The sequence below is a fragment of the Micromys minutus genome (genome assembly GCF_963924665.1).
Source record: "Micromys minutus genome assembly, chromosome: 3".
Taxonomy (NCBI): domain Eukaryota; kingdom Metazoa; phylum Chordata; class Mammalia; order Rodentia; family Muridae; genus Micromys; species Micromys minutus.
Window position 1 is genome coordinate 30435399 of NC_137972.1, and position 138038 is coordinate 30573436.

The 138038-nt window shown below is 46.5% G+C and overlaps 5 protein-coding genes across 5 annotated transcripts in view; 4 read left to right on the plus strand and 1 right to left on the minus strand.

Annotated features, from left to right (window-relative positions):
* MBD4 (methyl-CpG binding domain 4, DNA glycosylase) overlaps positions 1-13 on the plus strand; it is a gene marked incomplete at both ends in the record, with an annotated part of 6927 nt that extends 6914 nt beyond the window's left edge. The window contains one exon of the mRNA XM_080914421.1: positions 1-13. This exon is cut by the window's left edge and continues 65 nt beyond it. Coding sequence (XP_080770547.1) covers positions 1-13 — 13 coding nt within the window.
* A 3882-nt stretch (positions 14-3895) lies between these two features.
* On the plus strand, positions 3896-20682 carry EFCAB12 (EF-hand calcium binding domain 12; the record flags this gene model as incomplete). The annotated part of the gene is made up of 9 exons (XM_080914422.1): positions 3896-4247; positions 9611-10065; positions 11059-11244; positions 11907-12063; positions 15028-15224; positions 16090-16303; positions 17452-17647; positions 19426-19482; positions 20427-20682. 9 exons carry the CDS (start codon positions 3896-3898, stop codon positions 20680-20682), a joined length of 2070 nt encoding a protein of 689 aa, XP_080770548.1.
* Positions 20683-22831: 2149 nt separating this feature from the next.
* RPL32 (ribosomal protein L32) lies at positions 22832-26202 on the plus strand. The gene is made up of 4 exons (XM_080913877.1): positions 22832-22968; positions 23769-23869; positions 24551-24732; positions 26022-26202. Exons 2-4 carry the CDS (start codon positions 23774-23776, stop codon positions 26149-26151), a joined length of 408 nt encoding a protein of 135 aa, XP_080770003.1. The 5' UTR covers positions 22832-22968; positions 23769-23773; the 3' UTR covers positions 26152-26202.
* A 786-nt stretch (positions 26203-26988) lies between these two features.
* Positions 26989-54397, minus strand: CAND2 (cullin associated and neddylation dissociated 2 (putative)). Its single transcript, XM_080913688.1, has 15 exons — positions 54277-54397; positions 48456-48599; positions 47479-47633; positions 46545-46668; positions 44045-44310; positions 42330-42435; positions 42035-42174; positions 40066-40358; positions 38520-38661; positions 36687-38189; positions 34413-34508; positions 32195-32364; positions 30160-30324; positions 28326-28433; positions 26989-27625 (listed from the first exon to the last, which is right to left on the minus strand). The coding sequence occupies exons 1-15, from the start codon at positions 54342-54344 to the stop codon at positions 27398-27400; spliced, it is 3708 nt and encodes a 1235-aa protein (XP_080769814.1). The 5' UTR covers positions 54345-54397; the 3' UTR covers positions 26989-27397.
* A 10204-nt stretch (positions 54398-64601) lies between these two features.
* TMEM40 (transmembrane protein 40) lies at positions 64602-96822 on the plus strand (the record flags this gene model as incomplete). Its single annotated transcript, XM_080914423.1, has 12 exons — positions 64602-64731; positions 86433-86513; positions 87153-87284; positions 89274-89351; positions 91500-91547; positions 92806-92841; positions 93410-93442; positions 93756-93803; positions 95181-95252; positions 95360-95434; positions 95934-95996; positions 96803-96822. Exons 2-12 carry the CDS (start codon positions 86441-86443, stop codon positions 96820-96822), a joined length of 678 nt encoding a protein of 225 aa, XP_080770549.1. The 5' UTR covers positions 64602-64731; positions 86433-86440.
* Between the last annotated feature and the right edge of the window lie 41216 nt (positions 96823-138038).

Genomic DNA, 138038 nt, shown 5'->3' on the forward strand with positions numbered 1-138038 from the left:
AAGTCTATCTTAAAGCTGCCTGCTTGAAGTTTCCTATGCATTGCTTTGTGCTTCCATTTCTAAGGGCCCTGTGGTGTACAGTGAGCTCTCTTCCCAGCATGTAGATTTTTTTCCGTTTGTTAGAAGCCAGCGTATGTCTTAAGCCTCTGCCAAAGGTAGATCTTTGTCACTAAATTATTGTAGATATAGAAACTTGAAAAAAGAATTGTTGAATAATGATCCAAAAAGTGTATTCAGTTTAGTTTTTCCTGTGATGAAATTCAACATGTCGATGCTCAAAGACAGTTACCGACACTCCTGCTGAGGAAAGGCTAAACGTGTTCTCTTTCTATACAAAATGATATTGTCATATGCAGAAAGACTGCCATTCTTAGGGGTATTGCAGCATTATAGTTTAAATAATGAGGCATTTACTTTAAAAAGGAATCACTAAATAAAAATCAAATTAACCTACACATGGTGGCACACACCTGTAATCCCAGCACTCAGGATATTTGGGGAGAAGAATGGGAAGTTGAGGGCCTGTCTGTACTGTATGGAGAGAAACCACCTCAGAAACAAACAGTGCAGGGCTAATTAACCCACTAAATGAAGTCACTTGCTGCCAAGCCCTGATGACCTGAATTCCATCCCTGGAACCCATTTCTGAAGGTTGAGCTCTTACCTTCACTTAAACTCACACGTTACAAAATACATAAATTTTTCAAAAATGGTTTGGAAGGAGATGATTCAATAGTTTAGTATGCTTGCTGCTTTTTATCTCTTCACTCAAAATGCACAATATTCCATCCCATCTTCATTAACAAAATGTTCTGATATATTCACCCGTGCCAGTCACGGCGGGACACTTCTGTAACTTGGACACTTGGGAGTTTGGAAAGGGTCATGACCAAGGCCATCCTGGGTTACATGGTAAGACCCTATATCAAAAACAAAACAAAAACCGAAAGATCCACTAGTGGCACACAGACAATGAACAGATAGGCATTGTAATGTTTATGTAATAAATAGTCCCAGTACTTGGGATGCTGAGGCAAGAGGACCACTGTGACACAGTCAATGCAGCCTGGCTTATGTGAGTGTAAAGGTAGCTTTGGTTACACAGCAAAACCCTGTACAAAAATACAAATCAAGGGGCTGGAGAGATGACTCAGTGGTTAAGAGCACTGACTGCTCTTCCAGTGGCTCACAACCATCTGTAATGAGATCAGATGTCCTCTTCTAGTGTGTCTGAAGACAGCTACAGTGTACTCACATAAAATAAATAAGTCTTAAAAAAAAAACAATCTTGTTGGACTGAAGAAGCTATGTCTGGAGAAGCATCTGTCCTATATAATGGAATTCTTAAAATCCTAATATACTGTGAAACCTATCACTTATATTAGGTAGTTAATAAAATATTTTTGTTAAAAAGGAGTGTCCCTTATATCGTGTTCTTGACCACTTGCATTGGCTCTTAGGAATTTTAGATTTGGCCTCAATATCCCTGTGAGGGTGTGGCTTCTGGCTCCATTGCAACTCACTCTTTAACCCTGATCCTCTATGAAACCTCATCTCTCCCAGTCAAAGAATGGGACCTATTTATGTTTGGTGCCATTTCCATGACAGGTGGTGTGCTATCATGGTTCCAATCCCAAGGATCAGTTGTTCTAAGGTTTGGCTTGAAAATTAAATCGAATGACAGCAAAGTAAACCAGCTGTCAGGAGGCTGTTTGTCGTAGGACAGTGTGTGGGTATAGGCAGATGTGCTATGATGCAGGCTAATTGATTTTCCCTCTGGTGAACAAGTGGCAGCTGTTAGAGGGATGCTGGAGAGAGGACTGGTGGCAGAGTAGTCAGGTTCGGTTCCTAGCAGCTCTATGGAGGATCACAGCTCCAGGTGATCTGTTGCCCTCCTCTGGGCACACAGGTAGTGTGTACACATACATGTGAAATAATTAGTACACACAAGTATAAAGAGATGCAGAGAGAAGTGACAGGAAAGCTGGCCACACCTCCCACTTCACAGTAACCCATATTTTCACAGACATTACAGGAACACGTATGTGCAGAGTACTGTTGAGGAGACGCAAAAAGATGAAAAGGCTCCATAGAGACCTCAGAACAGTGCTAACAGTATGGCAGAGAAGAGAAAGTGAAGATGGACATTCAGACACAAGCAGCTGAGTCCAGAGAAATCTTTGGATCCCTGGGCCCCAGCCAAGGTTAAGTGGTAGAACAAATTTCCCAAATGTCCGCTATGAGGTAAGGCTGCAGGGCAGGGCCACTTACAAACCCCCTCTCCCTAGTCACTTTGAAGGGGAGCTCTCTGCCTGGCTGATTGCTGAGGTTCCAGGGCTCCTCTTCCCTTTCAGGAGATAAGGGTGCCTGAACTCCATGCCTTCCCTGGTATCTCAGCCTTGTCATGGTTTTATAAGTGTTCAAAGGCTGTAACTCAGAGGCCAGTCAAAGTGAGTGCCTCAGGTTATAGGGAGTTAGAAAGATGCTAAATCTGGTGACAGTGATTCCTAGCACAGAGAACTTGTTCAAATACTGATCTTTATTTTGTGACATAATTTTAGGATCAGGGGTGTAGTTCAACACTTGAGTTTGCCTGGCATGCACAAGGCTTAGGGCTCAGTGCCCAGCAGTACAAAAATAATTTTTTTTTGAGACAGGTTCTTTCTGTGTAGACCAGGCTGGCCTCCAATTCACAGAGATTCTCCTGTATACCACCATGCCCAGCCAGAATAAATTTTTTAAGTATTTCATTAAATCATTTTGTTTTGTATTTAACACATTTACAGCTACTAACGTTAGCTAACTCCAGGACATTTCCATCACCCAAAAAAGGAAGCACTAGTCTAGTTAGTCCTTTCTCTGGTCATCAGCAGCTGTGTTGTAGACTTACCTATCCTGGGCATTTTGTATAATAGAACCCTTCCGTATGAGGCCTGAGTCTGAGGCCTAGTCTTCATTTACTAGACCCACATGTAGTGTGGGTCATGTCTTTCCATGCACACCCTATATCTCACCTATTAGTGGACATTCCAAAGGTGTATTATTAGGACTGGTTCCAGCCTCTGTTTCCGGCTTTGATTTTTAAAGATAGGCTCTCGTGTAGCTCTGGCTGGCCTGGGACTTGTTATGTAACACAAGCTGGCCTCAAACTTAATTTCTATCCTGCTCATCTCAGCTCTGAGATACAAATGGTTGCCACCATAACTGTTAATTCCAGACTGTAACACCCTGTCATAGCACCAAATATCTGTCTTTAATTTAACCTTGACTGACTAGGATTCTCAGAGCCCAGCGCAGAGCATACTTTTTTTGAATGGAAAAAAAAAAAAAAAAGTGAAGCCTAAAGATGACATCTGTGAAAATCCTGAAACTTACAAGAAAATAGAAAAGTTTTTCTTCAGAATCATGGGCTGTGGGAAGATTGGGACACAGACATAACTTCTCAAAGGAGGAACCAGCCAGAGCTAAGCAAGTCGCTGAAGGAAAAAGGGTTCTCCCGCCTCCTTTCTGCAAGTGGAAGCGCTCAGCCAATCAGTGTAGGGCATCTGTAGTTATGGCAACAGAGGCTTACTCTCTTAGCAGGTTGGGTTGCCTGTTGCAAAACCTGAAGCTGATTTGCTCCAAATGGCTAAGCCCGAGTCATACTCCACAACGCCATCTACAGGAATCCTCCGGCTCCTGGCGGCAGAGCCATTAGAGAGCGCCAGGATAGGCTGGAAGCCTCATTGTGCCGTCTCCATTCTGGGGTAGGGGTTGCCAGGAGTTCCAGAAGGTCACAAACTTCCTGGATTCCCATGCTCCGACCTAGCTGTAGCGCCAGGCTAAGTCACGTGACTTAGAATCAAACCCGGGCTCTTCTGCCCGGGGAACCTGAGTATTTTTCAGTTAGGCAACAATGCGTTCTATATTGAAGAAGAAACCTGGAGAAGAGTCTGCCAGCTGTCTGTCCCCAACCAAGTTCTTGGCAAAGGGCTGCAATTTGAGAGGTGGAGGGCACAAACAGACAAGAAGAGCAGGAGTCCAGAAGACCCATGCTCTCGGAAAGCCTCCAACCCACCCATCTGATGCTCCACAAAGAAATGCTGGTCCCCCTGGCCACCTTTCCTCAACACACAGTCAGAATGTGGCAGAAACACTGGAGAAACCTAGTGGGCAGCCAAAGAAAGCATCCAGGTTATGGGAGTCTCAGAAAGCCGAAGAGAAAAGAAGGAGTCATGTGACATTCAGTTTGACAGTCACAACCCTTGGTAAGTGAGGGTGCTTTTCGTGGACCTGGAAGGTGTCTGGAGGACATAGATGACACTGGAACCAGGGGATACCTAAGACCCTGTGAGATGCTTTCAGAACAACTAAAATACATGACCACGCTGGGATGGGGGGACTCAGCATGGAGGGAAATGGGAGAGAAGCTGTCCAGTGTAAAGTGTTGACACTTAGGAGTGACCAGGACAACAGGAGCCCAGGACGATGACCAGAAAGGGAGGCAGCAGCTGAGATGTGAGTCAGAAAATAATAAGTGTGTTTTTTGAGACAAGTGAGGGCTCCTGGGAAACACATGTGGGTCAGTAAATGGGATCTTATCCAGCATTCAAGGCCCACGGTGAAGTTCTCTGTGTTCGTGAAAATGTACAACCAGAAGTAAAGTCAACCAGAGACAGCCACTGACATCAGGGAGTACACCTGACCTGCGCAGGAGTGGAAATCCAGCACTTTCCCTTCCAATTTCACCATCTCTTCTAATGACAAGATGGCAGCCTCAGCCTGTCACTGCAGGAGACCACCTACATGGCCATAGTCCTGAAGAGCACTTGAGAGACATGCCATAAAGAGTGGGTGGGTAGTGAGCAGGCCATCTGCATGCAAAAGGGTACCTGAGATGACATCTGTTAGGCTAGTCACTGTTCTGGGAAAAGAGACAACACTTCAAGACAACTTTTTTTTAAGATTTATTTTATGTATGAGTACACTGAGGCTGTCATCAGACACACCAGAAAAGGGCATCAGATTCCATTACAGATGGTTGTGAGCCACCATGTGGTTTCTGGGAATTGAACTCAAGACCTCTAGAAGTCAGTGCTCTTAACCGCTGAGCCATCTCTCCAGCACTCAAGGCAACTCTTATGAAAGAGAACATTTAATTGGGGTTCTTGCTTATAGTTTCAGAGGCTTAGTCCATTATGACAGGGAGTATGGTGGCAGGCAGGTATGGAAAAGTAGCTGAGATTTATACCCTGATACACAAGCTAAGAATGCACCTGACTGTGGGCTTTTAAAACCTCAAAGCCACTAAGCAGTGGTTGTGTTAGCCTTTAATCCCAGCACTCAAGAGACAGAAGAAAGCCATCTCTTTGAGTTCAAAGCCAGCCTAGTCTGCAGAGTTAGTCCTAGGACAACTAGGGGCTATACAAAGAAACCCTGTCTCAAGAAAAACAAAACTCAAAGCCCACCCCAATGACACATTTCCTTCAACAAGGCCACTCCTCCTCCTCTCCTCCTCCTCTTTTCAAACAGTTCTACTTCCTGGTGACTAAGTATTCAAACATATGAGCTCTTGGAAGCCATTCTTATTCTAATTACTACACCCTTACTGTGAACCACAGAGTAGAAAAGGCTGGAAGAGAAGCCTCAAGGAATGCCATGCCCTTCAGAGAACACAAGCAACTAGGTAAATAGAACCCAAGGGCCAAGTAAGGAGCAAGGAAACATGACTGAGCAAAAAGAAGCAGTGTAGAAAAGAGGACAAGGTGGGTGTGAGATCATAGGGGAGAAGAGGGGCAAAGAGATGTGTTACCTCCCTGAGTACTAAGAAGCTGACTTAGGGTTTTACTTCTGTGAACAGACACTATGACCAAGGCATCTCATATAAGGACATTTAGTTGGGGCTGGCTGACAAGTTCAGAGGTTCAGTACATTATCATCAAGGCAGGAGCATGGCAGCATGCAGGCAGGCATGGTGCAGGAGGAGCTGAGAGTTCAACATCTTCATCTGAAGGCCGATAAGAGAAGACTCCCATATGGTTAGGAGGAGGGTCTTACCAAGTCCACACCCACAGTGACACACTTCCTCCAACAAGGCAACACCTCTAAATAGTGTCACTCCCTGGACCAAGCCTATTCAAACCACCACACACCAGCCTTGGTGGTAAAAAGCCTGTCATCCCAAAATTTGGAAGGAAAGGCATCCTGGCCTACCTGGTGAGACCCTATCTCAAACCATGCTATGGTAGGGCTAAATGTAGGGGACCCAGAAGTGTAGAAAGGAAGAGCCGAGAAGATTTCAAGGGATGGTGATGCCTGAGCTGGGTATGAAAAGTAAGTTAAAGATGATTGGGTAAAGGTGTGAGAGGCAGTGTATGTGTGAGCTGAGCTGCCCATGCAGTGTACCAGGTGAGGGGCCAGTGACATTGGTACAGGGGACACTGACCTATTGATACAAATGCAGGTGAGGGGCCAGTGACATTGCTCTGTCCAGTCCCTAGCACGGAGATGGGGAAGTTGGTGGTGGCACAAACCATTTAGAAATGAAAGTCTTGAGACATGAGGATCAAGTGCAAGCTGAGTAACAGCAAACAGCTAAGAGCTTGGCTTGGGGCAGGAGAGATGGCTCAGTGGTTAAGGTTGCTGCTCTTGCAGAGGTCCCAGGTTCCTTTCCCAGCACCCACATGGAGGTTCACACCCAGTTATAACTCCAGTTCCATGTACTTTAACACCTGGCCTCTGTGGGGACTGTACACATGTGGTGCACATACATACGTTCAGGCAAAACACTGATATACATAAATTAAAAAGAAATCCTAAAGCAAAAGAATTGGTCTATGGGACTAATTAAGCTCTGCTGATAATCAACCCAGTGACTTTGGGCCTCTCTGGGCCTCAGTGTCTGGATCTGAAAAAAGGTGCCCAGCCATGACACCAACCCCATGTCTACATCTGTCATTCATGAACTGTTTACTGAGTTTCTGTTACATGTAAGCACCATGGTGGAGCCAAGACTCCAGAAGATATAAGACAGACATAGACAAGGGCATGGTCTTCATAGAGCTTTTACTAGAGGAACAATCAAGGCATTGCTCCAGGAGTCGCAAACTGGCAGTTATGAAATGAACTGAGTTTAGCTAGTAGAGAATGTGAGGAGGTACTGTAAGCTGGAGAAACCATGCCCCAGGCTACAGGACTGGAGACCTTTTAAGTAAAGTATCCAACAGTGTAAGAACTACCCGTGTGCAGCCCAGACTACACACAATGGCGTCTTAGTTACTTCTGTGAGAAAACACCATGACCAAAAGCAACTTGGGAAGGAAAGGGTTTATTTCATCTTACAGTTTGTAATCCATCATCCATGGCAGGAGCTCATGCAGAGACTATGGAAGAGGTGCTGCTCACTGGCTTGCTCCTGGTAGCTTGCTCAGTCTGCTTTATTATATCACCCAGGACCTCCAGCTCAGGAATGGCACCACTGCCCACAGCGAGCTGGGCTCTTCCACATTAATTATTAATCAAGACAACCCACTACAGACTTTCCCATAGGCCAGTCTGGTAGGGACATGTTCTCAGTTGAAGTTCTGTCTCCTAAAAGGGTTCTAGCTTGTGTCAGGTTGACATAAAACTGATGGTGATGGTGGCATGGAAGTGCATATGGGTCAAGGTATGCAGAGTTGCAATGGGGCTTCAACTATGAGCTGGGGCATGGTCTAAGGCTGGGAGGAGTAGGAGGAGGGGGAGGAAGTAGAGGAATATAGAAGATACAGAGCAGAGGGAGCAGCAGGAGGCAAAACCTTAGACAGGATGGGGCTTCCTTCCATCATAGGGGACAGAAAGGGCCTAAATGAGCCTGTGCCACTGGAAGGAGAAACTGGATTGCCAGAGAAGATAAGGGACCTCTTGTCCTGAGGACTGCAGCTGTCAGGGGAAAGGCTTCACGTTGAGTAAGTAGATTTTGTCACCAGGTCTTCAGGTCTGTAACCTGCTGCCTGAGCACCCCTGTATTCCAAAGAAAGTTAAAAAAACAACCCAGTAAGGAAAAAAAAGGGGGGTGGGGTGGGCTGGAGAGATGGCTCGGTGGTTAAGAGCCCTATGCTCCTCCACTGTCCTGAGTTCAAATGTCAGCAACCACATGGTGGCTCACAACCATCTGTATAGTGAGATCTGATGCCCTCTTCTGGTGTGTCTGAAATGGCTATAGTGTCCTTACTTATAACTGGAAAGAGGAAAATATCCAATTCATTCTGTGTGTATGCGCGTGTGTGTGTGTCTTACAAGTTCAAGAAAAGCATGCGACAAAAGGCAGGTTGGTTATGAGACAACCAGTCCTTCTTAAGAGGAGTAGCTTGACCCCACGGTGCCTGTCTTCATGAGCAGAATAGAGGGTCTTCCATGCCCCTTATGTAGAACACAGATTGTCTAGCTTGGCAGCAAGCACTTTTATCCACAGAGCCATCTCACCTGCCTACCTTATATGTCATTACAAGTTGAGGCCTGAGGAACATAGTTCAGTGTCTCAGTAATTCTTCAGCAAGCACAAGGCCCTGGTTCAAGTCTTAGCACCATTAAGAAGAGAACTCAGATGCAGTGAATGTAGATGTGGATATGTATGTATGTGTGTGGATACATATAAAACAGCACACTGACTACAAAGCAACTCTAATAAATATCTCCATCACCTGATAAATTATCCCCTTCTTATGGAAGACACTGAAACATAGGCTAAGCAGGAAGCAGTGTTGAGGTTTGGTCTTTTGCTATATATTGTAATGCCTTGTATAATGTAATGTAATGCAATGCAATGTAATACTGGCCCCCAAGGCCTGGTTGCTCCTAGGAATAAGAGACTCTAAATGTACAAAGTGACCTTGCTCCTTAATTTAAAACTATTGGTTAAGTAAAGATGCTGACAGTCAATAGCTGTGCAGAAAAGACACAGGCAGGATTTGGGGTTCCTGAGCATAGTGTCAGAGGAGAACCACAGGGAGAGGGGAGGTAGAGAGAGGAAGAAGCTGCCATGGGTAGGTAAATCATAAAAACATAGCCATGAGAGCTAGCCAACTGGACTTAAGAGCTGCCCAGATGGAACATGGCAAATTAGGACTTGGGGTTACTAAAGGGAAAGTGAATTCTAATAGCATTGGGGGGATATCTGCCCAGTTCTAGTGCTGATTGAGGCTGTAGAAATATAAAGGTTGTGTTTCTTTTATTTGGGAACAGAATAATCAAAGGCAGGGTAGAAGCCCCTGATTGAGATTAAATACTTCCTACTACAGCAGACCTACTTACTTAGACCCAAGCTCTCTGGATCAGAGCCTTCCTTTGCTCCCACCAGAGGGTGCTGCGATGCCTAGGATGGTCAGACAGAATAAGGTAGATTCTTAGGAGCACATGCAGAGTGTAATCGGAATCAGACTGTGGAAAGAAAGCCCTTTGCTTTGTGTCTTCTGTCGGTGTGTGCAGGTGATGTTAGCTAACACCGTTTTCCTTACGGTTGTGATGCAGTTGATACAGCCCAGCCAGGGACCAGGCACCCTGATACACAGCAAATTCCTACAACAGCCTCTTCCCTGATTCTTCTTAGTTCTCTTCCAAAAAGGAACTCACCTTGTAACCCTCTTCTCCCAAGGGGCCTTCCAGTCTTTCACATCCATAGATGATGACTTCAATGAAACCACCAGCAAGACTCCTGTCTTCAAACCTGAGCTAGTCACTGCCCATTGCTTCAGGCGATTGAAGCAGAAAGACTTTCACCTGCCAAAGAGCCGCCGGCGGATCATCATTGTGCCTGGCACAAAGGACCACGTGCCAGCCCAGCCCACAATTCCTCCCCAAGCTCCCCTTCCACTCATGCCTAGCTTCAAAGTTCTCGATACTGAAGACACCCAACAACTACCAGTGAACAAGAAGCTCTGGCTGAGTCAAAGGGAAAACCTTCGGAAGCAGCTGGAGACATTTGGTGATGTCAAGAAGTGGCTTAAAAATAAGCCCACCATTACATCATCAGAAGTCAAGGTTCTATCCATGATTTACCAGCAGCAAAAAGCCCCAAAACATACCTTGATTTCAATCAGGAAACCCAAGGTGAGAAGCTCTAATGGCCAGAAGGTGCTGAAGGCTTCAGGAGTGTGTTGTCATTTTGTTTCCTTGGATTAGATCTGACAAGGTGGTTTGCCCCATTTTACAGAGGAGCAAAACCAAGTCCCTAAAGGAATGTGTATGAGTGATCTGTTGCTGCATAACAAATACTCCAGAGTAACTTATAAAAAAACAGTATCTTTCTATACAGCTGTGTCTGTGATTCTGGAATCTAGCTGAGAGGCTTTTTTCTCCATATCATGACTGCGGTGCAGTACAGAGGACAGCCTCTGACTTGGCCAGGGCAGGAAAGCAGACCGCCTTCCAAACTTGTTCAAATGGCTGTTGATCAGAGGCTTCAATGCCTCCCTCAGGGATCCAGAGGCTGGATATAAGAATACTCACAATAAGGCTAGCTGCCCACAAAGTGAGCCTTCCAGAATGGAGAGGAAGGAAGTCGGGGCTGTTACACCCTTTAGTCTTGTTACTGCACCATATCAGAATGAGCCACTGAGTACTGTCTGCACCATGGGAATGGAAGGGGGAGTCCATTTTGGCAGGGGGAAAGTCAGAGCCCCTGTGGGTGTGCTTTGAAAGCACCCCAGCTGGAGCACACTAGCAGCTGTCTTGACGATGGACACCTGTCTGCTGGGGTGGGACAGGTACTAAACCAGTGCTTGTGGACTAATTTGAAGAGCAAGGTTAGGGAGAGGAGAAGGGCCACCTTGTGACAGCATTACCTAACTTGGAGCCATGGTTTGTACACTGAGAGTCAAATGTCAGCTACCAACCTTCAATAAGCCAATTAAAGCACCCTAATAAAAAAAGAACGGAGGGGGAAGGAGATTTATTCAGTATGGCCATATTGAGAACAGGGCAAAGATATACAGTGCATCCTGCCTTCCAGAGCATCTTTGGGTTTTGAAGTGAGATAGAACTTTAACAAGAGAGCTGGGGATAAGCAGTCCTTTTCATCTGCCCTACTCTTGCCTCTTCTAGGGTAAAGGTCTCAAACATGTTCGTCTAGCTGCACCCCAGCTGCGACTGCCTAAGCCCCCTGTCCTGTCTGACATGTATGCCTTCCTGCGTAGTCGAAAGATCAAGATCCTAGAGGTATTTAGCAAGATGGAGCGGGGTGAGAACCAGCGCATCTCCAGGGAGGAATTTCTCATGGCTGTAAAGGCAGTAAGTATGAGCTTGAGGTATGTCCTCCCTCTCTCCCCCCAGGCTCTGCGTCTGAGGGGTAGACACTGGGGTTCACACTACCAGCCTCATATATGTAGAACCACACTAGGAAACATGGCACAACCCACAGTCAGATCACAGCCTTAACATAACCTCTGCACCAGGCTGACCTGGGGAGATGGCTCAGGGGTTATGAGCTTGGCTGCTCTTTCAGAGGACCCGGGTTCAGTTCTGAGGCACCCACATGGCCGCTACCAATAACCTCTAACTCCATCTGCAGAGGACCTGATGTCCTGTTCTGGCTTCCAAGTGCACTGCATGCACATGCTATATAGATACACATGCAAGCAAAACATCCATATACGTACTCAGGATAAATTGCGCATACATTCTTAACTGCTGACCCATCTCTCTACCCACAGCTGTCTCTCCAGCTGGGGCTTGAACTCAGGACCTTGCATATACCAGCAAGCTCTCCACTACTGAGCTATATACCCAGACTTACACTTTCAACTAATCAATTTCCAAACATTTTTATTAAATACAATTATGAGAACACCCAAAACATATTTTAAAGTAAATATCTTCTACTACTAAAACCAAAAAAAAAAAAAGTTTAAATATTAAATACTGGACCTCAGTAACTTCTTGTGCCTTCTCAGATTGGAGTTCCTCTGAAGAGCCAGGAGCTGGAGGACATCATCATCTACCTTGGCTCTCTTGGGAAGCAGAATGCCATCACCACAGATGCCCTGGCCAGTACCTACAAACAGTGGTCACTGGCCCAGCAGAAAAGCACCATACCTACTGCCAAAGAGTGTGCGTGTCCCCTTCCCCCGCCCTGGGAGAGTCAACCTGGCTTTCTCCAGCACTACATCCTCAAGTGGCTCCTCCTTATCTGGCTTGCTATAGGTTTGCCAAGCTCTGGAGTTTCCAGACACAAAAACCAATGAGGAGGCTGATATTTTCTCAAAGGCCCAGATGCCCTTTTGTCTATTCAAAGATGAAGTCCAGCTCTGTCCTTAGAGACTCATAAACTTGATTTAAAGCAAAACTGAGGGCTGGGCATGTAGAGAAGTTGGCAGAGTGCTTATTTAACATATTGGAAGCCCAGGATTCTATTCCCAGCACTGCATAAACTAGGCTTAGTGTTGCACATCTACAATTCTAGCAGTTAGGATAGAGGTGGGACATCCTTGGCTTCATAGAAAGTTTGAGGTCAGTGTGAGATAAAGGAGAATTTATGAGAGAGAGAGAGAGAGAGAGAGAGAGAGAGAGAGAGAGAGAGAGAGAGAGAGAGAGAGACAGAGAGACAGAGAGACAGAGAGAGAGAGAGAGAGAGAGAGAGAGAGAGAGAGACAGAGACAGAGAGAGAGAGCGCTAACTAAATCTAAATCTCTTGCTCAGAAACTGAGCATGTTTGGAGTTAGCTGCTTTGGGCTTTCTGTCATCAGGATATTATAAGGGATGCTGTCAACAACTGTGTAGGTGATACACAGCCCACATTATGTTTGCCTTCATTTGCTTGTGGGTCTGTATCTGTCCAAAAGCAGCAAGAAGAGGCAAACTAGAAAGAACTGCCTAATATTTGGGTTATGAAATTACTGTACAAGCCCATATCTTTCTTTTTTAAAAAATATTTTATTTATTTTATGTATACGCATACACTGTCGCTGTCTCACACCAGAAGAGGGCATCAGATCCCATTACAGATGGTTGTGAGCCACCATGTGGTTGCTGGGATTTGAATTCAGGACCTCTGGAAGAGCAGTCAGTGCTCTTAACCACTGAGCTATCTCTCCAGGTCCTGTGCCTTTTGATTGTTTGAGACAGGACCTTTCTACATAGTTCTGGCTGTCCTGGAACTCACTGTGTAGATCAGGTCTGCCTCATGCTTCAAACTCACAGAGCTCCACTTGCCTCTGTCTCCTGGGTGCTGGGGTTATGCATAGTTTGGGGCAGTGCTGACATTGAACTCTGGGTTCTGTGCATTAAACAAGCATTCTACCAACTGAGCTACACCCCCTCACCTTTTCTGCCTTTTTTTTTTTTATTGCTTTGGGGAGAAAAAAAAAAAAAAAACAGTTGCAACACTCCCCATCCCAGCTCCCATTCAAATAGAGCAACATCGATATTTCTTTAAGTGGAATGAATGGGTCTTGCTCTACCCCATCCACCAGGCTGGCAGAAAATTAACTTCAGACATATTTTAGGGAGGGGTGGGGTTCTTTCTCCTTTGAGATGAAATTAAAAGTACCAGCAAGCAGTTGGAGGGGTTTTCTTGAAGGGATGCCAAGTTGAAGCAGGGTTCCTAGAATCAGGATAAACAGCCCCACCATGGGTGTGTAGCATCCTCTCTGGTGTGGTGTCTTAGGCAACTCCTGCATGCAGTGCATTCCCAGCTCTAGGTCTCTGAACTTCCCGTCTGTGGCTGTCCCACAGATACACCCACGAGGGTCCCTGACACATCAGAGCCCCGGAAACCCAAGCACCCTCACAGTTTCAATGGCCCAGCATCAGCACCTCCTAGACTGTTCTTTTCCCTTCTGCTCCTCCCATAATCTGATGAATGCCCAGAACTGCTGTGACCTCACAGCTGGCTGGAGTCACTAGGGCACGGTGCTCAGCAATAATGGCTATAGACAGTGGATTTTAATGCACCCACAGCCTGCTGTAAAAGTATTCCTCTTACCTTGATTTGAAGTCGGGCAGCAGGCATTTCAGCATCCTCAGATGCCACCCTCAGTTGGTAAGATAGGTGGACTTGGGGAGTCTCTCCATTTGTCTAAAGGAGCAAGCATCAGAGGAGAGGAGCCCTTGTGGACTGTCAGCCTTTGCACAAGTTTCCCTGCCTGTCCGGAGGTTAGGGTGCTATTCATGTTTTCTGTGGAGGAAGCAAATGTCCAGAGAGGCTGAGCTTCTTGTCTGGAGTCTCAGGAGCAGGTGAGGCCAAGGTTTCAGAATCTTTTCATGGGCCCCCAACTGGCGGTATCTTCCAGATGCTAGGCCCACTCACAGGAACTGGGAGACTGTAGCAAACTAGCCTGAGCCTGACCTCCATCAGCTTACGGGTCCACAGAGATGGCTGCCTTGGAGTCAGTTGGCTGGAGTGCCTGGATGGTAGTCAGGCAAAGCCCTTGAACTGGCCCTTCAGTGACTGGTGCACAGCCAGTGTCTGGAAACGGCATCCAAGGCAGGTGGGACTGCCAAGGACTTTGGGATACAGCAGGTGAGGACAGCAGGCATGAAGGGGCAGATTCCCATGGGTGCTTGTGGTCCAGGGAAAGGAGTCTGTTTTTAGTGTGTGTTCCCTAGGAAGCCAGGAATGGCGTTGAGTTGATCTTGTTTACATTGTTTGTTTATTTGTTTGTTTTTTCAAGACAGGGTTTCTCTGTGTAACAGTCCTGGCTGTCCTGAAACTCACTTTGTAGACCAGGCTGGCCCTGAACTCACAGAGTTCTGCCTGCCTCTGCCTCCAGAGTGCTAGGATTAAAGGTGTGTTCCACCATTCCCTGCTGCCATTTTGTAATAGTTCTGTTTGCTACTTGGTGGGGACATGGTAACAGAGGATGGGGAAGGTGCAGGGAAGCTGTGTGGAGTGTATAGATGTGGGGCTTCACAGCAATGGAGGAGACAAACTCACAATGCCCTTCAGACAGACACTAGCTGGACAACTGGGAAAGGAGCAGAAGAGCATGCTGGCATCTGCCCAGTGGCATCAGGTTGAGTTCCACAGCTTGGTTGCCCTCTTAGTCCCTCCTTCATCTTTCCCTCCCACTGTAGATTACAGTTTGTCTACAAAGAGAACTTCCCTGAAGCGCACCCCTAAAAAGAAGCAGGCTATCTTATCCTCACAGACTCCCAAGATGGACCTGCTGAAGGTGCCTGAGATTGATACAAAGATGGAGGGGCGGCCCATGTCAGAGGAAGACATGGAGGATGTGGGCAGACGGTACCGAGAGAGGCGGAGGCAGTACAAGGTACCTCTCTAGCACAGGCTTGGGGGCTGGGCAAGCCAGGGTTTAGGACTTGGCACTGACACCTGCTAGCTGGAGGAGCATAAGGAAGGCCTCACCTCCCTCAGCCCTTGTCTGTCACCTGTACAGTCAGCGAAACGCCTCTATAATCCCACCACTCAGGAAGTCCAGTTAAAAGGATTATGAGTTTGAGACCAGCCTGGGGTACATAGAAAGACCCACAAGTGAGGTGCCCACCTTTAATCCCAGTACTTGGGATGCAGAGACAGGTAGATCTTTGTGAGTTTGAAACCAGCCTCATCAACATAGTTAGTTCCAAACCATTAGAGCTGCACATCGAGGGAGTCTTTCTCAAAACAAAGCAAAACAGCCCAAACAACCCACATACACAAACGAACCAAACAAAACCGAAACCGAAAATCGTGATGACACTAGGTGACACTTCTCAGCCCCTCTGCACTGGCAATGTGGCTTCTACTCAGGATGTACACGAATGGCTACACCTGATTTAAAGTGTCCCTGCAGCCAAAGACTCAAATATTATTTTCCAGCAGGGTTCCTCTGGGGCGCTTACTGCTACTGTGCTTTTTTATAGATATTCCATATTACAGAGTACATGGGCACACCCAGTACGAGTACGTTCTGAAGATTCATAAGACACATGCTCAGAGCCCCTGAGGAGGTAACCTTGACCTCAATGCTTGCTCCTCCAAGCTGCTGGCTTTGGAACCTGAATTGCAAGCCCACTGTGCACACATTATTCTTCATGGGGGCCTCTCTGAGGAGGTAGAGAAGGTGCTATGCTGCCTTCTAGCCAAAACAAATGTCACAAAGGCATAAGATGGAGCGTCTTCTATTCTCTCTGCAGCTTTCTCTCCCTTCCATCCAATACCTGGAGAACTGCCGGCTGGTTCGATCTGGGACAAAACAGTTTGATGACCACTGCCTGCCATCCACTGTTTTTGGAGAGATGGGGGAGCTGCTCAATATGGCCCGCAGGGATGACTTCCTAGTCTACCTGCAGTGCTGGGAACTCTGTGAGGCCCACGGCCTCCCACTGACTGAAGATATCCTCATGAGAGGTAGGGGTTTGCTTCAAGGGAGAGCCTTGGCCTGATCATTGGCTAATATGGAGTTGACCCTGATACTGGCTACCCTGTACATGCACCTAGCCAAGCCACCATGGCTTTTGGTGGGAACTCTGGGAAGGAAGAAGAAGAAAGGCAGACAGCATGACTGCTAGGTGGGCTTCCTAGGACACAGGCTCTGAGACACATGGGTTCCTTCGGTGAGATTTGGGAGATCTGGGTTCTGGGGCTTGGCCTTCACACCCATGTATCCACCTACCCATATGTCCACCCCACACGTATATCCCCCTCCACATCTATGAGACAAATTCAAAACAATGAGCAAACCATCGTCAAAATAGTTAAAACAAGCTCCTACCTCTCATCACAGTAGGTCTAAGGGCTGGGAAGTGGTGTTCCGTGGTAAACTCTTGCTTATCAAGTATGATATTTTGACTTCATACTTGGCATGCACACACACACACACACACACACACATTAACCTAGTGAAGTCTAGTTGAATCTTCCCACCTCCAACCTAAGCTTACTAAGGGAGCTCCATCCTAATTTGTTGTTACAAATTGGTCTCCCTTCTCTGTCCCCTGGCCAGCAGGATCATCCAAGGTCCTTTTGTTACTGAACTGCAGCTGTATGCCATGTTGCTTAATGAGGAACTGTGGAAGAATTCAGGAGAACTTTATATTCCATTGTATCTTGCAATTTCCAAAGAACCTACTACCCTCCATAAAATAAGAAGTTGAGCTGGCAAGATGGTTCAGCAGACAAGGGTCATTGCTGCCAAGCTTAAAGACCCAAGTTCAATCTCTGGGACTCATGGAGTAGAAAGAGAGAACCAACCAACCAACAAATATGATTTACAGAGTTTGGAGTGAGATGGTTCAGTGGATAAAGGCACTTGCTGCCAAGCCTGATGACCACAGTTCAGTACCCAGAATCCGCATAAAAGTAGCGCTAACAGACTCCACAAAACTGTATTCTAGCCCCACATATGCACCTGCCACTCTACCCACCAAGGCATCTTGATAGCTCAGAAAAAAAATAATCTTTTAAACAGAAGTGTGAATTTTTAAAAAAACGTTTCTACGTGCCCCTAAAGGGGTGACTTTGGCTAATGGACTCCACTGTCTCCTTACTGCCCACAGCACTACTGTATCCGGGAGACAAGATCATTTGTCTGAAAGAAGAAGTCCGCCCAATCCGGCAGCCTGGAGGCTATTATATAGACAACAGGATTGTCCACAGCCTGGCTGGATTCAGGAACCTCCACAAGCTTGGGGAAAAGAAGACAGACAAGCTGAGTTTCAAGCTGCCCCTTCAGCTGCTGGGGCTGGGACATTGGCGTGCGTGTAGTGTCATGTTATGCCAGTATCTGTGTCCCTACCTAGTCACTTCTGGCTGGCCAGTCCAAAATGTCACCCTTAGTGTATATCTTAGGTTCACACAGCTCCCCTCCTGACCACAGGCTTACATAATCATAAGGCCAGTGAGAAAGAGCCAAAAGGGGTGTTATCTTACCCTGTATCAGAAGTCCCAAAGAACAGGGACTAATTCCTTCCCTGTGCTGCCACCCTATGGCAGGCACACACATTCTCCAACAAGAGGCAGACTAGTAGCCTCTGGGAAAACAAAATGTTACCCTAGCCATTATGCTAATCACCTTTAAAACTGACCCAAAGTCAATTCCCCCTCCATTCCCGCCAGATGCGGGCCACGCAGAAGGCAACTGCTGTGAGTAGCATCAGCAGTGACTGCTGAGGAAAAAATGAGATGGCATCCCGGTATCCCTGCAGAGGGTGGGGGGTAGGGTGGTGCGACAGAATCCCTGGGTCCTGGGGCAGGCTGCAGTAGAGCACAGTGGATGTCATCTGGTCAAGAGGCAAGTTACTGTGCTTGGAACCACAGCATTTTCATGTGTAAAGTGGACACAGCACTCCTAATACACACAGAGAGTTTGACAAGCACCACAGCTTGTCCTCAGCACCGCCTGTGCGGCTGCTGCTTTTCCTTGCACTTGTCCTGATGTTTTTGAGTACAGGAGCAGTCTAGGCCCACAGAGGTTGTGGTTTGCAAAGTGCTGAGTATGACCCAGCCAAGGAGTAGCATAGAGGGCCTCTATGTGGCTGGCTGGCACCATTTACTAAACCATGAACCCAGAAAATGGGTTTGAGGACCAAGTGACATAAGCCTTTGGGGTACATAAGAGAAGGAACACACTGGTGAATGAGCAGGCAGCTCACTTACTGCAACTCTGAGGTTCACTGATGAAAAACTGCCCAGAGAGAGTTGGACTGGACCCTGTGCATGCCAGGTGCCCAGGAAAGAGGTCTTTCCTTGTGTTTGACCAGTCACATCTATAAAAGAGAAGGAGAGGTCTCCTAGCTAAAGGAGGGGCATTGGCTATCTCTCACCTCTAGGGACTAAATTGTAAAAGATCCTGAGGCCAGGTGCTAGGGGTAGAGAGTGGACAAGGCCTGCAATTCAATCCTTTGTATCAGGAGAGAAAAGGCCCAGAGATTCTGAGGCCAGATATGGGCTTAGGAAGGAATCAGTGATCAGTTAGCGATGTCTGCTGGGTGGGCCAAGGTATGGAGGATGAGTCTTTATCATGCTTGTCCCACGGAGTTTGGCCTCTGGCAAGGGAAGTGGGAGTGGACTTTGAATCTACCAGTTGCTGAACATATCTAACTATTCTGGAGGCCTCCATCCCATGAACAAGGGAACCAAGGTTATGGGTTTTCCTCACCCCACCAGCCAGGGGTGTGTCTTGCTGTATGGAGACACAGCTGGGGCCTCCACAAAAGAAAAACATTTGGAGCTCTACACCGAGACTCAGAAATGCATCTCTTAATGGACTCTACCTCTCCCAAAGCCCACTTTTGCTGCTGTTTCTTTTTTGTTTGACTGTTTGGTTTGTTGTTGTTGTTTTGTTTTTGAGACAGGGTTTATCTCTGTATATCTGGCTGCCCTGGAAGTCACTCTGTAGACCAGGATGGCCTCCAACTCACAGGAGATCCACTTGCCTCTGCCTTCCAAGTGCTGGGATTAGAGGCACATGGCACTGGTGCCAGCTCCTGGAGTTTCCATCCCTAACAATGCCTCTCTCTATTCTCTGGTAGGAAAACATCAAAGAAAATGAAGAAAATGCACTTTGAGGATTTCGAGGAATTTACTGGGTTTGTAGTGGTCCTGCGTACTTGCTAGGAGGGCAGGGGATGAGGATGGGAGGGCTGGCCTCTTCACTACTCAGAGGCTGCTCTGGGACCTATGCATACTGAACAAAATCCTGGCATTGTTGTGGGGCTCCATGCCTGGGGCTTAAAGGGCAACAGACGAGTGTTCGGGAAGTGCCAGGCATGGCTGCTCAGAGCCTCCCATGAGTGAACTCATCTACATTGTCACCAACAAGCCTGAGTTACTCTAGATATATGGCTTATGGGACAGGACACTGACACACAGTCCCACAGAACCAAGTGAGGCTGGCCTCAAAAGCTGGATTCCAGACCCAATATCCAGATGCTTCCGGATGGGACTGGGCTGTAGCTTAGCAGCTGAATATTAGCCTAGAGCATGTGAAGCCCTGGATTCTATCCCCAGCACCAAAAAGACCAGTGAGGCAGGGGGAAGAGCAAGTCCTCTAGAGCAGTGGTTCTCAACCTGTGGAGTGTGACCCCTTTGGGAGTTGAACATACTTTTTACAGGGGTCACCTAATATCATCAGGAAACAGATATTTACATACAATTCATAACAGTAGCAAAATTAGTTATGAAGTAGGAACAAACATTTTATGATTGGGGAAGGGTTACCACAATGTGAACTGTATTAAAGAGTCAAAGGGTAGCAGCAGCATCAGAAAGGTTGAGAGCCACTGCTCTGGAGTTAGGATGGCACACCTTTAAGTTTGGGTTTAACAAGCAGTGCCTAGGGCCTGCATTTAGCCACTCATTCACTGTATGACCTCGATCTCTAGATCTCCAGGTCCTCACTGGTGAGGAGATTAGAAGTGTTTAATGCTTTTCACACTGGAAAGTGTGGTCAGAAGCTTATGTTCTCTGCTGAGGAGTCCTGGGCCTGGTCTCTTGCCCACAGCAACCTTCCTTATGTCTTTTCTTTTTCCAGGAAGCTTAAGTCTAAAAAACTAAGTGCTCCCTTATGCACCCACCCCAATCACTTCTGGCCCGGTCACCTTCTGGACAAACTACAGCTCTACCTGCCCACTGTGGCCAGAGACCAGAGCCTGGCAATCTTCAGCTGTGTAGAACAGAAGGCCCCTGCTTACTCTGCCTACCACTCTAAGGACTGGTGGCCCATGAAAGACTTTGCTTATACGACCCTAGCCTATTATGATGCAAACAAGGTATACTCCCTCAACTAGAGTGTCCTGAAGGATGCTGGGTCAGAAGACAGTGCAGCCAGGAGCCTACAGATGCAGACCTGAAATACCAAAGAGCTATACAAAAGAAACATTCCCACAGAAGGTCTGGAAATGTATCCACTGATGCCACAGTGTCCAGTGGAGTGTTGATGTGTCCACACGTGCTGTCTTTTCTTCTCTGTCATAATCTCTGTCCTTTTGAAATAAACCAGGTTAGAGCTGACCTGTAGCTTAGATCATGTGATTTACTGCTTAAGGGCTGGAAAACTTGAAGAGGTGAGTGTGTAAGAGACAGATTCATACCTCCTATCCTGGGACATTAATGTCTTCAGGGATGCAACAGACAGTAAGAGTATCCTCTGTTGAATGAGGTAGCATGTTCTCAGCTGGGGAGATCATTAGACTGAGGCCTCCAACCCCTGTAAGTCTTCAGAAATCAAAGCCATACTCTCTAGTTCATGGGCCTTCTGTATGATTCACCCACTTGCCTTTCTCTTTATGTAATATATTCTGTAAGGTGTCATTAGTCACACACGTCTATGTTCCAAATGCCATTGGCCTTCACATAACCTGTAGGACAAGCAGTGTTTGGGAGGGGTGGGCAGGCCACAGACACAGGAAAGTGACAGTCCTGCCCTGCTGCTTGCTAACCGGTCATCTCAGACAAAACGCTTCACTTATCTGGGTCTCTACTCCCCCTTTACAGCAAGCACAAGGGTTGGGGCAGCATGCCCAATTTAGCATCTGTCCCCCACTTCCTGAAGCCACTGTCAAGATCACCAGTGGCATCTGTTGTAGAAGCAAAGCTTAAAACATTTTAAATTTATTCTTCAGGGCAGTGGTGACACACACCTTTAATCCCATTGCTTGGGAGGCAGAGACAGGCAGATCTCCAAGTTTGAGGCCAGCCTGGTCTACAGAGTGAATTCCAGGACAGCCAGGGTTACACAGCGAAACACTGTCTTTAAAATAACAACAGAGCTGGAGAGAAGGCTGAGCAGTTAAGGGCACTGACTGCTCTTCCAGAGGTCCTGAGTTCAATTCCCAGCAACTATATGGTGGTTCACAACCATCTGTAATGAGATCTGATGACCTCTTCTGGTGTGTCTGGAGACAACTTTGATGTACTCATATAAAATAAGTTATTAAAAAACAAAACAACAAAGTGGTGGGGCGGGGAGGCTGGAGAGATGGCTCAGTGGATAAGAGCACTGACTGTTCTCCCAGAGAACTTCAGTTTAACTCCCAGAAACCACATGGTGGCTCACAACCATCTGAAATGAGATCTGATGTCCTCTTCTAGAGTGTCTGAAGACAGCTGTAATGTATTCATATACATTAAATAAATCTTTTTTAAAAATAAGACAGATTTAGTCTATGTGCTTTAGTGTTTTGCCTGCATGTATGAGAATGCAACACAAGCATGTAGTGCCTACATCTGATCCTTTAGGACTGGCATTACAAGGTTGTGAGGCAACAAGTAGTTGCTGGGAACTAAATGCCAGTCCTCTGCAAGCCCAACAGTGCTCCGCCAAGCCACCTCTCCAGCTCCGGTTTGGTTTTATTTTAATTAGAGTTTTTACAATGATCTGAAAAACAAAAGGTAAGCAAAATAGACTAAGCTCGGCCTGCCTCTGCTTTCCAAATGCTGTAATTAAAAGTCGTGTACTACCATGCCCAGCCAAGGCTATTTTTTTTTTTTTTAGCAATATTATCAACCTACCATTTATTAATACATTGCTCTAGGTACATACCATAAGTAGAGAAGATTTAAACATATAGAAGACGCGAGAAGGCTCGGTAGCACTTCATGATACAGGGGTTTGCGCATCCGTATGTTCTGGAGTTTTAGGACATTAGCTTAACCAACCCCCTAGGGCCCCTCAAAGAAGTCTATTTTGCTACCTCCCAGCGACAAGGGGGCGCACTCGGAAACGAATAGTTTAAAAACCGATTGGGTTTCCACTTAGGGCGGAAATACCTGCCCACCTAGCAGGTCCTAGCTCAAAAAGAAGTCCAAAATTCTTAAGTAGTCCCAAGAGGAAAATACGTTTTTAGTTCATTCGAAGATGTTAATATCAACTAAAGAACACTAACTAGTACACCAGGATTTTTTTTCTGAATTATTTCTCAGGCACGTCTTAGTTTTCTTTAGAGGACCCAGAACCGGAAGTGCTTGCCTTTTTTCTGCCAGGACCTAAGACTCCGTCCCATCATACCTTGCGCGCCGCTGCCCCTTCCTTCTTCCCCGGCGCTGCCTGCGAGGTGGCTGCCATCTATTTTGCGGTGAGTCTGCATCTGCGGCCATCGGCCGCCTGCGGGTTCAGCGCGACCTTGTCGCCGGGTGGGGAGGCCTCGGCGTCGGTCACCAAGCTGGCAGTGTAGCGGCGAGTGCGTACGGGCCTAGCCACTGGCGCTGCTACGGAGTCCGCCCGGGGCCAGGCATCGGCCAGGGCGGGTTTGCTGCCATGCGGCCCATGGGTTTCGGACGGCACCCACCGCTTTCTGATAAGCTTGTTAACAGCCCTTTTTGGTAGTGGGTACGACATTTTGAGTCGGGAAGCTGCCGCCGCTCTCCGGTGAACAGAAATGCTTGCTGAACATGAGTCCGTTCGGTAATCAGTGCATGCCCAGCAAAGCAGGTTGTCTGTGGAGGGAACACAGAAGGTGCTTTGGGTTGTTGCTCTGAGACGGTCGGGGAGGAACAGTCTGGTAGCATGTTAGACGTACAGGTGGTTTTACGTACTTAAGGGCGCAACACTTCAAACATAACGAAGCTTAGGGGAAAGGGGTTTGCCGCTCCTCTACTAGAAAGTGTTGGTTCGGGTTATATAGGTCAGTTGCCGTTCTTTGAGGTTCACAGTAGGTGAGGTGACCCACTGACCTCTTGGGATCGCGTCTGGAGAGTAGCCAGTATTCTGCCAGCTTCGGAAGCAGGAGGGAGAACAAACTTAGCAGAGGTACCCATTCCATTCCCAGTTTGATCAGTAGCTGGTGATTGGAAGACACTCTGCAACATCCCTCAAGGCCTGAGGCACGCAGCTCCACCTCCCAGGTTTCTTACTAACGTGGGTCTTTTCTAAAAGGCATCATGGCTGCCCTCCGGCCTCTGGTGAAGCCCAAGATCGTCAAAAAGAGGACCAAGAAGTTCATCAGGCACCAGTCAGACCGATATGTGAAAATCAAGGTATGTGGCCGGGGTGGGGCTTAATGCAGGGGTTAAGATCTGAGCCCACATTTCTGGAATCGCCCATCTTGGCAGTTGGTTTGCTAAAATTCTTTTTTAAATGACACTTTTTATTTTTATGTGTGAAGGGCAGAGGACTTTCAGGAGTTGATTCTCTCCTTCCTGTCATGTGGGTCCAGGTGATCAGACTTAGGTCGTTTAACAAAAAGCCATCTCTGCAACCTGACCTTGTATTTTAAGATCTTTGGGTTTCTTGGCTGTGAACGGCCAGCAGCTAACACATCCCTCCTCCCTACTCCTTTATTGAAATTTAATTGCAATGGAAGATGATGTGCTACGAACGGAGCCCAGGGCCTTGTGCATGCCAAACAATCGTTGCCAACTAGCTATACCCTCAACCTTTGGTGTGTTTTTTATGGGGCAGAAATCTTGGGTACTAAGAACAGTGCAGACACATTGTGCTGTGTATAGGTTCCTCTGATTCCATGTGATCAGAATCTGGTAGATTCTATCTACAGTGAGCAGCTTTTTCTTTTCTCCTGTAATGAAGTGTATAACAAAGTAGAAAGTTATATTACCCGAGTGCTTCCTATATGACATGGCCCTCTTGAATTCTGCCCCCTTCCTGCCAGGAAAGAGCTGGCAGTTTGCACGGAGATTAACTTGCCTATGTGTCTTTAGCGAAACTGGCGCAAACCCAGAGGCATCGACAACAGGGTGCGGAGAAGATTCAAGGGCCAGATCCTGATGCCCAACATTGGTTATGGGAGTAACAAGAAAACCAAGCACATGCTGCCTAGCGGCTTCCGGAAGTTTCTGGTCCACAATGTCAAGGAGCTGGAAGTGCTGCTGATGTGCAACAAGTGAGTTGGGGCCCGCTTTACCCTGGTTAGGAGTGTGCCTACCTCCTGTGAGACTCTTGGGTACTTAGTAGGCATGCTTGTGGATAACAGCTTATTAGAGAGTTGAAATGTTCCTTTGGTTAAGATGGGGCATTTCCACTCCGAAGATATGAAACCTGTGACTGGAGGAGAGGGAGCCCTTCATTTTATACAATGGTTATTCAGTGTCCTTTATGGTCCTGTCTGGAACACTGCTAGTGTCCTGAGACTGCAGAGGGGCTGTGTCTAACCTGGGACCTAAGCTGTGCTGGACTCTGCTCTGGCAGGTAGATTTGCAGAGCAGCTCAGGTCTATTGGGGTGTTCTGGGTACTTTAAGCAAGTTGCAACCCTGGGTGACCTTAGATGCATGGTCAGCTCCTTCAAAACCAAGGCGTCCCAGTAAATACTCTTGGTATTGGATATGAATGAGGATGTAGCAGGAAGTTTATTTCCCAAGTAAACTAGGACTGCAGAGTGTGTGTGTGTGTGTGTGTGTGTATGTGTGTTTGGATTTATCTGTTTCCTAAGATGGTGTAGTACAGATGGAGGGAGTCAGCATGGGAGATTGTTGTGCATTTAACCAAGCCTTGCCTGAGGTGCTGGAGGTTCTTTTGGAACGTGCAGGAGCAGCAGTCCATGTGGCAGTGTTGTTGGTACTGCATTTCTAATGGATACATCTACCTTAAGAGCGCTAGCGCTGATTGGCATTGTCAAACCCTGCAGGTGCACCTGCTCACCAAGTTGTCTCTGGGCATTTCCCCCTGTATAACTGAGGAGCAGGGGAAGTTGAAAGACAGTTACAGAAAAACCATTGGTAGTAGTTCCTGGGTGGGATATGGCTGCACATAACTTGTGAATGGTAGGTGTGCTAGTCACAGTTATAGATGCGTGTGATCAGGGACATGGGCTTCAAGTTAGAAAGTGTGATACGATCTGTCCCCAGATCTCTGTAAAGTGAGGGTCTGTGTATTCGCCATTGTATACTTTCCATAGCTCTGCTGTCCTGCTCCTAAGGGTTTTCCTCAACTCCCTCTGGCTTTACGGACATCTCCATGCTGGGAATGTTTATTGGGACAGTTTCTCAATGTGGGGGTGGGTGGGCAATGTTTGTTCATTCTACTTGTACCTTACAATGTTGCCCTGGAAGCCCTTGGCTCCCGTGGAAGAATCCTGGGTTCAGTCAGCATGAAGAGCCACTAGAGACGCTTTGGTGCCTGGATCCTCAGGACTTGAGTGTTTAGTGCTCATTAAACCATTGCTTCTCTTTCAGATCTTACTGTGCTGAGATTGCTCACAATGTGTCCTCTAAGAACCGAAAAGCCATCGTAGAAAGAGCAGCACAGCTGGCCATCAGAGTCACCAATCCCAACGCCAGGCTACGCAGTGAAGAAAATGAGTAGATGGCTTGTGTATGTGTTTTGTGTTCAAATAAAACTACACACAAAAACTGCCATCTTGGTATCTTTTTGGTAACTGGAGATCCCCAGCAGGACCCTCAGTTGGAAGGCTGCAGGGCTCAGATACTAGCTTGGTTGGCTGGGGGTGGTTTGAGGAAGAAGGAAAAAGGGGCTTGTCCCTCTACTGAGTCTGTATATAACTTAGGAATTTGTGGGGGGTGGTGGGGAGGCTAGCCTTTGCTCTCATCCTGCTGCTACAATAGGCTGTCCTAAGGCACTTTTCTGGGTAAGTTTTTCTTCATGGAACTGGACTCCTGATTGTCTTTGGAGGATTGAGAACTTCATGAAACCAATAGGTATTTCTGCCACATGAGATGCTAAGAGAGCAATGTGTGCTGTATCATAGGCCAGTCTGCTCTCCCATGAGGTTCAGAAGGGTTGTAGCAGGTGACAAATAATTATACATCCCAGCCTTAACTTTTGTTTTCATTGTAGAAGTAAGGTTTTGTCTTGATGAAATGGTATGATCATTATGACCTTGCCTATAACCCAGCCTCAGCCTTATATGCCATTAGCCTGGATATTTCTAGGACTGAGTCAACCTAGGAACTATTGTTTAGCTATTGGGGATAAGAGGAGGGCTTTGCATGTTTTATTAACTGGCCTCAGCTGTCTTTAATCCCAGGCAGGTAGATCTGAGTTTGGGCCAGCTGTGATTATAGAGACATGTCTTTTAAAAAAAAAAAAGCCAAAACTCTGGTCTGTCTTTTATACTTAAATTTTCAGAACTTAAAACTACAACATGAGAAGAACACACAAACCAAATGCCACACGCCTGGGTGAGATTAGGGCTGTTTCAAATGATGAACCTACATCGGTCCAGTGAGTCACACCATCTTCCCTGTAAACAGTTCTTTGCTAATTAGGAGGACATTAGGTATGACTTGGTTCTCTTGTACCAAGACCTGGAGCTTGTATGGGCTCTACATGGCCAGGCCCAGGGTACTAACTGACATTTGGAGTGCAGAACAAGTGAAGTAGGAAGTCAACCCCCTGCTTCTAAATGAGTGGAGGGGTGCAGTGTAAGGTGGTGGACATCACCCTCATGAATGACTGTCCTGAGTTAATGGGCCCAGTTTTGGTAACAGGCTGTGAGCAGGGGGTCCTAGCAAAAGGCACTGAGGTTGACTAGGAAGGACAGGAGAGGTCAAGGCCTATATGGATGAGAAAGGGGCTGAATTGGGGGCAGCTAGCTAAGTTCCATAGAGTCCACGCTGGGACCAGAGGCTGTGTCCTTTTGGATGCTCTCAAAGAGGGCGGTGAGTTCTGGGTTGGATCGAATCTGGGCAGAAAAGTCAGCCACACTGGGGCTCTTTCGCACCTCAGGATTGGTCAGCAGGGCAGCCACTGCCCGCATTGCTGAACGCTTCAACTCATCCTGCTTCTCCAGCTCCTGCTTCACAGAACCAGCCTTGACCTGCAGAGGGAGACAGTGTTCTTACTAAGCCTGTTTTACCCATTTTAAACAAGTTTTAGTTTAATAAAGGCCTAATTTCAATCTGACTCGTAACAGATTTCAATTTTTTTCTACTAATGTGCTGCTATTTAAAGATTATAACTTTGGTGCTGAGTATATGGCTCAGTTGGTACTGTTTCATCTGGCATACACAAAATCCTGAGTTAGATAAACCCACCTGAGGAGGGAAAAGGGGACCAGCACCACACCAAACCTGCTATAGTGTGGTACACTGCTAATCTCAACGTGTGGGCAAGGGCACCAGGGCCAGAAATTCAAGTCATCTTTGGCTGTATATTGAGTTTAAGGCCAGCCAACATTACAACTTTTCATGATGCCTTCACCCAGATCTCTCTCAAGATCTTGCACTCTGTGTAAGCAGTTGCTCTGTCCTGGAGCAGCCAGCCAGTCAGTCATAGAAGGCAGGCCAGCTCCTCAGCTGGGATCTGCATAGACTGAGTGGGGAAGCTAGCATGTAGAGCATTTTACCCTGGGTCCCTCCCCAAGGCCAGCACCCAGGAAGTATTTAATGAAGGAATTTCACAGCCTGAAAGGCTGTTTAGATCTGGGCAACAGCCAGCCACCACTGCAGTGCACACGTTACAGTGAGTAGTGACTAAGGCCAACTGGCACTCCAGGGTCCAGGCAGGGCAGGGCTTACCTTGGCAGTACAGGTGGCTCTGAGTGGCTCGATGAGCCGGTCCACCCTCTGCAGAACAGGTGCCGGACAAAGAGTGGTCAGCCGGGCCAGCATGATGAAGGTCAGCATCTGCCCAAGAAGTAGATGGAACTCATGGTGAAACAGCACCCAGACAGAGCAGCAGACCCAATGGAGGCTCCTGCTTGCACCCCACAAACCAACAACCAAGTCCCTCCAGGGCCCTACCCCAAGGCTCCTCCCTCCCTGGGTCTCAGTTTCCTATTATAGATGTACACCATGATGCTGAATCCTGCCAGCTACTCATAGCTGTGTGAGGATGGCTGGATAACAAAAGGCATAGGAGGGACTGAACTCAGGACCTCCGGAAGAACAGTCAGTGTTCTTAACAACTAACTTCTGCAGGTGCTGGCTATTGTGATGCTGCCAGAGCCAAAACAGATGCCAATACCAGGTTCTGGGCTTCCAGGAAAATCTAAAAGTACTTTTTCTTAAGAATGTCCAATGTGATGGTTTGCATATGCTTGGCCCAGGGAGTGGCACTATTAGAAGGTGTGGCCTTGTTGGAGGAAGTGTGTCACTCTGGGGGTGGGCTTGGAGACACTCCTCCTAACTGCTTGAGGATGTTTAGTCTGTTCCTGGCTTCCTTTGGATGAAGATGTAGAACTCTCAGCTCCTCCTGCACCATGCCTGCCTGGATTCTGTCATGCTTTTGCCTTGATGGTAATGGACTGAACCTCTGAACCTGTAAGCCAGCCCCAATTATATGTTGTCATTTATAAGACTTGCCTTGGTTACGGTATCTGTTCACAGCAATAAAACCCTATGACACCCAGCCACAGCTTTTTTATTTTGTTTTGTTTTGTTTTTTTGAAAATAACAATAGAAAACAGTTCAGGTGTGAGGACACATGCCTTTAATCCTAGAACTCAGGAGGCAGAAGCAGGAGGATCTCTGTGAGTTCAAGGCCAGCCTTATCTACATAGTTCTAGGACAACCAGCTACATAAGAGAAACCTTGTCTTAAAAAACAAACCAAGGGGGAAAGGAGGGTGCTGGAGAGATGGCTAGATTACTTTAAAAACAAACAAACAAAACAAAGCAAGGGCTCGAGAGATGGCTCAGTGGTTAAGAGCACTGACTACTCTTTCAGAGGTCCTGAGTTCAATTCCCAGCAACTACATGGTAGCTAACAACCATCTGTAATTGGATCTGATGCCTTCTTCTGGTGTGCAGTGACAGTGTACTCATATGTGGGAATCCAAGATGTGGACATGGTCATAAAATAAATAAAAAAACAAAGCAAAATGAAATTATAATAAGAACCAGAAAACAGACTAATATAATGGCAATGTGGAAATTTACCTAGCATTATAGATTGTTTTCAAAAGAAATATTATTTTTCATATAAATCTCTTTAATTTTTAAATGTTGATAATATTTAAAACAAATTAATGCAAATCAAAAATAGCATAAGCCATTTCAGCACTACAATAGAACTGGACCTAGTGTGCCCAGAGTGCACACTCTGAGAAACATCTAAGACTTGGTCCCTTGTTCTTTATTTAAGACAGGGTTTCTCTGTGTAGCCCTGGCTGTCCTAGAACCCACTCTGTAGACCAGGCTGGCTACAACTCAAGAGATCCTCCAGCCTGTGCCTCACAAGTTCTAGGATTAAAGGTGTGACACTACTGCCTGGCTGGTTCCTTATTCCTTACAGAAAGCACAGCTGCTTTCCTTTCATCAGGTATCAGGAGGAGAGGAAAACAGGCAGGGGCCTAATGCTGCCTGGTTCCTTTGCTCTGAGCAAGGTTTACATCTGGCATGGTGCTACCTACCCGGATGTCATAATGGTCCTTCAGCCCATCCTCCACGTGGTTCAGAAACTCGCAGATGTCTAGCTGGCCCAGGCAGCTCTCCAGCAGTGAGTACATGCACTCAAAGGCAGCCTTCCTCACGTCCAGCCCATCATCTACAGTATGCTTGAAGGGCCCCATCTCCACCTGCAGGAAGGACATAGAAGTTTTTGGAGTATAAAGCCCTTCCCCTAGTTTTTGCAACTCACCCCACCTGCTCAGCACTGCACCCTGGCCCCAAGTCATACACCATGTGCTCAAGCCTCAGGTCTCAACTCAGTCTGCAGCATCCTCTCTGGACTGTCATACCTGCTAAGCAGCCAGTGTCAGGTCGTGTGTGTCTGTGTCCTCATGCACACTGAGCACATGTTTTTTAACTGAGCTACAACTTTTGCCTGCCAGACATCTTACTTGAGTACTAAAGACATATCAGGAAGGTCTGGTCATATGGCTTAGAGGGTACAGTGCTTGCTTTAGCACACACAAAGACCCAGGTTTCATCTCTGGCACTGAGTAAACATCTTGATGGCATATGTCTATAACCCAGCATTCAGGAGGTTGAAGCAGGTCAGAGTCATTCTTAACCGGACTACACAAGAAAAAATAAAAACCTTAGGAATAAAGTGCTTATTATCAATCCTACTCAACATCCCACTAAGGCTCAGAGAGGTAAACTGACATGCTCGAAGACATACAGCTTGTAAGTCACAGAACCATACTCAAAGAACTAAGTCCTCTGAAGCTTTTAACCACGAGAACTGGCTTCTAACAGTAAAGTTTGAGCCTCAAAACCCATTTGAAGGAATTACACACATTAAAAAGAATTTTAATTTGTGGGTAGGCAGAGCTTGATGTAAGGGCACCACCTGCCAAGTAATGTTGGTGGCCACAGAAACTGCAAGACAGTATAGTGCCCTGTAGACACCCTGGTTTCAGTTCAGGGGTACAAATATTAGACTTTTGGCCTCCAGAACTATATCTGATACCAAGTACAGGAACTCACACCTTTGATTCCAGCACTCAAGAGGCAAAGACAAGAGGATAAATCCCTGTGAGAGGCCAGCATAGTCTACATAGTGAGTTCCAGGATAGCCAGGACTACACAGAGAAACCCTGTCTCAAAAAGAAAAATAAAAAATGGGCCCACTGGTTAAGAGCACTGACTGCTCTTCCAGAGGTCCTGAGTTCAATTCCCAGCAACCACATGGTGGCTCACAACTATCTGTAATGAGATGCAATGCCCTCTTGTGTGTCTGAAGAGCTACAGTGTACTCACATACATAAAATAAATAATTCTTTAGAAAAAAAAAGAAACAAAAGAAAAAACAAAAACCAAAAAAATTTCAAATGTCCTTCTTTTAGAAAACTTTTCCAACCCCTCTCAAGAGCATGGCTTCCTCCTCAGACCTCCATGAAGTGCTGTAGGGTGACTTGGTTGTCAATCTCCTCAACTCCCAGGACTTGAGACTATGGCTGAGTGACAATAGTTGCTGACATTATAGTCCAATTCCACATGCCTGAGACCTGAGGTTCAGGGGTTCATTTTGTATGGATTGTGGATTTTAGAATGTTTGCATATTCAAAGAGATATATTGAGGAAGGGACCCAGGTCTAAATACAGAGTCCATTTATGTCCAATAAGCATTCTTCTTCATATGCCTGAAGACAGTTTCAGATAGTATTTGTAGAGTGCCTGCATTTTAAACAGGACCTGTCACAGGGGTATCACATTTGGGGACTAGGATGATCATGCTGAACCAGAACTGCCCCAAGGCTTAGGGCACATCCCTATGGTACAGGCATGGCCGTTCTCCTCACTTAGCTCCAGGGGTAACTGAAGCCCAGGGTCACTGGGTCACCCAGTCTGGGCCACAGCTGGAGAGTGGAGAGACACGACATGACCATGTGGCCCTGGTGCCTGTTTGGGCTTCACTCCTAGTTTTCAATGAGCCTTACCAGTGAGTCACAGAGGCTCAACAAGGGGCTAGGTCATACTAGGTGTCCTTGCTGCCCATACCTCTCGGATGAGGTCCCGGCGGATCTTGGTCTCCTGATAGAGGAGGGGTAGGATGTCATCCAACAGGTCCCGGACCAGTGATGGTTTGTTGTGCACAGCTGAGTTGAAGAAAGTGAGTGTGGCCCGGCGCACATTCAGGTCTGGGTCCTGCAAGCTTTCCATGAACTCTGCTGCAGAGCGACAAGACAAAGGACATAGAAGCAGGACACAAAGTCACCTCCATGCTGTACCTGATGACCTGGGCACTGTAAGTTATGGAGAATGAAGGGCAGACATGTCCCAAACATCTATCTACCTTAAGCCAGAGACAATACCCTTGCAGTCCACACAAGAATGCCTAGCTTCCTACTGACTTTGGGTTCTGACAGCCTTGACCTCCTACAGGGCTTTTAGGACTAAGACAGGACAGTAGCTGTGAAGCATAGGACTGAGAGCCAGCACTGAAGACTTTGGTTCTGAGACAGGTCCTCATTGAATAGCACCAGTTCTGTGATCTTCCTGCCTTAGCCTCTTGAGTGCAGGATAACAAGTGAAGGCCACCTGACACGGCTGCTCTGAGTAGGCCTTCTTGAGAGGTTTCACTTGGGAATTCGGAATAGTGCTGAGGATGAAACCTCAGGCCTGGACGTGCTGAGCATACATGCCACCCATGAGCTACATTCCCATGTAGAAAAATAACACTACAGAGGCTTGAGTCTCCACTGCAACCATCAGCACCACAGGGTGTGTGTGCTGCTGTCATGTGACCTAATTCCCGAACTGGGTAGAACTGCAGTCTTCCAGCAGGTCAGACTCAACAACGCTGAGACCAGGGCCCTTCCCACAGTTCTGTGCTGGTTCTGACAAGTCCTGATTCTGTGAGAATGCAACCTAAGAATAGGACAAATCTGAACCCTCTCTTGGGACTCAAGTTTTCTCATTTGTAAAATGGGACCAGTGTTACCAGGCTGGGGCTATTAGAACTAACTGATGAGTTTTATCAAAGGGCATCTCATGGTACCCATCTTAGGAAGCTCAAAACTGAGATTAAACATGCTAAAGGTGGTGGTACATGCCTATAATCCCAGTACTTGGGACATAAAGGCAGGATCAGGAGTTCAAGGTCATTCTCAGCTATATAGAGTGAGTTTGAGTCCTGCCTGGGCCAGAGATTCCGTCTCTAAAAACAAACCAGCCTTGGGGGCTGGAGAAATGAGTTAGCAGATAAGAGCACTGACTGCTATTGCAGAGGACCTGAGTTTGGTTCCCAGCACCCATGTAGTAGCTCATAATCATCCATAATTCCAGTTCCAGGAGATCCAATATCCTTCTCTGATCTGTACAGGCACCAGGCATGCATGTAACGCAGGAACATCTTCAAGTTAAACACTAATACACATAAAACAAATCTTACACGCACACGCACGCACACACACACACACACACACACACACACGAACACCCCAACTAACAAAAAAAAAGCAAAGGACAAAAAACCAAATCATGAGTCAAAACCAAGACACCACTGCTGGGCCCCTTTGGATGTAGCCACAGCAACTCATCAAAGTTAGAAATCCGCCTGTGGTCATCCAGGTCAGTCCAGACTGTGACACCTCAAGAGCAATCATGTCACTGGCTCTTTGGTCTGACACAGTGCCTCTGAATGTGTCAGCACCCCATTCTATGTCGAGATTAAAATGGCCTGCCCAGGCTTCTAAGTCAGTATTCAAAGCCAAAGGCTGTGAAACTCCAGCCTCCCTCTACATTCTGTAGAAGCTTTCTTCGAGGAGAGCTTCTGGTGTGGCCCCGAGAAGATGCTGGCACTGGGCTTTGAAGGCAAGAAGTCTGGTCCTGCGGGAGGCTTCAAGGGAGGACCTAGCCTACCCCATGAAGGCTCCTCCAGCCAGGCCCTCTCAGACTTGGTCAAGTAGGTGCTTGCCAGCTCTAACTTGCTTTTCATCCTCAGAGCCTGTATCTTTAGAGAGTATTTCCCACCCTATTAGCTGTTTCCAAGAGAACGTTCTCCAGAAGTCTCATAACTATTTGACAGACAAGGAAGCAAATCTTATTAGTGGGGCACGTGAAGCTCACCAGAACCTTGGTGGTAATATCTCCTCACTCAAGAGTCTGACCCTGCTGCCCATCAGAGAGTTGCTTTTGAGTCTGACTCCCTTGATTAATTTGTAGGATGTCCTAGTCACGCTCTAGACCCAGAGTGAGAGGTACTAGTTGCACCCACCAATGTAGCTCTTCAGGAGAGGGTCGATGGAGTGTGGCTGGTCTGAGATGAGGAACTTGACTGCAGTGATAACTGTGCTCCGGGTGTATGGCTGCCCTGAGAGAGAGAGAGAGAGAGAGAGAGAGAGAGAGAGAGAGAGAGAGAGAGACGCGATAGTGAGGGGCAGGGCACAACCTGTAGACCCAGCAAAACACAGCACATCTCTCCTCTCAGGAAGTCCATGTGACCATTCCCCATGGCAGCCTTGAATCTGCCCAGTTCTTCCTCTTGCTGCTAGGAGAGTGAGTGGCTATGTCATGGCAGGTCCAAGAACACATGGACCCCAGAGAAAGTCTTGCCCTCAGACTGAGACTACACTGCATTTTCAGACATCCTCTCCATTCAAACTTACATAACAACATGATGTTAGTTAAAAGAATGAAGCTGCTATGGGAGTACAAACCTGTCATACCGAGGACCCAGGAGTATCTTCAGGAGTCTGAAGTCAGCCTGGGCTACAAAGCGAGTACTTGCCTTAAAAATAATGTGTTTTACACAGGAAAGAGATACCCAGAAGGGCCACGCTCATGTTTAAGGCCTCAGAGAAGAGGCCAATGGGATTCCTCAGAACTCAGGTCTCCAAGTATGATGTCATGAAGGACTCACTTCACTTCACCTTGTTACTGAACTGTTTCTCCAGTTTAGAGAAACTGGAGAAAGGGAGGGCTCACCCAGATCCCTAAGGATGGAGGGGTCATGCCAGGACATGTCACATGCATCTGGGTTGGTCCTCACCTAGAAACTGGTTGTGCATCTTTGGGACTGGGGCCCAGCAGACAGAAGTAGGCTGCAGAACGTGAGCTTTGCTGGTTACGTTTGCTTCTGATTCCAGCCTAAAGTGTGTCCTGATCCGCCAGGATGTGAATGAGCCACTCGGCAGGTTCCTGCTGCCATGACTGCTCGCACCAGGCCCTCCCCGTCTATGATTGTTCCCCCTAAGCAGGGTTCTCTCTAAAGTTGCTTCTATCAGGCACTTTGTCACAGCAGTGAGAAAAACAACTGCTACAGATCATGACTGTAGCAGATTATGAAAATGACATCATATGGTTTTATTTCTGATGATGTTTTTAAAAACAGGGTTTCTCTATGTTGCCTTGGAACTCAATCTGTAGCCCAGGCTGGTCTGTATTTCAGAGACGCTCTTGTCTCACTCTTATTTGTGAGATGATAGGAATGGAACTCAGGGCCTCATGTGTCAGAAGCAAACGTTCTACACCAAGCAGCAGCTACAGTCCCAGCCCCTCATTTACTTATTTAGTCAGAGTCTCACTAAACTGCACAGGAAGGCCTTCAATATCTGTAAGAGGTAGATCTTGAAGTAATCCTTCTGCCTTGGCCTCCCAAGTAGCTGAAATATATTTCTAGTTATAGTTATACATTTCTAATCCTGTACGCCTAATGCCATCATGAAACTTTATATTATTAGGCATGTAAACAGTAGTTAAATCTATACTGATTAGGGAAAAAAAGGCTTGCAAGATGGTTCTTGCTATAAAAGTACTTACTACCAAACTGGTGACCAGAGTTCAATCCTTGGGATCCACATGATAGAAGGAAAGAACTGACACCCATAAGCTGTCTTATAACCTTCAATTCCATGCCATGGCATGTGCATGTGTGTGTGTGTGTGTGTGCGCGCGCGCGCGCACACACACACACACACACACACACACAATTTTAAAAAAGAAAACAAAGACAAGAAAAGTTTTCACACGTTAAGTACAGACACAATATTTTCTTGGGTTATTTTTGATTCAAGTGCATTGAACCTATGATGTAGTCCCCTTCAGTGAGAGATCTGATTGAGATAGGAGCATATCAAAAACCCTGTCTCCTTAGACTGGAGAGATGGCTAAGTAATCGAAAGCACTGGTCTCTCTTGCTGAGGACCTGGGCTTATTTATGAGCACTGACATGGCAGCTCACAGCTGTCTGTAACCCCTCTTCTAGGGCATCTGATGCCCTTTTATGGCCTCCAAGGGCACTGCACATACATATATGCAGGCAATACACATAAAATAAAATTTGAAGAACCCCCTCCCCAAAACAAACCCAAAAGACCTTGTCCCTCTACCCCAGAGACCACGAGGAGGAAGCCAGTACATTTGGGAAGCACCATCTGTTTGACTGGCTTCTTTTCCTTGACTAACAGACATGTGACTCGCCAATGATTTTCGTGAGTTGTGTGGCTGTACCCACTTCGTGCTCGGCCAACTTGGGTCCCTGTACTCTTACCTGCAGCAAGCTGCTTCCGGAATCGAGGTAGGAGGAAGGGAGGGTTCACAAACACTAGCTTTCCGATGCACTCAGCCACCACACATCGAGTGCCTTCCTCTGGGCTCTCACAGCGCTGGAAGAGCAGTGCCCACACATCCTCAACATAGGGCTTCAGGTTGTCAGGTTGGGCAGCCCCCAGGGCCTCCCTGAGCGCATGTAGCAGGAGGTACTGTCGCCGGGGTTGAGCCTCAATTTGTGCCAGCAGGAAGGGCAGAAAGTCAGGCAGGTTGCCAGCACCCACACGGCCCAGGGCATAGGCGGCAGCAGCCCTCACATCCTCACTGGGAGACCCCAAGGCTTCCAGGAGCACGGTCTTCAGCTCCCTCTGGGGGCCTGGCCCAGCCACCTGGCCCACCTCAGCCAGGGATAGGAATGCCAAAACTTTGACCCCTGTGCTCGAGTGGGGTGACCTGGCATCACAGACCAGGCGGCTGGCAGTGCCTGCTGCCTCCTGGGGACAGGCAGCTGAGAGGGCAGCTACACACCGGGCCAGTGAGTGGAACACCTGCTTGTGCAGGCCGGGTCCTCCATCCCCAACCTGGTTATAAACAGGTGCAGTGAGCAGGCTAATGAGCTCCGAGTACTCCACACATGGAGGGCGAGTTCCCACCAGTGCCTGCAGGAAGCCCTCAGTGGCTGCCAGCACCCCAGCAGGCAGCAAGGGTGAGTGGAGCAACTGCAGCAGCTCCTCCAGAACAGGTCCACTGACTTCAACCAGAGAGGTGGGCTGGGTCTGGGTCACTGTGGTGAGGAAGTCAACAGCCAGCTGGGCCACATGCATATCATTCTCGCTGACCAGTGCAGGCAGCTCCGCTAGCACGGTTCGAACGGCAGGCGGAGGCAGGCCAAGGCCCTGACTCTGAGCCAGAGCATCCAGGGCAGCCAGTGTGGCCAGTCGCAGGGCCCGTTGATTCTTGCGCAGAAATGAAGCCAGAATGGGCAGTGCCTCAGCCAGGATGGGCTGCAGGTCAAGCTGCAATGGGGACACAGCCACCAGTGTCAGTGCCTTAACAGCAGGCAGTCGGGTGATCTCATTCCGTAGGCGATCCAGGAGAAGCAAAAGTGTGGGTTCTAGGTCATCCCCAAGCCGATCACCAAGGTGACCCACAAGGTGGCCCACACAAGAGATGGCCCGTTCCTTCACCTCCTGGTCCAGGTCAGTGGCTCGGAGTCGTGCCAGGGTAGCTGTGGACATCTCTCCAACGTATGGCTCAGGGTCCAGCAGCCGAGGCCTATCCAGAGGCCACAGGGTCCGAACCAGTTCCTGGAGCACCAGTAAGGCCTCAGCTGCCACCTTGTAGAAAGGGTCAGCCACACAGGCCATCACAGGTGTTAGGAGGGTGGGCAAGTGTGGGTGGAAGGCCTCTGCTGGCTCTGTACCCAGAAGGCCCTGCAGGAAGGCCAGGGCATCCATCCTTATGGTGGAGGAGCTGGAGTAGTCAGCCAGTGAAAAGACAATGCCTGCAGGTGGGAACCAAGGTTAGGGGCTCTTCAGCCTGGCTCTGTCTGGGGCTGTAGTGACCAATGTACATGTACTGACCCAAGCATCCAAAGCTCCCAGAAGCCACCAGAGCTGAGGGAAACAAGGCCAGAACTCAACTAAAGCTTAGAAGCAGCCTTGTTTTCCCTGTGGTGGGGGGTTCACAACATACAACCACCACGGGCCATAATCACATAGGGCGAGCCCAGGAATACTGCTAGGCTCTCAGGGACTGAGGGCTCAGTATAAGGTAAGGGTCTGCATTCTGGAAGAGGCCCAAAGAGAAGAGACCCAGCTGTAGTCCAGCGTACCTGACACCAACACAGCCATGTGCTCTGCCAGGCTGCCAGGGAGAACGCCTGCCAGCTCGGTGAAAAGGCTGAAGCAGCCCTGGCGGGTCCGAACACTCCGGTCCTTAAGTTGTCGCTGCAGGGCCTTCATCACTATGGGCACCTGTGAGCAGGTGGGGAGATCAAGAACCAGCCAGGAAGCCACCTCAGGGAGGATTCTAGTACAGACAGGACACCTTAGTGCCCATCAGCCCCTACTAGTCACCTGCTTCAGACTCTGCAGAGTGACAGATACCTCCATCTCATAAATGTGCACAAGGAACTAGCTCAAGGTGACCCAGCAGCCTGGTTGTCACCTCTTTCTCTATGAAGGGACAGCAGAAGCTTAGCTGTCTTCAGCACATGGCCCCTTCTTTCTTCTTTTTTAAATTTTATTTATTTTATGTGAGTCCACTGTAGCTGTCTTCAGACACATTAGAAGAGGGCATCAGATTTCATTACAGATGGTTGTGAGCCACCATGTGGTTGCTGGGAATTGAACTCAGGACCTCTGGAAGAACAGCCAGTGCTCTTAACCACTGAGCCATCTCTCCAGCCCGGACCCTTCTTTCTTTACCTATATACTCTCCCCAGATAGTCCTGAGTCCAACGGCACTAGTACTACTCTGATCCAGCTTGCACATTTCCTGCCTACCTAAGTGGCTCAACCTAGGCATCTGCTACAGTTTGCATCAAGTTTGTGTCCCTCAAGGACTTGGTCCCAGTGTGGTGGTGGTACTCAGAAGGAGGGACCTTTAAAAGATAGCATTATCAGGAAGTCACTAAAAAGGATGAAATGGTTCTATTGGACAAGTTTATTATAAAATGGAGGTGTAGTCCTCATCATTCTGGCTTTGTGTCTTACCATGGGTTGTCTCCTTTGTATATTCATGCTACCTGCAAAGATGTCACACAGCTAGGGCAAGCCACACCAGGCCAGAGACTATGATATTTGAACTCTGTATTTCAAATCTGAGCTAATTAAGCCTCTGTTTTTTTTTTTTTTTTTTTTTTTTTTTAATACTAACAGAAAATTCACTACTTAAAGCCAATGAGGACTTCAACCATAAATGTACAAAGATGTAGATGTCCCCTCCTCCTTAGTGTTCCCAATCGCAGGAAGCCAAGAAGTTAACTGATACCTGCCTATCCCAGACACAAGCAACCTATTACCAGCAAGATCTAGCAGATCAATCCAGCCCACTTCTAGGCCTGAATGACCATTCCCTTCAATTCCACCACTTTCTCTAAGGCACCATCTCTTGTCACCTGACACAGCAGCAATGTCACAGTCCATTCCATACCTAGCAGCCAGAAGAACTGATTTTAAAGTGAAGCAAACAAAGGTCTCCTCACTCCTGTGAGCCCTACTTGTACTGCTGACCGTGTCCCAACCTGCACCATGAAGAATGAGGCAGAGCTCCATCTGAACACCCGGGCTGGGCACAGATGCTCACACCACATCCCTCAGCAAGTGAAGAGATGGGGGAGGAAGAACAGAAAGGAGAAGGGTAAGGACACAGCCTACCTGTGCTCGTAGCATATTGAGGTTTCTGCCAGTCTGGGTGGGCTCCTCCACAGCCTCCAGCCATCCTTTAGGGGGCCGTGTATGTCGCAGCAATATGATGTAAGCCCCAAAGATGTCTGCCTTGACATTCTCCTCCCGCTCCTTGAAGCGGCGGATGAGCGCGGGTGCCAGAGTGCAGTGGAAGTCGGGTAAGAGGTCGGGCCGAGAGCTGATCAGGGCTGCCATGCACTTGGCCGCAGCTCGGCGCACCTTCCAGCTCATGTCGTCATCGTCACTGTACTCGTCCTCACTCTCTGGGGCAGGAGGAAGACACACAGGAAGAAGACAGTGGAAGCCCTGCCCTGGGCTCCACATTCTGAAGATCAGTTTTCAGCCTTCTGGGAATGCCACTACCCTTAGTGAACACTTTGGCATGCTTGGGGTGCTACCGATGGCATTGATCCACAATCCCTCTTGTGGGCAAAGATCATTTCCCATCGTAGAGAAGAAAACTGGGACCAACAGACAAGTGGCTTGGTCCACTGTACAATTGTCTATGCTTCAGACAGCCTTTCCTGCCTCCAGATCCTGTCTGACTACATCAAGGAAGAAGTAGGCTGGTATGCTGACACAGGCCTGTAAATCCCAGTACTGGAGAAGTGGGGTGGGAGGGTCATGAATTCAAAGCACACTGCCCTCTTCCAAAAGAGTGATGTGGCATCCAAGTTTGCAGTGGGGCTCAGGCTCATCCTCTGGCTCAGGTCTGGCCCTTTCACATCCTGGGATTTCCAAAGAGAAAGGCAGACTTCTATGCCCTCAGTGCTAACCCAATCCCAGTCAGATCTCAAAGGTTTTCAAACACCAAGGAAAGAATAGTCAGCAGATAAACAACTCCACTAGAACAAACGGACTATTGGCCCGTTGTACAAATGTCAAGACCAAGGTTCAGAGAGGGTGAGAGACCTCAGGGAACATAGGAAAGTTTAGGGCAGAGACTCAACCCATCTATTTCACTAGGGGAGAGTGTAAGAATCAGAAGTGACAAGGAGCAGCTCTGCATCCTGTACCTGAGACCAGGTCTTCCTGCTGTACCACTCTGTTGACAACTAAGACCTGCATGGCAAAGAAATCTGACAATGGGCCGTGGCCACTGGTCAGTTCAGCACACATCTCCTTTAATGGACCCTGTGCCACCCCTCAAAGAATATCCCTAGCCCTCTATTACCGGCAAGAAAATACCAATTCTTGGTTTAGCACTCAAGGCCCCAGGATGCCTGGCTGATTTTGTTTCAGGTCCCTAGTCTCCATGTACACCCCACTTGTAGGAAGTCTGAATGATGAAGAGGACTTCAGGCCATGAGGGGAGAAGCCACCGGCCCCATCTGGACTTGTCTCCTCTAAGTGCCCACCATTCTCCCTCTAGCTTTGGCGTGGGCTAAAAGCATTATCTTGAAAACCATTTATAAAAATGGTAACTTAAAGGTGGAAAGTCTGCCGGGCTCTCCAGTCCTAGCTAGGTTACTTCTGCGTGTCTCCTAGGTTCCTGTCTGAAATATGAGTATGATTCCCCCAGATTTTAGGGTCACTATGAGGAATATGAGGGAAGAGCTTAGAATACCAGTGGATACTCAGGAAGTGACGATTAGAGTTGTCCCTTGGGACCTGTGGAAGCCTAGATACCAGCATCTGAGGGTAGTCACATATACCCTACATACCCCACTCCCAGACTTAACTCAATCCTAAACATTTATAACACCTGATACATCGTAAACATCCTAACACTAGCTGTCATATCACTGTCTTATGTGCTCAGTACAGACGAACTTCTTTCCCAGGAATTTTTGATCCGGGCTGTTTAACAGGGCAGGCAGGAGGATGACTGCATTACCTTCCTTACAGTTAGAAGAGCAGCATCCAGCCAGGCAGGCCTGTTGTCACCCCTGCTCTGGCCACTGTGCCTCGCTCTCCCTTGGACAGGCTGTCCACCTACCTTGCTCACTGAATTCACTGTCCTCGGTCTCCATCTGCTCTTCATCATCACTGCCATGGTCGTAGTTGGGGTCATGCTTCATGTACTTCAGGCAGAGGCTGGTCACATTGGGTACATGAGGGTCCATCTCCTTGGGGCACCTGAGGGACAAGGAAGGGAGGCCTCCCAGGAACTCAGCATAGAAGAGCATGAATAAGGCCAAAAACAAGTCCCAAGAGCTGAGAGTTGTCTCCCCATCCCTACCAACTTCCCATGGAACTCCCTCCCTGTTGTCTAGTGCAACTGCCGCACTTACTTTCTTAGGAAGGCTTCAAAGGCTTGGAGGCAGGACTCTCTCAGTTCATCATCATCCAGGTTGCAGAACTCCTCCACCAAGGGCACTAGGCGGTCCAGGTGGCCCCCTGCAGAGCCAAAGAGTCGCTGAAGTGGCCAGACCTTCCATCAGTCACCAGCTTGAAGCCTCAGCCCAACCTTGCCTTTGTAGGGCAGATTCAATTTAGAAGCTTTGGAGACGAGCTGACTGAAGTCTAGACTGATTGTATGTGTTATGGGGCTGTGGGCCACTTGCAAAGATTTCCTGACTCGGTCTACTGATCATCATGGTGTGGAAACCAGTGAACAATGAACAATGCAGGTAGAGCTGAGCTCTGGTCCCTGCAGATTGGGCATATATGGCTGAGGCACAGTCAGGGTGAGCTGTAGAGGAGAGAGCAAGAGGGGTCTCTGGTCCCCAGGCTTTAGAGCAGTGTTTCTCAACCTTCCTAATGCTGCATCCCACCACCCTGTGGTGACTACCAGCCATAAAAGTATTTTCATTGCTACTTCATAACTGTAATTTTGTTAGGTATGAATCATAATGTAAGTATTTGTTTTCCAATGATCTTAGGTGACCCCTGTGAAAAAGTCATCTGACCCCCAAAGGGGTCTCAACCCATAGGCTTTAGAGGATCCACTAGCCTTCTTCCAGCCATACCCTTCCCACTGTGCGAGAAGGAACAAGCTAAGCTGGCGATCCTCAAACATCTCTTCTAAATGTATTTTATTATTTATGTGTGTGTTTGCATATATTGCCTGCAGAAACCAAAAAAGGGTGTAAGATCTGTTGGAACTGAAATTACAGGCACTTGTTGGCAGCCTGGTACTGGTGTTGAAATCTGAACTCTGGTCCTCATGAATGAACAGCAAACACACTTAACCACTGAGCCATCTCTCCAGCCCTAGACAGTTCTTTATAAACTTTTTTGGGTTCTTGGGACCTCAGTTTCCTGCCCAACCAAACATGAGCCCTGTAGGCTAAGCATATTCAGCCTATTTCCCAGATTCATGTTCTGAGGGTAGCCAAGGAGTAGCTGCTAAAGTCTACTGGCTCACCAGGACCCAGGAGGCTGATTTATGCTACCTCGATTCACACTGTCTTCTTATTTGCAACACCTGTCTAAGATGTCTGTGGCTAACAGCTACCTAAGGTGGTGACCTAAGGAGATGCAGAGAAGGAAATGGGAGGATGGTAGGAATGCTGAGTGGGTTTCTTTTTTCTCTTTTTAATTTTATGTGCATTGGTGTTTTGCCTGTTTATATGTCTGTGTGAGGGTGTCAGGTCCCCTGGAACTGAAATTACAGATAGCTGTAAGATGCCATGTGGTTGATGGAAATTGAACCTGGGTCCTCTGGAAGAAAAGCCAGTGCTCCAACCACTGAGCCATCTCTCCAGCCTAATGATGAATGTTTTGACTGAGATGTGAGCTCACAACTGTATGTTGGTGTCTGCTTTAAGTAGTGTGGCTTCTGTAAAGCTATTTTCTCGATAAAAGCTGAAAGATTCCAAACCTGTGGTTAAGGTGTGCCTGTCAAAGCAGAAGGCTGGAACACATTCTGTATAAGGGTTTGATATCTTTACTTATCCCTAAGGCTCCAGGCCACAGAAGTCAGTTCCAGAAGACCACACGAGAGGCATAAGACTCAGAATATCACCTATCCCCTCCCACCAGCACTTTAACCCTGCCCCCTCACCAAGGCGATGGCCTGCCTGCCGGCCCACGCTGCCCAAGCACTGGATCAGGGTTCGAATGGCTGCAGGACTGGCAGGTGCCCGTGGCCCAGGCAGCCGGTCCACCAGGTGGTCAGCAAGCTCCACGAAGAGGTCGGTGCTGCAGGCGGCTGCCAGATGACCAAGTGCGACAACAGTACGCTTACGCACGGCCAGGCGCGGGCTGCTCAGCTGGGGCAATAGGCAGTGCAGCAGGCTTGCGTGGAAGGTACCCAATGGGGCACCGAGTCTGGGGACAGGATGGAAGAGAATGTCAGGCCAGGCACCACAGTCAGGCAGTTAGGATCCGCATCCCCATCCTGTCTGTACCTCTTACTCATGATATTCAAAGACCCTTGGAAAGTGAGAAGGTACCTCTCCAACTATGGGGAGTGACTCAACTGCTCATTATAGAGTAGCCAGTGGGATGAGGCTGCCTTCTGAAGGCTTTGAAGTCAACAGTGAAAGTCCAGGACCTGAGCCCAGGAGTCCAATCTCTCAGCTCAGGGAGTACAGTGGATATGGGGGCTCTTTCAAGGATATTCTGAACTCTTGGGAGCTTGATGTTGGCCTCCTTATACATCCCTGCAAGTCTTACTGAGGCCTGTGGGGGAAAAAACCTAACAGACTTGATCACTCCTCCGCTTAATCCTGCCATGGCTCCCCAGTGGCCTCTGGATAAGCTGAACTCTGAACTCAAGACAAGCAGCAGCCCGAATATAGTCTCTCCACAGGTAGAACCTGGCTCTTAGTGGCCCTAGCTCCTTCCCCACAGTCAAACAGCTCTGGGTGACTTTGACCCCAGTGTCCCAAGGCCTCTCTTCCTGCTCTGCTGCCCTCCATGACTTTATTCTATGTCCAACCCAGGTCACTCTGGTGCAGCCTTTACCTACTTATTCATCTACGGTGTCACAGGTTTTATGCTAGATGTCAGGCCATAAGGACAGACTCTGGCCCTTGAAGCTCACGATCGCGCTTCCAAGCAACACAAACTCAACATGCCCAAATGAACACATTACTTCCTACTGTACCCTCTGCTCCTGGAGCACCTGCACCCCAATCCTATCTCCTGGTTCCTAAATCAGACTTGTAGGGTCATCCTCTAGTCTCACCACTCCAAATCCTGTGGGTCCACTTCATCTCCTCAGACAACCCATAGAAGCCAAGCCAGGCTTAGGGGCACAGGCCTATAATCTACCTGCTAGGAAGGCTGAGGTGGATTACAGGCTTAAGGCCAGTCTGGGTTACAGAGTGAGTTTAAGTCCTGCCTGAGCAACTCTGAGAGATGGAGTCTCAAAAAATAAAATATGACAAGGGTTAGAGACACAGCTCAGTGGTAGAGTTCTTCCCCAGCATGAGTGAAACACTGGGTCTAATCCTACCACAAATGTAAAAACAAAGACATTCCTATCCAGAGATGCTTGTCCAGACTACAGAAGGAAAGGGGTGTGTCCTGGGGACTCCTGCCCAGCCCTCCAGCCTCACTGCAGCACACCAGCTTCCACAGTCAGCTCACCGTGCACAAGCCCCAGGCTCAAGTCTGTTAGGACCCAGAGCAGAGACTGCTTAGGTCACGATCATAAGCTGCTGACACTGTATACAGGTCCCAGACTAACTCCTGTATGACTAATACATATTCATCAATGGGCCCCTCTTCCCCACACCCTGAAGGGCACTCCTTCCTCTAAATACAAGAATCCTTCCCCCACCCCTGCCATCCTGGATCAGAGATGGTCTGATTACAAGCACTAATTATCACAGTTATCACCCACAGGCCATGGGACCGCTCAATTCCTCTGAAACCTTTAAAGGACCCTACTCTGCCAGAGGCCTAAAATCTGCTTAGAGCTCACCATGTTGGGTCTCCCCTCTCCCAAGATAGGGTTTCTCTGTGTAACAGCCCAGTCTATCCTAGAAGTTGCTTTGTAGACTAGGCTAACCTTGAACTCAGATATCTGTTTGGCTCTGCCTCTGGGACTAAAGGTGTGTGCCACCACACCCAGGCCCTTCTAATCTTTTAAACAAAAGGACAATCTGCATCAGCGTCCCCTTGAGCCCCAAACCTGAATCTTTTCACAATCCTCTCCTGCCTCTGCCCTCTGTGATGCCCTTAGATCTGCCCAGGTAAAATGCCCTTGTCCAGCGACTAGGCTAGGGCCTTTGAGCTTGGGCTCTTTACTTGACTAATCACCCTGCTATTATATTTAGTTGGCTACCTGCCTGTGAATTCCTCCTCAGTTACAATGCAGACCAATATGCCAGCACCTAACCTTTCCTGCCCCCAGAACAAATGCACAAGTCATCGGAGATTTACTGACTGTGTGACCTTGGAGCTAATGACCTCCCAAAGCCTGTTCCACACTGCTGCTTTCTTTGCAAGGCTGTTGGGTGACTAAGGAGTCCTAAGCATAGGACCTGGCATGCAGGCCACTCATCTCAATCTTGCCTGTCCCCATCTTTCTTGCCTAAAGTGGCCTCACTCACCTGCTCAGCATGTCAGAGAGGATGTCCAGGGCTTCCAACTGCACAGCCACATCCTCCTGCTGGGCGATGGCACTGGTGAGCTGGCCGGTGATCTTGCGGCACACATTGATAGCCAGCCCTGAGCCTATGCAGGATACAAGTGGAAGGGTAAGGCCCTGGGTTGGGAAGGCAGCTCCCAACTCTGGCCTGCTTGTGCTTCTGAACCCATATTCCCCAGATGTCTGTGGTTTAGGAAAGCCTGGGCTTCAGTGGTCCAAGGCTGACCCAAGTCTTAAGGAACAACTACAGGAAACAGCTCTAAGTAAGGGGATAAACCAATGGCTAAGCTGCTCGCCGCTGGCTCACATACCAGGGAGACAACTTAAATACTTCTTTTCTTAGTCCCTTGCTACTAGCAATGGCCAGGTGGCCCAGCTCTGGCCAGTGCGATAGAATTCATTGGGAAATATCTTTTCTTACAAAGGGAAGAGACATGGATGTAGAATGTGAGCCTGTCAGACTGAGTTACAGAGCTGCTACAAGAATGGGAGTGGCTGGGCCTAGCACATTTAAGCCCCTGCATTGGTCTCCAGCACTAGAAGAAAGAAGAGAGGGGAAGAGGAGGAGGAAGGGAAAGAGGGGAGGAGGAGAAGATCGGTGGCAGCAGTCATCCCTCCAAAGGTCTTTAAGCTGCCATGACTTCACACTCTTTACTTGTGGCTAGAAGCATTCCTGACAAACAGCCATAAATTTAAACTGACCTGTGTCTGAATTCTTTACTACTGAGGGACCCAAATAGGTCTTATAAAGATACTTAACACAGGCATAATCACTGGGTAAGGACAAATGGAGACACACGAAGGCACACTGAGAAGACGCGTGGGCTTTCTAGGAGTCACATGGCCTCAGTATCTGAGACATAGCTGGACTGAGAAGCAGCATCAGGCCTGGGTACCTGTGGCAGCGGGAGGCAGCTCTGAAAGCACAGTCTTTAGGCCAATGCCAGCAATGTCCCGGAGCTGCTCCTTGTCTGACCGCATGTTGGCACAAAGGGTGTCCACAATGTTCTCCACTTGGTACTCCTTCACCTTGCCTACCAGGGGACCCAGGCTGAGACAGAGGAAGGAAGGGAAAGGATTCAACAACTGCAGGCATACCTTAGCCATGCTGTCTCCTGTGTCCCTTTCAATCTTGCAGGGACATACACACTGAGAAAAGACCTCAGCTCAACAGGAAACCCTTTCTTGCTAGGGTTCACCCCCAATTCTGTAATTTGCAACTTATTCTGAGGTCCCACAGTGCCCCAAAGCAAGGGTCCTCACACCTGAACTGGGGTCACATCTCCCAGGGGATTACGTAAACAGTTGCTGAGCCACCCCAGAGGGTCTAGGTGGGACCTTCCGATGCATGTCTAACTGGTTTCCACTTTCTTTTCTTTTCTTATCTTTTTTTAAATCAGCTTATTTATTTATTTTAGATTTATTTATTATGCATACAGTATTCCACCTGCATGTTTGGCTGCAGGTCAGAAGAGGGCACCGGATCTTATTACAAATGGTTGTGAGCCACCATGTGTTTGCTGGGAATTGAACTCAGGACCTCTAGTGCTCTTAACTTCTGAGCCATCTCTCCAGCCCCTGGTTCCCACTTTCTGATGCTGGTCATTAACCTGAGATCTGGAGCCTCACTCTCAAAGCCTGGTCCAGATCATTCCCTAGGGATCTCTCTAAACTACAGAACTCCCTCCCATCTCTTCTTCCCCATCTCCCTTCCTATTTTCTGTATCACCTTCCACAAAATTTAGATTTGAACTCTTGGCATAGGGTCAATCTCTGAGAAATGCTGGCTAAGCCACCATCTGACCCTACTATGAGCCCACAGCTACATCCTAGGGGCAGAGGGCCTCCTCCAAGTCACCCCCATCCCACTCACCACTTGACAGCCAGGTTCTGCACCTCACCACTCCTGTCCTCCAGGAGCCGCAGCAGCGTCCTCACCACCTTCCTCTCACTGTCTTCATCCAGCTGGATGGAGTCTTTCTGCAACTCTGACATCAGGTCACTGGTAGCCATGAACCTGGTGTAGGGGCAGGGGAAAAAGAGGGCTGTCCAGCAGCTTTAAGACCCTGATAATTTGGTGTACTATCTCAGAGTTCCCCCGAATTAAACTCTGTGCAAGGATTCTAAAGGCAGGTGGGTAATCAGGACTGTGGGCCGGGCTGAGCCACTTCAACTAGGCCAGCTTCCACACGGTGGGAGACTGAACCAGGAGGACTAGCTAAATCACTATTTAATCTTCCTAGTGCTGCAACTCTCTAATACAATAAGTTTCTCACGTTGTGGTGACCCCCAGTCATAAAACTATTTCATTGCTACTTCATAACCGTAGTGTTGCTACTGTTATGAATCATAATGTAAATATCTGATACGCGTGACCCCCCGGGGATCACACCCACTGGGCTGGAAGCTCATGGTCTGGGGACTGGAGACTCCGGCCACTGCCACTCAAAAACTAAAATTCACGAGAGTTACTTGCCCTTCCTAATCCTTGGTTTACCTGTTTAAAAGATGGGACTGAGGGGCTGGCAGAGGCTCAGTGTTTAAAAAGCACTTGCCGGCTAGGCAGTGGTGGTGCACACCTTTAATCCCAGCACTTGGAAGGCAGAAGCAGGCAGATCTCCAGGTTTGAGGCCAGCTCGAACTACACATGAGTTCCAGGACAGCCAGGGGTACACAGAAAAACCCTGTCATAAAAGCCAAAAGCAAAAATCAAACCATCCGACAAACAAACCCACAAACACATAATGCCCTTGCAGAGAACCTGAGTTTGGTGCCCAGCACCCGCACCAGGTGACTGACAACCACCTGTAACTCTAGTTCCAGGGTCCTGACCTACTCTCTGGCCTCCAGGAACACTGAATATATGGAATAAAACTACTACACAGAAAATAAAAATAAATAAATCTTTTAAAAATATCTTTTTAAACTGAGGGGGGAAATGTGAATATAGGGTTGTGGGATCCATTACACACACCCAGCAATTGCTACTTGTCATTCACATCTCACAGTAACAGGTGGCTCGTGAACACCGGCCTATGAGATAGACAACTTCACAGCAGAGTCAGGTGTGGAGCACCTCTAGATGCAGAGATGCACCTTGTTTTGACACCTGCCCTTAGCAAGTATCCGAATCTGTGCCCCTCATCCAAGGGGTTTGTTTATCACAGCTGGGCTGGGCCCAGCTTCTCAGACCACAGGTAGAGGCTTTGATCTAAGAACACACATTTCCAAATTCTTAGGTGGTATTCAGAAACACAAACCTGGTTATTTATTTGTTTGGGTTTTTGTTTCTTTTGTTTTGTAAGACAGGTTTCACTATGCAGTCCTGGCTGGCCTGGAACTCACTCTGTAAGGCAGGGTAGACTCAAACTCAGAGAAATTCCCCTGCCTCTGCCTCCAAAGGGCTAGAATTAAAGACACAGGCCACTATGCCTGGCTTTTCATGAACACTTTAAAAAGCATGGATATTTTGGAGACTACAGTTAATAGCCGATCAATACTCTCCTAGCTATAGGACCAGGCTTCACCCACCCCAGGCAGGTGAGCCCTTGAGGCCTTCTAAAAAAGACCGGCTGTTGTTCTGAGCACTGGGCTAACATTGGGAGTGCAAGTCAGAAGACAACAGAGAATGGGAATGAAGGGGCCTCCTGAGACATCATTCTTGATAAAATAAAGAGGGCATAGCAGAGGATCTAGCTGGCTGCCCTCAGCTGTGTGCAGCTTACAAATGTGTTTTCCCCCCGGGTAAATTACTCATCAATATCTGAATACCACTGAAGTGACTTCTAGCTCCTGGGAACAAAAGACCTAAATAGGACTGGGTCTCTAGCCAGTGCACTAACTGCAGAAGACTTCTCCAGTGCACCTATTCCCACAGGCCACAAGCCACCATGCTTGCTTAGCTCCTGCTAGCACATGAATGAGGACTTGAGTGGAAAATGAGCCAGAGCAGGAGAGATGCTATAAAGAGGAGTCTGGAGAAAGCCTGCTTCCTGTCCCAGCCTCCTGGGGTAAAGTCTGTTGCCACTAGATGGGGTCCCAGCACTCACACTGCAGACCCAGGTCTGCTGGTTGATATCACCGCAGTCTACAGAACCTGGAGGGACCCTGCCCATACCACCATTCCTTAACTTAACAGTCAGCCTGAAGCTTTGGAGACAAGGCAGGAAGCTGAGCTGAGGAGAGGAGGGCACTGTTGCATCCCATTTACACCCAGGCACTTTAAGGTAAGGGATGTTTGCTTCTGGACCTTCTGCTTCTTCCCGACGGGCCTGCCAACTCCTGTTCACTCTGTCTCAGTTAAGGTCTCTATTGCTATGATAAAGACCATAACCAACTTAAAGAGAGAAGGGCTTATTTCAGCTTACACTTCCACATCACAGTATGTCCCTGAAAGCCTGGAAGCAGGAACTGAGACAGAGGCCATGGAGGTTTAAAAGCATGTGCCACTATGCCTGGAGAGGCCACAGAGGAATGCTGCTTACTGACTTACAGCCAACTTGCTTCTTATATACCCCAGGACCATCTGCCCAGGGTTGGCATCGCTCACAACGGGCTGTGCCCTCCCCAGTCAATCACCAATTTAGAAAAACGCGCCACAGTCTATCTGTAGGCCAATCTTACAGAGGCATTTTCTCAATTATGGTTCCTTCCTCTCAGGTAACTTTAGCGTGTGCCAATCTGACGAAAAACCAACTAGCACACCCATCAAGAGTTTGACGCAAATGTTTGTGTGTCAGGGATGATCCTGATCACTGTGATCGACACACACCTGAACATTACAGTGTCCCTAGACAGGTCACTTCAGGACTTTGCACCCCTCCTTGACAGCACTTGTCTCCTGCATAGCAATGAATGTAAGAGAACACTTCATCAGACTTCGACTCACACACACACACACACACACACACACACACACACACACACACAGACATATAATACTCTACACATACACACACACAGAGACATATACTCCCCACATATACACACACATAAGACCCCCACACACCAAGCACATACACAGAAACACACACATACATGAATACATATACTTCCAAACATGTACACACAAACATACATATGCACACATACATACATCTTGCACACACATAAACACATGTGCATGCACACATACCCTTGCTCAGCAGGTTCACATCTGACACTCCAAGCTCTGCAAGGAACAGGGCTGACAAGGGAGCGGGGTGAGGGCAGAAGAGTATGTGCTCAACAGACCTCAGAGCAGTGGTGTGGATGGAGACCCCTTTGGGGGAGGAGCGACATATCAGATGTCCTGCAGCAAATATTTACATTACGATTCATAAGAGCAGCAAAATCAGAGTTATAAAGTAGCGACCAAATAATTTTATGGCTGGGGGGTCACCACAACATGAGGAACTGTATTAAAAGGACACAGTGTTAGGAAGGTTGAGAACCACTTAGAGCCAAACAGCCTTGTGGAAACCTGAACCCAGAAATCAACATTCACAAATAAACTTCAGCATTTCAACACCTCAGGTCTGCAGACAGCGCTCTCAGAAGAAACGTCCTGGTGCTTGGGTGGTGGTGATAATAATTCGGCAAGCAGAGCGAGGCTCTAAGTGAACTTGTCTTGCCTTACCAGTGAGGTAAAATCTGGCCAGCTGCCTCCTTAACTAGGAGTCTCGGTTTTTCCGTGAACAAAATGGAAATTTTTTTTGCCTCCTCTCCCACAGCGTCCTTGAGGGTTTGGATAGGTCAATCTGAGACAAGTAGGCTCAGAGAGGTTACAAAGCACCCAAGAAGGCCAGCCTGAGGTAGGTCACCTGAATCTTCAAACAGTACTGTGTCAATGAAAAAGGATTTGGCGGGCTGGAGAGATGGCTCAGTGGTTAAGAGCACTGACTGCTCTTCCAGAGGTCCTGAGTTCAAATCCCAGCAACCACATGGTGGCTCACAACCATCTGTAACAGGAATAGATGTCCTCTTCTGGTGTGTCTGGAGACAGCTACAGTGTACTCACACATATAAGAATAAATAAACCTTTAAAAAAAAAAGAAAGAAAAGAAAAAGGATTTGGCAATCCCTGCCAGATTTCTCAAGGCCCTGGTTTTTCCTGTCAGAGTCTGATACCCAAATAAAACTGGGAACCAAGGATTGCTGTCCCTTGCCTGGAACCCCAGTGAGCCACTCCCCCCTGGGAACCATAAGCCATGGTCTCCTATCATCTGAGAGGCAGCACCATAGGACACTGGGACACGTGGTGCCTGGACAGCTGGTGGGGGTGGGGGGACGACTCAGGCTCCTGGTATTCAGACTTTTAAAAATAGATACCATTCTCATATGCTCAGGGTGGTTTTAGGTGTCCTCAAGGCTGCTGGCAGAGACAAATTTAAAGGGCTTCTCAGGCCCTGGATGATAGGGACAACTCCCTGATAGGCCCAGGAGTCATTCCCTCAGCTCTGGCAGGCCATGTGACTTTAAGTAAACCAAAGCCCCCTCCAGACTTCTGGAGAAGAGGAAGAACCTGGGCCCGGAGAACACTCTACTAGGATCTACCCCGTTTCCCTGCACAGTCGGGGAAACCATTCACAAAGCACTTACCTGTTACCTAAAGCACAAACAGTAACCAAGGTTCGGAGGGGTTAGAGTACTTAGCCCATCACTTACAGATTTAGTTAGTGATGGCTACCAAAATCTGAAGCCAGGGCAAAGGACCCAAAGCTCTACTACCACCATGGGGCTTGGGGCTGCAGAGAAATTTTTGCGACACAGTAAGGGTCAGACCACACAAACAGGCTTCTGGCCCCTCCTGACTAGCTAGATTTGGAACCCTGTGAACATCTCCATCTCTGCTTGGTCCTACCTTTATCATTGTACCCAGGCCCTTCATGTCCCTGAACTTCAGTTTCTCTGTTTGTAAAAGAAGGGATAACTACCACGACAGAAAACTCAAAGTGGGTGCAGTGACCTGTCAACTTGAAGGAACAGAACTGCCTATAGGTTCCTGGACTAACCCCCTTTGTCACTGAACCTCAATTTCTCCTGCAAGATAAGGGGCTGCACCAGATATTTCCCATCCTTCTTGGCAGCTCTGTTCCTGCGTTCCAGTGGTGTTTTGGGAGAAAGGTGGGAGAAAGAGAATGGGGTGGGAGGTAGCCTTCACCCCAACCTTTGCTTCCTGCTCTAAACCATGCTTAACATCCTAACATCTTGGGAGAGGAGGGGAACGAGGTGATGGGGTGGTAATGAGGGGACCAGAGAGAAGAGGGACAGGATGAAGGGAAAGAGAAGAACGTAAAGTTAGGGTTAGGAGACACGGCAGAGGTACAGGGTGAGGGGGATGGAGTAACCTAGAGACCGGGCCAAAGTGTGGGTCTCAGAAGATAGCCTTGGATGGAGGTTGTGCAGGGAAAGGGCCTGTTTCAATGAAGGTCGGAAGAGGACTGCACTGGGTTCTAAGACGAGGCCGAAGGAGACTTCATTGGAGGGCCTGGGGGTCTCCCTGTATGGGGGACTTGAGAGCCCAGCACGACAAAGGCGGGAAGAGGCTGGGGGTGGGGCTGTTGCGCAGGCCCAGCCAGGCCCAGGCGAAGAGGCGGGGGGGGGGGGGGTGCGGGGGGCTCCCGCAGGGGTCTGCATGGAAGCAGGGGAGCAGAGGGGCGGCAGGGACAGGCTGAGACCCCTGAAAGCGAGTCCCGAGCCGCCGCAGGGCGCACCTGAAGTCTTTGTCGCTGGACGTCATCTTCTCCAGCAGGCTGGAGATGTAGAAGGTACCGGTACTCATGCTGGTTGCGCCGCGGGTTGCGGGTCGAGTCGAATATGGCGGCGCGGCCTCCCCATCCCCTCAACCACGCCCCCATCGGCCACGCCCCTTCGCTGTCCCTCACCCCTCCTGTCCCGAGAAGGACTGAAGTGTAGGGCTTGGCCCCCCTCTCCTGGCGTGCTCTGCTCAGCCTGGGCTTGCACACTCCAGAGACCAGCAGCTCACCACCAAACACAGACCACACCTTCTCCTGGTGGTGCCTTGAGGACCCCTGGATCTTGCTCAATGGAAACTCATGCATACATGGACATGAGATGGCAGATTCAGATTCTACCAGGTTCAAAGAACCTGAGAAGAATAAAGGATTCACCTCAGGATTCCTAAAGCCGAGGACAACAGCCCTTCCCTAAAGTTGATCACAGTTTTCGCCAGTTACAAGTGTGTGTGTGTGTGTGTGTGTGTGTGTGTGTGTAAATCTTTAGGAGAACTCTTTAAGCTGGACAGAAAGTATGGCTTCAAATCTCTGCTACCTGTCTTGGTGGCCCTGGAAGAGTCACACAATTTCTCTTGGCTATCTTTAGTTACTCAAAGGAATAAAAGAAACATTTATCTCTTTTTTTTTGCTTTGTTTTGTTTTTTGAGACTGTGTTTCTCTGAACATCACTGGCTGTCCCGGAACTCACTTTGTAGACCAGGCTCTGGGCTCAGACTCAGAGATCTGCCTGCCTCTGTCTCCTAGGTGTTGAGATTAAAGGCGTGCACCATCACACCTGGTTAAGAAAGGTTTACTTAAATGTATTAAATTTTCTGTTTTGGTACTTCTCTACTACAGAGCCACATCCTCAGGCTGGTAAAAGGAAATCTGGGGTGTTGGGGTGGTTCATTTCTGCAATTCCAGACCTTGGCAGGTGAAGGCAGAAAGGCAGGAGGGTCAAAATTTCAACCTTGGTTACATAGATCCTGTCTTTAAAAAAAGAAAAAGAGAAAAGGAGGATTTCAATGAGATATGTGCTACATCTTTGATTTCCAGCTCCTAATACAACCTCTACTCTCAGTGACTGGACAGTGGCTACAAAGTCCCAAGCAGTGGAGGTTTAAGGGACCTCTACATTTCTCCAGTCTCCTTGATTCTGTCTCACTATATGGCCATTCCAGAAGAAGGTCATTTTTCTCATGAGTGGGAAGGGGAGACTGAATGCTCTCAGGGAGGAATATAGCAATCACTGGCATCTTAGGTAATTATTCAGTAAATGACAGTGGAGCCAAAATTAGTTTTTGTACATTTGATTGTTGTTATTTATTTGCGTTTTGTATGTAGAAGTGTCTTTTGTACACACATATGTATGTGTATATATATATATGCATGTATAAATACATATATACCATATGTTGCAGTACCCATGGAAGACAGAAGAGGGCGATAGAATCCAAGAAACTGGCGTTATCAACTGTGAGCTGTCACATGCATGCTGGACCGGGACCCCAGGACCTTCAAGAACACTAAATGGTTTTAACTACTGAGCCATCTCTCCAGCCCCTCTTTTTATTTTTGATAACATTAGACTGATTTGGGTAACGGTTGCTACTCCATTCCTCTGGTAAACTCTGCAGTTCTGAGCTTCAGATCCTATTCCTTCAGCACTTGGTGGGACTCTGGGAGCCTGCATGTGTTGGACGAAAGCATGTGTTTTCTAACTGTGGAGTGCATCATCTTACTGTGTTTCAATCAAACTTTTTAAAGTAATTCAAAGATTTGTTTTGTTTTATGTATATTAATGTACCATGTGCATGCAGTGCCCAAAGAGTCCAGAAGAGGGCGTCGGATCTCTTGGAACTGGAGTTAGAGATGGGTTGTAAACCGCCATCTGGGTGCTAGAATCCAACCCAGGTCCTCTGCAAGAATAACAAATGCCCCCAAACCATTGAGCCATCCTTTCTCCCAGCTTTGTTTAAAAAAGAAAATCAAGATTTATCCTTTAATAATTAATTGATTAGCTGATTAATCTTGGTTTCTCAAGACAGGGTTTCTCTATGTAGCCTTGGCTGTCCTGCATTCACTCTGTAGGCGAGGTTGGATTTGAACTCACAGAACTCTGCCTGTCTCTGCCTCCTAAGTGCTGGGGTTAAACATGTGCATCACCACCATCCAACAATAAAATCTATTCATTTTATGTAAGTGTTACAAATCTAATTTTCCACCATCATATTCCTTTGAGACTGTTTTTGATGGAGCTTTTGAGTGTCTAATAGCCATGCTTAAAGGTTGAAATCAGTAATATTCAGCCCCTGCCCTCCAAAGTCAGTTAGGTCTCAAGGAAGTAAGGACACATCGAAAGGATTCTAAAACACCACTAAATGTGGCGCTTTGAATGAGAAATGTCCCCCTATGGCCTCAGGCACTTGAACACGTGGTCCCCAGTTGGCAACCTGCTTGGGGAAGCTTAGGAGGTGCAGCCGTGATGGAGACGGTATTCCGGAGGGGTGGACTTTAACAGAACTTAGTCTTGCCCTACGTTCAGTTTTCTCTCTCTGGAATACGTGGTCGCTGAACTTCCTGCTCCTCTTGCTATGCCTGTGACTTGCTGCCACTTTCGGGCCAGGATGAACGCTTGTCCCTCTGGAACTGTAACCCCAAAAAAACTCTTACTTCTGTGAGTTGCCTAGGTCACAGTGTTTTAACACAGCAATAGAGACCTAATTAAAATCAAGTTCAGAGGGCTAGACCCACAGCTGGGCTAGACCCACAGCTGGAGTGGAAGGAGCCCATACTGAGTTATATGGAGCATGCAGGGATACAGAGAGGTGAGAAACGGAAGTCATTTCTGACGAACCTCCAGCTAGGTTTAGAGTCTGGGGACCAAACTGTGTCCAATAGCAGGCGATTGCATTTGACCTGTGGGAAAATTTAACTGGTTTTCATTCTTTGTTGCCTATGTGGAGACGCCATGAGTGCTGTAGAATTTGAAGATGATCAGATGTGATCCCACCCCTAATGTCTCAACCTTGCAGATTTCAAACTTCCTGTTGGTGAAAGCGCATATGGAGCCTAGAGTTTTGAGGTCTGCTAGCCCAAGGACTAGGGGGCCTGAACATGGTCCTCAGCCTGCTTCTGGCTTGGGCTACACTTGGAGAAACTTGCTAGCCATTGAGAAATGCGTTCCAGAATGGTTCCAGTCCATCACGCCAGCAGGGGCCTGAGATGGGCCTATCGGTCAGGAGGCAAAGAGACTTTGTATGCACGGGAAGCAGGGAGCTCTCTTCCTTCCCAATAACCAAGGTTCTATGGTGGATTCAAAGGTGCCGTACATGTAATTATAATCTGAAAAAGTAAAACCAGGAGCCATTGGGGTTCCAGAAGCAAAGGATTCAGAACGTGTCTTTTACTGTAGAAAAGGTTTCTGCTGTAATTCTTACAAAACTGTAAATTTATGAAAGACCTCCTTTGGGAGTCTAAGGGGCACACTGAGGTAGATTGTCTTCGTGGTTAAGAAGTTAATCAGAAGAGGTGATTTATGCTGCGGGCAGACAGACAGATAGCACGGCAGAAGCTCTGATGAGAATTCTAGCCCAGGGGCAGAGTGTGTCATTCTTATAGGTCTCAGAGAAAGGGGCCAGAGCTCATAGGCTCTCCCTGATTCCTAAGCAGCAAGGGAAGGAAGGAACATGCTACTCTGAGGATGTGGGGGAGGAGGGCACACCTAGGTCAGGTGTTTTCATCACATGGATGGTGATGTGCTAGGGATGTGCAGTAGCTCTCTGATACCTCCGAGTCCAGCAAGTTGAGGTCTGCGTTTACACTTCCTTGAGGAAGTAGTTGGTACCTATCATTCTCCCGGAATCTGGGCAGCTGTGGAGTCTGTTTACAGACTCAGACAGGATCTTGGAACAGGCCTTGTCATTTCCTTTATAGTAGCTATAAGGAAGAGGCTGCTGCAAGTGGGCATAGCTTGAAAACCTCCTAGCCTAGTCTAACAGTGTAGGGCTCACAAGATGGCTCCAGTGGTAAGCCGGTAACCTGGGTCCAACCCTGGAGCCCATGTGTGGTTGTTTGAATGAGAACTGTGCCCCCCCCCATTGGCTCATGTATTTAAACATTTGGTCTCCTAATTTAAACATTTGGTCCTGTGTGAGGAGGTTATGGAAATGTTTTAAGATTTTAATTTACTTTATTTTATGTGCTTGAGTGTTGTGCCCGCATATCTACCATCTGAATGCCTGATGTCTAAGGAGGTCAGAAGAAGTACCAGGTCTTTGGAAACTGGAGTTATGGATGCATAGTTAGGAGGCACCATAGGGTTGCTGGTAACCAAACCTAGGCCCCTGAAAGAGTAGCACATACTCTTTTAAGCAGTGGTGCTTGTGGGGAGAAAGTGTGTCAATGGGGCCAGAGAGTTTCTAGTCTGGTATTATTTCAGATTTACTCTCTTCACTTTCTTTGTGCTACCTGGATGTGATCTGCCAGCTTCCTGAAATGCACACTTGTTGCCATGACTCCCCAGCTATTGTGATGCGGAGGTAAAGGGCAACTTCCAGGAAACAGTTCTCTGTCTCTACAGTGTGTATCCTAGGAATTGAACGCCAGGGTTCAGCCCAGAGAGCAAGCGTACTTACTAGCTCAGTCATTATCACCAATCAGAATTCTATTTATGTGTTTGTTTGTTTGTTTGTTTGTTTGTTTACTTATCTTGAAACAGGGTCTTATCTTGTAGCCCTAGTTGATCTGGAACTTACTCTGTAGACCAGGCTGGCCTCAGACTTATAAAGATCCACCTTCCTCTGCATCCTAATGCTGGGATCAAGGGTGTGTGCCACCATGCCCAGTCCCTTAATTACTTTTCTATTCCTGGTAAGAGACACTGTGGCCAAGGCAACTTACAAAAGAAAATATTTACTAAGGCTCACAGTTCCAGAGGACTGGAGTCCATGGTCATCACGGTGGGGAACACGGCAGCAGGCAGGCAGGAGGGCAGCAGGCAGGCAGGCAGGAGGGCAGGCAGGCAGGCAGGCAGGAGGGCAGGCAGGAGGGCAGGCAGGCAGGCAGGCAGCAGGCAGGCAGCAGGCAGGCAGGCAGGAGGGCAGGCAGGAGGGCAGGCAGGCAGGAGGGCAGGCAGGAGGGCAGCAGGTGGGCAGGCAGCAGGCAGGCAGGAGGGCAGGCAGCAGGCAGGCAGGCAGCAGGCAGGCAGGCAGGAGGGCAGCAGGCGGGCAGGCAGCAGGCAGGCAGGCAGGCAGGCAGGCTCAAAGCTGGAGCAGACTTTGCATCCTGATCCACAGTCAGGAGGCAGAGAGTGCTAACTGGGTCAGGCCTACCTAGGCTTTTGAAATCTCAAAGCCCACCCTCAGTGCTATATCTCATCCACAAGGCCACACTTCTGAATCTTTTCCAAACAGTCCCACCATCAAGGGACTGATCATTCAAACACGAGCCTGTGGGAGTGTCCTCATCTGATCCACCATACCCAGTTTTATTTCTTAGAATTACATTTATTTAAGGCTGGAGAGATGTTCAGAAGTTAAGAATAGCATTGCTTTTGAAGAGGACCAGGGTTCAGTTCCCAGCACCATATAGCTCACAACTCCAGTTCCAGGAGATCAAACTTCTGAACTCTGCAGGCTTCTGCAATACACATAAATAAGCAGACATGTGCATGTGTGCACACAAAATTTTAATTCAGGCTGGAGAGATGACTCAGTGGTTAAGAGCTCTTCCAGAAGTCCTGAGTTCAATTCCCAGCAACCACATGGTGGTTTACAACCAATGGGATCTGATGCCCTCTTCTGGTGTGTCTGAAACAGTGTACTAACATATATTAAATAAATAAATAAATCTTTTAAAAAGACATTTAAATTTAATTGATTAATTTATTGTGTGAGTTCTGGGGGGGGGTGCATGTGGGTGCCAAGGTACAGCAGTGGAGATCAGAGGACCACCTCTGGGGATCACTTCTCTACCATAGAGATCCTAAGGATGAAATTATGTCATCAGGTTTGGTGGCAGGTCCTCTTACCTGCTGAGCCATCTCATCAACCGCCTCTATGTTATTTTTTTAAGACAAAGTCTCTTACTGAACTTAAAGTTCAATGATTGGCTAAACTAGCTGGCTAGAGAACCCCTAGCAACTTTCTGTCTTAGCCTTACTCTTAAGATTGTCCTTGGGGGAGGTAGGGTGGGATGGGAATGGAAGGAAAGGAGATAACATTTAAAATGTAAATACAGAGAATATCCAATTTAAAAAAAAAAACAAACTCTCCCTATGTATCCCTGACTGGCTTAGAACTCTCTATGAGGGCCAGACAGGCCTTGAACTCACTTGAGATTCTCCTAAAATTGACTCTCTGAGTCCTGGACTTGAAGGTATAAACTGTTATACCTAATATAATTATATATAAAACTTTGGCTTATTTTTAAGGCAAATATTGGGGGGTCCAAACTTAAGTCCTCATGTTTGGGCATCAAGTGCTTTACCCCACCCCACCCCACCCCCACCCCACTCATGTCTGCAGTGTACACCTTTCTGTGTTTATTGTAGAATGCTCTCTCTTCTGGCATCTTGAAATCAGAGAAGCTGTACCTATTCTCACAAGATCAGGTCTGATAACACAGGACAGATGTGGAATGTCAGACTCCCTTGAGATTCCAGCCCCTCACTCCCTCATGGTACTCCAGCTGCGGTGTGGTCTTGGGAGGCTCTGTGGTGGACTGAAGGTAGGAGGTTAACTGAGGAGAGAACTCAATCTGCGTGGCTTCGGGGAGGTAGTCACCCCTGCTGGAGTGGGTGTTGGTGGTAATGCAGCTGTCTAGAGGTGGTCACCCATGCTCTTTTGATAAGCCTAATAGGGAGCTGGAGAGATGACTCAGGGGTTAAGAGCACTGACTGCTCTTCCAGAGGTCTCGAGTTCAAATCCCAGCAACCACATGGTGGCTCACAACCATCTGTAAGGAGATCTGATGCCCTCTTCTGATGTGTTTGAGGACAGCTATAGTGTACTCATATATAATAAATAAATAAATCTTAAGAAGAAGAAGAAGAAGAAGAAGAAGAAGAAGAAGAAGAAGAAGAAGAAGAAGAAGAAGAAGAAAAGCCCAATAAACTCATTTTTTTTTTTTTTTTGGACTGGAGTTGGGTGGAATCTTCAATTGGTGATGAGTGTTCATCCTATTGTGGGGTGAGCTGATGTGTGTTCGTGTCTTCCCAGGAAAAGCCACACAACCACCTTCCCCTGTGGTCTGTTGGCTCTTTTCTGTGGACAGCAGTGACTCAAGTCAGGACAAGGCACTGGGAGGAGGACAAGAGGCATGCTCAGAAGAAGGATTACACAGGCTTACACTTCAAACCCTCCCTGGCTCACACACCACGAGGAAGGTGTAGGCTGCCTGCCCTGACTTGAGCTGAGTTGAGACATTGCTTCTAACGGAGTCACTTCCGGGGTTACAGGAAGGATCCCAGGGTTAGAAGCAGATGGGGCTATGTAGATGACCTCTGTCCAAATAGCTAATGGCAAAATATTCTCAAAGAATTTTTTTTTTTTCTTTTTTAGCTGGTGGGACAACCCAGACAGTGCTTGCAGTCAAACCTGATAACCTGAGTTTGATCCCTGGAAAGCACATGATAAAGGGGAGCACTGACTTCTGCAGGCTGTCCCCCAACCTCCACACAGGCATCATGGCCCCTCCCCAATGAATGCAACAGAACTTGTAAGAATGTTCTTTTGATTTTCTTCCCTCCCTCATTGCTTCCTTCCATCTGTTCAAACTTTTTTTTTCTTCCTCCTCTCAATAGAAAATTTTAAAAAAGCATTAATGTATGTATGTCATTTGTGTTTTTGGAGGCCAGAAGATGGTGCTGGGTTCCCCTGGAGGTGGAGTCACCCTATCTGGGTGTTAGGCACTGAACTGGAGTCCTCTGGAAGATCAAGTAGGAGTTCTTAACCACTGGGCTATCTCTCCAGCCCAGCCTCCCTCTTTCTATTTGTCAGAAAAGGACCATCTTCATTGGATGAAACTCAAGATCCCTCAAATTCTAGGCTCAGGCTCTGCCACTAAGCCTCAGCCCCCTCCCAGCCTGTTCTTTATTCTCATTGATTGTCAGGCATTTCCTAGAGAGCAGAACTGTTCCAGTAGACCCTGCCCCCACCCTCATTGTTTTACTTCGCTTCCTTCCTGCACTGAGAGGCAGAGCCCCTTTAGTATGCTGGCTCCAGGCAGGCTCTGGCTGAGGGGTGTGATGGGCCATATGGTGCCATTGGGCTCTGACTTTCATCCAGACCCCTTGTCTGGTTTTGCTTCCAGGAGCTGCAGTGAGGGCTGCAGAGACCAGAGCTGTGCCAGTCCCCTCTGTAAAGCCCAGCCCTGTAAACAGGCCCAGGGAGCTCACTGTAGACCCTGTGAGAGGGAACCAGCACTAATGAGTGGGACTGTCCCTCAGACTGCTTTTCTGTCTACTGGGAGATTGTATGCTGTGGCCTCTGCAGTACTGTAGGGTTCGGAAGAGTCTAAGCACGCTTCCACATCAGGAGTGTCAGGTCTCTATTGGAACCCTAACCTAGACAAATGTGTCTTACAGTCTCATAGGGATTGTTTTTTTCATTTCTTCACTCCAGTTTTTTCAGGCTCTCATGTAGCCCAGGTTGGCCTCAAACTGACTGTGTAGCAAGAGGAACCCTCTTATCTCTAGCTCCTGAATGGTAGGATTATAAACACGCACCATTATGACTGGCTTTCTGCTCTATCTTTTACCTACAAAATGAAGTCTTTAAGATCTGAAGGCCTATAACATGGCTACAGTTCCTGGCCACTCCCTTCCCATTTTAGAATAAAATTAAAAAGTATGACTTGGGAATGGGAGTGGTGCCATGGTGCATATATGGAGGATTGAGGACCACTTTATAGAGTTGGTTCTCTTTTGTCTTCACAAAAAAAGTTGGTTCTGAGAATTGAATTAAGGTCTCTAGACAAGAGACAAATGTCTGCCAAGTGCTATATCACCTACTGAGCCACCTCATAGCCTTCCCTGTCCCCTTTCTAAGGGTGCATTGGTCCGGGGAAAGGCCTCCTCATGGCTGTCCCTATTGACTTGGCCTTAAGGAAAGTCTTTCTCCTTCCCTGAAACCCAAACATTGGACACTCTAGGACCCACTGGAGACATCTGACTACTCTAATGTTGGCCTCTCCAGACTGCTCTCTGATCTTGGCTCCTCCAGGACCTACCAATCAAGTACATTTGACTATTTTCCTTCCCCCATCGAAAGCCAGTGCTGGTACCGGATGGAGGAAGCCACAGTAAGTTTGATTAACTGAAACCTCCAGTGTTTTCTTTTGTTGTTCTTTGGATTAAGACAAGGTGTTGATATATTATCCAGGCTGGGTTCAAAGTCACAGTTCTCCTGCCTCAACCTCCTTCGTGCCAACATTGAGGGCTTGCACCACCACATCTGTTTCTGAACCTCCAAAACTTATTGGTAATGACTGTGTATCCTGAAATAGATTACACAATCTCAGGCTTCAGGGTTTTTCTAAAGTTCTTTTGCTCAGGGATCCTACCCGTCTGTCTTCTGGAAGAAAGTGTTTCTTTCCTCAAATGGATTCTTTTGGAGGTTGGCCCTTCCCCACCACCTCCTTCTCTTGCTTTGGCAATATAGGCTAGAGAAAGAACTGCTGTGCAGTGCACACCGTCTGAGGTCAGAGAGAACAGCAAGAAAAGTGTCTTCTTCCATAGAGAGCCCATGAGGTCTTGCCTGAAGGGCAGAGGATTTGGCTTGTGGACCCATCTTTACCCTCAAAGTCCTTGGCATCCACAGGCAATCCCCTTCAACCTCTAGGCCTAGACTTTCTCATTTATCAAATGATCTTAAGGATGACAATTCAAGGGTCAGACATGGTGACCCACATCTTTAATCCCAGCTCTTGAGCGGCAGAGACTGGGAAATCTGTCAGTTGGAGGCTAGCACGGGGTCCAAAATAGATCCACCCATAGCTACAAAGTGAGACTTTGTTTTGAAAAAGAATGACTATTCAGGAACTGGAGACTTGACTCACCCACAGAGCTCTTACCCAGCACCCACCAGTGAGGTGCTAGACTCAGGGTGTGGCTCAGCAGTACCCTTGCCTGGCATGCAGGAGGCCTACATCCTATTCACAGCACTGGGGGGTGGGGGCGTGGGGATGGGGGAGAATCCAAACCACTAACAAAACAAAACAAAACAAAAAACCTGTTCATTCAGTGTGCTTCGATGCTGTGATTAGACAAGGGAATGGCTATTCAGCACTTTCAGAGGATGGCCTGTGGACACAGAAAATATCTGCCCACCACGAGCTGACAAAGGATCCGAATCTTCCATTAGCCCAGCAGCAAAGGCAAGAGCAAGCAGAAAGCAGGCCGGAGGCATGGACTGACTTCTCACCAAGAGAAAGGTAAGTAAGTGTGTGGAGTGATGTCCAGCACGGTCAGCCATCGTGGAAAGGTGCAGGAAGTCAATATCTGGCCGAATGGCTCAGTGATGGAGGCTTGCACAAGGCCCTCGGTTTGGTTCTCAACACTACAGAAAGGAGGAAGAGAAAGAATAGGAGGAGGGAGAGGAGGAGGGGAGGAGGAAGAGAAGGAAGAAGAGAAGGGGGAGGAGGGTTAAGAAGAAGAGGAGGGGGAGGGGGTAGCTCAGGTTTCACTTGTAGATTTGAACAGCATAAACTGGGGCCTGTGGATTAACTTGACATTGAGGAGTGGGAAGGGTTGGGGGTTTGAGTCAAGGAGACCTTGGTGCCGGTCTCAGCCCAACCTTGTGACCTTGAGAAAAATAATTGCATCTTAGTTTCTATGTCCACGAAATGAACACAGTACTCTTTGACTTAGAATTGTTTGTTTGCGTTTAGTTTAATTAAACTAATTAATTTTTTAAAGATAAAGTCTCCCTATATAGAAAAGGCTGGTCTCAAACTCACAGAAATCCTCCTGCTTCAGCATCTTGAGTACTGGGAGTATACACGTGAACCATTGCCCCTGGCCTTGGAGAATTCATTTTTACAGGCAATTTCAGATAGAAGAAAAAAAAAAAAGTAGGCCTTGTCCTCCCAGACATTTTTCTAGGAGGGGTGTAAACAGCCAGACCCCTGGGGCTCACAGCAGGGGAGATTTCTTTTCCTTCTACATCTAAGGGGCATGTGTCAGGTCTAACAAGTCACAGGGGCTTCTTCAAGAATCCCTTGGTCTTATCCCAAGAACACTAAGGCATAGCAAAGGCTCAGTGTCATTGGCCAGCAGACATAAGCACCCTTGTCATGTGTAGAGAGCTGCTGCCTCATCCTCATTTTAACAAATGGGGAAACTGAGGCTGGGCTGGCTGACTGTTGTCTGTAGGTACACATGCCTGCTGAGTCAGGGGCCTGGGTAGCAGTTCTGGAATGCAGGGAAGCTGTAAGTCAGGCTCAGCTGCTGTGATGACTCCCCCGGGGCTGTCAGCTGTGCTCCATCGTGGTGGGAGGCTGTGTCGTGAATCACCCAGGCTCGGCACTGAGGTCACCTGGGTGGAGCTAAGCTGGGGCGGAGACTCCTTGACACCTCAGACAGGTCTGTCCTGGCTGTGACATCTGCCCACGTGGAGAAACCTCTGTGAGGCTCCAGGTAAATCCCCAAGCAGGTGCTACAGGAGAGCCAGAGAGGGAAACTGAGGCACTGGGAGGGAAGTGCCTCATGACAGAATTAGAAGGGAAACCAAAGTTAGAGGATTCCTTTCAGGAGGCACTTTCTGTGTGCCCAGCACTTAAGCCTTCAGATGGCAGAAAACATTCAGACGGGTGGGGCTCTGACACGAGCAGGTGTCAGCACAGATGTGTTAGGATAACCTGGGGTTTCCACAACTTCTGAGCATGGCTGGGAAGGGGCCTGGGGGCTTAGCAGTTTCTAAGAGGTTTCCGGGTGATTGTGTCTCTTGTTCATCTAGTGATGTGAGTATATTATGAGAATAACTAAGGGCTGTTTGTTTGTTTTCTATCTTTTGTTGTTGCCTTTTTCTTTTCTTTTTTTGAGACAGACACTTTCTATGCAGCCCAGGCTAGATCAGCTCATCTTATTCAACTTGCTGAGTGCCAGGATTATAAAGAGAACTACTGTTGGGCAGTGGTATATTTAATTCCAGCACTCAGGAGGAAGAGGCAGGTGGATTTCTGTGAGTTCAAAACCAGCCTGGACTACAGAGCAAATTCCAGGACAGCCAACAGAGAAACCCTGTCTCTAGAAAACAAAACAAAGGAAAAAAAGATTACCTAATTTAGTTTACCTTCCTCATATTGGCTTAATAAGGGTCTTGAAGTTTCTTCTTATATACAGCCCTCGGTAGGAGGGCTCGTCGACTTCCCTACCAACCTATTGCGTTTCTAGCAAACTCTCATTTGGAAGATGGGGCTTCTCGTGTGTGCTTGTGTCTGGCTGAAAGCTGCTTGACCAGAGTCTCCCCTGTGGCTTCTGAACTACACAGTCTCATCAGAAAGAATTTACTGGAGAAGGGAGAGGGTTACAATGAGTCTGAGGGTCCCCCTTACCCCTACATCCTTACCCCATATTACAGATCTCCCTCACCCCTACATCCTTATCCCACATTACAGATCTCCCTCACCCCTACATCCTTACCCCATATTACAGATCTCCCTCACCCCTACATCCTTATCCCACATTACAGATCTCCCTCACCCCTACATCCTTACCCTACATTACAGATCTCCCTCACCCCTACATCCTTACCCCACATTACAGATCTCCCTCACCCCTACATCCTTATCCCACATTACAGATCTCCCTCACCCCTACATCCTTATCCCACATTACAGATCTCCCTCACCCCTACATCCTTACCCCACATTACAGATCTCCCTCACCCCTACATTTTTATGCCCACATTACAGAGATCTGCCGGCTATGCTCTCAGCACCATCAAACACTGCACTACTAAACCTTTCAGTGGCCACGTTAAAGATGGTTAAAGTTGTTACAAAAGAACACATATGATATGCAGTTACTGATAATTGGATTCTAGCCCCAGAAAGCTCTGAATACCCAAGAAACAATTCACAGACCTTATGAAGATCAAAAAGAAGGAAGGCCAAAATGTGGAAGCCTCAGTCCCTCTTCTTCTTTTTTAAATTTGCTTTAATAGTATATGAGTACACTGTAGCTGTTTTCACACACACCAGAAAAGGGCATCGGATCCCATTACAGATGGTTGTGAGCCACCATGTGGTTCCTGGGAATTGAACTGAGGGCCTCAGTGCTCTTAACCACTGAATCAAATCTCCAGGACAACTCCCCAGGACAACTCCTCCTCCCCCAGCCACCACCTCAGTCCTTCTTAGAAGGGAGAACAAAACACTCACTGGGAGGAGGTACAGGATCAAGTGGAAGAGCAGGGATTGAAGAGGGGATCATTCAGCGGCTGCCTCACTTGGGGATCCACCCCATGTGTAGCCACTGGGCCCAAGCACTATCGCTGATGCTGCAAGATGCTTGCTGGCCACTGGCCAGAACCAGATAGGGGTGCCTCCTCTGGGGCTCTGCCAGAGTCACACAGCTGAGCATGCTTGCAGCTAACCATCAGACTGAGCACAGAGACCCCTGTGAGGATTCTGGAGGGGTGGGGGATGAAGGGAATTGCAGCCTCATGGGAAGAACAACATTGTGTACCAACCAAATCCTAACACAGCTCCTATGAACTAGAAACCAACCACTGAGCACACATTGAGAGGCCCATGGCTCCAGTTGCATATACAGCGAAGAATAGAATAGCAGTGTCTGCCATCTATGTGAGAAGAGGCCTTTGGTCCAGGGAGGGCACGTTTTCCCAATGTAGGAGAACGCCAAGGCCCTAGGGTGGAGAGGGTGATTGGGAGCTAGTGCAGCTTTGTGAAGACAAGTAGAGGGGGAGGGGGGATGGGAGCGGGGTGGGCAAACGGGATAACATTTCAAATGTAAATACAGAGAGTATCTAATAAAAATTTTTAAATGGTTCAAATTACAATAACATACTATATTAACCAAGTCTACCTAACAATAGCTCATCTTGATATCATCAGCACAGACAACAGAGGAAGGATGAGCAGGGTGTGTTGGTACATGCTCTTAATAATAGCACTTGGGAGGCATAGACAGGTGGATCTCTGGCAGAGTTCTAGGCCAGCCATAGCTACACAGCGAGACCCTGTCTCAAAAAGAATTATTCTCTATTTCCTATTGAGCATGTACCTTACATGCCCTGCACATCTCGATCTGCCCAGTCACAGATTCCAGGTCCTGTCACATCTGTGGCTGGCAGGCGCTGTCCTCAACATATTCCAGAACTTCCCAAGACTCTGCCCCTCATCCTCAAGACACCCTTTCAGTCCATATCATAGCTTCCAGAGCTGTTTACCAAGCAGAACTGACCACACGGCCCGCCACTGCCCTCAGATCTCAATGCGTCTCCTTGGTGTGGCCTCGGAGCTCCTGTCTATCTGGCTTCCTCTCTCTGTCTCTTTTAGCTCCAAGGACCCCATACATACCATGTGGAGTGATCTATGAAGTGTGTCATCCACCCTCCACACACACACATCAGGCTAACCTTTCGGATCTCTTTCTCATTCAGCAAAATTGACTGAATGCCTTCGAAACATTGGTCCCTGTCCCAGATCCTAGGGCAAATACTTAATGGGAAAAAAAAAAAATCCACGCCAGAGTAGAGTGTGGGACAGTGAGGCAGGCTAAGGAGGAGATAGAGCTGGGGCTGATCATGGCAGGTCCCTTGGGGAGAAAACATTTGAATATAGAGTGAAGGAAGAAGCTTTTCTGGGGAGAGCGTTCTGAACAGGACAGCCAGTGCCAAGGTCCCGAGGTAGGTAGGTGCCTGTCCGGGGTAGTACTGGCTGAGGGAGCGAGCGAGGCTCTCCTGGAGTTAAGATCAGAATAAGAGGCACGGGGCAGATGGATTTTGAAAATGGGCTATGCCTCGAAAACTGGCGGTTATGCATAGCGGGTATGGAGCTGAATTGTCTGCGTAGTTGGACAGCAATGGGGGGCAGGGCAGAAGCAGGGGAACAGCGGTGGCTGTGTAAGATCCACAGGTGGCTGTGGAAGTGAATGGGGTGGGCTTGAAGACCAATCAGAGACAGGCCTGTAAGTCTTGCTTCCCAGGTCAAACGAATGCTGAGCTTGAGGAAACAGTCATGGGTTAGCCCTGAGCGTAGAATGAGCGCGCGCGTGGGAGCCGGGACAGGACAGGATGGGGGGTGGGGCGGCTGCTTTTCCAGGAAGCTGCTGGCCCTGCCTTTTATCCCTGCGGACGGGTGCTTCCCTAAAAACAGTGGCAGCAAGCATTTCCTGTCCTGCTGCTCAGGCTGCCTGAAGAGTGAGCACAAAGCAGAGGTGGCAGTTGTGTGAGGTAACCCTTGGTTTCCTGCCTCTTGAGGACTGAGTTCCTACCCATCCTACACAGGTGGCTGCTCTCCTGACTCGCCTCCTTCTTTGACCCCGGTTCCTTCCCAAGAGAAGCAGTGCATAGCTTTCCGCCCCTCTTCATGGTCCCTGGGCTCTCTCATCCCCTACATACACTATTCCAGCCTTGCTATCCAGGAGCAGGGAACATGACAGGATTTTCTAACTTGCAGGGCAGGTCGGGACACTTGACTGGAGCCTGAATCAACCTCCTAATCAAGGAGGAGGAACCCAAGACAAACCCTCAACTCCTCCCTCCCTGGAGCTTGCTACAACCTGGGGAGGCCCAACATGGCTGCTACCTGGGGTTTGAGGTTACAGTGTGATCCTGGGGTCTGCAGGCGTGCATTTGCTACCATCTGCCCCTCCTAGGATGCTGGGGGAAGAGGCAAGTAAGACAGGAAGGCCTGGGGGCTGATAGCACCACAGGAAGGAATGCCACAGCACCCGGGTGAGCCATCGGGGGCCCAGGGGAAACGTCATGGTTGCCCCGCCCTCGGCTGTCACGGTGCCATGGCCTCTCCTTCCCCAGCCCCAGCCTGGCCACATTCACAATCAACACAGAGCTCACCTTGCTGCTCACATGAGCCCAGGGACTCCAGGTAATAGGACACGGGACATGGGACTGGTCAAGCAGGAGTGGGGGCATGGAGGTGTATGTGGGGTGGTTTCAGGAAGATGGGGAGAAATGGTTGATCCTTAGGCTTGGCTCTGTGTGCTTCCTTGGTGGACCTGGGATGGAAGCCCAGCTCTGCACCTTCCTGGCTTGCTGAGGCCCCTCAGTCTCCATTGTGGGTGAAACTGGGCAGGATGAGCCATTTGCCCCTCTTGGTTGTTTTGACACTTTCATCAGCTTAGACAGTCCATGACCAGCTCTGATTCTTATCACTGGCTTGCCATGGAGTTTTAGAAACCCTTGACCTCACTGAACCTCAGTTTTCCTGTTCGGAAATCAAGGGTTTGGCAAAGTATCTAGAGGCTTTTCTTAGCCTGCTGTGGTGGAACCCAGAAACTTAGGGATGTAAAGGGGTCTCTGCCTCTCTGCCTCTGCCTCTGCCTCTGCCTCGCCTCTGCCTCTGCTTCTGCCTCTGCATCAGGTAAAGTCTTCACCCTTGACAGGTTGGAAGATATGAGAGAACGCTATGCTGAAAGGCCCTCTTGGGGTTTCTTCTCCCCATGCCAGTCATCCTCACCCAGTGGTCTCTGCTCAGTGTATCCTGGTCCTCAAGCCTCCAACAGGTCTTTTAAAGGGGACAGAAAGGTTATCCAGAGTACTTATTGTTTTCTTTGTTCTGTTTAAAACTGCCCTAGATAATCCAGGGCCCTACCTAGAGGTTGGGGTGGAGAGAGAGAGAGAGAGAGAGAGAGAGACAGAGACAGAGACAGAGACAGAGAGAGCCCTTTTTAGGTCAAGAAAGCAAATCTGTAAGGGCTAGGACTAGAACTCATAGTGATGTGGCCTCAGCAACAGGAGGCCATCTGGCTCTGAAATTCTGCTAAAGCTGCTTTCTCAACCATGCCTGTTCTCTCTCTCTCTCTCTCTCTCTCTCCCTCTCTCCCTCTCTATCTATCTATCGCTTTCTCTCTCCCTCCCTCCCTCCCTCCCTCCCTCCCCTCCCCTCCCTTTCTTTGTCTGTCTGTCTCTGTCCTCTCTCTATCTGAAACAGCTTTGTTGAACCAGACATGACAACATATATCTATAACCCTAGCACTTGGGAGATGGGGTCATGAGAATCTGAAGTTTAAAGTTACCCTCAGCCATACAATAAATTCAAGGCCAGCCTGGGCTACATGAGACCTTGTCTCACCTGCCCCCTGCCAAGCAAAACCAGTTTATTGGCAGTTGGAATTTACTTGCCATAATCTTTCCCTCTTTACAAGGTATAATTTAAAGGTTTCTCATATACTCACTGAGCTATCAAACTGAAAATACTTCTCATTCCAGGATAGAGCTGGTCCCGCATAACTGGCACTTTCCTCACAGAACAAGTTGCTTTGACCCCACAGATGTAGCTAGGCATTTCAGAGTCTGTAAAAATGTGTTGTTTGTTTGTTTGTTTGTTTTGTGGATGTGTATGAAATGCACATGTGTGTGCATTCTGTGTTACAAATGTGGAGGTCAGAGGACAACGTTCTTCTCTCCTTCTGCTATGTGAGTCATGGGAAATTGAACTTTGGTGTCAAGTGACTTTACCCACAGAGACACCTCACCAGCTTAGGCTGGGCAATTCATATGCATGCAGTATTTGGTCTTTTCTGGCGTGGCTGCTCATCCCCCTGGCACTGGGTCTCCCTGCCTTCCCCTGTGTGGCTAGATAGCTGTTTATTCCTTTTCTGAGCATCTGTCTACCAGTTGACTTCCATTGTTACCACTTTCTGGCTATTTTGAATGATGCTACCACAGTTGTTCATGCACTGGTTTCTGTGCAGATACGAGCTTTTCACTTCTTTTAAAAATTCCTTTTTAAATTATACTCACCTAGTGTGTGGAGCAGGTGTGTTTGTGGACTTGTGCACATACCATGGTTCGTGTGTAGCGGTCAGAGTAGAACTTGCTGGAGTTGGTTCTCTCCTATTGTTAAGGCCTGGGGATTGGACTCAGGTTGGCAGGCTTGGTGGAGAGCACCCTTACCCACTGAGCAGCCCGGAATCCAATTCATTTGCATATATACCTAGGAGTGAAATCTTGGATCAGCTGATAACTATGATTAGCATTTTGAGGAACTGCAACCCTGTTCTTCAGGGTAGGCTACACCATCTTACCTTGCTTCCACAGCTCTAAGGCTGCTCTCATTCTTGTCAACACTCGTTCCTGTCTGTCTCATTTTAACCATGTTAGTGGGAGGGAAGTAGAATCTCATTGTGGTTTTGATTTGTGTTTCACTAATGAATGATGGTGTGGCGCTCTATTGGCCACGTGTACGAGAATCTTCTATTCATATCCTTGGCCCACTCTTAAACTGGGCTAGCGGTCATTTTATTCACACACACACACACACACACGCCCCAGCAATAACACAAACCAGCTTTTGTTTTTTAGGCATGCAGAGCATAGTCCAGTCCTGAAGGTAGAACAACCATCTCCAGATCAGCCACTCAGTGAAAACCCAGCACTCAGTGTGCTGTGCCGCTGAGCTGCTGCTTAGGTACAAATGCGTTTTTCAATATACTCTCAACTTACAGCGTGTAATCAGGAACTGATCCCACTGTAGGCTGGTAACCATCAGGGCCTATACACTAGGTGCTGTGCACTGGTGTTCTGAGACCTGGTATCCACAGAGAGTAAAGTTGGCCACTGAGGGGAAAAACCTACTTTTTTTTTTTTTTAGAGCTCTCTTATTATTGACTCAATAATCGATTTTGCATAGGTGAAAGCTGCATGTCCCCAGTGGGAATGAGGCTGGCAGAGGGCTTGGGAGAGCAGCGTTGGGCAGGCTGCACTTTTCCTGTTTGTGTATGTCTACGATTAGCACTATCTCCATCCGCGGTTTCTTTCTAGGGACTCTGGAGCCACTTGTTCACTCTTGGGGCTGATTTCAGGGACAGCTGTGTCGTCTGAGCCTCATGTCTGCCCGGTGGGGCTCCTGCACAGTGCTTGCCCCTCAGTCTATACTGTGGGACTCTTGTATACTGCTTGCACCTCAACCTGTACTGTGGGGCTCCCCTCTGGCTTTGGGGGTACTGCACATGAACACTTGTGTCCTGCTTGACACAGGCCAAGAGTGCATCAGGATTGTGTTATGTGCTGTTAGCTGTTTTACATTAAGAAGTACAACAGAAAAAGGACCCGGTGTGGGGACCCACTACTCAGGAGTCAAGTGTATCTCTCTAAGTTTGAAGCCAGCCTGCTTCACAGTGACTTTCACTGTGAAAAAAAGAGAAGCAGATCTTCTGTTTCTGCTCTGGAAATGATTCTGGGCTATGACATCGCCACTAGTCAATATTACTGACAAAGTGATTCTACACTTCAGGGTCCCTCCAAAGCAGTTGTTTTGAAAAAAAAAAAAAAAAAAAAAAAAAAAAAAAAAAAAAAAAGTTCTCATGCACTGAGCAGGATGGTTTCACAAGCCCTATGGGTCCTGCCCAGGAGTGAATCTGTACTGACCCTGGGTAGCAGCCTGGGCCTGTTCAGATTGTGTTCAACCCCAGACTGAGTCCCTGCTCCTTCAGAATTTCTACTGGATGGAGTCTCAGGACCCCATCCTCTCTGGGTTCTGTTGATCTTTCTGGATCCTGTTCTGTGCAGAGCATAACCCCAAGGTTGAAGGCTGGGGAGCTGCGAAGGCCTCCTCATTGTAGACGCTGTCTTACTGCCCTATCTGCCTCTACCTCCACTTGAGCATACACTGGTTAGCTACCTACTATGTGTTGCTCTACCTCCTCTTGAGCATACAGTGGTTAGCTACCTACTATGTGTTGCACTCCATGCTGATGCTTACCTCTCAAGTTGTCTTTTATCCATCTTAGCTTTTCAGGAGTTCAAGGCCAGACAGCTACATGAAACCCATTCTCAAACAAGATCTAGTACTGGTGTGGTAGTACAGATCTGTAATTCCCAGCACCTGAAAGCCTAGATAGGAAGTTTATAAATTGGAGGCCAGCCTGGGCTACCTTGTGCTCAGAAGAAAACAAAAACATTCCTGAGATGCTTAATCTAATTGTTAACATGACAGGATTTAGAGTCACCATGGAAACACACCCCTGAGTATGTTTCCAGAAAGGTTTAACTGAGAGAAGACCCACCCTGAATGTGGGGGGGGGGGTCTTAAAAAATAAATCAAGCTGAACACCAAGTATTCATTTCTCTATGCTTCCTGACTCAGGCACAATGTGAGCAGAGGCAGGCTCTTGCCTCTATGCCCTCCCCATGGTGATGACTTATAGTGAACCATGGTCCCTTTCTTTGTCTCTGTTCAGCCTAGGTGCCATTCTCAGATCCACAGCCACGGGTCCATCTGGGAAGTTGGTTAGACGGTGTAGTTTGTAACCTCATTCAGTCCCCTGGCCTGACATGGGACAAAGCAGAAGAAGTAGAAACTGAAGGTCTTCCTTCTTTTCCCCTGAGCAGTTCTGTACGGGTCAGCTTTCCATCACTATAGCAAAACACCTGAGCTAATCTACCTACACTAGAAGGTTTGTCAGGCATGTTGTATATGCTAATAATCCCAGCACTGAGAAGACTGAGGCAGGAGGTGACCAGCCTGTACTACAGCGCAAGACCTTATCTCAAAAACAAATAATAACAAAACCAGGCTTGGGCTCAGTTGGTAGAGTATTTGCATAGTGCACATGTGGACCGAGTTTGGTCTTCAGCACTGCAAAAACCATGCCCAGGGATGCCTCTGACCCCGCACTGAGGGACGGAAGCAGAATGACCGGACGTTCAAGGTCATTTTCCAGATGCATATAAAAGAATTGAGAGCAGCTTGAACCAACAACAGAACAAAGTGGAGGTGCTGTGGGGTGGGAGAAGGTTTCAGCCCCTGAGCAATTCGATTTGGGCCTGCGGTTCTAGAGGCACAACACGGCAGGATCAAGGAGCATGGGGAGAGCAAGACCAGAGAGACCAGGGCCCCACAGTTCCCTTCAAGGGTCTGCCCCCAGGCTTCCCACTTAGTCTCCTACTACTAGGGAGCTAAGGAATATTGCAGGCCTGCTTTTTAAAACAAACAAAAAATATTTTAACTACATTATTTATTTATGTATTTGTGAGCGTGCACAAGTATTCCGAGGCATAAGGTGGAGGGTGGAGGTCAACTTGTGGGAGCCAGTTCCGAGGACTGACCTCAGGTTGTCAGGCTTTGCAGCATGTTCCTTTACCCATTGAGCCACCTCGCCAGCTTAACTCGGTTTTCTTTTCTTCCTTCAGTTTTGGGTGTGTTTGCGCATGTGCACATAGGCTTCTGTTCATGTGGAGGCCAGAGGACAAGCTCAGGTCTTCTTCCTCCTTGGGATCTTGTACGTTCTTTTAAATTCTTATTTTTTTTGCTTTCTTATCTGTATGGGTGTTGTGCCTGCAAGGGAGTGCCTAGTGCCCTCAGAGGCCAGAAATGTGCATTGGATCCCCTGGGGCTAGAGTTTCTGATGGCTGGATGATTCGAGGGATCTGATTGTCTGCGGAGACCTCTCCTGCCTTGAGATGTCGTAGGCCTGGCTGTTTGTCTAGATTCTAGGCATTGGCCTAGAATCTTCATGCTTGTAAAGTGATCTCTTTGCTGACTGAAGTTCAGAACTGCTTTTTATGAAACACTTTCTATGTGTGGGAAACCCATGGGTTCCCAGTCACAGGAGCTCTGTGATCTTCTTAGGTCAACCGGCATAGCAGCCCTTTGCGACATAATCAACCATCTCACACAGTGGGGACAGGCTTGCAAAGGTGAAATGGCAGAGTGACATGGGGACTCCTTCAGGCTTTATGTGCCCTGTCCCCGCCAGAGTGCTCTAACCCAGACCCTGTCTGCGCCTGCCTGTTGATGAGCCCCAAAGTCAAGTGGTGGTGTTTGTCCCAGTTTGTATAGGAAGATTGAAACACAGAGGCAAGTGACATGTCCACCAGCTCAGAGGAGATGGTGGTAGCCTCAGGATACTCCAGGGCCAGACTCTTGGGCTGCTGACTCAGTTTTCCCTGTAGCTCTTGCCCACCAGTCCTGCTCTGAGGCAGGCTCTGAAGGTCACACCTTGGGTTCTGCTGCTGGTGAAATGCCTCTGTGGTCTGTGTCCTGAGACCACACTGGTGATGCTTGATTCTGTGTACCCCAGCAGTTCTGACTGATGTGTCTAAGAGGCAGGCCCTGTCCACAGTGGGCAGTGACAGTGCTCAGGTTTGGATTCTAGGGCATCCAGGGTTGTGTGGAAAGCATGGGACTGCTTTCTGGGGACACGGACTAGGTTCTTGCATAGTCTAGGAGATAAAAATCAAGGGAAGGAGTGTTCTCTCTTGTCAACTTCAGAGCCTTTAATATTCATATTGTATTGCACAAGCCTCAATATCCACCCAAGCTCAAGCTCCCTGTTAAAGAACTGCTGTCCTCACAAGATTATTGAAGGCCATTGTAGTCTCTCTGACAGGTCCCATCATGCCTGAGTCCCAAGGTTGTGATGGGACAGGTTAACCCTCAAGGCTCTATCTAGAAGGCAGTGCTCCTGTAAAATTCCAGAGCCAGGACAGTATTGCAGAGATGGGGAAACAGGTCCAAAGCAATCCAATAGTATTTAGAGAAGGGAGGCTGGAAGCAGGCCAGCCATATGGTTCTGGCCGTGGGCTATAGTCTGTCTACAAGTCGAGAACAATTAGAAAACCACATTCTCACCTAGTTTTGCTCCTGACATTGGATCTCTGACTTAAAAACCTCCAGAAAGTCTCAGGAATTCCTGGTCACCAAGCTCCCGTGAAACAGATCATTAACTTGGAAAACATTGTGCCAAGAAGGGAGGGGCCGTAGCATGTCTTGAAGGTATGGGCTTGTGTTTTATGTGCAATATTTTATAATTTCATTCCCGTAGTGTTCCGAACAACAGAGATTAGCATCACATTGTACAGGTGGGGAAACTGAGGTCAGTATAGTCTGGAACTCAGCAATGAAGAGCTCTGAAGCTTGTTCTCCTTCCAGAGAGGGCTTCATGGGAAGATACAGTAGACCTGGACTTCTCAGGCTTTGGCTGGCTAGTAAGGAGGGAAGTACTTTTGATTTTCCTGACCTCAGAATTTGGGTTTCCAGGAGCATGATGAACTCAGAGGAAATCTGGTGGTCAGGGAGACAATGCAGTAGGCAAAGTACTTGCTATATAAACATGAAGATCTGAGTTCAGATCCCTAACACTCACTCACATAAAGATCTAGGCTTGCTGGCACGGGTCAGAGCTGGGACAATGGAGATTGACAGACCATAGAGACTTGATGGCTAGACAATATAGCCTAACTGTGGGGTGCCAGGTTCAGTAAAAGCCCTATCACAAAAAAATAAAAAATAAAATAAAATGGAGCAATACAGACAGATCTGATTGTCAGCCTTTGCATCTACACATGCATATGGAGGCAAGCACATCTGTATGCACACGAACACACGAACATTCTCATGTACACAACATACACACACACACACACACACACACACACACACACACACAACTTGGCTTTGGAAAAGGTTTGGCAGCCAGGACAGATGATAGCTCCTTAGGACTGAAGAGATGGCTCAGTAGTAAGAACTGTGTGCAGTTCTTGTAGAAGACCTGAATTCCCATGTAGATTAATGTCAAGGTGGTACTTGATTAGTCAGTAGAATGGGCGGAGATAGAATGCTGGTAAGGAGGAAGGAGGTGGAGAAGCAGGAGATTCATAGAGGAAGAAGATGGAAGCAGATGTGAATATTTCTTTCGGCACATCTTAAGGTTGATGAGGTTGTTATGATTATTTCTAAGGGTTTCTATGGGCCGATTTATCTTAGCTGGGTAGACAGTTTATATTTTTGTCCACTGGTTGTAAAATTATTGTATAGAGGGTTTGTGGATTGAGAATTTAACATATAAACCTGTTTGATAAGTTAACGATGTGGAATCATGTTTATACCAGGCAGTGGAGGAAAGTGAGTGAAAATAACATGCTGAAGAGGTTGTAGGCCACCTGGGACAGAAGCAACAAGGGCAGGCGGAATGAACCACTTGGGAAGTGAACCGAGTAGAGGGGGCTTGCGGATCATGTGATAGCATCCGGGTGCCCGGTTCCACACTGGAGCAGCATCCACAGAGTGAGACCTCGGTGCCGATAACAACAGAATCCTCTTTTAATATTTACTGCTACAGGTGGTGTCCAACATGAGGCTTGAACCCACGACCCTGAGATTAAGAGTATCATGCTTTACCAACTGAGCTAGTCCATATAGTTTCTTTCTTTCTTTCTTTCTAAGGATTTATTTATTATATTTATATGAGTACACTGTAGCTGTTTTTTTTTAACAACTTTATTTTACAAAACGAAGATAAATGTACAGATTTTAAGCATTTTTGCATAAAATTATACAATACATTTTTGTCAGTACTTTTTTTCAGATTTTAAAATAATTTTTACATAAAACTGTATGAATATATTTTTTAGTCAGTACTTGATATTTTTAAAGGTTTGATAGTATGCATTGAAAACTTAATAGTTACAATGAGCATAAAGTACATGTAAAACAAAATGTAACATGGAAATAGTCAAAGTTTTCTTGTTGTATAAAGATTTTTTTTTGTTTTGTTTTGTTTTCTTTATTTCTTGGACTTCATACAGTCTGTGAGTTGTTTCTGGGGCAGTGCGAGCCTCTGGGGTTAGCATCCCATTATCAGTGACTGCATATTATGTCTGTTCTTTTCTGACTGGGTTATCTCACTCAGAATGATATTCTCTAGATGCAGCCATTTTCTTAAGAATTTGGTCAAGTCATTGTTTCTGGTGGCTGAGTAGTATTCCATTGTGTAAATGTACCACAATTTTTGTATCCATTCATCTTCTGAAGGACATCTGGCTTCTTTCCAGCTTCTGGCTATTATAAATAGAGCTGCTATGAACATTGTGGTGCATATATCTTTGTTGTGTACTAAGGTGTCTCTGGTGTATATGCCCAGAAGTGGAATAGCTGGGTTTCAGGTATGTAGCTGTTTTCAGACATACCAGAAGAGGGCATCAGATCTCGTTACAGATCCTTGTAAGCCACAACCCCCTTTTCGTTTTTCTTTTCATTTTCTCTTCTTTCCTTCCTTTTGTACTCCTCTTTTTTCTTTTTTTCTTTTGAGACAGGTTTCACAACGTAGCTCTGGTTGTCCTGAAACTCACTATGCAGAGCAGGCTGACCCCAAACTCACATATATCTACCTGCTTCCGCCTCCTGAGTGCTGGGACTACAGGCTTGCACTACCATGCCTGCAAACTTGTTTTTAAGATCACCATAATGACCAGGACAGATCCTCAGGGTTTGATTTCATCCTGTTAGACCTTTCCCCAACACTGTTGCTTTGAGATAAAGTTTCCTAATGAACCTCTGCCAGCACATTCAGACCACAGCAGTGGCCTCAATACAGCTGTCTTTATTTCCTAGCCTCGGCTTCCCCCTCTGTGAAATAGAACCCTGTGACACCTGCCTCCTGAGAGGCATGACTGTGATGTGGAAAGAGCAAGTTGTGAGGCTGAGAGGACTTGTTGGGGTCATTAGCACCCCCAGTAGATCTTAGTGGACCTGTGACAGCTGGAGCTGGAAGGGAAATCAAATCCTGAGTCAGATGCCCTGGTGACAAAGATGAGAACATTGAAAGAGAAAGGGCTGGGACTAGAGAGATGGCTTAGATGCTAAGGGCACTGTTGCTCTTGCAGAAGACCTGAGTTTGGTTCCCAGCACAAACATGGTGGGTCACAATCAATCCTGGAACTAGTTCTAAGGGACCAGATGCTGTCCTACTTTGTGATGGTTCCATCTGTGTCCTCCTGATAGGTCAGGTGCTCCAAATGCTCCAAGAAAGCTTGTTGTAGCCTGTGCATCTGCATTCCTGTCAAGAAGGATGCCTTTAGCTCAGGGGTAAGACCAGCCTGGGAAACTCAGCAAGATACTGTTTTTGAGAGCAAATAAAAATGAAGATGCTATGGGTATTTTGGAAAGAAGTGCCCAAGGGTAAGATGTGCCTTGTCCTTTAGGGGCAGCCTCAGAGGAGGAGTCACCTCAGGGGCTGTGTGCCTCTAACCAAGACAGGTGGTGATTGGAAGAGGGTTTCTCTGTAGGGCAGGGAGTGGGCCCAAGTATGAATTGGAGACCTTGGACAGGCTATTCCATCTACTTGAGCCTAGGCTTCCTCCTGCTCAAAATAAGACTTATATAAGGGCTGGAGAGATGACTCAGTGGTTAAGAGCACTGGCTGCTCTTCCAGAGATCCTGAGTTCAAATCCCAGCAACCACATGGTGGCTCACAACCATCTGTAATGGGATCTGATGCTCTCCTCTGGTGTGTCTGAAGACAGCGACATTGTACTCATATACATAAATAAGAAATAAATAATTTTTTAAAAAGACTTATATAAAATTAAATAAGATTGAAAAAGCTAAGCATGATACATACTTATAATCCTAGCAGTCAGGAGTGAGAGATATGAGAATTGTAATTTTTAGGCTAGCTTGAGCTATGTATATGTATATATATATATATATATATATATATATATATATATATATATATATATATATAGTAAGATCTTAATTGAACAAGCAACATCAGCAAAAACAGAGTTGGTGTGGTGGTGCACATCTTTGGTCCCAGTACTTAACCAGGGTCAGATAGTTCTGTGAGTTCTTGGCTAGCTTGGTCTACGTAGTGAGTCCCAGACCAGCCAAGTAAGACCCTGCCTCAAAACTATACTAAACCAAACAGAAAAGAGGGGGTACAAGTAGGGCCTGGGGTGTCGCTTAGTAGTAGAGAGCCCACTTGACATGTCCTGGGTTTGCAATTCAGTACAACAAATCAAAAGACAACACATCTCAGCTCAGCCCTGCAGGTATAGAACATGCTCTGTTCTCTTTCCTTCTTTCTCTTCGCTTCTCTTTTTCTCAGCTCCAATGTCCGTTTCAGCTCAAAGGAAACCACATGTTACGTGATTTGGTTTCTGTGGTGCTGGCGAGGAACACAGGGTCTTGCCCACTCTACCATTGCCACGTCTTTGCCCAGGTCATGACCTCTGAACCTGGGGCTTGAGAGGCTTCTCCCAGCAAGCTCTGTGTGATCATGCGTGCCTCTTGGTGAACTCATGTCCTGCGTGTCGGGTAGTGCCCTGCAGATAAAACCTTGGCTGTGAAAATTTAAAAACTATGTATGCTTTCTTGTAGTTGAAAAGTGTGTAGAGGAATAATGGGACAAAGATATTAAAAGAGGAAGGGCCGGGCTGGAGAGAGGGCTCAGTGGCTAAGAGCACCGACTGCTCTTCCAGAGGTCCTGAGTTCAATTCCCAGCAACCACACGGTGGCTCACAACCATCTGTAATGGGATATGTTGCCCTCTTCTGGTGTTTCTGAAGACAGCCATAGTGTACTCATCATATATAAAAAATAAATAAAATCTTCAATATACATAAAAAAATAGGAAGGGCCATCTCAGGCCCTACCTCTGAGATATTTCCATCTGCCCTTCCTGATGGGGCAGTGCCATACTGCCCAAGAAGGCTGGGTTTGGTCTGAGCACCTGCAATCTCAGTTACTCAGAGGAGAGGACGACTTGAGCTCTGCCATGTAAGTGTAGCAGTTAATAGTTCATCTGCTTTGAGCTCCCTCCCAGCAAGTGATCATGCTTCTAGCCACCCGACAGAGTTCTCTGGGTTTGCTCATGTGCGAACGCATGCGTGCACACACAGACACAGACACACAAACACACATATACACACACACATGAACAGAGCGATATTTTTAATATGCCTTACTAGCTCAATGATTGGGCTAGCATACTCACACTCCCATTGGTATTCCTGAGTTAATTTTTTTAAATTCATATTTCATCTTTGCTGCCCTGCTTCCTTCTGGGCAGCCCTCCCATGGGGCAGCTTTCCCTTCGTCCCTACATTTTACCCTCTCACCTCCCTCCCCTGCACAGCATGGCCAGTCAGTCCTATGCCGCTTTCATGGCAGAATCCCTCTTCCTCTTTCCTGAGTTTCTTTCCCGTCTTTCACCCTGCCCAGCCATTAGTCATTGGCTCTTTATTGATAAATCAAATACCATTTGGGGACAGGGACCCTCAGTGTCTGGACATGCAGATTCCCATGTGATTTGGGGAGCAGAATTAAGATAAAGCATTAGAACCAATCCCCCACATGTAAGACTAGTCTAGGTAAGACTTGCAAGACTCCATCTCTGAAAAAAAAATGAAACCATGCCCTCAGAAAACACGGCCTTGGAAGGCCATGATGACCTTTACTCCAGTGTCCAGAGTGGCTACATCTAAGACAGGTTAATGAATGTCATAGTGCTTTGAGTGACCATTTATGGCTTCTTTCCTGATGCTTGGAGGATGTGCCAGATGTGTTCCAATCTCCCAACCTGGACAGAACAGCAGCCCTGTTCAGCCCCCTTCAAACTATGTGTGCCTGGCAAGTTCCTCAGGTTCTTATTGCTTTGACATTCTTACCTGTAAAATGGGTATAATCACAATGAGGCCTTATTGGGTAGTAGTGGCTTTTAGGACATTGCCCAGCAGGTGGTGAGCTCTGAGAGTTGTTCCATTATCTCCATAGCTCTTGTCATCTTCATCATCTGTTGCTCTGTGCCTCACTGTATACATGTAGGGAATGGGAATCAGATACATGAAGCAGCCTGAATTTCTGCCTCATTTGGTTCATGATCTTGTGGGGATGTAAGGCCCTTGGAGAAGCCCTACCTGAAATATGAAGTATAGGTGTGTGGAAGTTATGTGCTTTCATGTTAGTAACACTTATGTGCACACACAGTCACACCACACACACACACACATACACACACATATACTACAGATACCACACACACACACACACACACATCATATACACATCATACACACACACACACATCATATACACATCATACACACACACATATACTCACATCACACACACAACATAACACACACACATACACCACATACACATCACACACACACACACACACACACACACTGCATGCACACTACACAGAAACATATACCACATATACAGACAGACACCACACATACAGATCACACACTCATACCATGCACACACACACACACACACACACACTGCACACACTGTTCCAAAGGGACTCAGCTTTGACTCTTGGTCTGGTCTTCACCAGCTTAAACATTCTGACCTACCTCCATGGTGGCCCATGAGCTAGTTTGTGTCCTTGGTCACCGTTTTCAGGTATTTTCAGAATTTGAGCTCTGGAGTCCCAGCAAGACTACCATCTCTGCGAACCAACACTCCCTTGTATAGATGGATAGAAAGCTGACCCTCAAGGTTTATTGTAAGGTCAGACCACCTTTCAAAAGATCTTTAATTGTCTGGAAATGAAGGTTTATAGGTGAGGGCTGATCTTGGCAGGTGTGTCATCAGTGCACAGGGACTCAGGGACACATGCCCTTTGTAAAATGATTGACACAATACACATACTAGATGTCATTTTTAAAAATTTTATTTGTTGTATTTGTTTAGGTTTTTGTCGGCAAGTATGTCTATGCACAATGTGTGTCTTAGGATTTCTACCGCTGTGAAGAGGCACCATGACCAAGGCAACTCTTATAATTGGGGTTGGTTTATAGTTCAGAATTTTAGTCCATTATCATCATGGCAGGAAACAGGGCCACATGCAGGTAGACATGGTGCTGGAGAAGGAACTGAGTGTTCTACATCAGGATCAGCAGGCAGCAGGAAGGGAACTGTGACACATTTGCCCCAACAAAACCACACCTACTCCAGCAATGACACACCTTCTAATAGTGCCACTTCCTGTGAGCTAATGAGTGCCATTTCTTTCAAACAACCACAATGTGCCCGCAGTACCCTCCGAGGCTATAGTAGGACCCCATGGAATTGGAGGTTGGGCCATTGTGAGGCACCACATGGGTGCTGGGAATGGAACCCAGGTTGTCTGCAAGAGTAGCCAATGTTCTTTGTTCATTTGGTTTTGTGTTTTGTTTGTTTGTTTGTTTGGTTAGTTTTGTTTTTTTTTTAAACAAGGGTTCACTGTGTATCTGGCCTAGAGCTCCCTATGTAGACCAGGCCAGCAAAGGCAAAGATCTCCTGGCCTCTGCCTCCCAACTATTGGGTACCACCATGCCCAGCCATAGCAAGGGCTCATAACTGCTGATTCATAGTTCCAGCTCCTGTTGTTTTTCTATCTTTACATAAATAAATCTTCTGTTTTTTAAAGTAAAAAGTAGAGGTGTAAGAAGGATCCGAAGGCTAAAGCAGGAGACTAGCCATTGGTTTGAGGCTAATCTGGACTATGTACGTAGCCAACAAACAGGAGACTGGTCAGATGACTGGTGGTAAAATACTGATTTTAGGCCTCAGTGTCTGAGTTCGAGTGCCAGGACTAGCATGGTGGAGGAGTGAATCAATTCTTTCTTTCTTTCTTTCTTCCTTTCTTTCTTTCTTTTTTTTTTTTTTTTTTTTTTTTTTTTTTTAAGATTTATTACATTTATATGAATCCACGGTAGCTGTCTTTAGACACACCAGAAGAGGGCACTGGATTCCATTACAGATGGCTGTGAGCCACCATGTGGTTACTGGGATTTGAACTCAGGACCTCTGGAAGAGCAGTCAGTGCTCTTAACCACTGAGCCATCTCTCCAGCCTTGAACCAATTCTTGAAAACTGTTCTCTGACCCTCTGATCTCTACTCCCATGTACCCATATACACTCTCAGTAATAGTGTTAAGAACTAAAGATCAAACAACAACAAAACCCTACTGGGTAAGTGGGGCACACCTTATACCCCAGCTCTCAGGACACAGGCACAAGCAGATCTATGTGAATTGCAGGACAACCTGGTCTACACAGCAAGACTTGCCACGGCTAAGCGGCAAGATCTTGTCTTCAAATAACAAAATAAAACAAAGTCCAAATACTAACATAAACATTGCACCTTTAAAAAGGGTTTGTTGTTGTTGCTTTTGAGAGTCTTATACTGTGTTCCACAGGCTGATGTCAAACTCCTAACTTCAAACAATGCTCCTGCCCTTAGCTTCCCCAAAAGTGGGAACTGCAGGCTTGCCACTATGCCCAACTCAAAAGAAGCTGTGTGTGTTCACAGGCACTCGTGTGGAACAGCAGGTCAAAAGCTACCCTTACCTGTTGATTCTTGCTCACTGTCTTGTTTGAGACAGGGCGCCTCTGCTGTTCATGACTAAGTGTAAGGTCCTAGCCAGTCTACGATCAGCAATTCTCCTGCTTCCTCCCACCTTCCCATCATAGGGGCACACTCAGACTACAAAGACTCAAGCTGCTTTTACACGGTCCAGAGATCTGAGTTCAGGCTGTCAGGGTTAAGAGGCCAGCCAGCCTTCCATCCAGCCTCTAAAAGACTTTAATGTTAACAAAAGATGACCAATATCCAAATTCTCCTAATGTCTATCTTTCTGTTTGCTTTTGCTTCGTTTATTGGAGACAACATATCGCAGTGTATTTCTGGTGTACTCTTGTTTTCTAAATTGTTTTCCTGGAGCTAGTGAGGTGGCTTAGTGGGTAAGGGTACCCACTGTTAATTGTGATGATCCGAGTCTAATTTTTGGGAGGAAGAGGAGGAAGAGAACTGATTCCACAAGTTGTCCTCTGGCCTCCATACATGCTGTGCATTTGAAGGCAACATACTGTACAAACCAACACACAAATGTGTTTTAAAAATAAAAAATGATTCTGGGAGTGGTGGCATATGCCTTTAGTCCTTGCACACTCTTGGGGCAGAGGCAGTCAGATCTCTATGAGTTCAAGACTAGCCTGGTCTACATAAAAAATTCAAGGCCACCCAGAGCTACATGGAGAGGCCTTGACTAAAACAAACAAACAAAAATAAAATAAAATAAAATAAAAACTCCTTATAGCATCAAATGATGAATGTTTTCTTTCCTATTATTCATTTGCCAAGCTCTTTACATATGAAGAACATTCACTAAAGTGAAATCAATAACTCATTGTTCTTTCTCTAGGGAAATCGATGGAAGCTTCAGGATCTTCTTCCCAGTCTCCAGACAGCAGTGAAGTCCACAGGGAAACAGAAGATCTACACTGTAGGTTTGCATCCTCAGATCCTGAGCACAGCCTCCTCAGGGAGACTCCAGCGTGGGTGGGGCCATCACCAAAGACCCTGCTAGGTCATGTGGCATGATGGCCACATCAAAGCTGTAGTTAGAAGTGGTTTTCCATACACATGCTTGCTCCTGCCTGTTCCCCACACTTCCTAGTTGGGCAGGTCCTCAGACACTCCCCAGATTTCGAGAAGTTTCTGGGGCAGCTTGTGCGGGAAGTGCGGAGAGTCTCTAGAAAATGGGAAGGGTCCCATGCACCTGCTGTTGAAGGGAAAGTTTAGGGCTTGACCATAGGCTCCCCTCTGTGTGACTTAGAAAACCCTGAATTGGAACCTGCTCTAAGTCTGAATGTCTCCGGGTGGAGTAAGATGTGGGGCTTAGAAGCCACTTTTCCAAAGTCTATATGCAGAGGAATGTTTGCCTTGGACTGTCATTGACTCCCTGACCCCTACCCAAGGGTCTCTAAGAACCTTGATCTTATACAACTTCTATCAGCCTTGGATTCTTCAAGAGAGTAGTCCTCCCTCTTGGCATGATGAGTGATCCCTAAAGAAGCTGTACTGGTGCCAGGGATGGGGCAAGGGGCAAGAAAAACTCATCACCTTGCCTGTGTGCCTCCAGACCAGGAGACAGAGTTCCACAAGCAACATGGGAAGGTCCGAGAGCGATATGAGAGAGACAAGTCTTCCTCCTCATCCTCATCCTCATCCTCCTCTTCCTCCTCTTCCTCCTCATCTTCTTCCTCCTCCTCAGGTATAGCAAACATTCTTAGGATTGAAATGTGACTTAATGGTATAGTGCTTGCTTCATATATAAAGAGCCCTGGGCTCCATCACCAGTAAACACACGCACACACACACACACACACACACACACACAAATAAAAATAAACTTAGTAGCTTGGTGGTGTTTGAATCCCAGCAGTTAGGAGGCAGAGACCAGCAGATCTCTGAGTTCAATGCCAGCCTGGTCTACAGAGCAAGCTCTATGACAGGCAAAAAACTCTGTCTCGAAAAGAAAAATAAATAAACTTAGAAAACATATAAGGCTGAGTTTATAACCTTGAAGCTATCATTCAGTAAGTGCTTATGACAGCCAGACACGCTTCCAACTACTTTGCATAAGAGCTCAGCCAATTGTCACAGGACCCCACCGAAGAAGATGTGGTGCTACCGTTCATCTCATTTTTACAGGCGAGGCTCAGGGAGGTTATGCTGCCTGCATTGAGAAGGAATGCTCGGTAACAAACGTGAAAGTCCTCGAAGGTCTTTCTGGGACTGGGGCGTGTATGGGAGCGGCCTCTCTGGCTGCTCAATTGGAGCTTTAGCACTGTGATCTAGTTTAGACGGTGGGCTTGAGCTTACAATTTTATTTGCTGAAAGATTCCTAGGCTTGGGCTGAGGGTGTGGCTCTGCTTGTACTTGTTTAGCAGAGACCTGGATTACATGGACAGCACAGCACAAACCTGGTATGGTGATACACATGTACAATTCTACCATCTAGGAAGTAGAGGCAGAAGGATCAGAAGTGCATGGTCATCCTTAGCTAGCCTGGGCTACATGAATGAATAACTACTAAATAAAGCCAAGCAAGTAAAAAGGGGTGGGAATAAAGTCACTCAAAATCTTATTTATGGGCTGGAGAGATGCTCAGTGGTTAAGAGCACTGACTGCTCTTCTAGAGGTCCTGAGTTCAAATCCCAGCAACCACATGGTGGCTCACAACCATCTGTAATAGAATCCTCTCTTCTGAAGTGTCTAAAGACAACTACAGTGTACTCACATATAAATAAAATAAAATAAATCTTTTAAAAATCTTATTCATTGAGATAGACATATATTTGAATGTACTTACCACACATAATATTTTTAAAATTAGGAAAATTTACACAAGAGGACATATATAGTTTCTACACAACCAGACTGTTGTGTGTACACAACTGGTATGGCCATGGATGTGTGGCAAGTCTTAGAACCTTCTCCCCATGGAAACCGAGGGACAACTTTACTACCAGACAGCTCTTCCTCTGTGTCGAGTGAAATTACATGAACACTGACTTGAAAGCACAGCTAACTTGATTTCCTAAAGTATTTTAATAAATACACAATTGACCCGGAAGTTCCCAAGCATACTGCGGGATTCATCTAGGGCCATCTTCTAAGGTACAACTCAACCAAGCTTTCCTTCCCTCCAGGCTCCTGCTCCAGGCTAGGCAGCCTGAGGTTATGGATGATCACACAGACTGTGACCTTCAGGAGCTTAGTGGTTGGACAGGCAGTCATCACTCAGCTATCACGGTGACTAACTCAAGGCAGGAAGGACAAAGTCATGAGGTCTTAGACAACATGAATAGGGTTTCTATAGGATGCGTGACATCAGCTTAGCTTCACAATCAAGGAGACAAGTTGGAAAGACATTCCAGGCAAGTGGAACACATGGCAGACACCCAGGGTCATATGATGTCATGAGGACAGAGATGGCACAGCATTGTGCTCGGTGGACTCTGTAAGATGGTGTGTCTTGGTACTTGGTTGCCTCCTCAGGAACGCCTCTTTAAGGCAACAGCAGAGGTAGGACTCAGTCACAAAACACAGAGAGGACAGAAAGAGGCCACTGTCCTCACCCGCAGCTAGGCCGAGCTCCTTTCTCCATAGAGTGGAAACACTAAGCAGGTTCACCAGAGCTATTGTGGTTGTGACTCCTTCCGGCTGAGGCCCTACAGCTTGTGTTTGCTCCTCACAGACAGCAGCGATGAGGACCAGCACTCCAGAGGTCCCAGAAAACACAGAAAGAAGCCACCACGCAGGGACAGCTCTCCTGGTAGGCAGCAGGCTTCCCATCTTTTCTTTGTTTTCTACCTCCCTGCTGAGCTTCTCAGTGGGACCCTCTGAAGAGGTGCCTCACAGTGTTGTTCTACAGGATGAAGGGGAAATAACCCACTTAACACCCTACAATAGCCACAACTGCCAGACAGAAGCAGAAAACTGGGCTCTGTCCTGGTGATGGTCATGGTTGTAGGTTGTTTATTTGTTTTGAGGCAGGGTTTCACTGTGTGGCCTTAGCTACCCTAGAACTATGCAGACCAGGAAAGCATGTGCCATTACATCCTGCTTTGTTTTAGATGAGAGCTTCTCTAGCTCTGACATGATTGGTGCCAAGTCACAGAACTCAGCTGGTCTCATATGTATTTGTAAAAGAGTCATATGGAGGGCTGGAGAGATGGATCAGCAGTTAGGAGCACTGACTGTTCTTCCAGAGTTCTGAGTTCAATTCCCAGCAACCACATGGTGGCGCTCAATCATCTGTAATGGGATCTGATGCCCTCTTCTGGTGTGTCTGAAGATAGCTACAGTGTACTTATATATAATTAATAAATAAATCTTTTAAGGAAAGTCATACAGAGAACAGGAAAAAGGGGGCTGGTGAGATAGCTCAGTGGGTTAAAGGTATCTTCTGCCAAGCTTGATGCCCTGAGCTTGATGCCTGGGAACCCCCCCTAAAGGAAATTGACCTTCAAAACTTTCTGTCTTCCAACCTCCATATGTGTACTGTCGATTTGAGCTCCATGCAAATAGATAAATATTAAAAACGAATAGTTTACAAAACAGAAAAACATAAAAATTTTAATAGTAATTATGATTGTGAACCTGTGAGATGTGTGTGTGTGTGTTTACTTTTGCCACACTAGGGTGGTAACCAGGGCTTGTTCTCCTACAACCTCAGCATCCCCCCTTTTAAAAACATAATCGCTTATGTGTGTGAGTGTTTTGCCTGCGTGTATGTGTGTGTGCCATGTGCATGTGTGGTGCCCATGAAGGCCAGAAAAAGGTATCTGATCCCCTGGAATTGGAGTCATAGATTGTTCTGAGACAACTTGTGGGTGGGGCTGGGAATAGAATCTGGGTCCTCTGCAAGAATAACCAGTGCTCTTAGGGTTCGCACCATCTCTCCAGTCCTGGGAAATCGCTTTTGCCTAAACAGATAAAGAAATGTGAGGACATCATGAAAAGAATGAGAATTAAAGAACAAACATCTAGATCAGAGCCTGGTATACACAAAGTGCTTAATAAGTGCTGCCTATGGAGCCTGGGTTCTCTTTTTAGAGATACAACTAGCTGGGGGATCTGGGGCGTAGCTCACTGTGGGAAGTCTGGGTTCAGCAAGCAGAAGCCCGGTGTTCAAGGTCCAGTACCGAAGATGATGGTGGAGGTAGTGGTGGTGGTGATGATGATAAAAAAATGAATAAAATAAAACAACAACTACAAATAAAAAAGTAGCAGATCAGGCTTTACGTAGAGTCAGTCCTTATTGGTAGAATCATTTTAATTTTTTTTCCCTCCATCACCCACATCCCTGTGCTGGGATTAGACCAGTCTCTTGCACAGGCTGGGTGAGCTCTCTCCCACTGTGCTGTTTCCTGAGCTCTAACCAAACTTTTGAGCCTCAGCTGCCTTGTGTGCATCGTAGGTAGGCATGCACTGGTGCTTTCTCCACGCTCTTTGTATGAGAACCACATGGAAACATCCGATATAGATCACCCAATACAGTGTCGACACACCTTAATAAATAACAACTGCTCTTTTTATATAAAAATGTAAAGGTTTATTTACGTGTTTTGCCTACCTGTTTGTGTGTATGCCATATACATGCCTGTACCCAAAGAGACCAGAAGATGGTGTAAGGCCCCTGAAGCTGGCAATTGTCAGCTGCCATGTGGGTGCTGGAAACTGAACCTGGGTCCTCTGCAAGAGTAGGCAGTGATCTTAGCCTCTGAGCCATCTCTTCAACTCCCACCCTTGTAACTACTCTTGACTTGATATGAGACCCATATCCTGTCAAATCTGCAGTTTCTTCTCTGTAAGGGAACATAGCAACCTCGAGGGACACTGAGAGCAAGTGTGAGTAACACCTTTGCCTTTTGGAGACTCAGACACTGGATGGACTTAACCAAGGTTTGTCCCCGCTCAGGTGCTGACCATGGGGAACTGGAGGTGTTAAAGGACGAGCTTTATGGAGGTAACTGCTTGTCTCCTGACCTTGGAGAAGAGAACTGTGAGGGTCGAGAGCCCCATGAGCACACACTGGGGTAGAATCTCTTGATCTGAAGGCTCCCAGGCAGATGTAGATGAGGTATTGAGGCTGCAGCTAGGATGGGACGAGGGTTCCCTCTACCATAATTACAAGAGCAGTCAGCCTTCCCTGCTGACCGAAACCCTGACTTTCAGCATGGTCTAAACTGGTCACCCAACACAACTGGCCCTCAGTTTTGCTAGCAGAAAGATGGGTTGTGATCCATTTCACTGTCTTGAAACCCTGCAGTGTTTAAGAATGGCTCGGAGCCCTGTAGGATGGTAAGGAGGCATAGAGGCACAGAGATGAAGTGTCGATGACAGAACTTTGGTTGGTAGCACTGTAGCAAAGGAGAGCCCACAGGTCAGCCTAGTTCATCAAAGAGCTCGGCAGACGCACACTGTCCAGTGAGAGTCGGGACCCCCAGTATACGCCCACTTCCCCAACTCCGGGGATGACCCAAGAGCAAGAACACAGGCACACACTCTGAGCTAGAAGACCACACAGCACACGTGTCTGCCTCTGGATGCTGGCATTGTGGGTGATCTTGATACAGTTTCGTCTGTTTATCTGAATTTGTTTATTCATTTATTTTAGTACTGGAGATTGAACTCAAGGCTGTTTTTTGTTGTTGTTGTTTTTATTTCATTTTGCTTTGTTTTTAATATTGTTGGTTTTACTAGTTGTTTTAAAGATTTGTTTTATGTGTCTGAGTGTTTTGCCTACACATGCCTGTGTACCATGTGCATGCCTGTAGAGGCTAGAAGAGGGGGTTTGCTCTCCTAGACTTAGAGTTACAAACGGATGTGAGCTGGTATGAGGGTGGGGCCCGGACGCAGGTCCTCTGAAAGAGGAACTAGAAGAGCTGTTTCTCCTGCCCCCTAATTTTATTAGTGTGTGTCTGAGTGTGGGTTTATGCCTGAGGCCAGAAGAGGGCATCAGACCCCCCCAAAGCCCGAGCTACGGGAGCTTGTGAGCGTCTATTACTGCTCAGCCATCTCTCCAGCCCCTTTTATTTTGTTTTAAATAAGAAGTACTGGTTTCCCGTGGCTTGCAGTGGGGATTGACTTCCCAGTAGTTGGAGCAGGAACCGCCCAACCTGCTCTAGTCTCTGCCCAGCCTACACCCGATCTGTACGAGTTTCCAGGTCGGCCCTGCCGTCCTCCCGATCATGTGTGTGCTCACTGATTCTCCTTCTATGCAGGCGCTGCTGGGGAAATGGTGCTTGCTGGGGAGTCAGGTGAGAACCCAGGAAGGGGAGGGAATCAATCATTCTGGAGTTCAGTGGGGTCTGGGCATTGTCCTGATGGAGCACTCTCAGGGTCACAGCTGGGAGACCTGGCAACTCCAGGCCAGCCCACTTAGGGACCTGACTGCATGATCAGGCAGGCAACGGCTTGTGAGACATGGAAATAGAGGTCCAGGCAAGAGGAAGCAGATATCAACCAGCTAGGAAAGGTCCCCTGGCTCCCATGGCTGGAATATTACCTAGAGAAGTGGTTCTCAACCTGTGGGTCTCGGCGCTTTTGGGGGTACCTTATATCAGACATCCTGTATATCCAATATTTACATTACGGCTCATAGCAATAGCAAAATTACAATTATGAAGTAGCAATGAAATAGTTTTATGATTGGTGGAGGGGTCACCACAACACAAGGAACTATATTAAAGGGTCACAGCATTAGGAAGGTTGAAAACCATTGTCTTAGAGTCTCTTCTTAGTCACCTATGGCCTCTTCCCATCATGAGAACATGTGGCAAGGAGCCTTGGCTGACCCGGCACTAACACTGAGTTTCTCATTTCTAGGGCTCCGGAGGAGAGGTTCCGGCTCAGTAGGGGGTAAATATATAAGGTCCAAGGACAGCAGGAGGCTGTCTGAACTCCAGGGGCCAGAGGGGACCAGTGACCTGAGAGAGTGGCCAATTCTGGCAGGGATGTCAACACATGCATGATTCTGATAGAAGTCTCCATCATAGAGAGATGGAAGGAGGAACAGGGTTGGGCCTATAGAGGGATGAGGACGTTAGGACCCTCCTGGGGAACCTATTGCTCCTGCTGTGAGTACCCTCTGAGCCACAAACACCCAGTGATCCAGTCTCTAAGTAGGGAGTGGCAATCTTCAAAACACATCTTTCTGTCTTTCATTCTTAAGGAGAAGTGGAGGCCTCTCAGTTAAGAAGACTGAACATAAAGAAGGATGGTAAGTTGGTGTTCAAGGGCTGTCCTCACCTGGTTGGTTCCGATTTCTCTGGGCGCAAGATGGCTGGCAGTTAGAATGATAGTAACCCTAGCCAACTCTGGCAGGTGTCCTACAGTCAGCAGAGTCCTCATCTCTAGCCACCTTGGTTGGGGGACAAGCGGTGATATCTGGCTTTCCATGTAGGAACCAAAGCCCAGGGTTGGGGGCCTTAGAGCTACTGAAGGGGCATGGCCTGGATTTGGTGTCCGACCTATGCTCCTTTCAATATATTTGAAAGCACAGTGAGATAAATGCTTCTCAAGCCCTGTGGTGGGACATAGTTAAGGTATGGGATTTATGAAGTTCCCCCTAGAGAAGGGATGAGAACTTCTAGGGCTTCCTCCGCTCCAAGCCTGGAGTCCACGAGGACTGTGAGGGTAGGAAAGAGAGACCTTGGGCTTTTGCTTGTTTATTGAGCTTTCTGAGACATGGCTTCTCTGTATAGCCCTGGCTCTCATAGAACTAGCTCTGTAGACCAGGCTGCCTTCAAACTTCGGGTCCCTTATCCTCAGCATCCCCAGTACTGGGATTTCGAGAGTGCACTTCAGACTCCCCTTAAACTCTTCTGTATTCCCCTTGGCTGAGAAAGAAGGGAGACCTTGCTGTCTACCCTGGTGACATTCCTTTGAAGAATTACCTGGAGATCCAGCCTCTGAAGCCTGTTAGTCTCAGAACTTGGCACCTTTGCACATTTTAATGCCCATGCAACAAATCAATTCCTGCTCAGTCTCCTTGGGTGGGAGCTGACTGGGATTCTCATTCTCTAAGACATAGAGCCGGGGAAGAGGGAACCGATAAATACCGAAATAAAACCCAAGCAGAGAGGCTGTACACTTTCCAAAAACAAAGAGGAGAGATAGGGCTGGTAAGGAGGCTCCTGCGTGCTATTTAACACTGCCTGGTCAGGAGCTGGAGCACCGTCATTTGTAAAACAAGAAGAGGCTGGACTGATGCTTTAGTTGTTAAGTGTGCTTCCCCTTCCTTTGTTAGAGGACTGGAGTTTGGATCACAGCCCCTGTATCAGGTCCCTCACAAATGCCTGGAACTCCAGCCCCTTCTGTGGGTACTTACTTGATACACACACACACACACACACACACACACACACACACACAGAAACCAGGCATGCCAGGCACGGTACTGTGGCACACACCTGTAACTCAGTGCTCTGAAGCTTTGAGGCAGAAGAATCCTAATTTGAAGGTCACCCTGGGTTGTGTAGAGACCTGCCTGGAAAAAAATAGCAAAAGAAATAAAAAGGAGAGGGTTGTGGTGAGGGTCTGAGTTGAGAAAGGGAGGAGTTTGGGGTAGAGAGCCATCCGCTATCTTCTCTTGCAGATGAGTTTTTCCATTTTGTCCTTCTCTGCTTTGCCATTGGAGCCTTGCTGGTGTGTTACCACTACTATTCAGGTGAGGCCTTCTGTGGACCTGGGGAGGGGTCGTGTGGGAGGACAGGAGTCAGCCTGCAACCAACCCTACAATGGCCGACTGTTGTTGTCTCCTTGCTGCCCTTGCAGACTGGTTCATGTCCCTCGGGGTTGGCCTGCTCACCTTTGCTTCTCTGGAGACCATCGGCATCTACTTCGGGCTGGGTAAGTAGTCCTGTCAAAAAGCTACACAGACCCGCACGCTCACAGAGGGGTGGCAGCTGGACTGGTCGTCACACTCTAGGTTGGCTAAGAGTCACAATCTAAACTTTTTTTTTTTTTAAAGTAAATTCCTTATGTTTGTATTTTCTTTCTGACCGCAAATGAAGTCAACGAGAGGTCGTTGGCAAAACCTTGTGGAAAAAAGGGGTTAGTTCCACAAAAACAGTTTAAAGTGGCAAACACGCATAGCACCTCAGATACTGAAAACAAGCGAGTAGGGCCAGGCTTTGAGGTCGCGGGGCTTTCTGCCCATTATTCCCGCCTGTGACGTGTTTTCCGTGTAATAACCGCAGCACTGTTATTGATGTTAGCCTGACATTGCATGTTAGGGTTCTGTTTGCGTGGGGTATGCTTTAGTTCTGGGGCATCGGGGAGTGAGCCTGACCCTGGGGCCCTTGAGGGGCCACCGTCCTTACCAACCTGTCCTCTTGTTTCTGAACAGTGTACCGGATCCACAGTGTACTTCAGGGCTTCATTCCCCTCCTTCAGAAGTTCAGGCTACCAGGTAATGGTGTGCAGCACACTTCCCCATCCAAAACCCTCTCCCGATTGGGGCTTTCTTCTTGGAAAAAGATCCATCATCTATGGGAAGTCCTGGGGTCAGGAGGCTTGGGTTCAGATTCTGCCTCTGTTCTGTGACCCCCAGACAGCCTTTTTTTCTGTGCTGAGAACGGAACTGGAGCCCTGCAGTGTGCTAGGCAAGCCGCAATCCAGCCGTCTATAGGCTCTCTGAGCCTCAGGCTTCTCGGCTGGAAAACTGGTGTATTTCTTACTGCGCAGACAGTCCATAGTGAGGAAGCATGCAGAGGGGTGTCAGCATTGAATAAAAGCAAGGAACTCTGTACTCCCCAAGCCCTATCTTCTCCTTGCATGTATTAAGTAACTTTGTAGTTGCCTTTGAGATAGCCTGGGCTAAAGTAGAGTCTCTATGAATGTGTGTGTGTGTGTGTGTGTGTGTGTGTGTGTGTGTGTGTGTGTGTGTTTCTAGGATAGAACCCAAGGCTTCACACATACTAAGAAATCGCTCTACTGCAGAGCCATACCCCCACACATTGTCTTTGACCAGCAGCCCAGCACCTTTGTACTTGATGGTATTGCACCTCAGAGCCTAGAAGCCAGGGATGGCGGGGTTTCTGTGCAGGAAATGGGAATGGTAATGTCTCCACAACTGTGAACCATAGGGACCCACAGTGCCTCCAGGGAGAGTCATTTGAGGCCATCCCAGTGATGTTTGGGCATTTGAGGTGGTGGTTGGAGCAAGACTTGGCGGCCTGCTGAATCCTATGCCGTTCTTCTGGCTTTGCCTTCCAGGGTTCAGGAGAACCAACTGAGATCACTGCCTGACAGCAGCTGAGCCAGTGCCCAATGTGACCACTGTCACCACTGCCGTACCTGAGCCCAGAAGATAGAAGGACATGCTGAAAGACACCAGGAGGCCACACAATAAAGAGCTCTTTCCTCCCATGTGATCTGAGTGTTGGCACCAGTGGGCAGGCTCTTGCTCTGCAGATTAGCACACAGTCTCCAGGGGGAAGAGGAGGCACAGTATCTGGGTCAGCAAGGAGCTGGGATGCTATTTAGGCTCTGAGGAGCAGCGTGAGTCCTGGACCCCGCAGGCTGGCATCTGTGGCCATGGGTCTCTCTGGTGTCCTCAGGCCATGCCCATGAGCTCACAGTTCCTGCAGAGCCATCTTGGGACAGCTATCCTGAGGCAGGGAGCTACCAGGCTGGGTCCCCAGGGGAACCCGTTGCAGGTAAGACTGGGGACTAAAGCTGTGGACCCATCATCACCCAGTAACCAACCTTGTTACCCTTGGACTCCTAAGACCCAAATAAAGACCCAAATAAATATTCTGTTCTCTGTGCTAAAAAGAGTTGACTAAATATTCCTTTAGGTCCCACCCCCTTCTTTAAGGACTTTTTTTTTTTTTAAATACAGGCACTCATTTAGCCCGTGTTGGCCTCTAGATCTCTATGTATCCAAGACTAATGTAAAATTCCTGCTCCTCCTGCCTCCACCTCCTGAATGCTGGAATCAGGTATGCACTACTGTGTTCCGTGCCTTGCACCCTGTGCCTAGTGCCTGGTAGGTGAGCATGTAAGTATCTGAGCTATATCCTTAGCATTCCATTAGGTCTCTTGAGCATGAGAACACATTTGGGGACTCCTTTGAATCCTTCTAGATGGGGTGAGCACTTATCCAATTGCATAGAGTAGAAATAAGAATGTACACAGAGCGGCTCGCAGAAAATTCAGACTTTTTTTTCACCCAGGTGAGGATAGGAAGAAGAGGAGAGCAAGTATTCTTGTAAAAAAAAAAAAAAAAAAAGTGTGTGTGTGTGTGTGTGTGTGTGTGTGTGTGTGTACACTAGAGGCTTGGTTTAGTTAGAGCACTTGCCTCGACTTCACAAAGCTCTGAATTTTTCCCCAGCACCACACAAACAGAGCATAATCCTAGCACTTTAGAAGTGAAGGCAGAAGGCTTAGGAATTTAAGGCCAGCCTCAGCTACATAGGGAGTTCAAGAACACTCTAGGTTAATGAGACCTATGTCAAAAAATAACTGGGATGGGGAATTTAGTATTTTCTGCTCAACAAATACTGAAGGAGAATATAGATAGCCCCCTGCCTGACCAGAATCTTACCATGTAGACTAGGGTGGTCTGGACCTCAGAGAGCCACCTGCCTCTGTGTCCTGAGTGCTGGGATGGAGGGGCATCAACCTCAGGTATGTCAGCATGGCCCTAGTGCCTTCTTACTGATTCAGCTCTCGATTTTATATCAAGGGCAACAGTGGCAAGCTAGAGACCACTCAAAGAGACTACACATGTTATCATGTATTTGTAACCCCAGTGCTCAGAAGGCAAAGGCAGAAGGGTCACTGCAAGCTGGGGCTAGCCTGATCTACATAAGAAGTTCTAAATTGGAAATGGCTCCTTAATGAGTTTTTCTTTTCTTTTCTTTTTTTTTTTCTTTCTTTTTTTCTTTTTCTTTTTTGAGTTTTTCTTTTTTAGGACTTATCACAGGACTAGAAAAGTAACTAAGGTAGTTAGTTCCCATCACTGACATAGTAACCAGTCTGTAACCAGTTTTAGAGGATCCAGTGTCTTCTGGTTTGCATGGGCACAGAATAGAAAAAAAAAAACAACTAAAAAATTAAATAGGGTTGGAGAGGTGGCCCAACAGTTAAGAGCACTTGTTCTTGTACAGGACCTTGGTTCAATTCCTAGTACTCATGGTTCCTTACAGACATTTATAACTCCGGTTTCAGAAGATCTGATGCCTTTTGGTGGGCATTGCACACATGTAACCTCCAAGGCTATGAGGTACACATGTGGTACACAGACATACACAGACATAAAATCTTTATTTCTTTAAATCTTTTATTAAACTCTAAAAAGAGATAAAGTAAGAATTTAAGATAGGATTACCATATGGCCCAGAAGCTTCACTTCTGGGAATATATACGAAAGATATTTTAAGAGCCATTCGGACACCTGTGTTCACAACAGAAATGTTCATAATAGGCTAGTGGAAGGAACAGGCCTATAGCCAGCACTCAGGAGGCTGAAGCGGGAAAGTCACGAGCTTGAGGCTAACCTGGGCTATATAGCAAGATTCTATTTCAAAATGCCAAAGTTATAAAAGTGATCATTTAAAAAACAAATGAAAACTTTAGAGTTTGAGGAGATAGCCTAGTCAGTAAAGTATTTGCCATGTAACCATGAGGACACAGATTTGATTCCAGCACCCTCATAAAAACCAAGATGTGGTATGTAGTACCAGCCCTAGGGGCTGGGGAATAAAAAACAGGTGCTTATTGGCTAGCTAGGTAGCCAGTCAGCCCCCAGTCTTAGTAAGAGACTGTCTCAGGGCTGGAGAGATGGCTCAGTGGTATAGAGCACTGATTGCTCTTCTAGAGGTCCTAAGTTCAAATCCCAGCAACCACATGGTGGCTCACAACCATCTGTAATGAGATCTGATGGTCTCTTCTGGTGTATCTGAAGACAGCTTCAGTGTACTTATATATAATAAACAAACAAATCTTTTTTAAAAAAGAGAGAATCTGTCCCTAAAATAAAGTGATTGACGACTTCAGATTGCCACTCATAACTGTGCACACACATGAACATACTCACAGCCCATACAAAAGCCAAAATCCTTTAAAATTTAAGAAGAAAAATATCAGGGGGACCAGGTATGACAGAAACCTTTAATCCTAGCACTTAGGAGGCAGAGGTAGAAGCCATTCTGTGAGTTCTAGGCCAGCTAGGGCTATAGAGCAAGACCCTATCTCAACACAAAACAAAATGTCTTAAAGGGTTAAAAGTACAGCTCAGTAGTTGAATGTTTGCCTGGTATACAAGAGATTCTGGGTTTGAATGCCCAGAACTCAAAAAAAAAAAAAAAAAAAAAAAAAAAAAAAAAAGATTAAAAAGGTAAAATCTATATTTTACCTTGTATTTTTAAACTCTCAAATGATTAGGGACCATAAAAGCTGGATATGGCCTACAGGTTGAAGCCCCCTGGGTGTGGGGGTGTCACAGTGTAAAGCTGGGACTGGGGGTGGAAAGAAGCATGGAGTCAGAGAGAGCCAGAGCAAGATCAAGGGCACAGTCATTTTGATCCTTGGCAGCCCAGACACGTCTGAGGGAGACAAGCTCAACCCTTTCTGCACCCAGGTCTCCCAGCTCTGCCAAGGGTCTGTGTGATGTACTGCCTCCCATCCCGGCATTGACCTCCATGGCTCTCAGCTTCTGTGTACCACCAGGCTCTGGTTACATCCCAGGCTGTGGATTCCAGGAGCTCCAGTCCAAAGTGGGGTCTAAAAATAAAGCACAGAATCCTGAGCTGGGTAGGCAGGACTGAAGATGAAGGAGCTTTGGTCCTTGGCCACCCTGGACCTTGGTCATCAAACTTCTATTGTCATCTGCACACAGGCCAAAGGGCCACCTAGTGTACTCTGAGACCATACAGATCATGGTGGCTCCTGAGGCAAGAGAGTACTGTTCATTCAAGACCGGCTGGGGCTATGTAGTGACTTCTGAGGCATCCTAGACTAAAGAGTAAAACCCAGTCTAAAATTCCAAGTCAGGGGCTGCAGAGAAGGCTCAATCTGTAAGTAAAGTCCTACACACACACACACACACACACACACACACGCACGCACGCACGCACGCACGCACGCACGCACGCACGCGCGCTCGGACTTGGATTTGATCCTAGAACCCATGTTAAAAGGCAAGACTGGAGAGATGGCTCAGCAGTTACGAATGCTTGTTGCTCTTGCAGAGGACCTGGTTTTAGTTCCTAGCACCCACATGGTAACTTACAAACACCTGTAACTCTGCTTCTGAGAGTCCTGATACCCTCTGGCCTTCTTGTACACCTGCATACTGTGGTACACGTAAACTCAGGCGGGCACACACATACACATAAATTAAAAACAAATAAAGATGCCTCTAGAGGCGTTGCAGGTGTGGCTGCTGTGTCACATGCATGTCGTCAGTAGGTGGCAGAGAGGAGATAGGCTATGTCTACTATGCCCAGTGTTCTGTCCTATGAACATCTGAACGTCTGGAAAAAAAAATGAGCCTGAGACCATCACCAGTCTGGTGCCAGGCAGGCCCAGATGGGCTCCCAGGATAGGGAGCAAGTCAGAGACTAGAAGAACCCTGCCTGAGACTGTGGGCCCCTGGCAGGAATGGGCCCTCGACAAACAATTCTCAAAAGGGGCCACTCAGGCAAGTGGGGCAAGGAGTGAGACCAGCACCAGGGGTTCAGTCAGGGAGCTAGCCTGAGATAACCATCCGTCCAGAACCACACCAGCCTGGGTTTGGGCAGACCATGCCCGAGGGGACCTCTGCCTAGCAGCATAATTCACATAGCACTCCTGAGACCACTCACTTCTGAGATGACCCCAGATGCTCAGAGAATCTGGGCACCACCAAGAAGAGCAAGTGTGAAGAAATGGAGGAGAAAGAGAAGTAGAAGGATGTGGACACAACGAAAGAGAGGCAGAAATGGAGGATCAGCCTGATGTGAGTAGCTGGTGATGCCACCTGGGACCATGTCTAGGTCCATTACATATCCCGAAGCAGCAGGGATATGTAATCACCAAAGGTCAAGCAGATGCCCCTGGTCTTGGCTGCCACTAGGGACATGGTGATGTCTGTGGGCTGTGCAGAACTGGCCCCACCCCTCTCTTGGGTACTGTGGGAGAACTGGCCCTGGGGATATGAGAGTGGGAAAGCTGACCCTCCCCCTAGCTAGCTGCAGTACTTGGAAGAGTGGGCTCCACACATTGCAGGAGTTTTAGGTAAGCCAGCCCAATGTGAGCATGGAAGAGCTGGCCCTACACTCATCTCCCATGTGCTGGAGTGGATGGATGAAGGAGCGATACCTCCTCCCCCACTTGACCTTCACCACCTTTGGCAGACAGCAGACCTAGCCCTGGGGTCATGAGAGCTGAAGAGCTGTCCTTGGCCCTCAGCAGTTTCAGCTCTTAAGAGAGCAGGCCCTGAACCTCCTCTGGGCAGCCAAGTGACCCTGAAGGCAGAGGTAGCGGGGAAGCAGCCCTGAGGGTGTGAGAGGAGAGCCATTGGGCTGCTCAGATACCATACTGGCCCAGATCCAGGGCTTTGAATTGGATCACCCCAACATCTATCCCATTGATGAACCTTTGAGATACATGAAGGAGCTGATCTTACAGATCCAAAACTACAGGATCTCCACGACACAGGGAAACAACAGGACATCTGAGAGGAGTTCCAGTGAGAATCCAGTATTGCTGGAGTAGCAGAAGCCAGAGGCCTCAGACTAGACCAATGAATCATGCAACGAACATTTGCAATCAGTTCTGTGGAACACATTGTGACACACTTCAACCAGGAGACTCTTCTTTTTCTCTCTTGGTGGAAGTTGCAAGAGTAGAAAGCAGGTACGAGGGGAGTGGAAGGTGGGATTGGGGTACATACTGTGAAATTCACAAAGAATCGATAAAAAGATAAAGAAAAAAGAAAGAAAGAAAGGAAGGAAGAAAGGAAGGAAGGAAGAAGGATTTTTGATATGTAGTACTGGCTGTTCTGGAACTCAGTATAGACCACATTGCTCTTGAACTCAAGAGATCTACCTGCCTCTGCTTCCTAAGCGCTCCAATTAAAGATGTGCACCTCCACCACACCCAGAGTGCTGGCTGGTCTTATGTCTTGTTTTGTTCGAGACAAGGTTTTTCTGTGTAGTCCTTGCCATCCTGAAGACCGGGCTAGCCTCGAACTCAGAGATTAGCCTGCCTCTGTCTCTTGAGTGCTGAGATTAAAGGTGTGCACCACCACCACCACAGGGCTAGTCTTAAATCAATTTAACACAAGTTAGTTATCTGAATGGAGGGTACCTCAGTTGAGAAAATGCCTCCATAAGATCCAGCTGTAGGCTTTTTTTTTTTTTTTTTTAATCGATGGAGATATCTCAGGACAGCAGACAGCATGGAATTCTACAAATTTTCCCCAACCCTCTGAATAAAGTGTTTCAACAACAACAAAAGATCCAGCTAGAGGACATTTTCTTAATTAGAGGCCCCAGGCCACTGTGGGTGGGGCTATTCCTATGCTGGTCATTCTAGGTTCTATAAGAAGGCAGGCTGAGTAAGCCATAGAGAGCAAGCCAGTAAGCAGCACCCCTCCATGGCTTCTGCATCAGCTCCTGCCTCCAGATTCCTGTTCTGTTCCTGTCCTGACATCCTTCAATGATGAACAGTGATGTGCAACTATAAGCTAAAATAAACCCTTTCCTCCCCAATTTGCTTTTTGGTCATGGTGTTTTGTCACAAGAGAAACAGATACGCAGCAAATAAAAAATTTTAAACCAAATAAATCTGGCATGGTGGTGAAGGCCTGTACCGACTGGTTTTGTGTATCAACTTGACAAAAATGAAGTTATCACAGAGAAAGAAGCCTCAGTTGAGGAAATTCCTCCAGGAGATCCAGCAGTAAGACAATTTTTCAACTAGTGATCAAGGGGAGAGGGTCCAGCCCATTGTGGGTGGTGCCATCCCTGGGCTGGTGGTCCTGGGTTCTATAAGAAAGCAGGCTGAGCAAGCCAAGGGAAGAAAGCCAGTAAGTAACATCCCTCCATGGCCTCTGCATCAACTCCTGCTTCCTGACCTGCTTGAGTTCCAGTCCTGACTTCCTTTGGTGATGAACAGCACTGTGGAAGTGTGAGCTGAATAAACTCTTTTCTCTCCAACTTGCTTCTTGGTCATGATGTTTTGTGCAGGAATGGAAACCCTGTCTAAGACAGGGCCTGTGATTTCTGGAAAGGTAGGGACAAACAGATCTCTGTGAGTTCCTAGGCTATAGAGAGAGACCCCTGTTGGGAACAAATTGAAAAGGTAGAAAGCAAGAGAGGAGGATGCCCAGCCTTTAGCCCCCTGTTGCAGCACACACAACCAGCAGCACACACAACCACCAGCACACAAGCACACGTGTGCAAACCAAACCAAGCAAACATCAAACAAACAAAAACCCCCACAAAGAAGAACAATGAAAATTAATAAGCAACTTTTTTGAGACAAGGCCTTACCATATAGCCCAGGCTGGCCTCTAACTCACAGAGATCTGCCTGTCTCTGACTCTAGAGTGGAATTATCACACTTGGCAAATTAACTTTTACACATTTAAACACTATTCCTTGATTCATTTTTTGTTGTTGTTGTTTTTTGCTTGTTTGTTTTTGTGTGCAATTTTGCCTTTTCTTTCAGAGCTGGTGACTCTATCCCGGTCCTTGTACTTGGTAGGCAATTGCTTTGTCATGAGCTAAACTCCCAACTCTTCATGGACATTTCGGGTCTTGATAGACTTTCAGATGGAAATCATGCAACTGATAAAACACAAGAAAGCTTGCTGTGGTGGTTTGAATAGGTTTGACCTCTATAGACTCATGTGTCATAGTGAGTGGCAGTATCAGGAGGTGTGACTTTGTTGGAGGAAGAATGTCACTGTGGGGTGGGGCTTTTGAGATTATATATGCTCAAGCTCTGCCCAGTGTGAAAAACAGCTTGTTTTTTTGCTGCCTTCAGATCAAGATGTAGAACTCTCAGCTCTTCCAGCACATCTGCCTGCACACTGCCATGCTTCCCACCCTGAGGATAATAGACTAAACCTCTGAAGCTAGAAACTGGCCTCAATTGCCTTGGTCATGGTGTCTTTTCACAACAATAAAACTCTAAGACACAAACTTAATATGCTGTATAATAAGGAATCATTAAAATGACAATGGGCTACAATTACCAGATGGTAATACAAAATGTTGCCGAATGGAGCAGTGGGAATGAGCAGGCTCCTGGGCAGGAACATCCAGGCATTTGTTCAGCCACTTTGGAAAACTCCCTGACATTATCTAGTACAGTCAGAGATACACTGTCACATAGGTATCTGAGAGAGAGGCACAGCTTCATGCAACACAGCATAAGGACAGCTAGAATATTCGAAGTGCAAGTCAGCCCCAATCTGAAAATAGTCCAAATGTCCATGAGCAGAATGAAGCAGAGATTATTGTATAGTTATATACTGAAATATTATACAGCAATACAAATATTCAGGACCAGCGAGATGATTTAGCAGGTAAGATCTTAGCACCCAGGGTTGGATTCCCAGCACCAAACCCAAAACTATTACACCATGCATTAAAAATTTAAGTCTCTCTCCCTCTCTCTCCCTCTCCCTCCCTCCCTTCCTCTCTCTCTCTCCCCCTCCCTCTCTCTCCCTCCCTCTCACCACCACCCCCTTGTGTGTGTGGGTGTGTGTGTGTGTGTGTGTGTGTGTGAAAGAGAGAGGAGGGACGGGGAGGGAGAGAGAGAGAGAAAGGCAGGAGGAAAGGGAAGTGAGAGGAGGAAGTTTGAATCCATGAACTTTGCTCATCTGGACACAAGAGGGGGTGACCAGCTAAGGAAACTGTTTCCTAGCAACAGAGAAAAACATTGATCAGGAAGTTTCTAAGACTCAGTTGATGGGTTTCAGCTCTGCACCTGCTTGGAGCAGGGCTCCCTCCTGGCACCTGTCCTGGCACCTGGAGCCTTCTGTTGAGTCTTGAGCGTCCTTGACCTTTTGTGAAACGTGGAGTTCTCCTGAACAGAGGTCAGATCTGTAGGGCTAGGGTGCTGAGCCCTGGATCTCCTTTCTTCCCTGGTCTTTTCTATAGGACTCCAAACCCCTTGGTGTTTCCCTCAAATGCAGGGGCAGTTAAGGCATGGAAAGGAGGAAATTTGCCTGGAGCACGCAGAGACTTTAGGATGTAAAAACAGAAAGATCTGGGTTACAGTGATAATTCTCGGGTTTGCTATTTTAACAGATAAGTACTGGGTAAATGCTTAAAGAAGTTATTGATAAATAAGGATTAGGTAAGTCCTGTGGAATAGTAAATAGCACAGGAAGAACCCGCTGTAAAGGGGCTGGCTGGGCTGGGGCTTCATGGTTGAATGTGCTGGCATTGCTGCCCAGATCTTAGCTGGCCCTGTGGCACTAGCAGGAGGTGTTGGGACCTTTAAGAGGCAGGGCCTACCTGGATAGATGTTAGATCACTGGGTGCATATCCTTGAAGGGACTAGTTAGACCAGTTCTTGGGTGTGGCAGACTTTTCCTGAGGAGACACAACACACACACACACACACACACACACACACATCTGTTCTCTCAGAAAGGGAACCATATGACAGAACCAAGAAACATCCACACCAAAGTTCAACTTGGTTAAAAAATGAGGCTTTATTTGTTTGATAACAGGAGTGTGGGTGAGGGGTTACGTACAGTACCAGGTATGGCTCAAAAACAGCTGCATCACCAAAAAGACCCAACTCACAAAAGCTGCAATTCTGCACAACATGCAGGCAGCTGACAGTTCCAAGATATCTCCTCCCTGCAGCTGGGCTGCTCAGAGTCTCCTCCAACCGCTGTTTATTCCTTCTGGAAAGCTGGGAAAGGGTCTTCCAGAGTCTTTCAAGTTTCCACTTTTTCAGAATGTGACTTGTGTACCTCCGTGATCTTCCGAGGGGCCCTGATCCTAGAAGGAAAGTTTGGATTCTGAGGAGTCTGCTACCCAGCCCCAGCCCTTTCCTGCCTTTCTTGCTCCCACTCCATGACCAGCCTCCTTTGTCTGGCTCTAGCTTCAATATCTGTCCTCAGCACAAACCCAAATGTCTGAAGCCATGAGTCAGAATGAAGTTTTTTTTCTTTTTAATTTGATTGTCTACAGAACTGTCAAAGTAGCAGAAATCTGGCTAACAATGTGGAGAAAGAAACTGAGACTCGGCTAGAGAGATGGCTCACAGTTAAACTCCTGCACAGGACTGCTGTTAACTCCCAGCACGCACAGTGAAGCTCACAGTGGTCTGTAACTCTAACTCTGGAGATCCAATGCCCTTTTCTGACACTGCATGGATGCCTACCACATGCATGTTATACATACTCCCTCTCCACTCCACTACATGTTGGTCAACACACAATTAAAATAAGTCTTAAATGGGGGGGGGGGAGCCCAAGACTCATGGAGACTAGACAGGATAATATCCAGATTTCTCCCCCAATCCAATTTATAAGAGAAATATTTAAAAGCATATTTTATTTTTTGAGATAGGGTCTTATTTTGTAGCTCTGACTGTCCTGGAACACACTGTAGACCAGGCTGGCCTTGAACATCTGCCTGCTTCTGTCTCCTGAGTGCTGGAATTAAAGGTGTGCCCATCCTATTATTATTTTTAGTATTGTTTTACAAGCTTATTTCTAAAGGTATGCAGCTGCTTATTGTCTCTAATACTCAGATAAATGAATGTTAGAACATTGGGGAGATAGCGTCTTCTTTAACAAATGAAGAAAACCACTTGGTGTAAGAGTATTTGCTCTATGGAGAAACTTGCAGCTGTGTTAGGAGCCTCACTTTGAGAAAGCAGTCTGGTTACTACTAGCAGGAGCCATAAAAGGTCCCTCCTAGACAGTGCGGTGATGCGTCCCTGTAATCCCAGCACTTAGTAGGTGACGGCAAGAGGCAGAAGTTCAAGCCTAACCTCAGCATCAAATCAAATTTGAAGTCGGCTGGACTTCCAGGAGACCCAGCCTCCAAAGAGTCTCCTCTGATTCAGCAACTGTGCTTCTGGGAACCGAGACTTCAGACATAATTTGAAATTTGGCAAAAGGTACACATGACAGTATTGGTGCCAGTTTTTTTAATGACGTCCCCTGAACTAAGGGAGGGGGGTTAAGAGTCCCTCATGTTTGGCTGTAGGTCACCAGGACCCCTACACATTTGTAGCAGACATGCAGTTAGGCCTTCGTGTAGGTTCCCTAACAATTAGAGAGGCTGTCTCTGACTGTCGCCTGCCACTGGATTCCTTTCCCATTACTGGACTGCCTGGTTGGGCCTCAGTGGGAGAAGATGTGCTTAGGCCTCCTGGGACTGGATATCCCACGGTGGGGTGGTACCCATTGGGGGCTTACCCTTTTCTGAGAAGGAATTTGAAAGTGTGGGACTGGTAGAGGAAGAGGGAGGGGGGCTCGAGATCAGTAGGTAAAATGAATAAATAAGTAAATTTAAAATAATAATAATAATAAAAAGAGTCCATACTGTTCTTGCAGAACCTGAGTTCAGTTCCCAGGAGCCACATTGGGCAGGCTCATGAGTTCCTATTACTCCAGCTCCAGGAGTTCAGCATGCCTCTGTGGGCTCCTGCGTACACACAGCACACACAGAGACTTATAAATCAAAAATCCATCTTTACAAATCAAATCAATTCTTTAAGTTATCTTGGGGCCTGAGGATGTAGTTTGTGGGGAAAGGGCTTGCCTAACATTCATGAAGCTCTGGGTTTAATTTCCAGTACTGTGTGGCAGCTCATAACTATCATTACTCTGCAGTGTTGGGAATCTGACAGTCTCTTCTGATCTCTGTGGGCGTCAAGAATTTACAGTTGTCTTAGTTAGGATTTTACTGCTGTGAACAGACACCATGACCAAGGCCAGTCTTATAAGGACAACATTTAATTGGGGTTGGCTTACAGGTTCAGAGGTTCAGTCCATTATCATCAAGGCAGGAACATGGCAGCATCCAGCAGGAATAGTGCAGGACGTGAGAGTTCTACATCTTCATCTGAAGGCTGCTAGCAGAATACTGGCTTCCAGGCAGCTAGGATAAGGGTCTCAAAGCACACACCCACAGTGACACACCTACTCCAACAAGGCCACACCTACTCCAATAGGGCTACACCCTGAAGCAAGCATATACAAACCATGACAACATGGCAAAGGTGAAACATTCATACACATAATTTTTTTTGAATTTTTAAATCTTTCTTACTAGCTGGTTGTGGAGGGACAGGCTGGTGTGCCATGTTGGAGGGTAGAGTCAGGAGTCTACAAAAGGCTACACCTTTTGAGGCCTGGCAAAGTGGCTTTTAATCCCAGCACTCAGGAGGCGGGGGCAGCCTGATCTCTGTGAGATGAAGCCTAGCAAGCTCAGGTTAGCCAGGACTTGGGAGTGAGACTGTCTCATCTGCTGCCCTAGGACTAATACAAACAAACAGATACAAAAGTCAGCTCCCTCTGCTGAGAAAAGACCCAAAGTCAAGGATTCGATCATCTTTTTCAATTAAAACAAAACAAACAAATGTTTGATTTTGTTACATGAATTTTTTATTGGGGTGCATATGTGGAGATTGAAGGACCTCTTGAAGGAGTCAGTGCTCTTCTTCTGCCATGTGGGTCCTGGGGATCTCACTCAGGTCTTCAAGTTTAGTAGTGAACTCCTTTACCCTCTGAGCACCACACCAGTCAGTTTAATTTTGAGGCAATCTTGCTATATTGTCTAGACTGGCCTCAAATTTACAACCTATCTGCCTCAACCATGGAGTGCTGGGGTTGCAGGTACCCACTACCACAACTAGTTTGTTGGGTATTTTCTCTATTAGTTGGTAAAGCATGCTTTAATCTTAGCACTTGAGAAGCAGAGGCAGGCAGATCTCTGTGCTGTGAGTTCAGGGGTAGCCTGGTCTACAGAGTGAGTTCCACGAAAGACAGAGCTGCACAGAGAAACCCTGTCTCAAAAACAAAACAAAACAACAACAACAAAAAAAAAACATTAAAAATATCCATATTTTCTTTGACAAGGAAACACTTTAGAAACACCTTAGGACTGTGGTCTTTGAACCTGGACCCAATCACAATCAGCTTATTAAAAGAAAGCATATATAAACCACTTATTTAATTATGTGTGTGTATTTCTGATTTTTGGTTTGTGTGAGTGTGTGTGTGTGTGTGTGTGTGTGTGTGTGTGTGTGTGTGTGTACACTTGCCACACACAGCTCAGTGGTCAGATGATAATCCCTGCCCTAATAGCAAGTCTTAACTGGGAATGGTGGCTTATGTGTAGTATCTGACCACATTAGAGGTCCAATGGCATGAGCTACACGGTGCCTGCCATCACAGTCTGGGCTAAATAGTGAGGCCCTCTCCCAAAAGAAACAAAGACAAATTAAAGGTGGAGATGGCTCTGTTGGTAGTGTGCCTACTAGGCAAACACCCAGGCCTGCCTCGACATCCCCAGCGTTTAGGTATGGCCATGGCATTGATATCTGTGACCCCAGCACTGAGGATGCAGAAAGAGGAGGATGACTCACTGGCTACCCGGCCTACAGGAACCAATGAACTTCAGGCTCAGACCCACTTTGAGGACCGTCCCTTAGAGCATCCTCTACAGAGTCTCTTCTGTGGGCTGAGGTTGTAGCCCAGTTTGTAGTTTGTGTTCAGGAAGCTCTGAATAAAACTGTGGCGATGTGACATTCACCTGCACTCAGGAGGTGGAGGTCAGAGGATCAGGAGTTTAGGGTGACCCTCAACCACATATGATTGGAGGCCAGCCTGGGCTACATAAGGCATTTTACCACCAACACACAACATGTGTGACTTTCTGTGTACTACACACATAGACTCCTCATTCTCAAAAGATAGGCCCTTGTCTTTCCAGTGTCACCCTTCCTTCTAAATTGTTGGTGTGTCCTTAATTACCAATCACCTGAATAAGATTATCATAATTGTTCATTTATTCCTTTAATTACCTAAATTATTACTATTGTTTTCAATTCTACAAGTAGAGCTGTTGAGTCAGGAGACAAGCATGAGCCGGGTGTGGTGGCACTTGTTGTGAGCCCAGAACTAGGGAGGCTGTGGTAGGAGAATTACTACCCATTTGAGGCCAGCCTGAGCTACACGGGGACTTCCAAAGCCAGCCTGGGTTTATAAATAAGCTCTCGTTGAGATGGAAGAGATAGGAATGTTTTCAGGCCCTGGAATATGATTGGCATGCACTGTGGGCTGTATGTGTCATCTTAATACCCAAAAGCCACTGATTAATTAATGCGGTCTGTACTTGTCAAATGATACATTGTATCAAGTACTTTGGAGTTTCAGGGTTGAGCAAGATGTAGGAGTTAGATACTATTATTATGCCCATTGTACAGATTGAGGAAAGTGAGACCTGGGAGACTATCCTGAAATTGCTAATGACTGCTCCCTCACTGGTACATCTGTGTATCTCTGAACTGAAGGTGGTGATGATTGCATATAATACCAGGAGGGGCGAAGTCAGGAGGATTTGGAGTTCAAGTCTAACCTGGGCTATATAGTGAGTTCTAGGCTTGTACATGCAGGGAGTGTTTGGATGAGGAAAAATGTTATTTTTATAAGCTTCCAGAAGCCTCAGGATGCTGTGGGTTTGGGAGGAGTAGGTGTTTTCATGTTGGGTACAACTTATTTTCTGCCCCTTTGATGGCTTCCTGTTTCTCCTTTCCAGGACAATCCTGGAAACAAATCAAATGACAAAATGTACTGCTGTATAACTTGGGAGAGGGAGTCTGTCCAAACATTGCCAGGAGTAAAAGCTAACACTTCCTACATTGACTTTGATTTCCTACTTTTGTATTTATGTATATTTGTCTGTCCTGCAGGTGTCTACAGAGGCCAAAAGAGGGTTCAAGATCCCCTGAAGACAGACTACAGGGGTTGAAAGCTGCCACACAAGCACACAAGGTGAGTGCTTGGAACCAAACCTGGGTCTTCTGGGAGCGTTATATGTGGTCTTAACTGATAAGCCACCTCTCTACTCCTGAGTTAATGCAGTTAAGAATTAGGAGGTGGTTCACAACCTCCTCAACTCCAGTTCCAGGGAGATCAGATGTCCCCTTCTGGCCTCTACAGGCACTGCACACTTGTAGGCATAGAAAATAAAAATAGCTTTGTTTGTTTTTTTTTTTTTGTTTTGTTTTTTTGTTTTTTAAAGTACAAGCACTCAGAAGGCAGAGGCAGGTGGAACTTTGAGTTCAAGGCCAGCCTGGTGTATATGGAGAATTCCAAGACAGTTAGAGCTACATAGAGAGATCCCGTCTCAAAATATATGAGTAAAGAATTAAATTAAACTAAAAACCACAGCAGATGTGTATGGACATGAGCAAACAGGGTGTTCTCACTGAAGGACAGGGACCACTCCTGTGCCTCCTTTGGAAGAAAGCAGAACACCCATGGACATCTTCAGGATGTTCTCAGGAATACAGCCACCCCGTTACACCTGAGCTCCACATTCCGGAATTCGGTGAACCACAGATTGAAAGGTAATGTTTGCATCTGATCAGGTGTGGCAGCTCATGCCTGTAATTCCAGCACTCAGGAATCTGAAGCAGGACTGTTGTCCGTTCGAAGTCTATGGGTCTTCAGGCACTCCTTGTTTCCTTCTCTCTGTCCTCCTCCTCCTCTTTTTGAGGTACTTTTTCTAGCAGATCTAGAAGGCATCTATCTCTACTCCACAGATAGGGAAAGAGTGGGCATCGCAGTTCCTTACTCTTCCTTCTTGTGTCCTTCCTTTCTTCCCTGCACATAATCACTTCAGCTGTTGTGCTCCCTAGAGTACCATTGCCCTCAGGTTGCTGCTTCTCACAGGTGCCTCTGCTTGCCTTGAGGCTTTCTCTGTTAGTGTCCGGAAGACTTCCAGTCCAGCTAAACCAAGGGTTCTGTTGCTCCTTTACCTACCCTGCAGATCCACTCCATGCAAGAAGACTCAGACTCCATTTCTGTTCTCTCTCTCTCTCTCTCTCTCTCTCTCTCTCTCTCTCTCTCTCTCTCTCTCTCTCTCTCTCTCTCTCATTTTCTACCCAAAAGGCATGGCTAACAGAAAGGTGAGGATTGTCCCTTGATACTCTTTACATATTTCCTCTTCACTGGATGTTCCTTTTGCTAGAGGGCACAATGACATGATGACATATGACATACTGGGGCCACCTGGAGTGTGGTCATTCAGACCCTTTGCTTTGGTTGCCTGGACATATGCTCTCCTAAGACTCTGTTTTGACTAGTCATGATGGCACAGACCCGAACTCCGGCACTCAGGAAGTTGAGCTGGGAGGATGGAGAGGCAGCCAAAACCAGCTTGAAAACTAAAGAGTAAGGGCAATGGCCCAGTAGGTTAAAAACCCTGGCCATGAATGCTTTGAGACCTCAGTATTATCCCTAGAATCCATGGCAAGAGGAGAGAACTGACTATTTTCTACATGTGTACCATGAAACACTGGTGACCAAACTCACACACATTACACACACACACACACACACACACACACACACACACACACACACACACACACACAAAAAAAAAAAAACACAAACAATGGGTAGATAGATAGATAGATAGATAGATTGATATTTAAAAGATAATCCTGTGGGGCTGGAGAGATAACTCAGTGGTTAAGAGTGTTTGCTCCTCTTCTAAATGAACTTTAGTCAATTCTCTATACCCTCTAACTCCAGCCCAGGGGACCTGACATCCTCTTCTGCCCTCTACATGTGTCTGAACACATGAGGCATATAGCGCGCGCGCGCGTGCGCACACACACACACACACACACACACACACACACACACACACACACACACACATAGTTATGTAGCAAAACCCTGTCACCTTGTCACATTCATACATATATACATACATACCAGTAAACAAAAGGCTATTGTCCTAACAGATTAGTGAATATTCTCATATGAAGGAAGCAGGAATAAGTGTCTCTTCACCCAAGAGCAGGGGAGAATTCTTATGACTCGCTTTAGCTGACTTTGGAGTCTTCCATGAGTAATTCTTAATGTTAAATCAGCAAAATATCGCAGCCATGAGGAGATCCAGGTAACACAGGCGTGTCCAGGAGCATAGACAACACAGGGGCATCTCTCTAGGTAAGCCACTTAAAGAAGCAGAAATATTAGCAGAAGGAGAGGCCACCCAGAATGGGCAGTAGATGGGAAGACAATGAGCATCAATGGAGATCAGCTATAGCCTGAGAGCTGCAGGTTACATCCCCCTACCCTCTAAAGTTTCCCCTGAAAAAGAGAGAAATCTAAGGCTAAGAGTGTGGACAGTTGTAGAACATTTACCTAGAGTACATGAGGCCTTACAACACACACACACACACACACACACACACACACACACACAAACACACACAGGCACATGCATACACACACACACACACACACACACACACACACACACACACACACACTTAAGGCTGGGGTTAAATTGTTTTGTGAAGATAGGTCATATTTACCTTGCATGAGGCTGGACTGGAGTGGACATTTTGGCCTGTTGCCTGCATCTCAACAGGACCATCATGGAAGAGGTTACAGCTTCCTTAGGGTATGCTCCAGCCAGTGATGGGCCAACATAGGAGTACAAAGTCATGGGCCCTTGAGACTGACAATTTTGAATGTGAACTTTGTTGGACTAAGAAATGCCTAGGCCATTAGTGAGGTACAATTTGGGGTGTATCTTTGAGAGCCTTTGTAGGGTGGAATAGCTGAGTGGAGACGATCTGCCCCAAATGTGGGCAGCAGCATCACACAGTTGGGGGTCCAGAGTAAATGAGGAAGTTAAAAGGAGATAACAGTTAATCGCAGTCAGTGCACTGAATTATGGGCAAGCAGCCCCATGCTCCCACCACTGTGGAGCTGCCTGCATCTTGGCCTTCCCTGACATAGACTGTGTCTCCTCAAACCAATAGTCATAGTAAATGTGTCTTAGCTTGCTTGCTTCATGTCAGGTCACAGTGATCAGAAAAGTGACCAATACACAGCCTCAGGGCCATCTCAGCAGCAGCGTTCTCTTATAACTCCAAGCTCTTCAACGTCCTATATGAAACTTCGTATCCTCCACCCCTCACCTGCGTTCCTGACAGTTGTCCTGTGGTGGCTTGAATGAGAAATGTCCCTCCTAGGCCCCCAGTTGGTGTTGCTGTTTGGGTAGGTTTAGGAGGTGTGACCTTGCTGAAGGAAGGCTGTCACTTGAGAGTAGACTTTAAGGTTTCAAAGCCACATGCCATTCACAGTTAGCTCTCTCTACTTCATGGTTGTGGGTCGAGATATGATCTTTCAGCTTGTATCTCCCTGCCAGAATGGACCCAGCCCTTTGTAACCATAAGCCAAACATACCTTTCCTTCTATAAGTCAACTTGGTCACCGTGTTTCATCAAAGCAACAGAAAAGTAAGGAAACCACTTCCCACATGTCAACCTCCTGTTCAGAGTCTGCTTTCCTGGGGACCTGGCTAACCCTGTAAGCATCTTCAACTGGACTGATCCATACCTATTCCCTACAGAATGGTACCATGCTGCCTTCTTCCTGCAGTGGAACAGAGTCCTGCTTGCTCAACAGTCTTAGGAAGTGCCCAAGCTTGCTCTTTTTCAGTTTGAGCCAGTGCTGTGGGTGTCAAATGAAACATGGCAATTTGGTTAGTAGTTTGTTTGTTCTGATTTTTAATTTCATACTGGGGATTGAATCCATGGCCCTGCATAGCCAGCCTATGGTGGTTTTAACTTACATTTCTGGGTAATGGGTTGAATGTCTGTTTTCAGACGCTCTCTTTGGAAGCATTCATTCCTGGCACTCTTGTGGGCCCCATGACATAGACCCTGTTGGTTCATGCTGCCCAAAAGGAGGATGGGTGAGGAGCTGATCCCATGCAAAGTGGAAAGGGGAGGCTGGAGAGATGGTTGAGAGGTTAGGAGACCATACTGCTCTTTTGAGGACCTGAGTTTGGTTTCCAGTACCCACACTGGGTGGCTTACAATCATCTGCAGCTACAGATTCAGGAGATCTGATATACTCTGCTGACCCCAGTGGGCACTACACACATATTTGCATGTGCAAGTGGGCATGTACCTGTGCATGTGCGTGCACACACACACATTAAAGATTGAATAAATATGGGCTGGAAGATGGCTCCATGGTGAAGTGCACTGGTTGCACTTGCAAAGGGCCTGTGTTCAATCCCCAGCATATACACAACCAGGTGAAACAAATTCCATAAGCTCTGGCACCCTCTTGTGGCACCAGTCATACACATCTTGCACATACGTACATACAGACAAAACATTCATGCACAAATAAATAAAAATAAATAAACCACTTTTTAAATTGACATTTATTCATTCATTCATTCATTTATTTATTTGATATTGAGTCTCTTGCCCTGTAGCCTTGGCTGGCTTGGAACATACTGTGTAGACTATGCTGGTCTCAAACTCACAGAGATCTGTCTGTCTCTTCCTCCAGAGTACAAGAATTAAAGGAATATACCACCAAGGGCTGGAGAGATGGCTCAGTGGTTAGGAGTACCAACTGCTCTTCCAGAGGTCCTGAGTTCAGGTCCCAGCAACCACATGGTGGCTCATAACCATCTATAATGACATTTGCTGCCCTCTTCTGGTGTGTCTAAAGACAGCTACAGTGTACTTATATATAATAAAGAAATAATTAAAAAAAGAAAAACAGGTTTCTGTGTATTTGCCTAAGATTCAGTTTTTTAAGATTTATTTATTTATTATATGTCTTCAGACACAGTGCTCTTAACCACTGAGCCACCTCTCCAGCCCCTAAGATTCATTTTTTTAAAAAAAGGAATGTATCACCAAGCTAACTAAAAACAAAACAAAAGCAAACAAACACCACCTCCCAAAACAAAACAAAGCAAAAACTAAACCTCCTTACATTTAAAACAAACAAACAAACAAATAAATAAGAAGAGGCTGGAAAGATGGTTCAGGGTTTAAGAATACTTGCTTGCAGGTGACCAGAATTCAGTTCCCAGCACTTACATTAGGCAACTCACAACTGCCTACAACTCCACCTTCAGGGAGTATGACTTCTCCCTGCAACTCCAGGGCACCTCTATACAAGTGGTCAACTTTCTCTTTGTCTGTCTGTCCTGTCTGCCTCTCCCCCCACTTCTCACACACACACACACATTTTGAAAATATTTTTAAAAATATTTAAAAGAGAAAGACAGATAGACAGATGAGTGGAAAACTGAAATGGATCCTCAGAGGCTACACCACACATCTTTATAAGTGTCTGCAGTCCTCCTGTGACTGGACTTTTGAACTTTGGGGAAAGATTTGGTTGATCACATTTCCTGTATCCTCTGTCTTGCCTCTTCCTACCTGGCACTGTCAGAGTAACCCCACCTTCTGCTGGCTCTCAGTATGCTTTGTGGAACTGACAGTTAGATGCTGGGAGTCCTCAGCACCCTGTCCTTGACTCTCCTTTCACTGACTCTAGGAAAGCTCTCCTTGCCCTTAGCTGAAGTTATTATGGTCTGGCTGCTCTGTTCAGGCACAGTTCTGCTGTGTGGCTTACATTGGCTTACGCTGACTGCAGGACGCCTTTAGAAGGTATCCTTGTGTTTGACTGATGCTCTGAATAAACCTGGCCAGTGGTATTGCAGTGACTTATTGATACATATCAAATATCCCACAGTATAATGGCTTAAAATTACCAGCACTGGTGCTAGAGAGATGGATCTGTGATTAAGGGTACTTTAGCTGGTCCTCCAGAGCACCCAAATCCAGTTTCCTACACCCACATAGTGGTGAACAACTACCTGTGTGACTCCCGTTCCAGGGGAACCAATGCCCTCTTCTGACTTTCACAGGCACCATGCTGCATGCATGTGGCACTCAGACATACACACAGGCAAAACAAACACACATACATAAGATAAAATACAAATAAGTCTAAAAAAAAAGAATTACCAACATTGATGGGCATGGTGACATAGAACAGACCATTAGTTTCAGCACTTGTGACTTAGAGGCCTGTCTGGAACAGGTTCCTGGTCATTCAGGGCATCAGAGTAAGACCCTGTTTCAAAAACCAAGCCAAACCAAACCAATCATTTAGGCCAGATGATGGATCGATGGTTAAGGAGATTTGCTACCAAGCCTGATGACCTGCTCTTAAACCCAGGAACTCATGTGGTAGAAAAAAAAAAAAAAACAAAAACAAAAAACAAAAAACAAAAAAAAAAAAAACTTCCAAGAAAGAGAGCTATCTCCCAAAAGTTGTCATATGACCTCCACATGCATGCACTGACCCAGACACACACACACACACACACACACACACACACACACACACACACAAATGTGATACAACAATAATAATTTAAAAAGTAATTGAGCTACCTGATTTTGCATTTGCCTATAATTCCAGCACTTAGGATATGGGGGCTGGAGGATCAGGAGTTCAAGGCCGTCCTGGCTACTGGAGACCCTATGTCAAAGAGACAGAAAGACAACAGGAAATACCTTCACTTTCTTGTTTCTCAGGGTTCTGTAGGTTGACAGCTGTGCCCTGTAACGGTCAAGCCTGACATCCATCTGTGTGGGGACATCCATGGATCTGGCAGCTCAGGGTTGGTGGGATGTCTACTCTGCTGGGCTTCCTCTAACAGCTTCAGCCTTCGCTCCTTCCCCTCAAGCCTTCCTATACTTTCTTGGTACAAGGTGGCTCAGGGTTCCCTCAACTGATTCTGCTAGGTTCTCTTCACTACCAACCCAGAGCTGGCCCAGCATTTCCACCTCCTTCTACTGGCAAAAGCAAAGCTGTAGGTCCATGCTAAGTCCATCATGGGAGAAAACCATCCAGAGACACGAACACCTAGAAACCTAACTCATTGAGTGTCATCTCTGGAGACCAGACACCATAGTTTGCTTGGTGGCTCAGAGGTTAAAAACACTTACTCAAAGACCCAAATTCAGTTTCCAGCACCCTTTCAGGTAGCATACAAAGCACGTGTAACTCCAGCTCTGGGTGAGAAATGATGCCCTCTTCTGGCCTTCCAAAGTCCCTGCTTCTCTCGTGTACAGACCCAACTATTTCCCTTCCTTCCACAGCCTCCAGAGCTCAGCTGAGGCCAGCCTTAGGTCTAGGGTTAAAGTTAAGTTTCTCATTAAGTGTTGCTGAGGTCCTGGGGTGAAAGGCCTGTGAGCCAAAGGAGTACATTCTCAGGTTCCACATATCTGAGGTAAGACAGAAGTCAGGAAAGTTATGGAGATACCAAAAGGGGAAAAGAACCCTGGAGTCTGAGAAGAGCCTGCCCCCTGCAGAGAAGCAAGGATTCCCACTCCTCAGAGTTAGTTGTAAAAACTGTTCACCCACTGGGAATATTCTCTTTGCATATTTTACGTAAAGTAGCGATGATCCAGGCTTAATGCTTGAATATATATAACCTTGGGTGGGGCTCATTCCTTTGCCTCAGGGCCTGAGAATCTCAAACAAAACCTAACTGTGTTTGCAGTGTAGATAACTGACATTCCTGTGTTCCTGGGAACTGGACTTTTCCTTATCGTCTGGGACCCTCCCCTCTGGAACCACCTAGGGAACTCATTAACCTTTCTTTGTTTTGCTTGTTTGGGGCAAGGGTCTTTCTCTATGCAGCCCTGGCTGGCCTGGAACTCACATTGATTCCACCTGCTTCTGCTTCTGAAGTCTTGGGATTTAAAGCTGTGTACTGCAAGGTCTGGTTCCTAATTTAGGTTTTTGAACAACCCCCTTTAAGTACAGTAACTATAAACTCATGAAATCCCTATATGAGCAGCCATCCTCCCTTTAGAGCCTGCAGTCATGCTGGATAAGTCTTTGTCTGTGTGAGGGTGTCAGATCCCTTGGGACTGAAGTTACAGGCAGCTTTGAAGTGCCACATGGGTGCTGAAAACTGAACCTGGTTCCTCTGGAAGAGCAGCCAGTGCTCTTTACCACTGAGCTGTCTATCTCACATGTTCCATCTTCTCTGAAGCCTTCTGCTTACGTCTATGTTAATTATTTTTATTATACTTATTTATTGTGTGTATATGTACATATGTGTAAAGGTGGTCAGAGGCCAACTTCCAAGAGTCCTTTTTCTCCTTCCACCAGGTAGTTTGAACTCAGGTAATCAGGCTTGGCAGCAAGTGCCTTTACCTACTGAGCCATCTCTACAGCACCCTGTGATATATCTGTATTTAACCCCACCTCTGCTTTATAAACTGGTTAGTCCTGAAATGTTTGCTGTGTAGAAGCTTTGTCCTGAGTTGAGGATGCTAAAAAGTGGTTTTGTCCAGTGGATAGCTGTGCTTCTTATGCCTGAACCCCAGATGCTAACAATACCAGTACATAATGATCATGATGTCTGCTGACATTCAAAATGGCTGGGGTATAGGCCAGGGCTAGAATGCTGTCTGGCATGTGTAAGACTCTATTTTGTTTTTATTTTTTGTTTTCTAAGTGATTTATATAGTGGTGGGAACTGAACCAGGACCTTATACATGCAATGCAAGCACTCTACCAAGTGAGCTACATCAACAGTCTGTGGGTTGCAAACAAATAAAATAAAATAGATAAACAAATAAGAGGGTATGAGGTGGAATCTTCATGTGTTCACAATGATTCTGGAATACTGTATGTTTAACTCTAGGTATGTTGACTCAAGCTCTTGCCCTCTTTCTTGGATGACTTTCATTCATCCTTGATTCTAGGATCTGGATCTTCTTCCTGCAGAGGACCCAGCACCCCCAGTGGCAGCTTACAACTGACTATAACTCCAGTTCTAGGAGATGTAACGCCCGTTTTGGCTTCTGTGAGTACCAGCTATGCAAGTGCAGGCAAAACACTCATAGGTAAATTAAAATAAAATAAGATTGGGACTGGACAGTGGTGGCACAAGCCTTTAATCTCAATGCTTTAAGAGGCATAGGCAGGTGAGTCTTGGCGAGTGCAAAGCCAGCCTGGTCTAAAGAGCTAGTTTTAGAACAGCTAGGGCTATGCAGAGAAACTCTGACTCAGAAAAACCAAAACTAGATAGATAAAATTGTAGGGGCTGGATAGATGGCTCCAGATAGCTTGATATTCTTGCAAATGATCTTCTACATCCTTGAGCACACAAACTGTTAGGATGTAGGTAAAGTATTAAGGCCTAGACAGAATGTTAGGGCCTAGGTAAAATATTAGGGCTTAGATGGAATAATTAGGCCTAGGTAAAATGTTAAGGCTTAGGTAACAGTTACCTTGTTAGCCTGCCATTGTAAGGAAACTTTCTCCTATATTTCTGCTGTCACTAGGAAACTTTCTAATGCCAAGATTAATTATATATTCTGTTATGTTCTGTGTCCTTGGAAACCAATCAAGATAGAAGTCAGTAGAACTGTTTTGTATAGTTATCCACAATGAGCTTGGACATGAACCAACCACCCAACAGCACTTCCTGCAGCTGTGTATAAGCTTTTATGGCATAAGCTGCCCCTGGGTTGGACCCCCAACATAAGAGAGACACCTACACCAATATAAGAAACTATTTGAAATAAGACTTCCATTTTGAGTAGTGGTCAAGTAACTTTAAGTTCCCAAGACCTCCCTGGGAACTGTCATCCTATTTGGCAGAAAGAGACATAAACATGGGTATGTGACATCCTGGAAGACAAGTTAAGACAAGTATGTTAGACAAGTCTCATCCTGGTAGACAAGTTAAGACTTGAATGTTAGACAAGTCAAGTCCCCTGCCACAGTTGAATACCACCAACCAATGGGAACAGGAAAAGTGTCTGATAAAGACATGTTCCGAAGGAAGTCCCCTATCCCTAAATCCTGATTGGTGAAATAACTTGGCACAGATGTTTGTGGGTTTGTGGCCTAAAACATTGTAGGGAAGCTGGAAAGATAGCAGCTCAATGGTTAAGAGCACTGCTGCTGTTCCAGAGGTCTTGAGTTCAATTCCCAGCAACTACATGGTGGCTCACAACCATCTGTAATGGGATTTGATGCCCTCTTCTGGTGTGTCTGAAAACAGCAACAGAGTACTCACATACATAAAATAAATAAATCTTAAAAAGGAAAAAAAAAAAACAAAAAAAAAAAAAACCAAAAACAAAACAAGAAGCCCACTCCCTAAAAACAAAACAAACAAAAGACAAAAACAACAAACAAACAAAACCACTGTATGATCTTAACTTGGGTCATGGTTCGGTTCCTGAATCTGGACCATGGCCCTGGTAGATCAGCCCTGGGGCATATGCTCAATAAACTATCCCTGTCTGACTGAGATTGATGTTCATGTGGTTTGTGAGGTAATACCTGGACCCCAATCCAAACATGTTGCATATGCACACATGCAAGCAAAACACTCTTACACAGAAAATAGACTAAATTGAGCAGAAACTGAAGGAAAGGCCATCCAGAGACTGCCCCACCTGGGGATGGATCCCACATGCAGACACTAAACCCAGACACTATTATTAATGCAAAGAAGTGCTTGCTGACAGGAGCCTGATACAGCTGTCTTCTGAGAGGCTCTCATATAACCTGACCAATACAGATGCGGATGCTCACATCCAACCATCAGACTGATCACAGGGACCCCAGTGGAGGAGTTATGGGAAGGACTGACAGAGGTGAAGGGGCCTTATCTGGCATCGGTGGGAGGGGAGGTCCTTGGTCCTATGAAGGCTCGTTGCCCCAGTGTAGAGGAATGCTAGGTTGGTGAGGTGGAAGTGGGTGGGTGTGTGGGGAGCACCTCATAGAAGCAGGGTAAGGGGTGAGGGAATAGGGGGGTTGCAGAGGGGAAACTGGGAAAGGGGATAAATAGAATATCCAATTTATAAAAAAAATTTACTAAAATTAGATAAAAGAAGATAAATAAAAGTGTAAACATTAAGAAAGTTTTTTTTAAAGATCCTGCTCCTTACAGTCCAAATTAATACATTTAGAAAAACACCTATGTATTTCTTATGTATGGCACTTAGACCAACTCCAAAGGAGCTACACTTAGACTGGAGTTACAGATCACCTCTGTCATCCCAGGAGTTAAGATGCTAAGGCAGGAGGATTGCCATGAATTCAAGGCTAAGCAGAGCTCCATAGCAAACCTTGTCTCATTAAAAACTAAAATAAAAACCATACTTAACATCACTTTCTGAGCTGGGCCCTGGTCTGCTCTGTAATGGACGATGTATGTACATGGCATGCAGAAGCCTCAGTGGTCATCATGACAACGAGGTGTCCACCATAGCCTGGGCTCAGTTCTAGGCCATGCTGGTGGGGACAGATGCAGGTGTCTTAACTGGCCCAGAATGCCCAGCTCAGCTCATACTCATAGCTGAGACTGTGGTGGAGACTGCTGGAATCCCGAGCTCAGCAGAGACAATGGGCACGGCCCCTCCCTTTGGCTTTCCCAGGCATTCTTTCTTGGTGGATTCTTGAAGTAGGTAGGAAGATTGAGGTCAAGTTTTGCAAATGCTCCAGCCTAGGTGTGGCCCATCCTCCAATACTCTCCTGAGAAGGTGCCAACCCCTCTTTTCTTCCTTGTTTAAAGTCATTTACCTGTGTGCTGTGCGAAACCCCACAGTGGGAACTTGACATTTATTTTCTCTTGGTACTGGCTTTTTTTTTTTTTTTTTTTTTTTTTTTGTAGTGGTTCACACAAATTTATTGTTCCCTGACAACACTTGCTATTTAGGGAACCACAGCAACCGTTTCACAACACACTTCAATTAACTCAAGATGTTCTATTTAGAACCATCTTCCCAAAGCTTTGCAATGCAGAAGGTCACAAGGGCATCAGTGACCTTGTACACAGTCACACAGGGAAATATTTTTTCTTTGCCTTGGAACAAGAGACACAAAGATAAAGCTTGAGATAAAGGACAAGCACAGGCCCTGAATAAAAATAAAACAGAAAATGATGGCTTGATTTAACTGAACCTAAGAAAAATTTGTACCAGGGTATTACTTTAAAAATATGTATTTTGTTTTTAATTATATGTATGTGTGTGTATCTATGTATGGATATGCACTTGAGTCCTGAAGAGGGCGTTGGATTCCCTGGAATTAGCGTTATAGAGAACTTCAAGCTGCCCCATGTGGGTGTTGGGAACTGAATTCAGATCATCTGTTGGAATGTTCATTTCCTTCCATACCATGCCCCCAGTGTGTCATATATTACAAACCTTTTCACTCACTCACTGTTTTCCTCTGTCCATGGTTCCCTCTCTCTCTCTCTTTCTCAATCTCTCCCTTCCCTCCCCTCCCCTCCCCCCTTCCTTCCTTCCTCTCTCCTTCTCTCCTCTCCTCCTCTTTCTTTTTAAGATAGGAACTCACTATATAAACCTGGTTGGCCTGGAATTCATTACGTAGAGCTGGTTGGCTTAAAAATCAGAGACCTGACAACTTCGTGACAACAAATTTTTTACATTCCTGGGCATGGATACAGAACTCAGTGTAAATATAGACAGACAGACAGATGGACAGATAGATAAACAGTGAGAGCATAGCATACCAACCCTAATTTGCACTAAAGTCACACTGGGGAATGGTCTTAGTGTATACCCCATGGGTAGAGCCCTTGCCTAGCATTTTCAAGGTCCTGGGTTTAATTTCCTGGTTTGACTCTGCACTCTTAATGAAGTATAATGACACTATGTGGTGTTGGGGCAACCACTCTTCATCTCTGAGCCTCAGAGTCCTCCTCTGTAAAATGAAACAAATCCCCACCAGACTGGCTAGCACCACCTCTCCTTAAAGAGCAAACACCTGGACACTTGCTTGCCCCGAGGCTGTCAGGGTGTCTGGAATTAGGAGAATTGAACAGGTGGCACATGAGCGTGTGGCTGAAGCCCAACGCCCCCCCCCCCCCCCCCCCCCCCAGTCTGAGCTACAGTGAAACCTTAAAAAGCTTCCGAGCCTTGGCCTCTCCTCCCGGCACTTTGGCGGCTAGCTGAGTGCTCCACCGTACATCTCGGCCTTCCCTGGTCAGAGGGTTCGGGGAGGGCAGTTTTTTTTTTTTCCCCCAGAACTCATGCTGCATGTCTGGGACTGCTTCCAGCACTCCACACACGAGGCCTCATGCCTGTCCTGTGAGGTCGAAGCTATTGTTAGCCTCTAGTCCTGGGTGAGGGAGGGGAGGCATGGAGTCACTCAACTCAGGGCCATTAGGTGAGAGGGGGCAGTGCCCGGATTTACACTCTACAGCTTGGCTGCAGAAGTAAGCAACACTTGGCTTACTTTGGGGGAATTGTAAGCTTTTTCTTACTTATTTTTTTTTTCAAAATAAAGATGTGTTTTTCTGGTAGTTGAAACAAATTAAAACCAAAACCAAAAAAAAACAAAAAAAAAACCCAAATTGTGTAAGCCAGCTATTGTGAGTCCAGCACTCAGGGTTTGAGGAGGAGGGTTGCCACCTCATGGGAGAATAGGAGCGGTGGTTTGGATTCCTGTATTCTCAACTTCGGTAGAGGCAGGAGGCAAAAGAATCGGCAGTTTCAGGCCAGTGTCATGAAACTGTCTCAAGTAACAAGAGGAAAAGAAAAAAAAAAAAAAAAAAAAAAAGCATCCATCTGGCTGCCCAGCATGAAGGCTAAGCCAGAGGGTCCAGGACCTTCCAAAATGTGTGACATAGGATGGCCAGGGTCACTATTTGTGAGAAAAGGTGAAAGGAGTTGCAAGCTTGTGGCCTGTCCCTAGGAGGCAGAGGATTCCCCTGTGCTCATCCACAGGGCCCCACAGACCCAGCCTGAAACCAACCGCAGTCTCTGCCCTCCCAGTAAATAGGCGTCGCTATTCTAGGCAAGGCCCAGGATAAAAATACTTGCTATGTTCTGCAAGTTTTTTTTTTTTTTTTTAAGTCATGAAAATAACAGTGCAGTAAGCTGTCTATTTTTGGCTAGTGCCTCTTGGCACGTGTTCAAAGTCATGGCCCAAATGAGATCTATTTAGAAACAGGTCACCGCACAGTTTGTGGGTGACCTCAGACCTGAGCTTCAAGACGAGGGAAAGGAGCCCAGCCTCTGGCCAGGCCTGAGCATCCATGTGTGCTCCGCTCCTTGACCAGACCAGCCAAGTTCTTAGGGGTAAAGACTTCACTCTGGTCTGAGGAATCCAACCTTGGGGTGGGACTGGGGTGTGGGAATGTTCCCCAACTTCTCTATAAATCAGCTGATCACATGGCTGCATAGCAGCCTGGCAGATATTCCAGTTGGGGCCCAGCATCTAGTACTGGGTTGGGTTTTCCCCGTGGACAAGAGGGTGCTCCTGGAGGCTGAGAAAAGATCATCTTTGTTAGATGGCTTCATGCAGATATGGAAAGAACCTGCCCAGACCTGGGTTTCGGTCTTGGCCCTGGGCCTCCTGGATAATGTGATGTTAGACAGGCAAATTCACCTCTCCCTCCACTTTTTTTTTTTTTTTTTTTAAGTAAAATGGAGATAATAAAGTCAAGCTTAGAAGAAAGTTGGAGGGTTGATGTAGCTGGTACATTTTAAAGATTCTCATTCATACAGGGTGGCAACTATGTCTGGTTTCCTGAGGAGAGCAGGTGTTCCCTTTCTAACCAGTTTTTTTAGGGTCACCTTTCAGTAACAACAACAACAACACAACTGTGTGGTATTATGTGCCAGGCATCGTTCTAAATACTTTCCTTACACAAACATACCTTTTGGCCATAGCAACCCAATGAACCAGGCACTGTGTGATCCTTCTCTCACAGACGGGACACTGAGGCTCAGAGACTGACTGATTGGTGTTGTGACCTAAGACTGTAGTCCCAGTCCGTGGTAAGTAAGGTTAGGAGGAGCAGGAATTCAAGGTCATACTTAGCTCCATAGAGAATTTGAAGCCAACCTGGGCTACGTGGGACCTGACTCATATAAACAAGAAACAAACAAGAGGTCAACACTTTACCCAGTTTCACACAGAGCAGGTGACAGACCCAGGTCTCAACCCACAGTCACACATGGTTAACCACAAGCTCTTGGTTCTTTCTTAATTATAGCTGGTTTCTTGACCCTTCCACAATGAGAGGACAAGCACAGTCAGGATAGTTGCAACACTCTGGTACCACAAAGAATCTTAAGAGGTCAGCCAGCCTCTTTGGTTTTAACCCTCTGCCTTTTCCAGGCAACTGTGCACACCTGGCTGGGCATGGTGAAAGCCTGTGTCACCCTAGCAGTTAGGAGATGGAAGCAGAGTGATTAAAAGGAGTTTAAGGTCACACTCAGCTACCTCATGAGTTCAAGGACAAGCCTGAGCTGCTTGAGACCCAGTGTAAAAACAGGCAAATTAAAAACAATGGGGCTGGAGAGATGGTGGATGGCCTGCTGGCCAAGAGCACTGACTGCTCTTGCAGAGGACCTGGGTTTGATCTTCCACACACCTGGCAGTGCCAGGGGATCAGATGCCCTCTTCTGGTCTCCTTGGGTACTACACACATGTGTTACACATGTAGGCAAACACAGACATGAAAATAAATAAATAAATAAATAAATAAATAAATAAATAAATAAATAAATAAGCAGCAACAAAAAAGAATACATACAAAAGATGGGTATGAGGGTCAGTAGGAAATCACGTGCCCAGATCTCCAGGTCCTGGGTTCTGTCTCCAGCACCAAACACAAATGTTTTATTGATGTTGATGGGGGATGGAGGATGGGGGGTGGATGGGGGGTGCTCAGGGTCTCATGGTGTGTTTCTCCTATTGTGATGCTGCTGATCTTTTCATGTTTGATATTTCATGCTCCTTCCTTCTGAGACTTTATTCATATCTATGGCCTCGCCTTCCCTCACTGCCAGGGGCCAGCCCAGCCTTAGGGGACTGAGCTGAGGTGAACACAGAGTTGGATAAAGGCAGAAAGACTGATAATCTCTGGCCTTTTAATTCTGACTGGACTGAATACTAGAAACAGACAGCTTCTGGAAACCTAACTTGCTTATTCTGTGGCTGAAAACCACTAGCTTCTTCTTTCTTTAACTCTCTGTGCTTTATTTTTACCTTAATAAGTCTCTGTTTTATTTAACCTTGGAGACTTAACTCTTTCTTACTGTTCTGTGCTCCAATAAGCTCTAAAAATTGACCTTTTATGCCTAAATAAGTGCTGGGGAAACTTAACTGTATCTCTCTCCTTACTTGTGGTTAAGTAAGTGCTAACATCTGGAGGTTAACACAGCAGATGGGAGTGGGGGAGGGTGGAGTAACATCTGGAGGTTAACCCAGGCTGTTCAGCAGGTGAGAGTGGGGGAGGGTGGAGGTGGGCTAGGGGAGGGTGGGAATAAGTAAAAGGATTTATTGCTAGTCCTTTCTCAGGAGAAGCTTGGAGCCAGTTAACTCTTTTTGGACCAGAGAGAAAAAGGAAAGGAAGGAAGTCACTCAAACAGATAACACACACACCAGGTGAGGTGGAGAATGGCTGCACCACCTTCTTTATTGCTACCAGCCATTTTATAGCTTAAAAAGTCCTCTATGTAAGAATGAATTACCTCATAGATAAAAAGTTAAAAGAGAAGTTACAGAAGAATATCAATAAGTTCAAAGCAGTGTTTCATACTGTAAGCTCATTATAAGTTCAAAGCAACATTTTTCACATGGCCTTCCCATGTCATAGTGCATACATGTGGCTTCATCCTTGGACCTGAATGCTTTTTCTTGAACATAAATTTGTCCCAAGACTATTTATCTTTTTAATGTAATCATGAAAACTCACTGTATTTCTTTTTATGCAGCCTTTACTTACTATTAAGTGGTACATTCTATTCTTCATTCTGACTTTATTACATCTTTCTAGGAAAACAACTAAAACCATATCTTAAAACTTGCTTTTTAAGATTATTTGAATCAAATCAGGAATTCTGTAAAACAAATTAATTCCTCTAAACAGTATTAATTCATGAAAGTTCATCTTTATGTTGTTCTGCAGTAAACTTTATCAATAGGATGGGCTAATGTCCAGGAATCCTTAGGCCAGGGGATAGTGAAAGTAAAGGCATAGCAGTTGCAAGAAGCAATTCTGAAATGAAGTCTCTTGAGACCTTGTCTCTCAGAGCTCACTCATCTTAGGCCATGCCAAAAAGGGGGCCACCTTCAGGAAGGCCACCTGCTAGCCTTGGTCTCTCCGAGATGGCTCTAGTCATCCCACAGCACCGGGTGTTGAATTTAGTCTCAAGATGTCAGATAAGCAAGCTCTCTTCTGGTAAGGTACATTCCCAACCCTGTCTCTTTTTACTACTTTTTTTCTGACTGATATTTGGAGCTCTTCTGTTCTCTCTCTCTCTCTCTCTCTCTCTCTCTCTCTCTCTCTCTCTCTCTCTGTGTGTGTGTGTGTGTGTGTGTGTGTGTGTGAGAGAGAGAGAGAGAGAGAGAGAGAGAGAGAGACAGACAGACAGACAGACAGCTTCTCCTTACTATATAACCCTGGCTGAGCTATTAACCTACCTCTCCCTCTGAAGGAAAGACACATACCACCACTCCTGGTCCTGGAATTTTTTTCCCCCACTACTACAACTATACAGTTGAGTTGAGCAAATGGCAGGGTTCAGCACATCCCAAGTGGAACGGATAGACGAGCTTCAGGCTAGAAAAACCTTATTTATTTATTTTATGGGCATTTGTGTTTTATTTGCATGTATGTCTGTGCATCCACCGTGTGCATATCTTGTACCCCAGGAAGCCTGAAGCGGGTGTTGGATCCCCTGAAACTGAAGTTATGGATGATTGTGAGCCACCCTGTGGGAGCTAGGAATTGGACCTGAGTCTTCTGAAGGAACATCAAGTACCCCAAATCGATGAGCCATCTTTCCAGCCCCCATGCCACATACCTGACATGGTATCTCTCTGCTATGTATCCTGCAAGTTTTAAAAGTCCAATTTGACTTTTGACTATATTTAAGGTATCTTGAAGATTGATCTCAGAATTATTTTAATTATGGATAAGTATGTATTTCACACTTGAGAAGTATAAGCAGGTGGATTTCTGTGAGTTTTTGGCCAACCTTGGATACACAGAGAGTTAGTTGCAGGCCAGCCAGGGAAATATGGTAAGACTTTATCTAAGACAAAAACAAAACAAACAACAACACTTTAGTGTTTTATTTTCTGGGCATCAGTGTTTTACCTGCCTATTTGTGCACTGCATGCAAGCCTGATACCTACATAGGCCAGAAAAAAGCATTTGATCATCTGGAAGTGAATTTACTGGTGGTTGTGTGTCACTGTGTGTGTGCTGAGAATTGATCTTGTGTCCTGCTGAGCATTAAGAACCTGTAACTGTCTCCAGCCCTCAGAATAAATTGAAAGTGGAGGGAAAAAATCACCAAAGGTTCGGTGGTTGAAAGCACTTGCCTATGATCTGAGTTTGATCCCTGTAACCCACAAAGTGGAAGGAGAGAATCAAGTCCCACAAGTCATCCTCTGACCTCCACAGGCATGCTGAAGCATGCACAAAGGCAAACTGAGAAACACACAAACACACACACACACACACACACACACACAGAGAGAGAGAGAGAGAGACAGAGAGACAGAGAGACAGAGAGACAGACAGACAGAGAGACAGAGAGACAGAGAGAGACAGAGAGACAGAGAGACAGAGAGACAGACAGACAGAGAGACAGAGAGACAGAGAGAGAGAGAGAGAGAGACAGAGAGAGAGAGAGAGAGAGACAGAGAGACAGAGAGACAGAGAGATACATGTAATAATAAAATTGTTTCTAATTTCCCAACACTGAGAATTTAGCTTCATGGTAGAGTGTGTTTAAACTACTAAAGGACTGTGTTCAAATTTCCAGCACCTATCCCTTCAAAACCACTGTCATCATGTGGTATTAACTGCCTGAACAAAGTCACAGAGTATAAAACAGCTTAAAGATTAAAACGTCAAACCAAAGACCAGAATAAACATTTGCTACAAATACAGATTATAAGACGCTAACTCGGTTGTTATACAAAATATTTCACACAAGTTGATAAGAAAAAACTGGCAACCCTCCACGGGCAAAGGTCACAAACAGATAAATCCTGAATAGGGAACATATGCATGGGAAAATACTCACTCCCATGACTAATCAAAAACTTACAACTTAAAACGCAATAAAGAACTTTCTCTTTTTAAATCACCAATAGGAAACATTTCTGATATTTTGGAGCTGCCAGCAATGATTTGAGACTGGCGGGCTCCTGTGCTGCAGGTGGCCATCTGGCTGAAGACAGGTTAGCAACATAGATCTAAGGCCATAAAAGGGTTTATACCAGTTGATCCAGTTATTCAGCTTCTCTGTCTTTATTCTACATGGGGGAAAAAAAAGAGCTGTGGTATGAACAAGCTTTTTGAGAAGGGGGTGGGAAGAACAGTTGTTGGGTTCTTCGGAGATGCAGAATCTTATTTCATGCCCTCTACAGAGAAGGAAACCAGAGAGAGCTCTGTGGAGTTAGAGCTTATAAAGACCTGGATGGTCAGAGTTCCATGGCTTAGGGCTCTTGCTGTATGGAGGCAGAACATGGAACCTGCTATCAGGACAGCTGATCCGTCTGCCAAACTTTGGGGTCAAAGATGCTCACAGTGAAGGATCCCTAACATTTTTTTCAGCTCCGAGCTTTGAAGGCTTTTTATTGTTATACATGAACCCCAGGAAGTACAAACAGGGAATGAGCAGAATTAGTTGACATACTTCATTTCCCCCTTAGTCTTGGGGCTTCCAGTTTGGGTTTTTTTTTTTTTTTTTTTTTTTTTTGTATGTTGGTATTTCCTTTGTTGTTATTGTTGTTATAGTTGTGGGAGCAGCAGTACTAGTGGATATCAGAGGATAACATGTTCAAGCTGGTTCTCTCCTTCCACCATAAAGGTCCTTGGGATCAGACTCAGGTTTGTTAGCCTTGGCAGCAAGAGTCTTTACCACTGCGTCATCTTATTGGCCCAATAATCATTTTGTGTTTGTGTTCCTCTGTGTGTGTGTGTGTGTGTGTGTGTGTGTGTGTGTGTATGTATGTATGTGTGGTGTTGGAGACTGAACCTTGGGCCTTGTATATGTTAAGGCAAGTGCATGCCAGGTTTATGAAGTTCTGGGAATCCAGTCTAGGACTTGAACATTAGACCAATTGTACAACTCAGCTACATTCCTACCCCACCTTTCTTCCTTTTACATTTCATTCCTCCCCCTCCTTTTCCTTCTCCCCTTCAAAAGCTACTTTAATAGGGGTTCTCAAATGTCTCAAACCTCTTTCTAGCCTACCATCCAAAGATAGGGGGAGAAAAGATGTTAAATAGGACAAAGGGATGCGGACCTATTTAGAAGTAGTTCTATGGGGCAATTCCAATGTCCTTTGTCAGGATACTAGCAGTCTAGTTCAGTAGTGTCAGGATACCAACTATCTAGTTCAAAGAGTGGAACCAAACACAAATCAGCAGTGGCAGCATGATCCAGCAGAAACAGCTAGGCCTCCAGCAAATTGGCATGAGTCAGAAGGAGCTAACAGAACCAGCCAGAAAACCAGGGTAAGTTCTCTGCCATGGCCTCTTTCAATGAAGTAAATAAAGATCAATGAAGATTTGAGACTAGCAAAGCACTGCACAGCCAGCTAGGCAAGTGATGCCCTGTTACTGTCTGTTGGGTCCTACTTATACTCTATCCAAACATTGTGTCCTCTCACAGATTTTGCTTTCGTCACATGTCTGCATCACATGGCACAACCAGAAATTTCCACTTCACTTCCCCTCTTTGTTTTTAGCCAGAATCTCACTATATTTCCCAGGATAGCATTGAACTTTTGATCTTCCTAACTCTGCTTTTCTAATACTGGGATTTTAGGCATATGACAGTGAGACACAATTGTACAGACTTGTACAACCAGACTTATACAGGCCTCCATTTTCCTTTTCTCCCCTTCCTCTTCCTTTTCTTCTTCACAAGACACAGTGAGTCCCTGTAGGCCAGGCATCTCAGCATCTTCAGCAACTAGTTCAGTCTATGGCTTCCAGCATGAAGTTCTTGCTCAGTAAATACCTGTTAAAATGCCTGTATGGTGGCTATTCCTGATTGTCAACTTGATTATATCTGGAATGAATTACAATCTAGAATTGGAGGGCTTACCTGTCTGTGATCCAGATCTTGAGGCTGGAAGACACAAATTTCTGATCTGGATTTTGACATGGAGATCTTGAGGTATAGTAGTCATGAAAAACTTATGCCCAGGCAAGGTAGTACATACCTTTGATCCCAGGAGACCAAGGCAAGGAGATCTTTGAGTTCAAGGTCAGTCTGTGACAAAGCAAGTCCCAAATCCAAATACCTTCTACTGGAGGCCTACATTAAGGACATTGAAAAATAGAAGATTCACTCTTCTTTGCCTGTTTACACTTACTTGCCAGCATATCTATTGGAACCTACTTCTACAGAAGATCAGCTGGAACAACTAGCCTCATGGGATGAAGCAACTACTAGATTCTTAGACTTCCCATCCATAGCTACTCAACAAATTATTGGCTGAATCTCAGAAGAGACCATGAACTTTGGACTTTTAACATTGTTGAGACTGCTATAGACTATAGAGGCTTTGGAAATTGGACTAAATGTAATTTTTATTATGCTATGACTAGGTATGGCCCCTGTAGACTCATGTGTTTGAATAAGCCTATAGGAGCCAGGAAGTGGAATGTGATGGCTTGTATATACTTGGCTCAGGGAGTGGCACTATTAGGAGGTATGGCCTTGTTGGAGTTGGTGTGTCACTGTGGGAGTTAGCTTTAAGACCCTCATCTTAGCTGCTTGGAAGTGAGACTCATAGCAGCCTTCAGATGAAGATGTAGAACTCTCAGCTATGCCTATACCATGCCTGCCTGAATGCTGCCATGTTCCTGCCTTGATGAATATGGACTGAACCTCTGAACCTGTAAGCCAGCCCTAATTAAATGTCCTTATAAGAGTTGCCTTGGTCATGGTGTCTGCTCAGAGCAGTAAACCCTAAGACAACCTGGTTCTAGATGACAGAGAGCAGTATGAAGCTGGGTATGGTGGTGCATGCTTATAATGTCAGCATTTGGGGAAGCTGAGGCAGGTGGATGAATATGAGGTCTCCAATAGTCTAGGTTATGTAGAAAGAAACAACCCTACCCTGTGTCTACAAAATAAAGTGAAATCCAAACAAAAAGGGCTGAGCTTGAAGAGTTGGCTCAGGATTTAAGAGCTCTTGCAGAGGACCAGGTTCCATTCCCAGAGCCCGAATTGCAGCTCACAATGCTTATTAAACTAGTTCCAGGGGATCCAATGCCATTCTCTGGCTTTCTTAGGCAACAGGGATTCACATGGTGCAGGTACATACATGTATACATAAAACATAAACAAATACATCTTTATTTGATGTATTTGAAAAGAAAGAAAACCAGTGCGCTGATACATGCCTGCAATCCCAGAACCTGCAAAGTAGAGGAAGGATTTACTATTCAAGACTCACAGCTGATGGCATAGCCAGCTGGAGGCCAGCCTGGATTGCATGGGACCCTATCTCAAAAAAAAAAAAAAAAAAAAAAAAAAACCTCTACCTCTAATTCCCAATGAAGACAGTTTGATTATCTGTGCAATTTTAGCAAACATCAACACTAGCATGTCTTTGGCTCTAATTCTCTGGCTTTTGTCCCTGCACAGGAGCAGTCAACTGGAGCTAATGAGGGACCATTTTAGATGTAGATGCTGGATAACAGAAAGGAAGGTTTTCATCATCCAAGGGTTTAGTCATCCAATAAGCTTTGTTCTGTTAGCATTTCACTAATAGAAAATGCACATTATACTCACTGCTACTAATTCTAGGTGCTGAGAGAGGCCTAAGACACTTCGTTTTTCTTCCTTATTTTATTTTATTAAAGATTTACTTGGGCTGGAGAGATGGCTCAGTGGTTAAGAGCACTGACTGCTCTTCCAGTGGCTTTGAGTTCAAATTCCAGCAACCAAATGGTGGCTCACAACCATCTATAATGAAATCTGTAGCCTTCTTCTGGTGTGTCTGAAGAAAGCTACAGAGTACACTAATATATAATAAATACATCTTTAAAAATTTATTCATTTTTACGAGTACATTGTTATATCTTCAGACACACCAGAAGAGGACATCAAATCCCATTACAGATGGTTGTGAGTTAACATTTGGTTGCTGAGAATTGAACTCAGGACCTCTGGAAGATCAATTAATGCTTTTAAGTGCTGAGCCAATCTCTCTAGACCATCTTCCTTTTTTTTTTTTTCCTTAGATACCCTGTATACTTTTAAAAATTACAAGTGGTGGGTATAAAATGATGCTGATGTTCTTTTGTTGTTTGTTTTCCTTTTGTGGTGCTCATGCATGCTGCATACATGTACAATCCCTGAGCTCTGCCTTCAGTCCAAGGATGGTGCACTCATCATTTAATATTTAGCAAAGAAATACCTGTAAATTCACAGTCCCCCTTTGCAATCTAAGGACAATTTGTGATGCTTTTTAAAACTTTTTAAAAAGAAGTTGTGTTTATTTTTATGTGCACAGGTGTTTTGCCTGCATCTATGTATGTACACATCCATGCAGTGTCTACAGGGGAAAAAGAGAGGGCATCAGGTCATCTGGAACTGAAATTTCAGGGGGTTGTCAGCTTCCGTATTGGTGCTAGAATCAAATCTAGGGTTTCTGGAAGAGAAGCTCTTAACAGAAGAGCATCTCTTCAGCCTCTTGTGATGCTTTCTTTTTCAAGATAATGAAAGGATTTCTTTGAAAATGTCCCTCATATGTATGGCTGACTCTGTTTTCCAAAGATGGCCACAGTCATATCTCCTGCTCCATAGGAACTTAGCAACTTCACTAGAGAGTTGGTATCTTTGTCTCTTCTTTTTGATGGTGGGTATGCTTGTGACCCTTTTATCCAGTCCAGAGACAGTAGGTGACTAGTTCACAAAGGACCAGGCTGCTTCTGTACTGTGCTAGAGCTCGGTTTTCCCAAGTGACTTTAGATTGACACCATGTCCCGTGGATGGTTGCACATTCTGGGCCTGAGGGGAATGGACACTGGGGCAGATATCTGCCCCTCCAAACTTCTGCTTCGATTCTTTTCATTCCCTGCTCCAGGGGCAACGTCCCACTGGATGACAGTGTGCTGCTCCCCAGTACATCATCTAACCAGCCACACACTATGTTCTTCATTGTTCAGCTCAGCCCCCTGCCTTTGTGGAAAATTCCAATTCATCCTTTTGATGAGCCCCACCTCTATGGAGGCTTTCCTGAGCCACTGTAGCAGAGGCCATTCCTCCCTTCCTCATCTGGTGCCCTCCCACTCACCTGGTAACTGTTTATTTACATGGCTGTCTCTCTCCCAGAACCCAGCCCAGGACCCACACTCCAAACTCATCTGTGACTAAAATTAACCTACTGGTGAGGCAAGATGGCAAGGAAGGGCCAGGGCGTGGGTGTCAGACTGGTTATGACTCTGCCCTCTGTCCTCACTTTGCTGGTCTCATCACCTCCTGGCTCTTTGTTGTCAGAATACTAGCCTTTCTCCTGTCCCACATCACAGTTCTTGCATGTGTCCTTTCAGCTGCTTTCAATGGTCTCTTCTTATTCTTAGCCCCTAGCTTAACCATTATCGAAGGGAGGCTATCCTGTTCTGAATCTCAGGTTGTACTCTCTTCCCAGCATTCTATTCCCATCATCTTCTTCACTAACTTTAGCCTCACAGATACATGGTTTAGTTGTTTGATGCTCATCTGCATTGGTTCCTTTGAGGGACTTTGGCTTGCTCTTTGCTATGAGTTCTTCTGTGACCTAACACAGGGCTTGGCAGGGCATATACTTAGCATTACGTACATATTTAAGATGGGTTTTTTTTCTATGTAACCCAGGCTGGTCTGAACTTTTGGTCCTCCTACCTCAGCTTCCTGAGTGTTGAGACTATAGATAGGCACCATCACAGCTGGACTTTCCTCAGATCTTTAACTGAATGAAGCAAGGAGAAATGAATGAGTCCAAATCTCTGTTCCAACCTTTACCATCTTTGTGTCCTTGTGTTGATTATTTATAGTCTCTGAAGGATCCTTTCATTGGCTGTATGTTGAAGAGTCTGGAAATATGCATGAAAAATGAGATTTCATAAATGACCAATATATACTATTTATTTTGCTTCTTTCATCTCAAAAGTAATTCTTGTATTAATTTATTTTTCTAAATCTTATATTGATGGTGCCTGTAGAGAGGTCAGAAGAGGGTGTTGGCTCCCCTGGAACTGAAGTTATGGATGGTTCTGAGACATCACATTGGCACAGGGTAAGTCCAGGTCCTCTACACGTTCAGCAAAACTCTACCTGCTGAGTAGGGTCTCTAGCAGCTTAAAAATACTTTTACCAGGCTTAAAGCTTGCAGTGTATTCTAAAAGAAATTTTATTGAGCTATAATAAAAAGAGAAAGGCATACTTATCAATTTTCATATCTAAACACATCAACGTTGCAACTTCTGAACTGGAGAACGTTCTAATACCAGCAAAGTCAACTTTAGCTTTCCCTCTCCTCAATTCCACAATATCTCCATTTCATCCCCTCCTGATCCAACACCACCTATTGATTTTTCAGACTATTTATCAACCCCCCCCCCCACACCGCCCAGTTCTTCTTGCAAGCTTTCCCTAATTAAATCTAGCATGACTACCAACAAACTAGGCCTCCAAGGTGGAGACACGAAATCCATCAGGATGTAAAATGTTTCTCCAATTCCACTCTTAGATACATACTCCAGAAAATGAAAAATGGGGATCTAGAGAGATGTTTCAGTGACTAAGGACATGTGCTTCTCTTGTGGAGGAACTGAGTTCTATTCCTAGCACCCACAAACACAACTCAAATTGGGTGGCTCACACCACCTGTAAATCTGGCACCAAGGAATTCAACATCCTCTTCTAGATCCCACAGACACCTGCATTGGGATGCACATGCCACCCCTTTACAATATACATGCAAAAATAAACCTTAATCAAAATGAGTACTTAGCCAGGAGCACACCTTTAATTCCAGTACTCCAGAAGCAGGGGCTGACAAGTCTCTATGAGTTTCAGGCCAGCTTGGTTTTCATAGTGACTTTCAAGCCTGCCAGGACTACACAGTGAACACTTGTCTCAAAAATCAAGTCAAAACCAAACCAAATACATATAACACTTCCTACCACCACCATTCACTGTAGTTGTAATGGTGAACACTGACTGCCAATTTTACAGGCTCCAGGGGCTCTTACCCCCTTCTCTTTCACAGGGGCCATCTAAGATCATAAAAAAGCAAGATCTTTACATGATTTGCCACAGTACCAAAATCACGGTTATGAGGTAGCAACTAAACTAATTTTATGGTCAGGGACATGAACTGTTTTAAAGGGTCACAGCATTTGGAAGGTTGAGAACCACT

Bases quoted from the DNA above. Each gene is read 5' to 3' on its own strand.
- RPL32 (XM_080913877.1), top strand. From the start codon at position 23,774: ATGGCTGCCCTCCGGCCTCTGGTGAAGCCCAAGATCGTCAAAAAGAGG. The intron at 23,870-24,550 runs GTATGTGGCCGG...ATGTGTCTTTAG, and splicing joins ACCGATATGTGAAAATCAAG to CGAAACTGGCGCAAACCCAG. The intron at 24,733-26,021 runs GTGAGTTGGGGC...CTTCTCTTTCAG, and splicing joins GTGCTGCTGATGTGCAACAA to ATCTTACTGTGCTGAGATTG.
- CAND2 (XM_080913688.1), bottom strand. From the start codon at position 54,344: ATGAGTACCGGTACCTTCTACATCTCCAGCCTGCTGGAGAAGATGACG. The intron at 46,669-47,478 runs GTACCCAGGCCT...TATCCTGCATAG, and splicing joins GCTGCCTCCCGCTGCCACAG to GCTCAGGGCTGGCTATCAAT. The intron at 32,365-34,412 runs GTGGGTGCAACT...GTCGCTCTGCAG, and splicing joins TCTCCTGAAGAGCTACATTG to CAGAGTTCATGGAAAGCTTG.